This window comes from Anabrus simplex, chromosome 5 (genome assembly GCF_040414725.1).
Source record: "Anabrus simplex isolate iqAnaSimp1 chromosome 5, ASM4041472v1, whole genome shotgun sequence".
NCBI classification, from domain to species: Eukaryota; Metazoa; Arthropoda; class Insecta; order Orthoptera; family Tettigoniidae; genus Anabrus; species Anabrus simplex.
In genome coordinates, this window is record NC_090269.1 from 349142369 (window position 1) to 349286547 (window position 144179).

Sequence of the window (144179 nt, forward strand, 5' to 3'; positions counted from 1 at the left end):
GGGCGAAACGCTGGTAATTCCACGATTAAAAAAGGCTTAAGAGATTAAATATTTTTTTACACCTCCTACAGTATTTTGTAATCCTGTGTTTGAAATTCGACGCAGGTAACATGAACCTAGTTAAAACAACTCTGCAGTTTAAACAAACATACTCAGATTATAATTGAATGCGAACTTACATCACTAAAATGAGCAAAATATATCCAAATCAATAAAAATGGCCGAAATATGGATTTATATGTAATATAAAATTGGATTCGTCGTCCTCACCACACGACACCTCGTAATGTGCAGGCCTTCAGGCTGAGCAGCGGTCGCTTGGTAGGCCATAGTCTTTCTGTGCTGTTGGAATTCATGGGCTAGATATATTCAACTCATTTACGGTAAAGCATTTAGTAGTACAAATAAGAATGCATCGGAGTTGGTGTAAATTACCAATATTACATTGCATACCTTCCTATGTAGTATTTATTATTATTATTATTATTATTATTATTTAAATGTAGTTACCGCTAAAATTAGGTAAGTGTAAGAAATAGAGTACATCCTTAATTTCGCCAGTATGAGTAAATCATCGTATCCTTCTTTATCGTAATGCCTGTGGTAGAGAAAATATTGAGGGGAATTCGTGGGATAGGTATATTTTATTCATCCAGTTACTATTAGTAAAATATTTCTACGGATTCCTCAAGTACCAATATGGTCGACTGTTCTTCTTTCTTGCCTTTTCCCAATTACAGTACTTTGTTTGGATTTGGCACAGTTTTCCAGACGAATGTCTTTCCTGATGGCAATCCTATGGGAAGGGATGTATTCACTACTGTGTTTTTCTATGGTGATTGTAGTGGAATATGTTTCATGTAAACACATCGTCCCCGAGCTAGAGAAATTAACCAGACAAAGTTAAAATCCTCGACCACCGGGCTGAGCCGCTGGCCTTTTCTGGCTCAGTCCGGTGGTATTTGAAGGTGCTCAAATACGTCAGCCTTGTGTCGGTAAATTTACTGATACGTAAAAGAACTCCTGAGGGACCAAATTCCGGCACCTCGGCGTCTCAGATAACCGATAAAAAGTAGTTAGTGGGACGAGAAAGCCAATCATATTATTATTAAAATTGTCGACCAAGCGGGGACAGGAACGCAAGGCCCTCTGAACTGAAGGCCACTATTCTGACCATTTAGCCAAGGAAATGGAGGTGCTAAAAGCTCTCAGGGGCTCTATCGTCATTTTGAGGCATTACTTGTATTCATCGGATTAAGATCGACTGACCTCAAGTCCGAATATTTTTAAAAACAATTTTGGTAGGAATGATTTATCAACTTGTTCTTAAAACATTTCAAATGTTAAAAATGTTTTTGTATCTTTTAATTTATTCATTTAATTAATGGTAATTAATTTGTTTTTCAGCAATTTTGAAATTCATTGGTCAACTTTCATTTTTAATTTTTAAATTTCATTTTTAATTTTTTAATTTCTTTCTATAAACTATTTATTTTTGTTCAATATTTACTGTATTGTGTATGATTTGTCTTCGGCCAGTCTCCATATGGAAGAAGAATGTATAATAATAAACGCATTTAAAATAAATGTAGGCTGCGCAGAAGACCATGATGATTGACAGAAAGAAAAATGTCATAAGGACAAAGTAAATAATAACAGACAGAAGAATACGGAACGGGAATGTTTACTCGAAGTCAGTTAAAGACTCTATACGATAACTGTTTATTAAGATGACAGGTCATGTCACGCACCACACAACAGGTTAACGATGGCAGTTATATGAGCAGCTGTAAAAGCAGCTGACTCAGATGGAGGAATAACATCAAACAAAGTACTATACCGGAAATAAAGACTACTATTAAACACATACACAGTATTATTGATTAGAGTTGTGTTTTATATTGGAGCACCTGCTAAAGCGTGCTAATGGAGGTCTTTACCTTCCCCTCTCAATCCCCCCACCACTTAACTTCCAAAGCTCGATAGAGAATAGCACAGTCGAACAAGAGTCTGCAATACCTCGGTGGCAGCCATAGCGTGCAAACAGACCTACGGTGAGTCGGATACCTTTTTCTGCCATTCAAGTCCTCAGTGCTTTATACGCATTCTAATCATCAGTATATTTTATTTTTAGGAGAGGTACGGTTGAAGATTCAATGTCATATCATTTCCCTGAGCTCAGTGTATATAACTCTTGTACAGATTACATGCCTCTGTGGTGTAGTGATTAGTGTGATTAGCTGCCACCCCCCGCAGGAACGTGTTCGATTCCCGACTCCGTCACGGAAGTTGAAAAGTGGTACAAGGACTGGAACAGGTCCACTCAGCCTCGGAAGGTCAACTGAGTAGAAAGATTTCGCCCCCACCTCACCCATCCTCGAAGTGGTTTTCCGTGGTTTCCCACACCTCATCCGGGTAAATGCCGGGATGGTACCTAACTTTAGCTCACGGCCGCTTCCTTCCCTCTTCCTTGTCTATTCCTTCCAATCTTCCCATCTCCCACAAGGCCCCTGTTCAGCATAGCGGGTGAGGCCGCCTGGGCGAGATACTGGTACTCCTCCCCAGTTACATCCAAGACGAATTGTCTCGCGCTCCAGTACACTGCCCTTGAGGTGGTAGAGATGGAATCCTTCGCTGAGTCCGGGAGAAAAACCACCCCTGGATGGTAAAATAATTTCGTGTGGCTATTTCTAGCCGGGTGCAGCCCTTGTAAGGCAGACCATCCAATAAGAGTGAGCGGCATTTGCCATGTGTAGGTAACTGCTTGTTATTATGGTGGAATATAGTGTTAGGTGTGGTGTGTGAGTTGCAGGGATGTTGAGGACAGCGCAAACACCCAACCCCAATGAAAGTTAAAAACCCCGACCCGGCCAATGAGTCAATGAGTCGGACACACTGAAGGCAAACGGATTAAATAATCCAGATTACATTTCATTTCTTTTATCAATGGATCGTAATTTAAATCTTCCTGCGTGGTATTTTTATAGCCCGTCCGTATTACACTAGCGACGCACCCTGGCTTAGCACGGAAGTGATTTTGAATTTGTAACAACAGGCCTTATAAGACTTCCTTGTAGAACATATGAGTATTGTCCTCCTTACGTAAGTACGTAGGTCAGTGTGTCGTTTTTCCAAGGCCCTTCAGGGCGTCTACATCTTAACCCAATCAATCAATCAATCAATCAATCAATCAATCAATCAATCAATCAATCAATCAATCAATCAATCAATCAATCAATCAATCAACACTGATCTGCATTTAGGGCTGCCACCCATATGGCAGTTATTTATCTCATTATTATTATTTATTATTTATTTACACATTTTCCAAACATCCGTCTTAACCCGGGAAGGTCGCACGATGTTTGATTTCACCAAAGGGCGCGCGCGGAACTTATCTCCGCGTGAGTATGATCTCGCGTTTGAGCCATGCCTTATTTATTCGGCTATGAGCAAAATAACACTTTTTTGTGCAATATTGTAATATTTAGCCATATCTAAATATGCATTAAGGTACAGTAGGTGGATTGTTTGTACGTGTTCTAGACAAAAAAATTGACCATATTTGCTGTTATTAACATCTCATATTCTATAATTATAGGCTACACTACATAAACTGGGTCGTTATTAGAATATATCAAGTCAGTTTCCTAAATAAGACAACTTTTTAATCTTAGTTCTGTCAGTCATATTCAAAATGTATTGCTTTTAACTACATATTCTACCTTTCCAGAAACCTCGTGTTTAGAAACAGATTGATTCCAGTCCCATCTGCGCTCCATGAATCAGAAATGTTGAGGTGCTTTGGTTTATAAACTCCAGCCAGATACAAAATTCCAATTATGGCTTTAATTTCTGCAAGATTAGTCTCCCTCGCATCACGGTGCTTTTGAATTATATGACGTTTCTTCTCAAGCCATACGTTGGTGTAATATGTTATTCGAAAAAAAATAACACCCACGCCTGTGAAGGGATATGCATATTCCTAGCATCCCCTTTAGGGCCCAGTAAATGAATTAAAATATTTCGTCTCCTAGTACGACCACGTTGTTTAGCACAATGAATATTCCATACATTTTCGCCGTCTTCGCCAGTGTATTGTGGAGTAGCTTCAGTGTTATGTGATGGAATATTCTCTGCATGTTCCGAGTCTACTGATATTTCACTATCCGTCTCATGAGTACTTTCTTCAAATTTTTCTTCTTCTGCCTCGCATTCTTCTTCTGAAATTACAGTCAATCCAGTATCTTCATCTTCCCTTTCATCAAAATCTGCACCCGTAAAATTGAGTCATTCCGATCCAATATTTTCTTTTTCACACTCATAAGTAGTTTATTAATCCTTTCCTTCTCGGTGATATCCATTATTCTAGTAAATGAAAAAGCACAACGAGTAAATAACAGCATACACTGAATCTAACACAGTCACACTCGCACGGAAAGACAAAAATTGATTGTGTCAGCAAGAGTCGCGCGCGGATAATACTTCCGCATGGAAGATAATACCCAACAGTAACAATCGCCATAGAAATAGAGTTAGAGATAGAAATAAACTAACCTTGACGACTGGTTTCCGAAATCCCCGAGAACAATTAGACAAGCCCACGTGCGAGTTGGTCAAAGTCACATTCTCGTAGAAACAAAATAAAGAATGTGCGGAGATTTTCTCCGCGGAGCGCCCTTTCCCGAGTTAATAAATTATTCCAAACCTTATAGTAATTAGTAATAGTTTAGTGTTACAATGTGCTGATAAACCTGGTTGAAGCGTGAAAGATGTGATTTACAACTTTTTGGGTGGAAATTTTCACTAATAAAAGTAAAATTCCTGTTATATATACTAGATCAGGGCTGGCCACAACGAGGCTCGCGAGCCGCATGCGGCTCTTGAGTCATTCTTGGGCGGCTCTTGATACCAACATTAGAGTAAAATTAAATGATATAATTAATGGAATCTAACGACATCTCTCGGCTGGCGGCAGTCAGTAGCAGTGATGTGTGGCTTAACGTTATTAGCGCTATAGGTCAGTGGTAAGACATGGGATGTGAAGATAGTTCCGGCGCCTTCCATTTGAAAGTGCTAAGTGCTTTGAGCGGGAGAGTGTGTCAGTGAGCCAGTGTCGTGAGGTGAAGCCAGTTGCGTTCACGTATAGGCAGTAGCGAGTGTCGATACTTTTCTGTGTGCTGTTGTGTGCTGTTTCAGTTTCACTCGCTACTGCCTATACGTGAGCGCGACTGGCTTCACCTCACAACACTGGCTCACTGACACACTCTCCCGCTCAAAGCAATATCTTCCTTGTGAAGATATTTCTGAATTGGCCCAGACTGTATTTAGCTTGCATAGCAAATTGAAGATTTTTGGGAAAGACCTTCAGACTAAAACATTTTCTCACTTCAAATGTTTGAAGAAAATTACTGAAAGCCTTCCTGACGTTCAGGTGGAAACTGAAGATTACGTGAGTGAAATGTCTGACCTTGCTGAAGAAATCAATGGCAGATTTAATGATTTGAGATCACTGAAACCTTCATTTTCATTCCTGGAAAATCCTCTTTCTGTTGATGTTGTGGACGATGGCAGTCCTGTTTCATCACCAATAACAAAGGATACAGCAGCTGTAGAGTTGGAGCTACAAGAACTGCAAGAGGACGAAGGACTAAAAGGACTCAAACGAAATGGCATTTCTACCATAGAATTTTGAAAGAATGGTCCAGAAGAAAAATACACACTAACGAAACAGTGTCTCAAAGGACTAATCTCAATCTTTGAGACTACTTATGTGTGTGAATCACTGTACTCAACGATTAAATTCATTAAATCTACATATCGATCTGAACGAACTGATGAACATTTAAGTGAACTTGTGCGAACTGCGCTTACCAATTATCAGCCAGATTTCAAAAAACTAACAGCAAAAATGAACACTAAAAAAAGCACTTCTCAAAAGTGAAATCTCATTCCTTGATGTGCACCTGAAAAATAATGTTCTGTGTAGTGTAGAAAATAAATTTCCCTTCATTGGTTATAAAATGAAAAACTTGTCTTCATTTTATAAACTCTTTTTTAATCATGCTCCCAATTTTTTGTCTCCTAAATTTGCGGCTCCCAGAAGTAAGGTTAGTGTCCACTCCTGTAATAGATGTTACACCCCTTTAAACAACAAGCATCCCGTTTAATGCTTGATTTTGCAGTGTTACAATGCTATGCGACTTCCCCTATTCATTGAGTTATGTAAAGGGTACTTAAAACTTATCAGACGTCCATTGATAATAGCTAACCCCTAAATAGCGAGTGAGTTTCATCACTAGTGAAGACATAATATATACATTTACTGAAGTAAAGTCAATAACAAGTAGATAATTAGCATGCATTCAAATAAATGATCTAACTAATGTTATTCCCGGTAAACATGATTGGATTGTAGAAGAGTTTATCAGATTATTTATACTCAAGCAAGAACAAGCCACAGCTTACCCGCTTCACGTTTTATTATATATATATAATAGGAGTTTTGTCTGCACATTGCTCAGAATTTGAAAAGAACGGTATTTCTGTATCGGCCGTGTTCATAATAACAAGGAAATGCACTTTTTACTTTTCCGTAATGTCTGTCTGTCTGTCTATCTGTCTGTCTGTCTGTCTGTCTGTCTGTCTGTCTGTCTGTCTGTCTGTCTGTCTGTCTGTCTGTCTGTCTGTCTGTCTGTCTGTCTGTCTGTCTGTCTGTCTGTCTGTCTGTCTGTCTGAAGAGAATATAATGAAAATCGGTATGTGAAGTCGGGTGATGGGACACTACAATCTAGACTATCAGTTATTTTACTCGCGCTGAGTGAAATGGTAGTTTAGGGGAAGGCCTAAAATTGAATTCTCAAATATTTATATTATTAGTGGTTCTATCGATAAATACTACATAACTAAAGTTATATAGAATTAAATTTCCGATCATTTATGTCATACATTGTTACCGTATCGGCTTTGATAACACTGATATTCATGAATTTGTATTTTTGTTGCTAAGTTCATATCAACGCCGAGCCACGAGAAAATGAGTTAACAGAATTTAATGAAAATCGGTATAGTCCTGACGCTCAAAGCATACCCACGTGGTATCCTCTAATCTCAAAACTTGGCCAACCCTGGTAATAATGAGGGTTGTCATTCTGCCCGCCCTAGTGATAATGAGGGTTGTCAGTCGGTTTCTTTCCTCTGGACACAAGAGTCGCGTGTCGTTTAAAGGGCACGTGAGCTCTGTCAAAAGCAAGGTTGTCAAATTTTGCGTCGATTATTTAAACATGTTAACATTTAATTTATTCTAAAGTCAAAATATATATATATAAAAACTTGATCATGAACCACAGCACACACCAATATCGCAGAATAATTTGTTTCGTGGTTAACACGTGCGGTGGTCGCAGATGTTGAAAGAAAGAAAGAAAGAAAGAAAAAACAGGAAGAAGGAATTGGCAAATACACTCGACAAAGACTAAACTTAAATTGATACTAAAGTAGGTCCATTAAAATATTATACGTAATTTCATGCTGCTAATATCAGTGTCTCGCTTTCAGTAAAGAAAGGAAAAGTACAACAATTATTTACAATTTGTTTTATGTCGCACCTTCACAGATAGGTGTTATGGCGACGATGGACTCTGAAAGGCCTAGGAGTGGGAAGGAAGTGCCCGTAGCCTTAATTAAGGTACTTCCCCAGCATTTTCATGGTGTGAAAATGGGAAACTACGGAGAACCATCTTCAGAGCTGCCGACAGTGGGGCTTGAACCCATTATCTCTCCGATGCAAGCTCACAGCGGCGCGCCCCTAACCACAAGGCCAACTTGCCCAGCAAAGGAAAAGTAAAATCACGAACTAGGGACTGGGATAATAATAATAATCATAATAATAATAATAATAATAATAAAATATTAATAATAATAATAATAATAATAATTGCCCGCCTCTGTAGTGTAGTGGTTAGTGTGATTAGCTGCCACCCCCGGAGGCCCGCATTCGATTCCCAGCTCTGCCACGAAATTTGGAAAGTGGTACGAGGGCTGGAACGGGGTCCACTCAACCTCGGGAGGTCAACTGAGTAGAGGTGGGTTCGATTCCCACCTCAGCCATCCTGGAAGTGGTTTTCCGTGCTTTCCCCCTTCTCCTCCAGGGGAATGCCGGGATGGTACCTAACTTAGGGCCACGGCCGCTTCCTTCCCTCTTCCCTTCCTATCCCTTCCAATCTTCCAATCCCCCACCAAGGCCCCTGTTCAGCATGGCAGGTGAGGCCGCCTAGGCGAGGTACTGGTCATTCTCCCCGGTTGTATAATTTCCAGGTGTGATTCCCATGGTCTCCACATCACTGCATGAAGTGAAATGAAAAGCAACACACTTCACAAATATTAAATAACGAAGCAAAGAAATAATCCAAAACTTTCAAACAGCGAACAAAGCAAGTGTGAATTGTCTGAGCTGAAAAAAGAGAGTGGCGTCTATTTAACAAGAGGTGCATTGGCAACAGAGTTGTGAGGATTTCTGAAGGGGAATGCAAACTTCCGTTTTAAAGCCCACTGCCGTCATAAATCACCCCCTGCTAGGCAAGTGAGTGGCTAGGGAGATCAAACGTTTGCCGAACTCTTTGAATGCCGCTGGGTACGCTTTGCCCGTCTCAGCTATATATAGAGTCGGGGAATAAGAAACTACAGTCTAAGTTAAAAACAATTTTATTCGCCCTGGATGAAATTGTAGTTTCGGGGAAGGTGCCTAAAATTTTATTTTTAAATACCTATGTTATTGGCCTATCGAAAAGTAGCCTACTACATAAAAAAAGTTATAGAGAACACAATTTCCGACCATTTATGTTTTATTTAATTTTACCCTACCGACTATGATAAGAGTGGTATTTCAGATTCGGAAGGAAACTAAATGTGAAGGCCTACAATATTGAAAGTGCATAACATTGATCAACAATAACATTACATTGACCATTGTTTGTTGTGATGTTCTTTGTCTCTTATCCTGCCGTTCAACTCCGATAGATGAGATTACTGCTGCGCACCAAGTATAACAGCCTGACTGTCCGGCTCCATGGCTAAATGGTTAGCGTGCTGGCCTTAGGTCACAGGGGTACCGGGCTCGATTCCCGGCAGGGTTGGGAATTTTAACCATAATTGGTTAATTTCCCTGGCACGGGGACTGGGTATATGTGTCGTCTTCATCATCATTTCATCCTCATCACGACGCGCAGGTCGCCTACGAGTGTCAAATCAAAAGTCCTGCACCTGGCGAGCCGAAGTCCCCGGATACATCCCGGCACTAAAAGCCATATGCCGTTTTTTCATTTTACACCCTGACTGAATATTGGAGGGAAATAGCTGGGGAGTTAGGAAAAAATACTCTTTAGCATGTCATTCCCCTGGTTCATACATTTTCTGATAACGTACTGCTGGTACGTAACACACTGGTTCATCATAATATTCCAGCTATTCGATCCCTACTCTGACACGCTGTTTTGAATGAGCAGTGTGCACACTTAAGGCAGAGCCTCAATTAGTAGTAGTAGTACTAGTAGTAGTATGACTTGGTCTAGAATTACAATTTAGGCATATTCCAAATTATAGTACCACAATTCACTAAATAACTCAAAATTCAATCTTGAAAAGAGCCGTTTCTTAAAACGAACCTCTTCCTCTTCACTTTTATTAAATTCTACATTCATTTTATTAAAAGTACCGGTGAAGAGGGGGTTTCTCCTCTGGCTTGGACGAAAAATTTGCCTCCAAATCAGATATGTTTTTCCGCCGCCAGTGTAGTGAATTGAGATTTTCCGACTCATCGGATACTCCTAGGAAACAGATTAGTAAAAGAGCATAGTTTTTGCCCTGGGACTCTCCACTATTCCAGCCCCCCCTCCTCCGGAAAAAAGACTAAGTGTGTTCACGGATCACGGTTGTCTGCGGTCTCGTTATTCCAGTTCTGGAACTTTGGACTGTTAGATCGGCAGTGTAGTGCTGTTCGTTAAAAGTGATTAAATGTGTGGTTTTTCATTTGATCGAGTATTTCATGTGAAATCATTGCTTTTTATCGCGCCATTCCTACCGACGTCATTGTAATGACCTATGTTCATTTCAGTTGGGTAAAGCACTAAGACAGTCTTTCTGAGGATGTAAAAAGGCATGTGGAGAGTGAGTGTCTGCCATTATAATGCAATTCCCCAACCTGATTTTGACTGATGGTAGGCAAGCGGGCCTACCATTACAATGAAAAATCCCTAACGCAGTCTTCATATGAGAAAACATGTTTGGTGATTTCTCCGTCACGTTTCCAGGGGAACGTTAAGAGCTACGCAATTTATTACAGTCTTGCTCACAAAGTGTACTCTACTTAACCTACAATTCTGTATACAATGTAGAATTCCGTAGCGAAGCACGGGTACATCAGCTAGTAAATAAACAAATAAATAAGTCAATAAATAAATAAATAAATAAATAAATAAATAAATAAATAATAAATAAATGGATAAATAAATAAATAATTTAATTAACTAATGATGGATTAACTTTTGTTTTTCGAAAAATGAAGGACTGCTGCGGAATAAAATAGTGAATTTTACCTTGGCCTATCTTTAATTATTCCACGACAAATAAATAGGAAACTTATTTTTTTGAATTAGCCTCTTATGTTTGTACATAAAAATTCACTTTGTGGTGTATTATAGTTTAAATATCAAATATACGAGCTTGTATATCTGTGTGACTGCTTACATCGCGGTAGCCACGGGGTCTTGATGGTGGTGATTACTGTTTTTGTGAGAAAGTAGAACGGTGCCACCATCCTCCCTTAAAACTAACCAGAAAAAAGTCGAATGGGTCCGACTCTCTTTTAGGAAAAAAAGAGGGTAAAGGCCCGACGAAGGACATGAAAATGTAAGACAGCCTGGGCTTGACAAACATCGTACCGTGGGGGTCGGAAGAGAATAAGAGCTAACCAAGAGAGGCCGGATAGGAAATAGAATAGAATATATTTGTTTATCATCTACAGAATTGTATGTTACCAAGACATGGCATGACTTGTTCTTCTCCTTCAGACACACCCAGGCGACGATTTTATGTTGACTTTCCCTGTACCTTCTGTACATACAACCGTTTGACTTATCAGTAACTGTCAAATCCATTACAGCGCACAACAGTAAATACTTACACCAGGAAGTTTCGATATAGAAATTGTGTTTGTCTGAAGGTATCAGTCTCTAAATAATGCCCGTGCGAGAAAAATGTTGATCTGCAAGAACCGAGCAGGAGCTCAGGCAGGTTATCGGGGATACCCGGAGATTAAGCTAATGAGGACCACCCCCTGCTGCAGTGACCGCAAATGTCCTGTGACTACTGGGGATATTCTGTGAGTGAGCACAAGTTTATCTCATTGACCGCAAATGTCCGTGATTTTGTGATGACCGCAAATGTTCGGACACCAGCAGCAGAAGGCCGGGTCCGTCCAACAGGCCGGAAGGGAGATCCCCGCTCGTGTGACTCATCAGCTCCATCCAGGAAGTTCCGTAAGGGGCTCCCATGGGGTTGGCACGTAACAATATGATAGCACACGCGCATTCAATATCTAATATCACACTCTCCTGTACTGAGTTCTGTAATTATCTGACAAGGTAACATATATGAATTGATGTGTGTGTGTCTTTTCTTCTGTTGGCGCGGAATAATTCAATAGTTTCGGAATCGTTCAGAGCCCGGACAGCGGAATAATTAATAGACACCAATTGCAACGACAGTGTTCAATATTTCACTGTAAAGACGAAGGGCGAATGTACCCTTCAACCGGAGTCTGAACCTCGGCATGACGTTACCGGATGTTGCAATAGCGCCTCCATGTTTAGGTACTAAATCGCCATGACACGGGGCTAACAATTAGTGTAGCTGTGCACTCCGGCGTGCTAGCACGTCTGACTCGTGTCAGTGAATTATGCAAATATATGACAGAAGAAATCAAACAGAGTGCACTTGAGAACATTGCGGTGTGAAAAAGTGCGAGAAATTTCCTTCTTTCGCAAAATATTGCGACAGATGGACAATAAATCACTTCGAAATTGTTGAAAACACATTTGAGAGAACAGAACGGATTGTAGAAATTCCAGAAATTTCAAACTCATCAATATGGAACGTCGAAACGTTCATCAGGTGCACAGATTTGTATGCAATGTGGAATTGTGTTTAGTAACGAAAAGTCGTAATCATTTCTGAAGAAATAACATTTTCTACTCCAAAGGAAGAACTCACTTCAGTATATCGTCCACTTGGCACCCTGTTCGACCTCAGATAACGCTACCATTCGTGTCCACAGTAGTCGAGTGTCTGTGTCATGCAGGGGTGGATTACTCGTCGAGGAGTGGTCATAATCCATCGCATTCGAGGAAGATAGAACCATCATAAATATAAACGGTTGCTGGATGAAATTCTTCAATTTCAGCAGGATAATCTCAATTAATGTGAGGCTAATTTGCAATCAGACTGATAATTGGACAGATAAACTGGCCTCGTCACTCTCCGGACTTATATCCAATTGAGAATATGCGGAAAAATTGGCCCAGTCCCCCACCAAGACGTGCTGATTACTTGTAGAAGTTATGCCGTGGCTAGGAACAGTCGTTATTTGAAGAGATCAGTTAACTCTATGTCCTGACTGGAAGAGCAAGATGTGATCGAGTTGGGAGGAAGGTGGATTAAATATTGTATTGTATAGTGTCTTTGTTTCTTTCCTTGCTTTTAAAAAATTGTTTGAACATAGACGCCACTAATTTTTTTATTGTGCTACAAAATATACTTTTGTTGAGAATAAAATCATTCCTTCTATTGAAAACAAAAATATCAAAATAAATAATGACAATGTCATGCCATAACGTATTCATGAACTTAGTGTTAATTACTGAAACAGTTATGATAGACACAGAAGCATCTATAATTTATCTCTCAATAAAAATACCCGGTCTAGAAAGCCAAGAATAACTTCCGAGAGGATTCGGCGTGCTGACCACACGACCTCTCGTAATCTGCAGGCCCTCGAGCTGAGCAGCGGTCGCTTGGTAGGCCAAGGCCCTTCAAGGGCTGTAGTGTCATGGGGTTTGGTTTGTTTCAATTAAAATAACAAGTACCGATAGTAGGTTGTGCTCGAACGTACGCCCTAATTAATGCCATTCCAACTCGTTATCACTACGTCAGAATAGTAGCATGATCGAGCGAGTTGCCCGTGCGGTTAGTGGCACGCAACTGTGAGTTTGCATTCGGCAGATAATGATTTAGAACCCTGAAGATGGTTCTGCGTGGTTTCCCATTTTCACACCAGCAAATGTTGATGCTGTTCCTTAATTAAGGCCACGGCAGCTTCCTTCCCACTCCTAGCCCTTTCCTATACCATCGTCGCCATAAGACCTATCTCTGTCAGCGCGACGTAAAGCAACTTGCAAGAAAGGTATATGATAGTAGGAAGGGAGAGGGTGGAAAACCGGTGCCGGCACATAGCCTACTACTGTCGAATAGCAGCAAGGGGTCTGCTCAAGGCTTAACGTCTCCATCCGACGGACGAATCACCATAAACAGCGTCATATGCCTTCAATCCGTATGAGCGCTGCGGTGAGGTTTGAAATCCAGTCTCTTGGCACGCAATCTAGTGATTAGAAATTGTATACCACCACCTCCCGTACCCTGCCGGCCAACATTCTGAGGAAGAAACTTTTTCAAGCAACGAGACTCGAACCGGCTAACCACGGTGTCATACCGTATTGACTTAAACGCTTTAACGATCATGGTCACCAGGTGTGCGCTTACGGGGGAGTAAAAGATACTAAATCTCTCAATAACTCGGAAGAAAACCAGACTGGATGACTGGATAAGTGGCTATTACCAGTTTGATTTTAACACTGCTCGTATATTTAAGTTTTTTCGTAAAAATGAATGAGAATGAAATGATGTTGTGTTGTTCATCTTTTCTGTAAAGAATAGGGGTATATCTGGTAGCAATGATAGTTGTCAGTTATTGTTCTGTGCAGTAATACATATTTTCAAAACCGTGTTCCGTTTGTTGTTTTGGACAGTGCATCTGTTCTAACACCTAACTCATGTCAATACTGGTGTCTCACAAGCAGTGTATACAATGTTGTTTTAGTTTTCCTGGTGGCCCAACGTGGCTTGGGGTGAGAATATTAATTAACTCAAACTAAAAGAGAAGTTGACTAATTTGTATTTGACTACAATTAATTTTCCGAAGTACCCCATATGGGGGAGCAAAACATTCCAGTCCTTCGGGGCGCGTAGTTGTGAGCATGCATTCGGGAATCCCACCGTCAGAAGATGGTTTTCCGTGGTTTCCATTGTCACACCAGGCAAATACTGGAGCTATACCTTAATTAAGACCACCGCCACCACCAAGGCCAAAAATTATCCAAACTTTGAAATACCTTGGAAAATTTTGTTACTTTCTTTTAGAGCATATGGTAAACCTAAAAAGCAAATGAATAAAGTTGGTAATCTGAGTCACATGAAATGCACTCTGTGGCGTGTTATGACGTCATTTTCTGTAAGTGCACTCTGGGTGATTCATATTGCTTTAATACGCGCAGTGTTGTCATGATATTGAATTCAAAAGTGGTCGCATTAATCTGAAAGTGCTCACGAGGCGGATTGCTTGGAACATGTTGTGGCATTGAAAAGTGCAGTGGCAAGTCTGTATTATGTTAGGTCCAGTCAGTGAGGAAAGGCAATTTTTGTCCATCACTTAACTTTTATTAACAGGTAGACATATTTCTCGACTGTTTGGGAACCTATTTAAACTGCTGCTTAGGCAGGCTAGAAATTAAGTAATCATACGTAAATAGATTCGACGGATAGTCAGTAGAGAATGTGTCTCGTTTGAATGTTTGTGACTAACCTGCCCCCATTTTACCAAACTTCTTATGAAGTAAAGTGACATATGGCTTTTAGTACCGGAAGTGTCCGAGGACAAGTTCGGCTCGCCAGATGCAGGTCTTTCGTTTTGACACCCGTAGGCGACCTGCGCGTCGTGATGAGTATAAAATGATGATGAAGACGACACGTAAACCCAGCCCCCGCACCAGCGAAATTTACCAATTAAGGTTAAAATTCCCGACGCTGCCGGGAGTCGAACCCGGGACTACTGTGACCAGCGCGCTAACCATTTAGCCATGAAGCCGGACCCAAACTTCTTAAATACAGGTCGACAGTCCGACATGCTTGACAAGGAGAACGTAAGTGGTACGGACGGTAGATAATTAGTAGATACATACAATGTTTTGGTTTGTACCCATGCCGTAGGGATGTGTTTGAATATTAGCTCTTTTTCGTATATACTATCCGTTTCATGAATGATTGCCGAAGGAGACCTGAAGAAACAATCTTATTTATTCACGGTTACTCATCAGATTGCTCCGATATCAATATTACGGTCCTACCATTAAATCCGCAGATTCAGTTGTAATAAAAATATTAGTACATTTATATAACTGAGCTCACTTTTCAAGAAACAGTGGTTAAAATTCTGAAAGAAACCATCTCTCACTGTTACTAACATTACAAAGTAACGAATTCTTAAACCTTAAATTTAGAACGAAAGGTACGTTAAAAATTTAACTACAGTATTAAAGTAGGGTATATCAAATTATGTACGCACCGAGAAAATGTACACATTATAAACCAACGAAACATTATTGCTTCTTTGTTTACAATTTATTTTTACGTTGCGCCGAAACAGATAGGTCTTGTGGCAACGATAGGATAGGCTTAGGAGTGGGAAGGAAGCGGCCGTGGCCTTCATTAAGGTACAGCTCCAGCATTTGCCCGGTGTGAAATATTATTGCTCTAGTGTTACCACGAAATTTTCCCCATAATTGTTATAGTAAAAAATATATTTTTCTCGTGTTTTATGAAATGTACAACTATTATTGTTCATCAGATTACTGTAATGCGAAACAGCTTATAAATAATTCGAAGTTGACTGATAACAGTAGTCTTTGAATATATATATATTGAACCCGTAATTCTACGATGAGAAAATTATTATTTTTTCTCAATATTTATTTCAAATAAAAGTTACTTGTTTGAGAGCGGCCATTTCATGAGTCTGGCTGTCTCGTGGGAGCGACCTGACCGTGTCGAGCCGATCCGCAAGCTCGTGAAATACCGTGATACTTCGGTGGACTTCGATTATTGAACAATTTTTCATATTCACGGATTTCTTCGTAACGAGAGATTTTGGCAACACAGTAAATCCTGAAATAAAGAATCTAAATTATTCTTGAACCCTATGGGAAGACAGAACCCCCGGGGTAAATATAAATGCAGTTAAGCCTAGAGACAAATCCGCGGACTGCCTACACGTGCCAAGGTCAATCAATGAAGAAAACCCGCGAAACGCCCGGGCAGAAATAATTTATTTCGCCTGTTGCGAATATGGGAAAATTAATGAAATTAACACAGAAATAAATTTTAAGTCTGTCCGAAGTTATGGACCAAATTTCAGAAAAATCGGTCTATTGGATGCGGAATTAGCATATTGCATAACCAAGCTCCATAGTGTGAGTAGCGTCGCCCCATAGAGTATAAAAGAAACCCCCCTCCGTATATTTCTCAGTGTCTGTCTGGTTTCTGAAGTAGCGGAGTCCTCGTCGTTCGTCAACAGAAAGGTGTAAAAAGTTGATCTCCAAATTACTTACTACATGTTCGTGGCTATGGTTCGGATCTACTGTTAGGAATGGAAGATGATAGAAATTTTGTGAGCTGCCACTAATGAAACTTTGAAGGTTTAGAAGTAATTGAACTTCTCTCGATATTCAGTGTGTGTCTGTTAAAGAGGAGTTCGAAGTTAGCTACTGTGTCTGGTTTCTTATCTGTTGGAACACCTGGGTATAGTCTGGCGAGTAGGGGACAGTCTTGTGGAAGCAGTAGATGTGGTAATTTGAGCTGAGTGTTCGTCGCTTGCTAAACGTTTGAAAGTGCGTTGGAAAGTGTTGTGTAATTTAAGTTATATTTATAAAGAAGATGTATAACCTAGCTATGGTAGGCTGGACGAGAGGTTGCTGGCTAAATGCCGCCAGAACTCCAAGGATGACGGCTAAGATCACAGGTCTGTAAATTTTAATCAATGTTGTAGTTAGAATGTTGTTTGTCCCAACCAAATTTTCATTGCGTGTGTCGGGTTGATATTTTGTAATGATCAGGAAAAGATATTATTAAATTTTTGGTCAGCGTGTGAAAATTTTTAGTTTTGTAAAATTCACATCAAGAAACTATAAAATGCGACGCTTAAATCTTGTGTTAATGTTCTGTGAGATATTATCCGAAGTGAGGAAAATTAGGAAGGTGATCATGATAAAGTAGTCGTGGCGAATGTCTTAATTTCGAATATCGTTTGAATTCAGAAAATTTTGTCGAAATAACAATAATAATATTAATATTAATAATAATAATAATAATAATAATAATAATAATAATAATAATAATAATAATAATAATAATAATAATAATAACAATAATGTCTACCGCGGGATAAAATTTTCCTATGTTAAAAGTGCATTTAACAAGTATGTTTTACAAGGATTGCGGGCATTTAGAAAATTTCCAGTGAAATCCGATAAAGTTATGTTTTATTCATGGGAGGTAAAATTTTGTGACATCGTGTATGTCGATAATATGGAAAATCACGGTGTGTTGTTGTATTCTTGAGGTCCGAAAGTCGTAGTAACAGTAAAAATAAAAAGGTGTATTTTATAAAAGGTTGTTGTTTTTCACAAGAGGATTGAGATTTGGAAAGGGTCTTGAAATATAAGAAAAATGGATTGAGAGCCAAGAATTTATATATGTGGAGATGAGAGTAATAGAAATGTTGAAGGCAAAAGGGAGCCTGGATTTTACGTAATACCGCCATGAGAAGGCGGGGAGAATTAATTTTTGAGATAGGCTATATTTGCCGAGGAAGAGATTTTGAGACAGGCTATGTTTGCCGAGGAAGGATTTTTGAGACAGGCTGTATATTAAATGTGAGATTTATGTGGCAGGCTGTGGTATATTCCGCTAACAATCCGAAAGCTAGGACCTGGAGAAGATCGGTCCGAGATAATTATTGTATGAAGCACAGGAAATGTCAAATAAGATCCCAAGTGAAAAACTATTTTGGTGGGTAACTCTTGGTAGCAAAATTTCAAGTGACTAGTTTCGTAGAGTCAGTAATGAATATTAGAATAATATGACCTCAAGGATAAAAAAGCATTTTGTATACACGGTTGGTGTTGTTTGACTGTAATGACGAGTTTCCAATTAGTAAAGTTCATAAATTACAAGGCGGTAATTTATTAGTAAATCGGAACATTTGTGAAATAGATATTCGACGTCTTTAAAGCGATATGTTTGACTGTGTAAATTTATTGAATTTCGTTTCACTGGATAGTCATGGATATGTATATTTGGAAAATGACGTTAGGCGATCTGAGGGCCTCACCCTAAAATTATAGTATGGATTTCTGCGCTGGTGATGATTATTATTTTTGACGACATCCACTAAATGTTAGACGTGTGTTGGAAGATATTATTCTTTCCTAAACTTCATGGCGCGTGCTGAGATCGTGTTTGTGTTGGGGGATTGTTCGCCACGCGATATTTATTTTCAAGTTCACGATTTTTTGTAACAAGGTAGAGACTTATTGCATTTTCCGACTTGCATTCGTTCTGTGGCAAGAGTTGGTTCGTTGTGTGTTATTCGTTTCGACCAGATTTACAGTTCAAATATCAGAGTTGTTTGAAATTACGAGTTCGCCTGATATGCTAGGGGAAACGTATACGACCCAGTTTCCGCCCGACAATAGATTTAGGACGTCACATGTTATCCTAGGAGTATACTGATGATGAGTCGTCCTAGTTCACGCTCAACGATAGAATTAGGAAGTTACGTGTACATAGAGGTTACTGTTAGCGTGTGCAGATGTTAAGTAAGCCCGACGATAGGTCTGGGATGTCAGCTGTACATACTCAAGTCTTAGATTTGATGTTTTTGCGAAGTGACCTGGGCGATGTAGCATCTGCAGTAATATACGAAATGGGAAGAGTGTTAGATAGGTAATAATGAGGCCAAACTTGCGCGCAGCCCCCAACAGCTGGAAGGCGTTACCTAAGATTATGGAACCGCTATCGGCAAATGAGGGTTGTCCAACATTGGGTACTGAGCTAACGGTGATTGAATATTTTACTGTAATTCTTCATGCGTGTTGAGTTCAAATAACTTCGATATTTTTATTTTATTTTACGGACTTAATTGTTTTGTCGTTCTGACGTCCGTTTCGCTTTGATAGTGTGCATGTTGACACTCAACGTATTAGTGTGAGACTTGAGTTACGAATGTGGATTCGATTCGCCAGCCAGTAATATATTTTATTTTCGATCTTTGTCGTTCTTTCATTTTATACTTAGTTGAGTTCTATTAATTGATAGCTTTGTAGGTAGTGTGTTGGGACAAACAATAAGTAGATGGATCTGCGATGATAGTCATTGTTAAGTAGGAAAGAATTCTGTAATTTGTGTATATTTTTCTCTGTGGACTTGTAATTGTATTAAGCGTAACGTAACTATTCATAACCTGAAAGTCGGTTTTATAATAATATTTTTCAAGTGATTTACCACTTTTTAATTAACTTCAGTGTTTGGCATTTCTTCTAAATGCGTGATGAATAAGTGTTTCCTGCATTTCGCAGTTTTGTTCCTTCAGAACGACGTAACGTAAGATCCTCGCGGATCGTATTGTTGTTGGTTCCTTCTGAACAGCTGTTTGGGTGATGCACGTTTAGCATCGGGTTTATTTTATCACTTAAGGGTGTCATGAAATGACAAATACATGATGGAATTTTGTTTCAATTGTGAATGCTGCTGTTAACTTGTAGTGAACACCATGCTTTCCAATAATATTTCGCAACCTATCCAAAGCAACTGATAATCAATTTGGTTCGATTAAGGGTCCATTCGGCGGGTGTTCCGTATCCGAAAGTGTATTCGACTAGTGGATAACCTTAATTGAGAGTAAATCAGGCGTTCTACTTATTGAAGGTCAGATTTTCCACGGATCGTGTGGATTAATTCTCAGTTATCGTTTGGATTAATCGGTGACCGATTTTTCAGGTTTTCCTTTCACTTATTTTTCCTTTCATTTCGCTGTCCACTAATTTATGATATTCGTACTTTCACCGAAGCAAATTCTTCGATATTGTAGAAGAAATTATAGACGCTATGCAATGTGACTGCGTTGAAACATTTCATAATTAATAATTAATTGTTGATCAAGGATTTATATAAATAAAAAAAATTTGTGCCATTAAGAATTTCATAAAAGTTAGTAAGCACATATTTGCTCCTCATTTCAAGTAGTTAGGCTCTCTTCTGAACCCCATCGTTTGGTTAAGATCGTGACCGAAACATTCCCGCAACGACCCCAAGATTTAAGAGTTCAATATTGCTCTACTGTAGCAGCTGTGGCCGACCAACGATGGAACGGTAAGTCAAGGGTTCAATATACTGTATATGTGTGTGTGTTTTTTAATATAAAAGAGTGATTAAATAACGAGAAATGAAGGCACAAGATGACGTGTAATACAGGAAGTCTTCTCGTAGTGGGGGAAAGTCCCAAGCTGTACAGCGTGGAAATAAGGTGTTGCATCTTGCAGCAGCAGTCAGTGTCAGTATTCATCGTGAGAGAAATGGAGCAAGAGGTAGGACCATAGCGTGTAGTGAGGCACAAAAGAGAGAAACCGCTCAGAAGTGACCTTAGGCAGTGCATTGTGAATGTGTTCAATAAACTAAGTGAACAGAATCCAGGTTTAGTTGTTTATTCAGAATTACAGATCTTTGCACTGTTGTCGTATGCGATGCGCAGCCCTGTGCATCCGAACACGAGACGTTGACGGGGTGGAGGTCGGTACTACACGCTCAGCGAACCACAACTCTTTCTTTGGCGGAGGCGTGGACATTCCATGTTTACATCAGGATTAAACTCTCGTGAAAAGGCATCTAGAAGTTAGCAGTGTTGTGTGTTATGTGTAAATAAATTTGGATTCCATTTAGGCGAAGAAAAACATTCAGTCCCCGAGCTAGAGGAATTATGTTATTGGTTTTACGTCCCACAAACTGCTTTTACTGTTTTTTGAGACACCGGGGTGTGGGAATTCGTCCCCTTAGAAGTTCTTTACGTGCCAGTAAATCTACCGAGACGAGGTTAGTATGTTTGAGGAACTTAAAACACAACCAACCTGAGCCAGGATCGAACTTGCCAACTTGGGCTTATAAGGTCAGCGTTTCTACCGTATGAACCACTCAGCCTGGCTAGAGGAGTTAAAAAACCACCTGGCCAGGAATCGAACATGGGACCTCCTCAAACGAAGACCAACGTGAAGTCTCCCTACAATATCTACCTATATAAAACGCTAATGTGTATGTGTCACAAAACTCAAGCTCTCAAACCAGAGGGAGTTAAAAGCTGCGTTTGAACCAAAATCTTCCAAATCGTCTCAATAGCACAGAAAAATTTTTTGCATTTCTTGAACAGTCAACAGAGATATATTATTTTAATAATTAATTAATACGGTCACCCAGTTTGTTTTGCCATCCCTACATTGGAAACCACGAAAATGATGTGCAATCTACTTTCTATTCACGGCATTGCCTAGGTCATTACTGTCAGCCTTCTTTAAGACGGGCAATGTGCTTCTTTCTGCTTGGCGTTGCCTAGAAAGAAAGAAAAGTAAGTAAAGTTTAGTTTAGGCAGTATTATAGGACCTTTATGTTTTCTTATATATATCAATGATATGTGTAAAGAAGTGGAATCAGAGATAAGGCTGTTTGCAGATGATGTTGTTCTGTACAGAGTAACAAATAAGTTACAAGATTGTGAGCGGCTGTAGGGTACACCTCGATAGTGTTGTGAGATGGACAGTAGGCAATGGTATGTTGATAAACGTGGTTAAAAGTCCGTTTGTGAGTTTCACAAATAGGAAAAGTCCTCTCAGTTTTAATTACTGCGTTGATGGGGTGAAAGTTCCTTTCGGGGATCATTGTAAGTACCTAGGTGTTAGTATAAGAAAAGACCTTCATTGGGGTAATCACATAAATATGATTGTTAATAAAGGGTACAGATCTCTGCACATGGTTATGAGGGTATTTAGGGGTTGTAGTAAGGATGTAAAGGAGAGGGTATATCTCTGGTAAGACCCCAACTAGAGTATGGTTCCAGTGTATGGGACCCTCACCAGGATTACTTGATTCAAGAACTGGAAAAAATCCAAAGAAAAGCAGCTCGATTTGTTCTGGGTGATTTCCGACAAAAGAGTAGCGTTACAAAAATGTTGAAAAGTTTCCGCTGGGAAGATTTGGGAAAAAGGAGACGAGCTGCTCGATTAAATAGCATGTTCCGAGCTGTCAGAGGAGAGATGGCGTAGGAGGACATCAGTAGACGAATAAGTTTGAGTGGTGTCTTTAAAAGTAGGAAAGATCACAATATGAAGATAAAGTTGGAATTCAAGAGGACAAATTGGGGCAAATATTCGTTTATAGGAAGGTGAGTCAGGGATTGGAATAACTTACCAAGAGAAATGTTCAATAATTTTCCAATTTCTTTGCGATCATTTAAGAAAAGTCTAGGAAAACAACAGACAGGGAATCTGCCACCTGGGCGACTGCCCTAAATGCAGATCAGTAGTGATTGATTGATTGATTGATTGATTGATTGATTGATTGATTGATTGATTGATTGATTGATTGATTGATTGATTGATTGATTGATTGATTGATTGATTGATTGATTGATTGATTGATTGATTGATTGAACGAATAACAAAGTAAGTTGTGATTAGTGATGATGTCATAAGGATACTTACTCTGGTGCTGCCTATGAGACTGAAAGTTACAGTTGATCTCAAGCAAGCTAGTCGTATAGTTTAGAATTTGACCTCTGGCGCTTTTGTAATCTATGGTAGAATCGTAATTCATTGCTGAACATACTAACCTTTCAGGTGATACTGTCCTGGATATAGATGAGGCGGTACATTATCCAACTGAATTTTTAAATTCTTCGACTCCTCCTGGAACTATTCTCCACAAACTGATTTTGAAGGTAGGTTCCCCTATATTATTGCTCTGCAACCCAAGCACTCCAAAATTATGCAATAGCACAAGGTTGCTAATAAAATCGTTAACAAAATATACTTGAGTGCACGATCTTCACTGGATGTGGAGCCGGCAAAACTGTTTTGATCCCTCGAATACCAATGATAACCACAGACCTACCATTTTACGAGGGAGTACTGTATTGTTTTACACTTTAATTTTTGTACGTCCGAGTACGGTTCACATTTCACTTTTGAAGGTGGTGACGTGTAACTAGTGTCTTGCTCCACCGTTAATGGATCGTAAAATATAGTATTTTCATACCATGTAATGCCTTTGCTGGCGAGATTTAGTGCTTACTGTGCACTATGTCTTCTGGTATAGGCTATATCAATTTTTTTACTTTCATTGACCTGTCTCAGTCTCATCCTTGGCTTTGACAATATGAAAGTCCCTGATATGAATGGTGGGAAAATATCGCTCACAGGGTCAGTTGGTGCATACATTTCAGTGGGCTTGGCAGACTGATATGTAATAGCAACTGCTGACTGGGTGAGGAAAGGAACGGGAAACTACCTCACTACTCATTTACCTAGTACGCCTCTTCAGTGACGCCTAGGCTATCTGTGACAACCGTTGGCGGAGCTGCTGAGGATCAAACCAGCCTTCGGGCTGAATACCCAACATGCATACACAAAATGTAACCCAAATGTTATCGGTTGACAAATTATAATATAGGCCTAATCGTATTCTGAAGGGTTACGTGGAATATCATCTATTGCAACTTCACTGTTGAAAGATATTTAAGTTTTGTACAGGGTCTCTCACATGAACCCAGACCAAACTCACGGTATTTGTACTCCGCACTACGGCAGCTGCAGTAGGGAGGAACACGCATTGTCCTTGACCTTGCAAGACACACATGTTCGACCTGGCAAGCATGAGTCGCCAGTCTCAATCTCAGCTGTTAACATGTTGAGACAGTTATCATTGCAACGCCGTATTTTCGTATTCAAAAGTTCTCGTTTCATCTTAATGGTCGCGTGAACAGTCAAAACTCTGAGTACCGGTGTACAGAAATTTTTTTTTTTTTTTGCTATTTGCTTTACGTCGCACCGACACAGATATGTCTTATGGCGACGACGGGATAGGAAAGGCCTAGGAATGGGAAGGAAGCGGCCGTAGCCTTAATTAAGGTACAGCCCCGGCATTTGTCTGGTATGAAAATGGGAAACCACGGAAAACCATCTTCAGGGCTGCCGACAGTGGGGCTCGAACCCACTAACTCCCGATTACTGGATACTGGCCGCACTTAAGCGACTGCAGCTATCGAGCTCGGTAGAGAAAAATCCTAATCGTGTTTATGAAGTCACTCATTATGATATGAAGGTTGGTGTTTGGTGTGCTGTTAGTGAAAAATGAATAATTGAGTCTATTTTTACGAGACGGCAGTAAATGCAGAGAGGTAGAGGATGACATTTTGACGCCGTTTTTCCGTCAGTTAGCGGAAGAAAAATCGCGTGGGTGGTTTCAACAAGATTCAGCTCCTGCTCATACAGCAGAAGATTTCCTTCTTACAATCCCGGAAGTGTTTGCAGACAGAGTAATCAGTACCAGGCGAGTTGGCCGTGCGGTTAGGGGCGCGCAGCTGTGTGCTCGCATTCGGGAGATAGGGGGTTAGAATCCCTGAATATGGTTTTCCGTGGTTTCCAATTTTCACGCCAGGCAAATGCTGGGGCTGTAACTTAATTAAGGCCACGGCCGCTTCCTTCCCATTCCTAGGCCTCTCCTATCCCATCGTCGCCATAAGACCTATCTGTGTCGGTGCGACGTAAAGCAAATAACGTGATCAGTGCTGGTCTGTTCCCCCTCGTTCTCCAGATTTAACAGTGTGTGATATTTACTTGTGGGGTAAAATGAAAGGAAAAGTGTATCGGACAAATCCTAACACACTGGAAGAACTGAAAGTGAACATTCTGAATGAAATCAGAAACATTACAGCGGCAGAACTCACTCGCGTCAGCCAGAATGTGGTTAGCAGATACAATGCCTGGTGCTCTGTTGATTAAAGATGGCGGATGACAGCTGTCAAAAAAAGCATGTAGATTTGTTTATCGATTCAATACAACTCGGGAAGGACGACACTTCCAGCATCTTTTATAAGATAAGATTTCATATAAGATTGTTTACACCCTTAAAGCAGGGTGACCGCACACGACACAAGTTCGGCTGAGGCAGCTGTCGTAGCGCAGAGTACAAACACCGTGCGTTCGGTCTGAGTTTATGTGAGACAACCTGTTTATCTAGGTGATTCGTGTTAATAACTCTGTGAAACCGAAGAATGACATTTGAAGTTCTGTCATCTATTAGTGACATGCATCAGGTACCGCAATAAATATATTAAAATTGTGTATGTTGAATTTTATTTCATTTCGTAATATTCTCTATGTTAGGGCTTGTGAGTCTCTTTAGGATTCGTTTGTAGTAACTTCTGTATTTACCACGAGCACATATCGCTTCTTTCTGTCAGACGACAAGATGGATCTCTCGATGTAGTCAAGATAACAATTGATCCATAATTAATATCCAAGAATGAATGGAAGTCAGCTGCACAAAAAGACTGTACTCCAGTAGACCATATCATAGTGATTGAGATGAGATTGACACGACAATGTTTGTGAATTTCGATCTTAGAGAGAAGCTCGAAAACAAGTGGTCATATACTACAATCATCGCCATATGCTTTATCTGTGAAAAACTTCTCCCAGACGTCCAAAGGAAACCAGGAGACACAACCGGTAACTGACATTGTTTGCACTTTTTGCAGGGGGCGATATTTTTCCTTCATATTTCCTATTTCATTCCATGGTTAGCTTGTGTACTCCTCCAATCCCTGAATCCTGATAGCCGAGTGCCACCCTCATTGCCTTTCTCACAAAGAAAACTACTCTCCATATCCCATAACTGAGAATCCTCGTCACTGTCATCATTATATTCTTGCTTTGCCTTGCTGTCGCAGCCTTACATATCTATATTGAGCCGCGCTTTTCAACTCAGTGTAGGTCTTGCAGTTCATCCTCAGAAGCAGATTCTTGAAATAAGATACTCTGCGTCGTCCTCTTCCTCTTTTCCCGGCAATTCTTCCTTCAACGAGGTTACAAAGGAAGTCATCCAGCAGAATATGACCAATAAATTTTATTTTACGTTTTTTTTTTTCAGTTACCAGACTCCATTTTTATCCTATCTCTCTAACGAATTCGATATCGTTCTTCATTTCAGTCTAACTTGTCATCTGCATTCTCCTCCATATCCACGTTTCAATTGCCTCTAGTCTTCCCCTATTCTCCTAATGTCCAGCTTTCGTAACCATACAGAAGCATGCTCCATACAAGGGATTTTTCCAAATGCCTTCCGAGTTTGAATATCTATACGTTTGTTGGCCATCAGATGCTTTTTATCTTTGAAGGCTCTCTTAGCGATTACTATCTTTTTCGTGACTCCTGATATGCTCTGATTATCACTCGTGAATAGGGTTCCTTGGTAGCAAAACTATTTCACTTGTTCAATTTTATCGGCCACTTCTGATGTTTTCTTGGATTTACATATTGTCATGTAGACCCCTGAGGACTGTGGGTGGTATCTGCCGTGTATGAGAAACTGCGTGTGATTATACTAGAGGGTAGTGCTGTGTGTGAGTTATAGAGATTTTGAAGATTTTACAAACACCCAGTCTCCGAGCTGAGGGAATTAACAATTTAAGATCAAAATCTTGGGACCAGCCATGAATCGAACCAGGCTGGGGCTCTCTCAACCGAACGCGACTATGCTGACCATTTAACTATAGCTCCGGTATTAATGTTGCGAAGCCTCGAGATTCATACTTTATCAATCAATCAATCAATCAATCAATCAATCAATCAATCAATCAATCAATCAATCAATCAATCAATCAATCAATCAATCAATCAATCAATCAATCAATCAATCAATCAATCAATCAATCAATCAATCAATCAATCAATCAATCAATCACTACTGATCTGCATTTAGGACAGTCGCCCAGGTGGCAGATACGCTAGCTGTTGTTTTCCTAACCTTTTCCTAAATGGTTTCAAAGAAATTGGAAATTTATTGAACCTCTCCCTTGGTAAGTTATTCCAATCCCTAACTCCCCTTCCTATAAACGAATATTGGCTCCAATTTGTCCTCTTGAATTCCAACTTTATCTTGATATTTTGATCTTTCCTACTTTTAAAGACACCACTCAAATGTATTCGTCTACTGATGTCCTCCCACGCCATCTCCTCATTGACAGCTCGGAACATACTACTTAATCGAGCAGCTCGTCTCCTTTCTTCCAAGTCTTCCCAGCCCAAACTTTGCAACATATTTGTAACGCTACTCTTTTGTCGGAAATCACCCAGAACAAATCGAGCTGCTTTTCTTTGGATTTGATTCCCATAGAAATTATTTCTTTTTTGATATTAACTTCCCTCTTGTCTCTAATATTTAATAAGAATGTATATCCTTAGCTCCCACCCGTTTGAAACAATACTCAATCAATCAATCAATCATTACAATCTTATGTTGTAATGAACTTGTACACTTACCGTCATTTTATAGCCATGCTTGTTGGTATGAGGTTCATGAGAAAACTGTCACAATATTTCAAAAGCAATCAAATTCGTAGGGTTTTTCTTCTTTACCACAAGTGAACTAAGTGGACCATTTTGAATGCATTTCACTCTCTTTCTCTTATTCAACGTTTCTGAAAGCTCGTGAGATGTTGCCTCACTTGAACTGCGATTTCTGACTGCGTTTCAGAAAACTTAACCCCAATCAATTTGGAAGGGAAAGGAAATGAATCTGGCAACACCGCTATTCGTGTCCACTGCCATGTTCATTCGTTAAGGATGATGTTGAGCAAACACATCAATGTGGCAGTGAATCATGAAACAGCTGATCGTGTTCTGTGACAGGTGAATAATTATCAGTGAGTCTGGCGAACAGGCCACGGAACATTGCATGCAATGATCGGAGTACGGTACGAAAATTATAAAAGAGCGAACAAGCATGCTGCAGTTAGGTTCATGTTTCGTCATTTTGGCTTATCAAATCTAAAGTTTGGTTTTACATGAATGTTAAAATGCCAGAGATTAGTATTTATTTCATGATTTGGAGAAATTATGATGACAGAAATTAACTTGTCCTTTCTCCAAAACTGGTATACGATTGAGGTTACATGTGAGTCTTATGACTAAGGAAAACAAAATATTGCGTCATTCAAATCGCACCTTCTACATGAACTTCAATTTATTAACAATGACATGTTTAATCAGATGTATTTAACGCGAGAGTAGCACCCCTGAGTTTAAAGACTGCGGGCACTTATTGGAGAATCAGTGCTTGATCAGCACAAATTTACTAGTCAAATTTGATGGAAGATTTATTGTCGATCAAACACTGACTGCTGTTTCTCCAGCTCAAGTAGAATGGTTACCAATCAGATGCACACTGAATGTTACTAGTCAAACTCACGTCAGATTATGATTGGATTTTTTGCAATCTGATATTAGAATTTCAAAATTTCCAATAACATCTGACCCGCGTCGAGTACTCACAGAGTTGCAGACTCCTTGTGGATGTTATGAACATCATAGGAATACTATTCGACCTGAAACGTCATGAAACCAATGTTCAATTTTCGAGGATAGCATAGCATTTAGGAATCAAGCATCACGAGCACGTTGACCAATTAGCAAAAGAAGCTGCTCAAAATGGACTGCACTTGAACCTTCTCACATATCCTCCTGATTATATCCCGATGATTAACCCTAGAACGGTCAGGCCAGGCCTCTGAGTTCCAGCAGTATGAAATATTACAATTAATTGAAGGCCTCATCATTCAGAGGACTGGTCGTCTCTGTACTTTCCTGTAATGGGCACAGGAATGCGTTGTAGTTCTTATCTAGGAGCTTCATCAGTTGTGCTTTTCTTTTACTTGCGAAAAGGAGCATGACCGTTGATGTACCTAATTCTGTCTGTCACGCTGACAAGGTTATTTTCTGTTGTTTAAGTTGAAAAGGATTTCAATGTGTGAAGTAGAGGAAATGTTATGCGATGATTAATTTGACGATTCAGATGTTGGCCCGGACTTTCAGATAACCAGTTATCATGAATCCACTAGTGAATTAGCGAAGGAGGAGGAGAAGACACCAAAGATGCAACTATAACCAGTTACAGTGTTACAGTGATTACAGGGGATTCAAATGCAGGGAGTCCTCCTCGTTATTTTGTTGATAATGACAGAGAAAGCTAAGGAATCTGATCCGGCTGGGCCTCTTTTAAGTGATATTTATATTTTAAATTTTGCTCGGCATATTGATAATTATTGTGTTCTGTTTTGGAAAATGGTGTTAACAAACAGACATGTTAAGTACATACTATTTGCCACAAATTTTCATATCAGTGTGTATTTTGAACCCTAAATGTTACGCTAGTTTTCTGTTGACATTTTAAAACTTGTTATGAAGTCAGTGATTCTAAAACAATTCAGGGTATTGAAATTATGCCATTTTATTGTAAAATATGTGTTTAGTGTGAATAAATCACTGAAAAGATTTTGATAATTGTTCTTATATCGGGTCTACCAGACCCAGCCCGACAGTTCACGTTACGTTTTCCACGCGACCGCTCGAGGGTTTAACAACGGTTGCTACACACTGAAAGCGAGACTGGCAGTCTGGTCTGACCCAACCACACCCTCCACTATCACCATGGTGTTCTGTGTGGAATGCGAACAGAAGATGTATAACTTCAGTTTTTTCTATACGTTTCAGTCCTGCAACATTCATGATTCCCCAACTATGAAAGGCATTGTGAATACTTCACATTGCCCTTACAATCTTCATCATCGACTCGTCGGAATATCACTGTAATAGTACTGACACCGGGCGAGTTGGCCGTGCGCGTAGAGGCTCGCGGCTGTGAGCTTGCATCCGGGAGATAGTAGGTTCGAATCCCACTATCGGCAGCCCTGAAAATGGTTTTCCGTGGTTTCCCATTTTCACACCAGGCAAATGCTGGGGCTGTACCTTAATTAAGGCCACGGCCGCTTCCTTCCAACTCCTAGGCCTTTCCTATCCCATCGTCGCCATAAGACCTATCTGTGTCGGTGCGACGTAAAGCCCCTAGCAAAAAAAAAAAAATAGTACTGATTGGAACAAAGGTAACAATTTCTAAGATGTTTGAGAAATCCTGTGAAAGGTTCAATCTCCCTTCCTACCCCGTTCCCCAAACACTGACAAGGAGTGTCATCATGCCAGCTTTCAAATAGCCTATTTCAATTATGGGACAGCATGTCTACAGCTAAGGACATGGCCATGTGCTATAATAATATTTTATCCTTGTGGGCAGCCTCTACATTGGGGAAGTGCTTATTAGTTATGGAAAAATTATTTTTTGATAAGTTATTGATATATAACAGAATCTCAGCTACAGTACTTCAGCACATTGCAGTTGAACAGGCAGGATTCAGACCTAATAGGAGCTACTGCGATCAGGTTCTGGCACTAACGAGCCGTATTGAGCACGGCTTCCAAGAAGAAATGAAAACGGTTGCTGTGTTTGTGAACTTTTAACCCATGATACAGTCTGGCGAAAAAGGATGATCCTGAAGTTTCTGAAAATTATCCCTTGCAAGATCCTAGCTTCCTTACTCAACAACATGCTATAAAATTGCCTAATTCAAGTACATCTCAATGGAAATATAAGCAGATCCAACAGATTAAATGATAGATTGCCGCAGGTTTTGTTCTTGCTCCATTTCTCTTCAATCTCTACACGGCAGATCATCCATCTACTGCGTGCCGAAAATTTATATATGCTGATGGCATAGCCCTAACAGCACAGTCCGCAGACTTTGAGACCGCTGAAACCATTCTCACACAAGAACTCCTAAAAATGGATAGATACTTCGACACCTGGCGATTGAAAACCCAATGTAAACAAAACGGAGATTAGTACCTTTCATCTAGACAACAGGAGAGGCCATTACATTCCACAAGTTCAATTCAGAGGCCAACAGCTAAAATATCGTGCTCATCCAAAATATTTGGGTATTGTGCTGGATCGCTCTTTGACGTATAAAGAACACTTCTGCAGAACAACAGCAAAAGTTAAAACACGTAACAACATCCTTCACAAACTCAGTGGCACTAGTTGGGGAGCAAATGCTATTGTCCTCCGAACAACAGCTCTTGTCCTAGTATATCCAGTTGCAGAATATTGCACCCCTGTATTGATCAACAGCGCACACACAGGGAAAGTCGATGTCCAGCTGAATGATACCATGAGGGCAGTGTCTGGCACACTCAAATCCACACTACTTAAATACATGCCAGTATTAAATAACATACATCCTCCTCACGTTCGAAGACTAACTGCTCTGAAGAAGGAATGGTTCAAATATACTGCAAATACACTCTTACCGATTCATCAGGACTGCAACCCTCAGAAGCATGGAGGATTAAAATCTCGACATCCAACATGGCAACTAAGAAAGAGGCTAGTTGAATCACAGTAAATTATTAATAATGACTGGAGGGAAGAGTGGTCTGCTTCAAACCCAGACCAGCTAGGGTTGATATCCGACCCCTGTGGGAAACTTGCTGGGTTCAATTGCCAAGAAAAATCTGCGCCTCATTGGACAGAGTGCGGCCCGGTCTTGGAAGATGCGACTTCTGGCTCCACAAATGGGGAAAAGTTTCCAGCCCTCGTTGTGACTGCGGTGACGCAGCTCAGAAAGTTCACCATTTTGTGACAATGTGCCCACTTCGGAGCTTCCAGAGAGAATTCCACGAACTTCATGGAGCAAGTGAAGAGGCAGTGAATTGGCTAAATTTTCTGGAAATTAAACTGTAAGTTATATTACCAGCACAGGCCACTGCAGACACTGCAGTGAGTATGAAACCTTACCACATGTGCTGGGGAGTTGCCCTCAAGGAGAACTGCTTAGGATCAAACGCCATAACATCATCAGAAACCTGATTGCTAATGCTCTTCTTCTCAAAAATCTAGAAGTGTACGAAGAAGTCCACTGCCTCGCCGAAGGGGGCAGCACTCGCAGGATTGATATTATAGCGATTGACAGACGGAGGAACGAAGCAGAAATTATTGATCCTACGGTACGCTTTGAATCTTCAGCCTCTCAGCCGACTGACGTAGACAATGAGAAAAAGGATATCTATAATCCAACCATCCCTTTCTTTCTTGAGTCGTATAACCTTAAAAAATTACGGTGACTGGACTTTTCTTTGGCGCGACGGGAACAATTCCCAAATATTTCGTCACATGGCGACAAAAATATAAACTAGCGAGAAGCCTACAAGATGAGATAGTCGTCTCACTCATCAAGTACTCCGTTTCGATTCTTCGTCACCATTTATATGGAGTTCATGCCATTTAACATGGTTAATTGTAACCTATCATTTTTTTAAACATTAATCTTTTTATCTTCCCTCAAAATTGTTATTGTGTATTATTCTGTGTCTTATGGCAAATCTAGGGTGTCCTGGATCAGACTAAAATAAATAAATAGTTTTAGGTGTATATGGTATATACATATAGTTTCTCTGTGCACTCTATATACCGTACGATATAAATTAAATAAATTGGGCACAACAAGCCTCATTTGTGAACAGTCTACTACATCTAAACCAACAAGTCCCGTTGAAAGATCAGTAGCTTGTTGCCTCATTAGAGAAAACGTTATCGACTCTATTATAAAATATGTAATCGACTTCAACTTGCAAAGCTTCTATAAACAAAAAATTGTAATGCATGTCTGTCTTTTTGATTTTTAGCGACAATCACAGTTTTAGTATGTTTTAGAAGTTTTGAAATCAAAAAGCGAAAAATAATATGTGTCTGTATGCACGTCTGTCTGATCCAATATCAAGCAAGAACCGCTGAAGCTATGTTGTTGAAACATTGTATTTACGCTAAGGAAGGTCTCATATTAATTTTTTAACACTACCTTATAATTAAGCGTGAACAAAAATGTCTTTAGAGCTGCTATTAATTGGGTTCTAGTCTATCTTCTGAAGGCAAACTTACAATAATAGTGTGGAGTGATTTTTTTAGACATGATATTCCAGTGTTCTGCCAGCTCAGTTTTACATGTGATCATTTATTTAATTTATTTATTTATTTATTTATTACGGTTTCTTTCAAGTGGTGAAGTTAGGATTCCTGGCACTCTCTTTCATTTAAACGCATACTGTTATCTACAGATACGTTTACATATACTCTAACATATTTGCGTTATACAAACAATCACAATCTAGCGTGCATGAAATTTAAATAGTGTACTGTACATTAACCAATGGAGGGCTAAAATTATTGGTCATGATTTTCCAGTGATATCTTGCGCCATCCGTATGGCATATCTCGACATTTAACCAGAAAACAGAGACTTCAAGCCAGGTACCCCATGAGCGGAAACAAGAAAAGTGGGAATGGAAATATCAGTTAATCTACGAATTCCAAGGCCTCCAAATCTTATTGGTAAACACGACAGGATCCAGTTACTTTCATCAAACGCTATATTTATTAGAAATGCGATGCAAATTCTTACCAAATCATCAGCTTGAGCAAGGAACGAAGGAAATCATCATAGAGGTGTGGTCAGCTGAAAGTAATTAAAAATACAGTTCTTCGGTAAGAAGTATGCCGTGTGAGAATTGACCAGTCGTAGACCATCATACAGCCTCATTAATTCTGTTATCTTTTGCTTCGCAATTTTCTCCACGGCCTCAACTGTAAGCGGTGATCCAAGAATAAGGATAGAGTTGAATTTGTTGTAACGGGAATATCGGGAGCAATGCCTTGAAATGCAGAAGCTGTTGTCTCATCTCTCATGGAACAGAAGTAGATTTCAGATTTATGTCGATTTATTTCCAAACCGATGTTTTTACAACCAGTGACATTTTTCTTAAGATCGATAAGATATGTATCAGGATCACCGCCGATGGTTCCATCATCCAAATAAAATAAGTTAAAAAGACTTTTCAAGTCTGCAATGAGGGGCTGGAGTGCAAGATTAAAACGCAGTGGTCCTGTTCGATTACCTTGCTGTTCTCTAGACTATGACGAAATAATATGAGACCCGAAATACAAGTTAGAAATATAGCTATACGCGTGCCACAGGAAAGCACGAAGTTCAGGAAATCTATCGTGTACTGTATGTAACACGGAATCTCTATCAATGGTGTTAAATTAATTTCTGAAGTCAATTTTTAGTAGATTTTATTCGATGTAGTACCGGGTGAGTTGGCCGTGCGCGTAGAGGTGCGCGACTGTGAGCTTGCATCTGGGAGATAGTAGGTTCGAATCCCATTATCGGCAGCCCTGAAAATGGTTTTCCGTGGTTTCCCATTTTCACACCAGGCAAATGCTGGGGCTGTACCTTAATTAAGGCCACGGCCGCTTCCTACCAACTCCTAAGCCTTTCCTATCCCATCGTCGCCATAAGACCTATCTGTGTCGGTGCGACGTAAAGCCCCTAGCAAAAAAAAATCGATGTAGGACTTAAATGTGGGAAAGTTCGTGCAGAATGGATAATAGTTTCACAGCCCTTTGGAATACCAAAGCCAAGTTGGTGAGGATATAAATACTTGCTAATGGTCCCCTTTTCTGGCATGGAAGATAATTTAGCAACTAGCCTTCGAAAGGTGTTCCCAATAGCGACAGATCGAACGCCTCCGTCAGGTTTCTGAAAGGCAGTTAATACGGCCCCATAACAGTTTGGGCACACTTCAGAACTGAGCTGTCCTCTTTAAATTAAATTGCATAATTTTGTGATAGATTGGAGAAGTCTTCTCCCGGAATCTCCAGCTGAGTTTTGAACTATCAAGTAATTTTGTTCTCACACACACAAAATAATGTTCACACAATAATCAACTCGGTAAACAAGTACAGGAGAAAGACTCACAGTCCTTTGCCGTTCACACTCATCTGTACAGTGCATACGGCAGCCGGTAGCTTTCAACAGGTAGTCTCGGCAAGATCTTTTGAATTTATCCAGTGATTCACTGTCCCTGACACTGAAAATGAAAATCCTCAGCCTGTTTCCAGTCAGTGACTGGGTCAGAAATGCAAAGAATGAAGCCACCGTCTAGCAGCGAGGATTGGAATTGTGCCGGTTGCCGAAGCCTGTCGCACTCCTTTGGGGGCAATGATTAATGACTAGGGTTCGGAAGTTTATGACCTAAAGAAGTACAAAATATGCAAGTAAATATACCCTAAAAACTAGCTAAATCTGACCTACAAATGCTAAAATATGACTTAAACATTTTAGAGATAGGTAGCAAATATTTGAATACTACTAACATAAAACGTGTTAGAATGTGGTAAGCTTTAAAAGAGCAGACACATTTTATCATGCAGACTGACAGAGCTTCGGTAGGTAAATTAAAACTTTATACATTCATTCAGTATCATAGCACTGAGGTGCAGTTCTCACTGTGATTTGCTAGAAAAAACGAAAAATGAAGTATTAGCATGCCTCTGTGGTGTAGTGGTTAATGTGATTATCTGCATCCGCGGAGGTCAGGGTTCGATTTCTCGCTTGGCCACGAAATTTGAAAAGTGGTATGAGGGCTGGAATGGTGTCCAATCAGCCTCGGGAGGTCAACTGAGTAGATATGGATTCGATTCCCACCTCAGCCATCCTCGAAGTGGTTTTTCGTGGTTTCCTACTTCTCCTCCAGGCAAATGCCGGGATGGTACCTAACTTAAGGCCACGCCCGCTTCCTTCCCTCTTCCTTGTCTGTCCCTTCCAATATTCCCATCCCCCCACAAGGCCCCTCTTCAGCATAGCAGGTGAGGCCGCCTGGGCGAGGTACTCGTTACCCCCCAGTTGTATCCCCCGACTCAGAGTCTGAACCTCCAGGACACTGCCCTTGAGGCGGTAGAGGTGGGATCCCGCGCTGAGTCCGAGGAAAAAACCGACCCTGGAGGGTAAACAGATAAAGGAGAAGAAAAAGAAGTATTAGCATGCTTCTTGGTATTTTTTCGGCGTACGTTCGTACATCGTCTCTTTCTCGGAATTATCTTTTCTAAACCTGCAACCTGTCTCTTTCGGGAAGAGAAAGAAAAATACATATACTACAGTACATTGAAAACCTGTGTTTGAAACTCGACGCAGATGACATGTACCGTGTTAAATACGAGGCCTCAATTTAAGAAAAATGTTCATAATATAGATAAATATGACCTTATACCAAGCAAAATATGACTAAAGCAATAAAAATGTTCGTAATATGCATTTATACGCAACATAAAATTTCTTTAAATGGGGTCAGGGACCCATCATTCAGTTATTTTTCAGGTTTCGGGTAAAATAATCTCAGGAAAGGAATATGACTTTTCCTTAACATCCGAACCTCATTAATGTTAACAGATGAAATGAAATGATATTGGAGAGTGTTGCTAGAATTGAGGATGACAGAGAAAACCGGAGTACCCGGAGAAAAACCTGTCCAGCACAAATCTCACATGGAGTGACTGGGATTTGAACAATGGAACCCAGAGGTGAGAGGCCGGAGAGCTGTCACCTGAGCCACGGAAGTTCTATCCCTGACATTGACTGGCAAGGAATTCCAAAGTCTGAAACAGGTTACAGTAATAATAATAATAATAATAATAATGCCATTTTTACGTCCGACTAATTACTTTTACGGGTTTCGTAGACTCCGAGGAGGCGGAATTTAGTCCCACAAGGGTTCTTTTACGTGCCAGTAAATCTACCGACAGGAGGCTGACGTATTTGAGCACCTTCAAATAACACTGGAATGAGCCGGGTTCGAACCCGCCAAGTTGGGCTCCACCGTCCAAGCTGCTCAGCCTGGCTCTGGTTACAGTGAAAGAATGTTTATACCGTATATAGGTGAGTGGTGAAGGTGAATAACAAGGAGAGTGCCAGCGCGAGAGTTACATTAATGGAAAGAGAAGAGAAAATGAACTTTAGAGGAAAATGTACTGAGGCGAGTTGTTATGCAGGAGTTGATGTATTAATATAAGCATGTCTTTTATCAGGTTTTAGCTAGTGAAGTTCTTGAGAGTAAGGAGGTACATGCACATCGTAGCACAAGTTACAAAATGAATCAGAGGCAACAGTTCAAAGCTTACCGCAATTTGTATTAATTCCTATCCAAAGTAATAATCTTCTTCTCTTTCAGATATCCATTATGTTTAATAAACTGATGATTCCATTGTTGCTGGTCACACCAATTACCCAGACGCAGTACTCGAGTCTTCCAGTTAATGCTACTGCACAGCTGCTTGTAGCCTTAAGTCAGCACTTCTCCTGCAGCAGTATCATTCTAGTCTCCGACGATTTTCCATATGACAGTGAGTAGAACGTAAAACTTACTTCAACTTATTTTGTTAAGAAGAAAGTCATACTTAGAGAAAAAGATTGATGTCATTATTACAGGCGAAAGTTGTACCACGCAAGAGTCGCGTGGGGGTTCTATAGGGGCACTGCAGCCTTGATCATTGAAGGTTGCACCTACATATTTAGTATTTTTACATTTCATCAATTCTGATACTGATTTACCATTTATTGTAGTAAGTGTTGTATATTTCAGTGGAGTCCCAATGTAAGCGGCTGTAAGGATCTGAAATGAAGATGGTGAGATGGATGTGTGGAGTTAAGAGGAAAGACCACATCAAGAACACCTTTATACGAGGCAGCGTTAAAGTAAGGCCCAAGAAAGACGATTGCTCTGGTGCGTCCACATTAAGTGCAGGGATGAAAAATGTGGGAAGGAGAATTCTTGACATGGAGATGGAAGTTAGGAGGGAGAGAGTGGTGGTGGTGATTATTGTTTTAAGAGGAAGTAAAACTAGGCAACCATCCTCTATATAACACTAATCAGAGAGAAAAATGGAAGGGGTCCGGCACTTCAAAATTGAAGGTATCGGCCAAAGAAAGATAAGGGCTACGAAGGGAGTGAAAATGAAAGACTCCCTAGGCCTCGCAACCTAATACCGTCGGACTCGGAAAGGAACACTAGTTTACCAAGGGAGGTTGGATAGGGTAAATTAAAATGAGAAGCCTGGCACAAGTAAGTGCAAGCAATACCATGACTCAGCTAAGGGCTCAGCGGTCGTCAACTTCTCCGAAGTTCAGAGCCCTGCGGCCCCTTTTAGTCGCTTCTTACGACAGGCAGGGGATACCGTGGGTGTTATTCTACTGGGGGAGGAGAGAGATAGACCCAGAATAAAATGGATGTGCCGGAGGATCTTAGGGAAAAGAATTTCAGAGCAAATGCCGTTTGGGACCGCGGAAAGTGGAAACGACTTGTCAGAAACGTCGACCCGGCATGAACGGGAGAAGAAGAAGAAGTATATTTCAGTTTACCATTATTAATTAATATTGATTTCGATTTTTGGAGACTCATTTAGAGGCTAAATTGAATAAGATATTGATTAATCATGTCTAGCATAATTACAGGGGAATACTCATCTTCAGGTACCAGAGCGATATTATCCGCGAACCCCAGCGCTGCCAAATTTTCAGAATCATCCACAAATGTTTCACCACGTTCAGATAAAATCAAAAGCAGCAATGTCAACGCCCACTTTGAATTGTAGTTTTATCTTTATGATTAATGTTATAATTGGTATTAGTGTTTTGTTATTATTATTAGTATCGTATTTTAATTGGTTTGGAAATGGCATAAGGGTTGTTAAATGAGCATTTAATGGGCTATCTAGTTGCCGTTGACATCAACCGGATCATAACGTAACGAAAAGATACTAATAAACTAGCCAACCAGCCTCCCGCAAATGACAGAGTATTACACCACCTCGCACTCTTTGTTGAACTAGCAACGACAAGAGGGCGTATTATAGGAGCACTTCACTTAATTAAATGAGTTCTAACTTTCAAGTATTGAAAGGCATAAGCAGAATTTAAAAATAAATGTTCCTATATTTTTAATCAATGTTCATAAAAAAAGAGTGATTTGACAGAATCCGACGATGTCCTTTCAAGAGCGAAACTTTTTTACAGGTATGTTTAAATATTTTAAGTGTTATATTTAGTGCACGAGAGACTGAAAAGCTTTAAAATTACACTAACTGAGTCCTCACTAAAAAGTATGGCGTCCTTCTTAACAAACCTTCTCTACTCTCATAATCTTCTCCTTGGATGAAGAATTCCCAGTATTATGGAACAACACCACTCATTTATTTGGAGTACAATTTAGTAAGACGAAAAATGTCAGACTTTTTCTTGGCCTTGCAATAAGACAAGTGAACTACAACGATTAATTTTAATCAAATCGATTAAAGATTTAATAGTTTTAACATATTAACTGTATGACGGAAATTGATCGATTAATTTGCTCGATTAATCGATTAAAATCCACAGCACTAATTAATAAAATTAAAACTACATAACAGACGCAATAATTTAACGATCTTGGGCTACTTTCAGCATGGAGTTTGACAAATTACTTGGTAAATGTAAGGAAGCGACTGAGTGAGGAGTATGTTCCTTCATCTTACGCGAGGGGAGGTGTCCAGCGCGGCAGACCATTGGTGGTCATCATGAAGAGTTTAGAGAAGACGCGTGCTTATCTTGCTAAGGTAAGAGACCATCGTGTGATGTTCTGTCATAAATTGCAGCGTTGAGATAAAAGAAAACGAATCCAGGCATCGTGTCGGTGGTATATATTCTTTTTTACTATTTGGTTTACGTCGTACCGACGCAGATAGGTTTTATGATGACGATGGGATAGGAAAGGCCTAGGAGTGGGAAGAAAGCGACCGTGTCCTTAATTAAGGTATGGCCCCAGCATTTGTCTGGTGTGAAAATGGGAAACGACGGGAAACCATCTTCAGGGCTGCCGACTTCCAGACCTTTCCCATCCCATAGTCACCATAGGACCTATCTGTGTCGGTGCGACTTAAAGCAACTAGCAAAAAAGAAAAAAAACTCTTGCTGCTTTGGTGCTCATGGCGTTCGATCATGAAGGGCTAATGCTCCTCAAGTATGGGTGCAATCTAATGGTGATGTCAGCAGAAAAAGGGATACGTTTCCTCTGCTCCCAATACCATGGGGTATGAGTTGTTGCCCTCTTCCCACTAACTGCACAATGGTACGGTTTTAGAGGAACTTTTGGTACTGGCCTACTTGATATCAGTCCCTCATCATTCAGCTGATTTCGCTCTGTCACATCTGATGCATACACTCCGGTGGCTCTTCGAAGATCCTGACGGAATGAGGTAGTAGTAGCAGTGGGCCCACGGCGTGTTGAAAGCAATAAATACCCATCCTCTCTGCGAATTATTTTGCGTAAGGATCCCGTTCATTGCCGGTAAGCAATCATTTGTGTCTCCCTTAACTTTTTCCAACTCTCGACACATCACTCTGACTCATTCCAAAACGAGTGGTGAGATCCAACTGACATCATCAGCAATGTCACAATTTCTATGCGGCCAATAGCAGAAATAGGCACTCTTGATATTTTAGCATCACATAATATTTAATTTTAAATTGAAATACACGTGAAAAATAGTAACAACATCATCATCATAATAATAATAGTAATAATAATAATTGCTTTACGTCTCACTAACTAGTTCTTACGGTTTCCGAAGACGACGAGGTGCCGGAATTTAGTCCCGCATGCGTTATTTTACATGCCAGTAAATTTACCGACAAGAGACCAACTTATTTGAGCACCTTCAAATACGGCCGCACTGAGCTAGGATCGAACCTGCCAAGTTGGAGTCAGAAGGTCAGCGCCTCAACCGTCTGAGCCACTCAGTCCGGCAAATAGTTATAAAGTTTTAGACAACGAAAGAGTTAATAAACAATAGCATTAACTAATTAATTGAGCACAACGTGCACACGTAATATAATAGAATATCTACACAAGTATCACATACATGTAATATCCATAGATAAAAATGGATCACAATTTTTCACCAGTCTTTGGCAAATGCACTGAGAGGATGCCTTCTATTGACGTACTCCGTAAGGTGGTAAGGAGAAGAAGAAATGTATTTATTTTAAATTAATTACAAGTAGGACCAGAGGTCCCTTCGGCTGTAACTAACAGCCACTGTAACGTAAATAATTAATTCGAATTGGAATAATTAATAATTAATATACAAAATCTAATAACAAGAATACATAAATGAGCGTAAGAAACATTTTCATTCTGAGGATAAAATAACAAAGATTGAAAGTAAACATCTAGGACATTATACTTTTACATTTTCAGAAATAGAGACTATACTAACAATGGAGAGAATACATAAGGGAATAAGATACATTTTATTGCCGAGAATGATTTTTTCTAATGGCTTTACGTAGCACCGACACGGGTTTTATGGCGACGATGGGATGGGAAAGGTCTGGAAGTTGGAAGGAAGCGGCCGTGGCCTTAATTAAGGTACAGCCCAAGAATTTGCCTGGTGTGAAAGTGGGAAATCACGGAAAACCATCTTCAGGGCTGCCGACAGTGGGATTCGAACCCACTATCTTCCAGATGCAAGTTGACAGCCGTGTGCCTCTAACCGCACGGCCAACTCGCCCGGTGAAGAGGATGAATTAACTAAACATCTAAAATATATCAAAGAGTTTATGATATTTCCCAATATTTAGTTAATTTGGTAATAATTTACTTAAATGTCTTAATGGGTGGGAAGGTAGCGGTATTTATGACATTCTTTTCTGAGCTTTGGCACTACTTTGCTTTATTTCATATAGCTTTTTTGTTATTTGCTTTACATCGAACAGACACAGATAGGTCTTATGACGACGATGGGACAGGAAGGACCTAGGAATGGGAAGGAAGCGGCCGTGGGAAAATGGGAAATCACGGAAAACCATCTTCAGGGCTATCGACAGTGGGATTCGAACCCACTATCTCTCGGATGCGAGCTCACAGCTGCGCGCCCCTAACCGCATGGCCAACTCGCCCGGTACTACATCGAATAAAATCTACTAAAAATTGACTTCAGAAATTAATTTAACACCATTGATAGAGATTCCGTGTTACATACAGTACACGATAGATTTCCTGAACTTCGTGCTTTCCTGTGACACGCGTATAGATATATTTCTAACTTGTATTTCGGGTCTCACGTTACCGTACGACGCTGTGGAACCTGAATAGCCGTAAACCTATTGTCCCGAGCATGCACTCGACCCATCTGAATAATGGACTCGGTCAAATATGAGGGAGCATTAGATTTTAACGGGAACGGGGCTTGCCGCAAATTCGGCGTTCTCAATCATCCCTTAGGGTGTGGAATCCATTGTCTAGACACCTTTTGCTATGGAACACGCGTGTGTGTGTGTGTGTGTGTGTGTGTGTGTGTGTGTGACGCAATTTGAAGTTAGCCTCTCTCTTTACTACTTCCATGTTGAAGAACTCTTATGGCGTTTGTTGTGCTTTCTGTCGTCTTTCTTGTAGCACCGCCAATCGATGCAGCAGTAAATGTAGACTTAATGTCCACCAGAAAGAATGACTTGTATGTAAATCTGTTTTCTGTATATTGTGAAACATGAAGGATTCGTTTCTAGAATCTAGCTTTTATATTGTCCAATCTTCCCAAATTTGGGAGACCGAGCTCGATAGCTGCAGTCGCTTAAGTGCGGCCAGTATCCAGTATTCGGGAGATAGTAGGTTCGAACCCCACTATCTGCATCCATGAAGATGGTTTTCCGTGGTTTTCCATTTTCACACCAGGCAAATGCTGGGTCTGTACCTTAATTAAAGCCACGGCCGCTTCCTTCCCATTCTTAGCCCTTTGCTATCCCATCGTCGCCATAAGACCTATCTGTGTCGGTGCGACGTAAAGCAACTAGCAAAAAAAAAAAAAAAAATTGGGAGAGTCAACTATGGCCATACGTTATTACTGGACGATTTTTAAGCTATAAGTAGAGTCATTGCTCTGTCTATAGACAGACTATGAAGCTTTGAAACTTTGTCGTCTGGTCTTATATATGCAGTGAGAATGTTGAGCCTGTTGTTCGGAGCGTGATTCCCAATCATTTAAGCAATGGTACGATTTTCAGTTGTTCGTCGTTGCAGGTGAAAGCATAGGTTGTTCTAAGTTTCTCTCCTCTTCAGAATTTCATTAACTACAGGGTGATCCACTATTATATCCCTATATTTGTTTCACTATTATCCTGTCATTAACAATGCTTGATGGTTGCTTTCAACTCTATTAAGTACTATGATCCTTGCCATTTCATATTTCAACGTAGGCACCACTATTAGCAGCACACCGTTGCAGCCGAGGCCCAATGTTCCTGACAGACCGTTGCAACATGTCGTTTAGTACCCGCGCACACTCTTCCCTAATGACTGCTTCGAAAGTGTCCAAGTCACGCGGTTTTCTGGTATACACCTTCCCTTTCAAATATTGCCAGAAAAAATCCAATGGGGTCAAGTCTGGACTTATCGCTGGCCACTCGACATTGCCGCGACGTCCAATAACGCGGTTCGGAAAAGCACTGTAAAGCCATTCTCGTGAAATCAATGCAAAATTAGGAGGTGCCCCAACGTGCATAAAGTGCACATTGTCCACTCCGGCCCAGGTTGAAACAATGGGATAAACAAAAGTTTGTAGCATGTTGCAACGGTCTGTCAGGAACATTGCGCCCCGACTGCAACTGTTTTCTGATATTGCTAGTGCCTACGTTGAAATATGACATGGCAAGGACCATAGACCATAATAGAATTGAAAGAAACCATGTAACATTGTCAATGACAGAATAATAGCGAAATAAAAAATTGGGATATAATAGTGGATCAACCTGGATATTCCGGTACTGTTAATGCTAAGCGAGTTACTATCCACACATTTCTTTGAGGTTGTCGAATGCTGAGCAACACAACGCCTTTTAGATAATGTTCAGTTTCAACAGTTCTAATTACACAACTAAACCAAATCTTTCCCTAGCATGGCCCCACTATCATGAAACTTAACCATTAAATAAACAAGGAATAAAGCCATTTTGCTCCAGTTTCTTTCCACTATTTAAGTAACTTCTACATTATAACAGGATAGTGGTCGTACCTCAAAACTGATGAGCGATGGTCATAACGGGTTTTGCAACAGACTACTCAATTAAGTGAAACCGACGGATTTTACAATCAGCAGAGGTATTGTTCAGTAACGTGTATACATCGTTGTTTCTATTTAAAACCTTTACAGTCCAAATTAAGATCAAATAGCATCATTGGTTTTATTTTCACACGGAGTCAGAGAAGGCTGTAACTGTGTAATGATCAACTGTCCGCATTCGTAGCGTAACGGTTAGCGCTATTAACTGTCGTCCTTGGAGGCCTGAGTTCGATTTCCGTTACTGCCAGAGATTTAAGAATGGCAGGAGGGCTGGTGGGTGTGTGGTAAAAATGAAATGGCGTATGGCTTTTAGTGCCTGGAGTGTCCGATAACATGTTCGGTTTGCCAAGTGCAGGTCTTTTGATTTGACACCCGTAGGCGACCTGCGAGTCGTGATGAGGATGAAATGATGATGAAGACGGCACATACACCCAGCCCCCGTGGCAGTGAAATTAACCAATGATGGTTAAAATTCCTGACCCTGCCGGGAATCGAACCCGGGAACCCTGTGACCGAAGGTCAGCACACTAACCATATAGCCATAGAGCCGGACGGCGTGTGGTTAAAATGGTACATCCAGCTCACCTCCATTGGGGATGTGCCTGAAAATAGTCGTTTCATTGACCAGAGAATACCACAGCGCTATCAATGAGGTCCAATAGTAAACAATATGAGGTGAAAATACTGAATCGGACGAAATTATACGTAATTCTTATGTGTCGTGATAAATTGTTACATAAACTAAAAACAGTAACTTATGAGTTTTTTATTCCATTTAAATGGGGTTGGTAGTTTTAAAATATTTCAAGATGTCCATTCATTTTTTAATATAAACATTCAATTTAAAAATAGAAAGTGAGCAGACACACGTATCAAATATGACACAATATTTCAAGCAATAATATGGATTGTGAGTTAAATGACCTTGCAGCATGTGTATTGGTATCTGTAGGATCGTCTGGTATTCAGAAAGGTTAATATTAACTCCCATTTGATTCTAGGTTTCAGCTCGGAATGATCTACATGATCCCGTATGGGTAATTCTTCTAGAGAATACTGCACCGCCAATCACAACTGTGTTCCGGGATATCTACGTACCCCTGAACTCGCAGATACTCCTGATCCAGGTTGTTGACTCACTGACGTATCTGACAGAGGTCTACCAAGTAACCAGAGATAGCCCACTCAAAGCACAGACCATCGGGACCTGGGAGCAGAACAGCGGTCAGCGAAGCTGGACCATGATGGGAAAGTATGAAAGAAGGTCTAACCTCGAAGGCCTTCAATTCAGGGTCGCTTCTCATAGAGTGAGCTACTTTTATTTTCATATAGCTTAACGTAAGGAAGCTTTACACACACTCCATCATCTCCCACCAGTTTAAACAGATTAAAAGTTTCCCTAAAGTATTAAAAATATTATTAATTTCCATTGTTCTTATCCTGCAATATTTCAAAACATTTCTAAGATTTTCTTGCAGCCTGATCCTCATAGTTTCCCAATTCCAGATGTTTCCTAGCAAACATTCAGGCTATATACTATGGCAGGCGTTCATCTTAAATTAACAAACGTTTATGGATAGCCATGGCTGAGAAGCACACAAGACATATTTATGATCATTCGATTTTCCCGTAAGAAAGTTTGACACCATGTTTTTTTTTTTTTTTTGCTAGGGGGCTTTACGTCGCACCGACACAGATAGGTCTTATGGCGACGATAGGATAGGAAATGCCTAGGAGTTGGAAGGAAGCGGCCGTGGCCTTAATTAAGGTACAGCCCCAGCATTTGCCTGGTGTGAAAATGGGAAACCACGGAAAACCATCTTCAGGGCTGCCGATAGTGGGATTCGAACCTACTATCTCCCGGATGCAAGCTCACAGCCGCGCGCCTCTACGCGCACGGCCAACTCGCCCGGTGACACCATGTTTTACTAAACGAAATCTGTATAATGTATTCAATCACTCAGTTAACATTGATCTGCATTTAGGGCAGTCGGCAGATTCCCTACATGTCTTCCTAGCCATTTCTCAAATGATTGCGAAGAATTTGGAAATTAATTCGTAACTTATTCCAATCCCTTACTCTCCTACCTACTGTGTAAACGAATATTTTCCCCATTTTTTCTCTTGAATTCCAACTTTATCTTCATATTGTGATATTTCCTACTTTTAAAAACACCACTCAAACGTATTCGTCTACTAATGTCATTTCACGCCATCTCTCCACTGACAGCTCGGAACATACCACTAAGTCGAGCAGCTCGTCTCGTTTCTCCCAAGTCTTCCCACCCCAAACTTTGCAACATTTTCGTAACGCTACTCTTTATCAGCACTGGTTTAGAAAATCGGTCTTGCCATTCTACGACGACTGTAATTACAATAAATAATAAAAGAGTGTAAACGTGTATTTTACTCAATACACGTTAAAGTATCATATTTAGTGTGGACGGTCTTTTGGCCAAGATGAACACTAGTCTGGCAAAATAAGACATATAACTCATCTTCTAAGAACTTTTCAAAAACTCATCTCTTTTGATCAAGTCTTCTAGAGAGTAAAAAATGTCTCTTGTTGCAGCCGTTGGATTTACTGAAGAGGTGCGAAAAGAATTACAACTTACCTGACTGCCCTCTATTCACTAGGACGTGGAGTATTCTACATTCCAGCATGAATTGCAGGTAAGCTCATTAGTTTACTTACTCTCTTGTGAGAACAATTATATTAATAAATTAACTGTGCTATCCTCACATGCAGGGTGATCAAAAAAGAATACCGATAATTTTAAAAAATATGTTTCAGGTAGGATAAATATATTGAGGCGATTATGGTCTTAAATTGAATAGGAAATATGAGAGGTTTCTTAATGGCAGTTTGCGCTGAAATCCTGCAGTCTAATATCTTGGAAAGTGAAAATAGCTGCAATGTGTATGGTATGAAAATAATTAGCCTTTCTAAGACTAAATTGATATCAGTTGGTAGGAGACCTAAGAGACCTGAATGTCAGGTTCGGAATATAAAGCTGAAGCAAGTAGGCAAGTTCAAGTATTTAGGACGTGTATTTTTCCCACGATGGTGGGATTGTAAGTGAAATTGAATTAAGGAGCTGCAAAGGTAACGCATTGAGTTTGCAGTTTCGATCAACAGTATTCTGTAAGAAAGAAGACAGCTCCCGGACGAAATTATCTTTACACGGGTCTGCTTTCAGACCAACTTTGCTTTACGGGAGTGGAAGCTGGGTGGACTCAGGATATCTTATTCATAATCTAGAAGTAACAGACATGAAATTAGATAGAATGATTGCCGGTGCAAACAGGTGGGAACAATGGTAGAAGGGTATTCGGAATGATAATTTAAAGGCTAAGTGACCAACTCGATGTACGCATAAAATGGCCTCGGTAGTGGGATCATGGGAGGTGAATTGAGGAGATAGATTACCTAGGAGAATAAAGGACTAAGTTAAGGAGGTAAGAGGAGTAGAGGAAGATCAAGACGTCGATGGTTCAACTTACTTTCAAATGTCTTAAAGAAGTATGGAAGTATGGAACTAAACGAGGTCACAGAGCAAGTTACAAATAGAGGATTGTGGTGTTGTTTAGTAAATTCACAGAGGCTTGAAGACTGGACGCTGAAAGGCATAAGAGTCCACAATGATGATGTATGTATTACGTCCTTCCTGCGTCCAGGTCTGTCAACGTAAAAGATTCCCAGTCAGCTTCTCGGGGGTTATCGAAATTTCAGTTTAGTTGAACGTGGGATCCGAAAAAGACTTCGACGCATCGATACATCGTGACTCATTTTCACTCCTCCTGATGTACTTGTCCATCCGACGCATCAACAGTGACATTCCATCTTAAAGAAACGCAGTAACTTATCTAATATACCTTACTCTAACATTAACTTCATAAATAAGTTCTCGCGTAATTCTTTTTTAACTAGAACTATTTATTGACAAAATAAAATATACAGTAGAAAGGAAAGAAAAATATGAAGAGAATAATAATTTTATTTGCATAATGATTACCAAATTGATTATATGCTGCTGAACAGCTGATCTCTTACATTTATATAGTAGCATCTGCTTCTTGTCATCTTTCGCTCATGACCAGTTGAAATAGGCTAACTTCTATCTTCATACAATTTTCAAAATGAACCTCTTTAAATGCATCCTATTCTTTAACATGCATTTTAAGCTGAAAATGGAAGTATCGTCTACCGTAATTTACAAGGAATTATAATATTTAACATTTCAATCTAGTTCTCATAATTGAATTATTTTCTACATATGACCTAAAGTTTTTATGTATGTTGTTTCGTTGATCGGAGTTTCATCATGGGTTTCGTTGTCTGGTTAAGCTTCAGAATATTCAATAAGTTTCTTGTAATATAAGCTAAGATTCGCTGTTATTAATCTACTATTCATTAAGAAGTAATACCATGTCTAACATTCAAATATCCAATACACATAATACACTAGCAAGTTCAAATACGTCTAGCTCATTTTCTACATGTGTGCCAGTAAACATAGTGAAAATTCTCAATGTCTGAAGTTATATTACTACATAAGATCACTTACTCCCGTGTGACACTGAAATTATTTATTTCATAGCTTTCAACCTTGACTTGATTCATTATGAAGACTGTAGCTCTGCATGTGATGATTAAACATATCATAACCTAGTATCATACTATTATTTGTTTATAATAGGGAGGTTATCAGGTGACTATACTCCATTATTATGGGTCTTATTTCGGATTGAGTATGCTGACATTACGGTTGTATGCATATTCTTGAAGACAAAAATTACTATTCAATCGTTGAAAAGTATGATCCTATCTTGTATTAATTATTACCTAACATATTCAATTTCTTCTTACACTCGACGACGGATACATTTCCTTATACTACATATCCCATATTATTCTTCAATCAACTTTCTTACTTCATAATTATTACTGCATTTCACATCGCAATTCTTCTCAATACCTTCACATCGTCATAGGAATACATTCCCTCGACGTATCATTGCTTCTATTCTTACACTTAATAAATATAGGATCCATTTCTTCTCTCTCATGTTTTTAGCTTTTATCCTGTCTAATAACGTTACTCTTCCACAACTAATCTTAATAATAAAGCGTATAACCTCTACAATATTCTTTGAATGACACCTACATTAACCTTAATTATGATTTGGGGTCTACACATATTCCCGTAACACATTCATACATGCCATAGAATCTGTTGGCAGACTGAGATTCAATTGTATTCAGGGCACCCTGGATATCTGTATGTTCCACCTATCTCTTAGGAGATAGGTGGTTTGTGTCCTACCGATACCGGTGCGCTATGCCGCCCTCCTCTGTCGGTCTGTAGTGAGTGTATACCAGTCGTGTGTTATTGTGTAATTTTGAACTAGTTTAGTTGGTTTTTAAAACCATTTGATGTGCGGGGACGTATGGTCACCCATCCAATCAGTGACCACGCCAGATGTTGCTTAACTATGGATACGCAATGTTTGTGTGTCATTGTAGTTGTGATTTTTCGGTATGTGTATGTACTGAATGTGTGTTTGTATGTGTTAATGTGTGATTGTCCAGGAGGTCGTTCTTCATTCTGTGTTCACTGACACAGCAGTTACGTGTGTGTCGGCTGCGGTAGACCTGGTGGTCATCCATCCAAGAAATGACCACGCGCAGGTGCGTTTGGAAGTTTGCAGTTGGATTTAACCGACGTCGCAATGCAGTGACTAACACTTAGTGAACAGTGCTTTAACTTTAGTGAGAGTATGCAGGTGTTTATATGAGTGTATGTAGCATCGTTAATGGGCAGCTTTTCTTGAATATGCTACCGCCTCGGTTTCCGGTTGGCTTCTAGTTCTGCAGTAGTGGTGGTGATTACTGTTTTGTAAGAGTGGTTTGTAGGCTAGAAGGCGTTAGGTTGTAATAGGAAGTTAGGACTTTGGTTTTAGTTTCTTGGCAGGGTATTGCTGGGTGGGGTGGGTTAATGAAGAATAAGTTGTCTGCTTGGCATGGTGGGTGGTAGTGGGTGTTCGGGAGTTAGTAGCTTTAGAAGTGTATAGAGGAGGGTGGCTGGGCTGGTGGGTGAGTGGGGTTGATGAGGGTGCAGGTGTTCGGGGGTGGAATTTTTAGGTTTAATAGTGGGGGGAGGTTGTTTATGTTAACGTGTTGTGTATGCTTATAGTTTGATGTTTGTTTGCCTGTTTGATGAATGGGCAACCAGGAAACGAGGCGGCATGGCTGCCTTGGCAGTTGGCGCAACTCGCCTGGTCCCTAGGCACCTTGCAATCAGTGTGGCGGTGAGAACCACCGCACCTGTTGCAGCGGGTGGGTTCCGAGCAGGCTGCAGTGGTACGTTTTAACTTCAGGCAATTAAAGCACTGTATGTGTATGGAAGAGTGTAGATGTGTGTGGTTTCGAGTCTGAGTAACTGTGTTGGTGGGTGTAGAAGGCTTAAGGGCAGGTTTTCTACGCCTCTTCCTAGTCTGTGTGTTATTGTTCTGTGTGCTTTGTTTTGGGTCATCTGATCCAGAACCGGTGTCTGTTTGAGTGGATGGAGCAACTGCCTGGATTAGTATGGACTGGGTGGTGGCGGTGGGAGCTGGTTGGTTTGAGCTTCGATTGTTCCGGTGGATGTGGATCTGTTTGGGTTTCTCACTTATTGCTTCAATATAAATAGATTGGCACATAAGTTAATCGCGAGAGCTTGCTATCTTAAAGGAGTTGATTTCGATGATTACATCGGGCACAACGATTATATTCCACTTGCAGGTAATCTATAGGATTATTTTCTATCAAACTACACAAACATTTTAAAATTACAACAAACTTATCTCAATTCCTCCGCCTTTTGGGATGGTCTGGTCTGCTCAACTACTGCCTGTGAATCTCGAGGCTAACAGCTGACTCTGCTGTCGTCATCTGTGATCTCGGTTGATCATCTTCGGCTGGATCGGGCAGTTCTGAGTAGTCCGTTTCCTCATCTTCTTAGAACTCTTCCATGTCGTCAAGCTCGTTCGTGCAAGGATAAAATATAATTTGTATCAGACAATACACGGTGATGACGTTTCCTTTAACAACCTTTGAACTGATTAAATGTTAGCCCTTATATAATTTACTTGCTTTGCTCCCTATTTTTTTAAAAACAATTATTTTCTCATTTCTGTAATCTAATGAAATTGGTGTAGATTAGATCTCTTTTTATGCATTACTCTGAAGTTAATGCGTAGTTCTGTTCTTTCTCTTCTTTTCGAGCGGATTGATTGTACTCGCGTATAACACTCTGTCTTCTTCCAATCTTAATTTGCAATTTTCGTGAAATTACGCGTTCTCTCTTCTTATTTTTGCGGATATCGTTAACTTGACAGACTACTGTTATTAACAACCCCCTAAATCAATATTATTTTTCTTCTCCGAAGTTTAGTGAGAGTATTTTATCCTATTGGCTCAAGTGCGTCTGAATCTTGGAATTGCCATTTAAAAGTCATTCATTTTTCTCTAGTGTCGTTTTGTTTCAATAATCCAGATCCTATTTCCTTGTTTTTTACAGGCCATTGCGATTCTCGTATTCTGCTATTATGTCAATCTGGACTTCTGTCACCTTGTACGCTCATTTATATTGTTTAATGTCGCCGGCGGCAAACGTATTTACTCCGATCTCCTTAGATTTTCACTTTAGGGATAGCGGGATGGTATGGTATGTATATACATAGATATGTGTGTAATACATTTGTATACCATTAGTGACACGGCAAAACATTGAATCGATAATCAGGTTCTTGCCTCGTACGCTGGAGTATGTTTGGAGTGACAGTTGCGATGGTAGCAGTGTTCCTTTATCTGAATTGCACTAAACCACGTAAATTCTCATCATAAATAATGTTCTTAAGATATCCCCAGAAGAAGTAGTAAGTTGCAGTGAGTTCAGGGTTTCCATGTGGCCAGGGAATAGGGCTACTTCTACCAATTCAACCATTCGGAAAGTGAGCATTCAGTGCGTTGCATATATTGTCCGGCGCATCACAACACTGATTAACTGTTTACGGTTACATTGAAGAAGTACATTTGATTCGAAATCCACAAAAAAGGACGCACTGAGCTTTCTACTGGGCGGTCCACATTGTACTGGCCTGGCTATAAAGTACATGTAAAGACGCGCTGTTCATAGCGAGAGTTATATTACCTAGTGAAGGTCAATAAACTAGTACAACGACTTTTACCAGCGGCTTCCCTTCTTTACTTTTCAGCTTCAGACCATAATCACCCTCATATATATATATATATATATGCTACCTGAATCAGCATTTCTAGATCCTACCCTTCCGGCGTACTGATATTGGGCGTCGGCTATAATCCCAGGTTCGTACACCGGTGATCCCCGGTGATGTTTTCGAAAAAACTGATCTTAACTTACTGAGCAGGAAGGATAAGAGAGAATATAATAAAAAGATTTTGAATGTGAACCCCTTTTAGCAAACAAATTTATTGAAAGAAGAACTTTGGCAAAGCGAATTCGAAAATGAAAAGAATGATAACACTTCGAAATAAAAATCATTATCACTCTCTCTCACTAGGTCGACTGAAACCCATGTTAATTGATCAATGTTACAAATCGATTTGATCCATTTAATTAATCATTAATTTAATAACATTATTCCAAAATATAGTTGACCCCTGCTATATGTATCAATTAATTCGAGTGACATTTCATCAAACATTTAATTACATTTCTTACTGTACATTAATTCATTAATCGTTGTTATTATATCACCATCTCTCGTGGCTTACAACATTCCATCTACAACAACTATCATGAAACGAACGCGGACTGACTAGTACGTTAGATACAATTACTACGTGTGAATATCTGATTTAAAAAAATACAAACTCCACACATACATAATCAGCTGTTTACATTTATACTCACACTAAATAAAATACAATCTGTAGCGAAGGCCCCTACGTCATACGAATAAACAAAATCTCCCAAAATCATACATCTACACTGAATCTACTCTAGCGGGAATAGAAACCCTACCTTGGAACATAGCAACCTCATGGAACTGAATCCACAAATCAAAAATTACTATAACCACAAATCGAAATTTGCGTTGCCAAATTATATAGTAAACACAATTCACATATAACAACAGAATATATCTAGCAATAATAACCATCAGGAAATCCCAAGTCCATTGACCTGGTCGAGAGTCGAAGTGACGTTCATTGAGATATTTTATTACAGTGACCTGGAAATCCCTACCTCTAATTATAGTAATACAAATGACGTTAAATCTTTAAATAGCTATGTGCTGTAGCCTAAATGATCAATCTGAGTTAAGTAATAAATAACATCGTAACTATTCTTTGATTACCTTATTTCAATGGGGCTTATTCTTTAACACGAAAAACGCAGAGCAGTGGAGAAATCTCAACATGGAATATAAACACATCTATTTCCTTCGCGCCTCAGCGATCTATCTGTCATCACATGACAATATCTCCGTGTTCTCGGCAAGCTCATATAATCTCTTATAAATAATATTCCATAAAATACAACCTTCACTGGGCTTATAACCAAAATTATTCCTTGCATTCTACATTCCAGAATACATATTGTTGTGCCTTCAATTATCATATCCACTGGTTCAAACCTCACCAGGATTCACACTATTATTCAACGAGAACACTTAATCTATTTACATTCAAATATACTTGACGATATCTCGTTCCACATTACCGTTGGTTCAGTTTCTCTCACTAGCGTTCTGAGTGTTAAAGTATTCCATCTCAAACAAGGCTCAAAAATAAACTTAAAAATGAAATATTAAAAAAATTAACTCACAGCACATATAATTAGCCTGACAAAATCAAATCAACATATCGATGAACGAAGACTCTAAATATTCATTGTAATGGTCGTTGATGATCGCTGGTTCAAATCCGCAGCACAATATAAATGAACCTTTCTCGAAGATTGGAAATACTCATGCAACATGCCATTACTACAACTAACATGCCCCCAAAACTACTCATATGTATTAAATGCCATCTATCATTATTAGAATACTAGCAAGATACCCGTGCTTCGCTACGGTATTATACTGAAATTTATAATTGAATGCTTATTGTTTTATATACATAATCCGTCGAAATTCGCGATCTGACTCGTTTTCTGCGAGAATCCAGCAAAATTCCCGATCTGACTGGTTTTCTATTATTTTACGGCACGTTTCCTCACATTTTTCAATCTCCCTTTCCAGCAATCGATTTTGTACATCCCGGGCTAGGCTCAGGTATTCCTCCCGGTCAGTTGGGTCCGTAAATCTTTGCCATCCTTTCCTATAATCATTTTTAATCTGGATAAAATCCTTCAGGAGATCCGGCGTGGTGTCATATTGGGTGCCTTGGCGGCACTGAACCCGCGGCCGGACTGCATTCTTAGTCATTACCCGTCCAGGAGCCGTTTTCAGCGCGGTCCGCACATTTGACGACGATCCGGATTATTATTATTATTATTATTATTATTATTATTATTATTACTATTATGTCTTGCTGGAATGGCTGATGACAGGGAAAACCGGAGTATCCGGAGAAAAACCTGTCCCGCCTCCGTTTTGTCCAGCACAAATGTCACATGGAGTGACCGGGATTTGATCCACGGAACCCAGCTGTGAGAGGCCGGTGCGCTGCCGCCTGAGCAACGGAGGATCCTTATAAGTACATTAATAACAGTAAAATCAATTGGTCTCACCTCCTTATACACCCCACCGCCGTTCAGTTTATTTACCGCCACCCCCCACCAATAAAAAGAAATTAAAAGAATGCTTGTTTCTTTATGTTTAAGGGAGATTCCAAACACCAATGTTCACGTCTATTACCTTCAGTTTTGAGATATAAGTATCTCCATAAAAATAATTTACTTTTTTCACATCATTTCACAATACTCCCCCCTCCCCAAGTGAATTTTCCCCGTGGAAAGTACTTGTTTCTTTAATACTAAAGGATTTTCTAAATACCAGTTATCACGACCCTAACTTCTTCAGTTTTTGATTTATGTGTCCTCAGAAAGGAATTCAACTCCTTTACACTCCCGCCCTCCGAGATGGTTTCCCCACCAAAACGCGTTTTTCTTTTTTTTTTAAAGGAGATCCAAATACGAATTTTCACGTCTGTAACAACTTTAGTTTTTATTAGATGTATGTATTCTCATACAATTAAGTCAATTAATTTTTCAATTCTTTCACCCCCCCCCCCTTTCATTGGATTTTCCGAGAATAAGTGTTTCTTTACTTTTAAAGCACATTGCAAATATCAATTTTCACGTCTGTAACATCTTCATTTTTGAGATATCAGTAGCCTAATTAAAAGAATTCAACACCATTTTCAGTCACTTTTACCCCTCCCCCCCACCACCACCACCACCACCACCACCACCACCCAAGTGGTATTTGCGAAAACTAAAAGTGCACGTTTCTTTATGTTTAATAGAGATAAAAATACCATTTTTCACTTCTGTAACATGTTAACTTTTTTAGATATACTGAAAAAATACTCATTTTAAAATTTCACCCCTTTTGAGTTCCCCTTAAGTGGAGTTTCCAAAAACAAATCACCTATAATTCTTTACATTTACAGGAGACTCCAAACACCCACTTTTTACGTCTGTAACATTTTACGTTTCCAAGATATTCTGTAGATATAGTCTTTCAAAAAATTGACCCCAATTTGTCACTCCTGTTTAATCGCCATTAATTGGATTTTCCAAAAACTAAAAAATACGTGTTTCTTTATTTTTAAAGGAGATCCCATATACAAATTTTCAGTTCTGTAATATCTTTCGTTTCTGAGATATGTGTATCCTCATTAAAGGCATTCAACCCATTTTTCACCCTTTTACACCCTTCCTATTAGGATTTACAGGAAACAAAAAATACGTTTTTCTTTATTTTTAGAGGAGATTCTAACTACCAATTTTTACATCTGTAAATTTTAAAGTTTTAAGATGTAGACACACTCATTTTAAAAATTCACCCCCCTTTTCACCCCCCAATATTTGGATTTTCTAACTAAGGAAAAAATACGTGTTTCTTTACTTTTAAAATAGATCCAAAATACCAATTTTCAGGTCTGTAATATCTTCAGGTTCTGAAATATAAGTACCCTCATTAAAGGCATTCAACACATTTTCACCCTTTTACACCCTTCCTATTGGGATTTTCCGAAAACAAAAGAATAGATGTTTCTTTATTTTTAGAGGAGATTCTAACTACCAATTTTTACACCTGTAAATTTTAAAGTTTTAAGATGTTGACACACTCATTTTAAAACTTCACCACCCCTTTTCACCCCCCAATGTTTGGAGTTTACAAATAAGGAAAAAATACGTGTTTCTTTACTTTTAAAGTAGATCCAAAATACCAATTTTCAGGTCTGTAATATCTTCAGATTCTGAAATATAAGTAGCCTCATTAAAGGCATTCAACCCATTTTTCACCCTTTTACACCCTTCCTATTGGGATTTTCCGAAAACAAAAGAATAGATGTTTCTTTATTTTTAAAGGAGATTCTAAATACCAATTTTTACATCTGCAAACTTTAAAAGTTTTGAGATATAGATACACTCATTTTAAAAAATCACCCCATTTCCCCCACCCCCCATTAATTGGATTTTCCACAAACAAACAAAATACGTGTTTCTTTATTTTTAAAGGAGATCCCAAACACCAATTTTCAGGTCTGTAATATCTTCACGTTCTGAAATATAAGTAGACTCATGAAATGCATTCGACCCCTTTTTCAACCTTTTCCACCCTTCCTATTAGGATTTTCCGTAAACAAAACATACGTCTTTCTTTATTTTTAAAGGAGATTCTAAGTACCAATTTTTACATATATAACCTTTAAATGTTTTGAGATATAGATACACTCATTTTAAAATATTACCCCCTTTTCACCCCCTTTCTTAATTGGGTTTTCCAGAAACAAAAAAATACGTGTTTCTTTATTTTTAAAGGAGATCCCAAACACCAATTTTCAGGTCTGTAATATCTTCAGTTTCTGAGATATAAGTAGCCTCATTAAAGGCATTCAACCCATTTTCACCCCTTTTCACTCCTATTGCGATTTTCCGAAAACAAAAAATACATGTTTCTTTATTTTTTATGAAGATTCTAAATACTAATTTTTACATCTGCAAACTTTAAAAGTTTGGAGATATAGATTCACTCATTTTAAAAATTCACCCACTTTTCACCCTCCCATTAATTGGATTTTCCAAAAACAAAAGAATACGTGTTTCTTTATTTTTAAAGGAGATTCTAAATACCAATTTTTACATCTATAAACTTAAAAAGTTTTGAGATATAGATACACTCATTTTAAAAAATCACCCCCTTTTCACCCCCCAATTAATTGTATTTTCCACAAACAAAAAATACGCGTGTATTTATTTTTAAGGGAGATCCCAAACACCAATTTTCAGGTCTGTAATATCTTCAGGTTCTGAAATATAAGTAGACTCATGAAATGCATTCGACCCCTTTTTCAACCTTTTCCACCCTTCCTATTAGGATTTTCCGAAAACAAAACATACGTCTTTCTTTATCTTTAATGGAGATTCTAAATACCTATTTTTACACCTATAACCTTCAAAAGTTTTGAGATATAGATACACTCATTTTAAAATATTACCCCTTTTTTACCCCCTTAATTGGGTTTTCCAGAAACAAAAAAATACGTGTTTCTTTATTTTTAAAGGAGATCCAAACACCAATTTTCAGGTCTATAATATCTTCAGTTTCTGAGATATAAGTAGCCTCATTAAAGGCATTCAACCCCTTTTTCACCCCTTTTCACACCTCCTATTGCGATTTTCCGAAAACAAAAAATACGTCTTTCTTTATTTTTAATGAAGATTCTAAATACCAATTTTTACATCTGCAAACTTTAAAAGTTTGGAGATATAGATTCACTAATTTTAAAAATTCACCCCCTTTTCACCCTCCCATTAATTAGATTTTCCAAAAACAAAAAAATACGTGTTTCTTTATTTTTAAAAGAGATCAAAAGTACCAATTTTGAGGTCTGTAATATCTTCAGTTTCTGAGATATAAGTAGCGGTATCCTGATTAAAGGCATTCAACCCCTTTTTCACCCTTTTTCACCCCTCCTATCGGGATTGTCTGAAAACAAAAAAATACGTGTTTCCTTATTTTTAAAGAAGATTCTAAATACCAATTTTCACATCTGTAAACTTTTAAAGTTTTGAGATATAGACACACTCATTTTAAAATTTCACCCCCCCTTTTCACCCCCTTAGCGACGGAATATCCAAAAATCCTCTCTTAGCGAGCACCTACATCTTAATATGAATATATCCCCAAATTTTCATTTCTTTATGTCCATTAGTTTTGGCTCGGCGATGATGAATCAGTCAGTCAGTCAGTCAGGACAAGTTATTTTATATATATAGATTAACACACATTGATATTATTTCAGAAGATCAGTACCACACGCTTATATCATTTCAGAACATCATATAACACCAGACATGCTTATATCATTTCAGAAGATCGTATAACATAACACCCACTTACGAATATATTCTAAAGTCAAAATAACATTAACACACGCAGATTATATATATAAAATACACACCCCCAAGGCATTAGTACTACAAAATTAACTATCTATATCTACCTGCCCTTTGCTACATTTTAGAAATCAAATAAAACAGAACCATCACATGCAAGAACTTATTATTTACAATTATACACAACAGACTCATCCATGCGTAGTAGAATTAGATAAAATCAGATGTATTCATCTTAGTCCGGTTCGCTCCATGTTCAACCACGCACCACCTCAGCCATCAGGTCGGCCCATCGATGCGGTGCTCACACCATCATGACGGAAACATTTCCCTCTGTAGAAGTTCTCCTCTTAAGGTCCATGTTCTCGAGACACGTACGGCAGAATTGATAGGTACATGTCCGCACACAATTGGTAATCACTGAGCACACAAACAAAATACAAGTTAATTATGCTACAAATTATAAGCACGAAAATGCATTCTTCTCCGGAACAGTTTCATTAATATCCTATCCCAGCAAGAATCCGCGATTCAATAGTAAATCAGACTCCAACGTGCCCCGCAACTTCATCTTTAACCATGTTTACTGCTACTTGACGAACAAGTCTATCGGCACTTTGCACGTAATAATTATAATCTAAGACAATTTGAATGTAATTAATTCCCTTATGGGAGTAATCTCTGCGGATTAAGTCCAGAATTGTTCCTTTATGTCGATAAATGCTCAGTATACGTTTTCCCGGCGACGATCACAATACGCATCTGAACCTTTCAATCCCGAAGTTATGAGTAGAGTGTTGCTCTTCACCGCTCGGCGTCCTCCCGTCCGCGTACCTCATGGAACAAGCATCTGGGGAGTCCCCGGACCAGTTTCATTACACCCTGCTTCCAGTAGCCACATAACTAATTAAAAAGGTTTGCCAGGATATCTCTATTGCATTTTTCTAATTACGTGAAAGTCTCATTTGTCTTTAATAATCACTTCTATGGATTTAAGCTTATATTTCAACGTGCTCATATTGGTGTCCCTGCTGCTGCCTCAATTCTTCCCTCGCGCGCTATCTTGTGATTCGCTGGTTCGAAAGTTCTGCCAACTTAATTTAATATCTCTGTCGCATTTTGATTTCTCGTTTATCACTTTAGAGTGGAAGATTCCATCGCCTTCTTTCTGATGCAATATTCGCTGTTCTTTACACGTACGCTGTCGAAGATATAATTTTAGCAAGCTGGATTATGACATACTACTTGCTTCACATTTAGATTCTACCTCTACCTTTGTCCAACTATACCAATGACATGAACCACTTGGGTTCAAAAGTATGGGTGTTCTTTTCCGATGACCCAGTATTATATCTGCTGCTCATCGCATTATTACTGTAATTTTCCTACTAGTGAAAGACCCTACCGTCACCTAGGAATAAAGTGACCAAGACAGGTGTTAAGAAATTGGACGAATGTGAACAAAACTCAATTTCAAGTATTCACACAGCTCTTTTAGGAGTTGCTCTGGACAATTTGTCTGAAGCACATCTTTATGCGTTAAGCTAGCAGAAAGTATCCGCAGTTTACGAGCCGATGGTTCGCGATGTCACTGATCTATTTTAGTACCCTTCGTTGGGGTGTGAAGTAGACACCTTCATACACTTTGGTGTCAGTCTGAATTAACAGGACCTACCAATAACCACACAAGTACCGGGCGAGTTGGCCGTGCGCGTAGGGGCGCGCGGCTGTGAGCTTGCATCCGGGAGATAGTAGGTTCGAATCCCACTATCGGCAGCCCTGAAAATGGTTTTCCGTGGTTTCCCATTTTCACACCAGGCAAATGCTGGGGCTGTACCTTAATTAACGCCACGGCGCTTCTTTCCAACTCCTAGGCCTTTCCTATCCCATCGTCGCCATAAGACCTATCTGTGTCGGTGCGACGTAAAGCCCCTAGCAAAAAAACAAAAAAACAAAACACAAGTACCGGTACATAGCCGAATAACACTAAGCCGGCAGGTGATCTGTAACGCGTGCCTTAACATTGGAGTTAATAAAATATATATATATATATATTTAATACTTTGTAGAAAACTGAATTTTAAATAGAATCGCTGTGCTTTATTTAGTGATGGGCTAACCATTTCCCAATTGTTTTGGCTTTAATTGGTAAAGCATGTGCCTGTTCAATAAACGCCTATATATCAATGGCCGCCACTTAAAAAATAAATATTATTGAAAAATTAGAATAGGCATTCGTTTGAACTAGAATTCTGTGGTATATCCATACTAGATTTCGGTTTAATTCATGCAATCGTTTAGAGGTGATTGACAACTACCCTCTTATTTTGAACCAATTCGCGATTTTTGAAATAAATTTGAAAATATTGTATTTTTAATATAATATCTTGAAACAAAGTATTGCAGAATGTAACCGTCGTTTAGGTCCACGTTTGTTATAAGAATTGGGCATTCAATCTAAACATCGTCGCCTTAGGTATCGTCTATTTCTCTTACCCTCCAAGAACACCCAGTGCATTACTCTCCCAGGTAACCTACCTCCTTCCATTCGCCTCACATGGCCCCACCACGGAAGCTGGTTGAAACATACTTCATCTGTCAAGTTTGTTCCTAACTTAGCCTTTATCTCCTCATTTCGAGGCCATTCTTCCTCCTGTCTTTACTACCAATCTTTCTCGCCACTTTCATGTCTTTTACTCATAACTTAGGAATAATATACTCCGAGTCCACCTAACTTTCACTCCCATACAGAAAAATAGCTCTGAAAACAGATCGACGTAAGGATAGTTTCGTCCGATAGTCCGCCAGCCGTTATTGCTGTATGGGTATAAACGTCAAAATCTGTAACGTTTGTGTATAGCGACTCTTGCAATGCTTTAAATCAAGGTTATTTTAAAGCCTACATATATGTGCTTCGTATTATTTTTCCAGAGTACTGAAGTTTGTTGCATTGTGGTCTGAATATCATATTCTTATTGCGTTTTAAAATGATAAACTAAAATATAACTGAAGTCGTAAATTTTAATTTTATTTCTATCAGACATTTCAGCAACCTTGGAGCTTTTGGCACTCTTGAAGTTGCCCTGTTAGAGGTCAATTTGGAAAGATAACTTACTAAGGATATGGGAAACCTATACACAGGCCAATATACTTCGACCATGCCCACCAAATAAGTAAATAAGTCGGCTGTCACCTTCATATCAATAAACTTACGTCATTGCTACGCCTACGTAACCATGGAAACTGGTTTACAAGTACGGTAAGTTATTACGTCGTTTTCCGCAAACAGTTTCGCAGTTAACATATTTGCACGCCTAAAAAACATAGTCATGTGACAGATCCCTCTGAGTATGTTTGTGCAAAATTTCGTAAAATTCTACCCAGCAGAAGGGAGACGGGCAAACATAATTTCATTTCTATATAGAGATAGAAGTGGCCATATACATTGCAACCATGTACAAATCGCAATGATTTTTAAGACTTAAGTAAAAAAAATGCATATTGCCAATGTAATGGCCCTTGAATGAAGCCCATCTCGTCCTTCAAATCAAATGGCTAGAATTCATTCAGTAGGGAATAATTTATTTGCTATAGTTTTAATCAACACTTTCATTATATGTGCTTTTTCCTAAACACAAGTACCTTTTGTCTTTGAAAATAAGAGTTTACCACTGGTTGAATAAAGATACTTACACTTACGTTGGTTTTGCTTGCGAAACCCAAATTGGAGCCCCCTCCAACTCGAACTCCTTGAGGAGATTTTGTAACTTTCAATTTACTTTTTCATGACTTTTTGGGTATTAGTTCCTCTGTTGCCAAGTTTTAAGATTCTCATTAATAAAGTCCATTTTCATTTATATACTTACCGTATTGGGATTGCCACTGCTAGCTTACTCGTGTGCTTGGACTTGCCAAACCTCTCAATTCTGAGTAACAGGACACAGAGGGCTTAACGAACGAAAAAGAGGGCCGTAAGCGAGTGGAGGGGGGGGGAGGTATCCAGGAATGTGGCAACACCGTCCAATGGCATGTGCAATGCTCCTCCTTCTAGCCATATCCCTCACAATGCTTCTTTCAATATTACAGGTATAATAACTAATGACATGGAATTGATAACACTGAACAGCAACGTTCAAGGCATTTGGAGGAAACGCAAATGATTCGTGAAACGAACACCATTCATGATCACGGAGCATTACTATCGTGCTGATTTCTATATACTACTTCATGACATCCAACGTTATGACTTTCATATTGGTTCCGTATTGAATTATGAGAACATATAATTTAATTGACAAAGTTTTAACCCACCAACTCAATACTATAAAATAATGTATACATTACAATGTATTAGGGGACTAGTTTCGACCCTATGTGGGTCACCATCAGCCTAAATAAGGTACACTTTTTATTTGTTAATATCCAGGAATAATATTTTGTCGTAAATTGATAAAATTAATCAAATGAGTAAAATGTGTAATGTGATAATATATATATATATATATATAATGGTGAAATGTATGAAATGTTATGTGAGATAAAATTATATCGTGGTACTGATCAATAGATAGGAAAATGTTCAAGTTTCAACATATTGCAGTGAGACTATAAATATAGTAAGACATCGATTATTTATAATAATGGTTGAAATATTGCACTTTATTTATACATTAAAATTGCCTGGTGATAAGGTATAAAATGCCGGTATGGATATAAAGACCAGATGCTTCTAGTGAATTATATCGTTCTATTACGTCTTCTATCAAATATTGAATATATGTTATGCACAACATTGGCGGAGAAGGTATCTCATTTACGACAAAATATTGTTCCTGGATATCAACAAATAAAAAGTGTACCTTATTTAGGCTGATGATGACCCACACAGGGTCGAAACTAGTCCCCTAATACAATGTAATGTATACATAGGCATCACAATTATTGTATAGAATTGAGTAGGTGGATTAAAACTTTGTCAATTAAATTATATGTACTTCATGACATTCCAATAAGCAAACCTCACTTCGATCCAAACTTGCGAATCTCGTCTCGTAGTTCTGTGGTGCTGAGGCAGAATTGTACAAAGCGTTAATTTTTTAAAAATTTATTCCTTTTGCCGGGATGAGTGGCTCAGACGGTTGACGCGCTGGCCTTTTGACGTCAACTTGGCAGGTTCGATCCTAGCTCAGACCGCTGATATTTGAAGGTGCTTAAATCCGTCAGCCTCGTATCGGTAGATTTACTGGCACGTAAAATTACTCCTCCGGAACTAAATTCTGGCAGCTTGGCGTCTCAAAAACTGGACATTTTTGTGTCCTCCCAAAATCAAACTGCCTCTGTCATATTCAAACTCACAATCTTGATATCTGGAGGCCGATACACTTTCATTGGTTGGCAGAGGGAGCTGTTATACTGTACCATTATTCTCAGGTTTAAAGGGGTATGTGTGGACAACGTTATCCAGGTTTTCCAGATCGAATATTTAAAAAAATTGAAGTTTTGCATAAACTGCCAGCACTTGAAGAATGTTGAAACTCTAATTGAAAAATGACGCTTAATGTCAAAATCAAGATTTGTCTAAAACCATAAAGCAAATTTACTGATATCCTTGTGATATGTTATGCTATTTATCTAAATAGATATCTATAGACAATGTTTTTTATGCCAGTATGAAACGGTACGCAGTACCGGCACTACCTTTTTTCCGTGTTTCCTCTTTAAATGTTCTGCGATTTATTGACAGAGCAATTTATTATAAATATTCCAGCAGATGGCACTGTGTTCACGAATTCAATTTTCAGTTTTGACTCTAGCAAATTGCTACCATGCTCTTATGTTTTATAGGCTTCATATGTTCGTAACGCATCCGTAACAGGAAGTTGTATTCACTTTCCGATTGTTTCCAATGTCAGACAATTAGTTCTATACCCGTTCTGCAACATGCAGGTGTTCACCTGAGTTTTGAGTAAATCTAGTCTAAGTTAAATCAGTGCACACATTGTTAAAAATCCAGAGTTCTAGCTGTTCAGGCAAGCAACTCAATGTTGAAAATATCCTAGGGATACGAGCTAGGAATCTTTTCTTTTAGCAAAGTCCCCTCCGTACAGGCTATGAAGGCCCTTGGTGGACTGGAAGGTAAAGGCTTCCACCATTGTTAACCTCGGCACGTGATGGGGTAGAGTGGTTAGCTCTACGCCCGGCCACCTTTGCCCCCAGGAATTAACCTGGTACTCATTTTTGGTGTAGGCTGAGTGCACCTCAGGGCCATATGCACCTCCGGAAGTGGAAATCTCGTTTCTTAAATTTTACGACTTCCTGACGGGGATTCGAACCCACGTCCTTCCGGGCGAACCGAGCACGCTACGAATCTTAGGTAAATAAAATATAATAAAAATATGATAATATATTATTTATTTATTCCTAAAAATGACAATCCTTTTCTTAATCAACGTTATCCAGACGATTAAATTAGCAGTTTGCCTTTTTCTACCACTACGAGCGCTAATGTGAGTCAGTGCAGAGTTTCACTTAAGCCCTTATAACTGCTATCGGTGTGGCCATTTTTCAAAAATTCAAAAAACTGAGGGTAATGAACCAAGGAACACATTACAGAAAAATTATGTAAATAAGTTACTTTGGCTAGGGTTTGAATAAAAAAATGAAACGAGTAAATAAACAAGCGATTTTAGGCTTCTTTTTTTTTTGGAACTGTATTTAGGCCGGAAGTAATTTTCAGAATTTGTTTTTAGTTTGATTGAGATATTCAAGACTCACAATTTGAAACTTTTACGGGCCACTTAGCCCTTCAAAGTTCGATACATTTAAGGAAATTGCTAAATTTTACGTTTTTCATACTATGGGGACGGCTACTTTTTCCGCTAAGTGTGGAAGTTACTCTAATAGGCGCCTACATGATGAGTTCCGGAACTTTTATTTTTTTCAGAGAAAAGCACTGTCTATAGATAATAAAAGTAATTACCATTATTATTTACAGATTGGTGTTGTCAGATAGTTTGCTAGCGTCCCGATCTCTTATAAATTCGTCATGACATTATTTTGACGAGTATCAATTAAAGAAGCCTTCAAGATTAATGTTTTAAATTATAAACCTATTAATAATCTCCGTATCTAATTGAAATAACTCAGAAAATAATTCTGCAGAGTACTATTTATTTCCACCGTACAATCCATGGGTGACAACGCCAAGTGTCGAGCTGCGAAACGAATCTAATTACACACTGGGAATTCGTTTTTTAAGGCTATAACTGCGGTAACGCATCAAGTAAGCCGTAATGTTACACTAGCTTTTCCTCTAATTACACACTGGGAATTCGTTTTTTAAGGCTCTAACTGGGGTGACGCATCAAGTAAGCAGTAATGTTACACTCGCTTTTCCTTCATTTATCAAGACATGGTTCTCAAAGTGTGTAGATAGGGAGAGAAAGAGAGAGTGAGAGAGATTTATTAAAGAAATAAATCGTCCGTCTTCCAATGAGGTTGATCATTCAAATCCGGAATATAGTCAGATTATATTTTCAGTAGAGTTTGAAAACATAAAAAAGTGGAAATTTATTGTTAATGTTATTATCTTCCATTTTCCAGAGGCAGTGGATGAGGAATGTTAATCATGTTCTCAATTATAGGTGAAAATGAATGATTTATAGAGAGTCCCTCAGTATCTGTATTACTATTCCTTTTCTGTTTCACAAAATGTAACTTTCAAGTTTTGTAGTAAAGTCGATGTCTGACTAGGGAAGTTGCCCCTTGCTCCGAATATCAGGCCATAAGAATTTTGGATCCTGAAATGTACATTAGTGAATATTATTTATAACATTGTTATTTCAATGTCATGATATATTCTTAAGTAAAGGAATAGTAATGCTGTCCACAGTTCTAGTAAATAACGTCTTTGTAGTCCCAGTCTGTTCATGAATGCACCAGACGGCGAGTGGGGGTCTGAAACGTCCAACGGTACCTGGACGGGGCAAGCAGGTCTCGTGGTGTCCGGTGAAGTGGACGTCGCTGCTGACTGGTTTACGGTGACAGAGCAGCGTATGAAGGCCATGGACTACACCTCCGTAGTGCTATCCTCCAAGTAAGTAGTCTCGAGTTGTGTGCGTTGTTTAAATCGAGATGCTGCTCACGACTGCCAATATATAGTGTCCCTGGAGGGATGGTTAATACTCAGGGATATGACAGGAATTATCATTTGAACCAAGAAAGATCATATAGACGTATGTGTCTTACCCACCCAAATTCTTTGACGTTTCGAAATGGGTATACGTTTCTGCATGTAATGTTCCCCATACATGTGTTCGTGTAGAATGTCACCGTGTGCTGGTAGTACTGAATTGAATTTTTTTTATTGAACTGAATTTATTGAACTGAACATAACAGGCTTTCGCCCAGTTACAATATTCCAATAAAATAAACACTCACAGATTTTTATAGCTAGACACTAACTACTTACTACTTAACTACTTCTAAATCTACTTTGTAGCATCTTGCACATGGGCGGATCGCCAGCTCCACATGCAACACACCACCTAACTAAACTAACTACTATACTACATGAATATATACTAAATCTATCCTAAATCTGTCTGGCCGCGACATCACCCCTGGTGAGGAACTGCTACCACCCTTCCCTGGGATGTCACGACCAGACATGTCTCATGAGGCTCGGAAACCGATACCTCATAGACCCTTTAAGCTGTCAATGTTATTTCCTCACCACTCCTTCCTGTAACAACCCACATGTGTGCGGATTACCTAGCTCTACATGTAGGCTGTCACACCTATATTTCACTGCCGAGACGGATTCCATAACTCGGCTCATCTTTCACTGTCTCATTGACAACTTACTTCCTCTAACCTAACACTACTTTACATGTGCAGACGTACCGAATCAACACTTTAGCTTGAGGTAGGTCAGGCCTATCCCCGCCTCTTCCAACTCTACTGTACGTCAGCAGCCAAAAACAAATAAACTAACAAAACCAAACTACACTGACTGACAGAGCAAATGCAACACCAAGAAGGAGTGTTCAGAACATTATGCCAATTACAGGGTAGACTGACGTCACTGAGGTATGCTCATGATGTGAAATGCGCCGCTGTGCTGCGCACGTAGCGAACGATAAATGGGACACGGCGTTGGCGAATGGCCCACTTCGTACCGTGATTTCTCAGCCGACAGTCATTGTAGAACGTGTTGTCCTGTGCCACAGGACACGTGTATAGCTAAGTATTTCAGGCCGCCGTCAACGGAGGCATTTCCAGCAGACAGACGACTTTACGAGGGGTATGGTGATCGGGCTGAGAAGGGCAGGTTGGTCGCTTCGTCAAATCGCAGCCGATACCCATAGGGATGTGTCCACGGTGCAGCGCCTGTGGCGAAGATGGTTGGCGCAGGGACATGTGGCACGTGCGAGGGGTCCAGGCGCAGCCCGAGTGACGTCAGCACGCGAGGATCGGCGCATCCGCCGCCAAGCGGTGGCAGCCCCGCACGCCACGTCAACCGCCATTCTTCAGCATGTGCAAGACACCCTGGCTGTTCCAATATCGACCAGAACAATTTCCCGTCGATTGGTTGAAGGAGGCCTGCACTCCCGGCGGCCGCTCAGAAGACTACCATTGACTCCACAGCATAGACGTGCACGCCTGGCATGGTGCCGGGCTAGAGCGACTTGGATGAGGGAATGGCGGAACGTCGTGTTCTCCGACGAGTCACACTTCTGTTCTGTCAGTGATAGTCACCGCAGACGAGTGTGGCGTCGGCGTGGAGAAAGGTCAAATTCGGCAGTAACTGTGGAGCGCCCTACCGCTAGACAACGCGGCATCATGGTTTGGGGCGCTATTGCGTATGATTCCACGTCACCTCTAGTGCGTATTCAAGGCACGTTAAATGCCCACCGCTACGTGCAGCATGTGCTGCGGCCGGTGGCATTCCCGTACCTTCAGGGGCTGCCCAATGCTCTGTTTCAGCAGGATAATGCCCGCCCACACACTGCTCGCATCTCCCAACAGGCTCTACGAGGTGTACAGATGCTTCCGTGGCCAGCGTACTCTCCGGATCTCTCACCAATCGAACACGTGTGGGATCTCATTGGACGCCGTTTGCAAACTGTGCCCCAACCTCGTACGGACGACCAACTGTGGCAAATGGTTGACAGAGAATGGAGAACCATCCCTCAGGACACCATCCGCACTCTTATTGACTCTGTACCTCGACGTGTTTCTGCGTGCATCGCCGCTCGCGGTGGTCCTACATCCTACTGAGTCGATGCCGTGCGCATTGTGTAACCTGCATATCGGTTTGAAATAAACATCAATTATTTGTCCGTGCCGTCTCTGTTTTTTCCCCAACTTTCATCCCTTTCGAACCACTCCTTCTTGGTGTTGCATTTGCTTTGTCAGTCAGTGTAAAATAAAACCAAAATAAAATAAAATAAAACGGGCAGACAAACAACCAACAATCTCATTAGAAGGTTGTGCTGGTAGTAGGACTACACTGCACCATTTCAACAATGTGTTGCTGTTCCAGCACAGCTTGTTGAACTGCACGTTCAGAAGAAAAATGGAAACTTGGAAGAATACCTGTTTCACTCACGCAATGTGCAGTAAACTCTGGTAAACATTCTACGATCAGGAATTCGACGTGTCGGAAAGCACCGACTGTATTCCTCGACAACAGCAGGAGCACTAACATGGCAGAAGCCGTAAGCGGACATCATATCTGCATATTCTTCATTAGTGTAGATGTGTGGTATTTTAGCCAGCGCGAGTACAAACAGTTAACCGATACTTATCTATGATACACACTCGTACTACTTCACTCACAACACACCATGGACAACTGGCTAGTTTAATGGCAGAAAGACATCCCGAGCAAAGAGATTGGAAGCAACGAGGTAGGTTGTGCTAGAATAAAACGTTAAAGAAGTTGGATGGGTAAGAGACATATCTGCCCACCACTAACACAGAAACAAATGTACATTGAATGTAAAAGAAACAGCTAAGAATAGGGCATATGTCCATATGATGCTTTTTCCTCCAAATGATCGTTCCTGTCATATCACTGAATATTGACCATTCGTCCTGCGACACTCTGGATATTTTTTATGTCCCTGTTATTGTTAATTTCAGTTTAGGATATTGAACGCCGTAAACGTCAGTTCACTGAGAAATTCGTGTGTAAATCTTCCTTACAATTATACTTGCAATGTTCTAACAGTGACGTTTTGATTCGCTTAGCATTAAGGGAAATAGGAGGGGAGAGTGTCAGATGATGAGAATAAGGATCCATTTGGTTACTTAGGTGGAGATAAAAATATATACATTTCATCCTACATTCGTTATGAATTCATGTTAAAATAAACTATTTCCGTTTTATATTATACTCATATGTTGACTTACCATTTTTATTAACATAATTATATAACAATTTATCACATTCTTGTGTTTAGTAGCTACTGATTACATTCTATAATTATGTACAACTTTCCTTCGATTGTCACACAAATTTTGGTATCAGTAATGTTTTCTCTTTTGGTATGTAAATCTTCTTCACACGTTTTACCTGAATAATTGTAACTAACTGATATTTGTGAAGGAAATTTCCTGTGTATGGGATCCTCACCACTATTACTTGATTCGAGACCTGGAAAAGATCCGAAGGAAAGCAGCACGGTTAGTTCTGGGTGACTTCCGACAAAAGAGTAGTGTTGTCAGAATGTTGCACACTTTAGGCTGGGAAGACTTGGGAGTAAGGAGACGTGAGTATGTTTCCAACTGTCAGCGGAGATATCGCTTGGAATGACATTAGTAGACGAATAAAGTAAAATGGAGTTTTCACACGAACGAAAGATTACAATAAGAAGGTAAAGTTGGAATTCAAGAGTAAAAACTGAATCAAATATCCGTTTATACTAAGAGGAATGAGATATAGGAATAATTTACCAGGAGCGATGATTGATATATGTGCAACTTCTTTAAAATCAACTAAGAGAAAAGTAGGGAAACGTCTTTTTTTTACAAGTTGCCCTACGTCGCACCAACATAGATAGGTCTAATGGCGACGATGGGACAGGAAAGTGCTAGAAGTGGGAAGGAATCGGCCGTGGCCTTAATAAGGTACAGAACAAGCATTTGCTTGGTGTGAAAATGGAAACCACAGAAAACCATTTTCAGGGCTGCCGATAGTGGGGTTCGAAACCACTATCTCACGAATAAATAATTATATGGACAAAAATGTATGAAGAGGACGTTCCCCTCAGACCAGTAGTTAGAGGATAGGTTCTTCTACGTATGTTATGGAAAAATATCTTAGCAACACTTTAAAGGATGTACTGAATCATACTTTAGAGACTCTCCATATTTCGTTAATAAGTTGTCTACCATAACTCTTCAAAACAATGCGCTTCTGGAGAGTTTTGATGTGGAGTCCTTGTTCACTAACGTGCCGATTGACTGGATCATATCTCTCATTGGGTATCTATTCCCTGAGGACATTATTAAACTATTTTACCACTGCGTGACTTCAAGCTATTGCTTGTAGGATGGACAATTTTACGAACAGATGGATGTGACTATGGGAAGTTTACTTTGCCGGTAATGGCTGATTTCTTCATGGAGCATTTTGAGGCTATTTCTTCTGATCCCATCAAACCGATGATTTGGTGGAGGTATATTGTCGATACATTTATGGTCTGGACAAAAGGTCCTGAGAAACTTCACCAAATTTTAAACCACCTAAATCAGCAGCATCCTTCAATAAAGTTCACTATGGAAATGGAGTCGGACGGATTCCTTCCTTTCTTGGATGTTCTAGTAAGAAAGAAACTGGACGGCTTCTTTGGGCAAACCGTTTATTACAAGCCTACCCAAAAATTTGCTCCCTCCATGTAGATTCTCACCACCATCCTGCACAAAAATAGGGCATTCTGGAGCCGCTTACCACGCGGGCGAAACGAATTTGTGAGTCATCATCAATCCAGAAGGAGATGGACACACTTAAAGTCATGCACAAGGATAATCGTTGCAATGATGTACAGATTTATAGAGTCCTGAATCCCAGACAGACGACTCAGCGATATCCTCAATAATACAGGCCGTATTGCCAAGGTCCTCCGCAAGCACAATATAAAATCCGTATTCGGCACCGTCAAAAAAATTGCTCACAGTTTAGTTAAAAGCAAGGAAAAATTGTCCCCACTACTACACCCTAGGTCAGGGATGGCGAACCTATGCCACGCGTGTCATTAGGTGACACGCGAACACGATTTCGGTGACACACCACATGCACATGTTAAAATTTTTATGTACTTTTTGTACTATAGACTATACATACCTCGTCCATCGTATAGTCATAGTGTTTCAGGTTTAAGAAATAAATACCGAATATCTAAATTCTAGTTCCATTCGAAAGTGAATTATGGCAACACTACAACACCCATAGGTCCGGAAGTCAAGTGAAATAAAAGTCAGATGCAACCGACGAGCTATTCGCTTACCCATATCAGTGAATTAGTGAAATTTGGCTAGTGTGTGGTTGCCAGCATCGCGTAATTATTCCTAGTGAGTAACTGTTTATTGTTGTGAATTTTGTAAGACAAATATTTGCCAAGAAATTATCCTAATTTCGAGATATGGAGAAAGTATCGCACTTTATTTCAAAACCTCATATTGCACAAATGAGTGTTTTTTCTTTTTTTTGAGTGGTTAGATATGGACAGTTTAGAAATGGAGTTGACTGAATTTTAAGAAAGCATGTATGGGTAAAAAAGTTCGTACAACTTGATGAAGGTGAATACTCTCTCCAGAAGCCTTAGAACTTATATTTGAACAGTACAACAGTCTCCCACAAAAGTTTTCGGCCATGAAGAAACTTGCTACAGCGCTACTTACTTTGTTTGGGTCATCATACGCCTGCAAGCACGCATTTTCTACAGCGAACGTTGTGAAGACAAGTTATGAACCTAACATAAATGACAAAGCTACGAAGTATTTTTGCGGTATTCGCGAAAATGCGATCATGAAACATGCAATCACATGTATTTTGTATTTTAAAATATATATATGTAATATCATATTATGAAACACAATTTGGAATTAGTGATGGAAGTCAGTGGTGGCGGTGGTGAGTAGGGGCGGGGGTTGTATCCATTACAAACGAAAATAACAAGTGGCACAGAAACAGTTGAGAATAATCCAGACCTAAAATGGCACACTAGTTGGGAAAGGTTCGCCATCCCTGCCCTAGGTTGTATGAAATTATTGACAAGGTATACATGCACTGGCAAAATATGACGGTCCATTGATATCGTATCAAAGAACACAAACGTAATATCCGTTTAAACCAGCGTCAGAAATAGAAAAAATACCAAACCACCGAGCTCGATAGCTGCAGTCGCTTAAGTGCGGCCAGTATCCAGTAATCGGGAGATAGTGGGTTCGAGCCCCACTGTCGGCAGCCCTGAAGATGGTTTTACGTGGTTTCCCATTTTCACACCAGGAAAATGCCGGGGTTGTACCTTAATTAAGGCCACGGCCGCTTCCTTCCAATTCCTAGGCCTTTCCTATCCCATCATCGCCGTAAGACATATCTGTGTCGGTGCGACGTAAAGCAAATAACAAAAAAAAAATACCGAACCCCATGGCAGTACAGCCCTTGAAGGGCATTGGCCTACCAAACGACCGCTGCTCAGCCTATAGGCCTGCAGATTACGTGGTGTCGTGTGGTCAGCACGACGAATCTTCTCGACCGTTATTCCTGGCTTTCTAGACCGGGGCCGCTATCTCGCCGTCAGATAGCTCCTCAATTCTAATCACGTAGGCTGAGTGAATCTCGAACCAGCCCTCAGGTCCAGGTAAAAATCCCTGACCTGGCCGGAATCGAACCCGAGGCCTCCGGGTAAGAGGCAGGCACGCTACCTCTACACCATGGGGTCGGCATCAGCAATGGTAGAGCACACCCTATTCTTGGGTCAATAAAATCGTGGTTCAAGTTGTTCTAGTTCTTACCTACACTAAATACTATAGGCCTAGGATTACACGGAAAGCTGTTATTATGTGCACGTAATCTGTAGTAAACCGCCTAGAGATCACAAGAGTACGAATTTGAAAAACAATGAAATTAAATAACAATGGTGGAAGGGCAGGGAATAGAACTACCAACGTAAAACCTTTGTGGCTGGCAACCACGTATTACTTTATTCGTGGTAGAGGAAATAAATAAAATAAAATAATATAAAATGATTAACGATCTCGGATAGCATCAATTAGTACCTGAACATGCTGATACTGTTGCTTACTACACTTCTCACAGAGAAGAAGAAATGAAACAGAAGGAAGTGAGTATGAGTTCACCCCGTAACTTTGGTTTGTCAAACAGGAGCATTTAGCAAATGTCTTCGCAACAACGTGAGTCCCACGATGCAGGACGATCTCGATTAGCATTATTCATCACCTGAAGATCCAAAACACGGATTACTTTCACCATTGTACCGAGAGTTCAAGAGACTAATGTGAAAACGCAGTATCTACCATTTTCCTTGCGCGAGACTCCGCTTAGGGAGGTAAGCCGGTAAGCAGCGTATGTTGCCACTGGTCTATGTAGCCCGAGTCACATGAAACCTAGTCAAAAGGGGTCCAGGAGGTTTTCGTTTGAATAAAGAGACGTGCCTAAATCGACATCAGCCACCCCCCACGTGATGTTGAGAGTCGGCCCAGGGAGGCTTAACACTATCCACAAAGGATATTTAACTGTAAGAAATAGGTGTCGTCCGCTTCCGACACGTGAAGAAATCTTTCGGAGTAAACTTCTAATACTCTGGGGTCTATTAAGATAGTTAATACTTAGAATGAATGTTCAAAGAATTTTTATTTATTTATTTATTTATTGATCTATTTATTTATTTGTTTATTTATTTATTTATTTATTTATTTATTTATTTATTTATTTTTATTTATTTATTATTTATTTATTTATTTATTTATTTATTTATTTATTTATTTATTTATTTATTTATTTATTTATTTATTTATATATTTATTTATTCGTGTAATTTTGGCCAACTAAGGACCACGTCATTTCAACTGGGTTTTAATATTTTCCCAGTACTCCCGTATTCGTTGCCAGTGTTGTACCTTTCTTTCTTCGGTCCACATCTTACACCTTCTCTCTTTTCAGCGTCGGCTTTGCTTGAAAACTCACGTGGTCTTGAAGTTTCTTCTCAAGTGGGCTCAGCTCAAGGATATCAGCATGTGTGATGTCCACCTCTTGTAGATCTTTTCCCACATCGCTGAACCAGGCCATTTTTGTCTTCTTATCTTATCTCCTTATATATAGATATTAGATATTCTTCCGGTGAGTAAGAAATGCTCTGTGGGTCAGTAGCCTACCCCTGTGGCTGAAAATCTATCCTAAAAGTTGAAACATTGTACAAAATTGGAAACTGATAATATATTGTCAGGGCGGACCAAACAACCACCCGTAGTATATTATATGAACCTATTAAATACGGACCACTTAAGGGATCGAAAATGGTCAAATTTATCGAATCTAAAAGCATCCAGTATATCAAAGCAGGAGTACCTGATAAGTTTATGTGACAACGAAATGAAAACACCCTCACTTTCAAAATAAAGTTATTATCCGATCGATAGGCGTCGTGAGGATCTTGATTGTCATGACAGTGAATAAACGCATGGAGGAAATGGGGGGTTACTCCTCAGTGTTATCACACCTGACGGCTTGACACATGTTTAGGAGTAAATGAAGATAAAATACTAATTGCAATGTTTTCTATCCTACAGCAGCGCCTTTTCTTTGCTAGCAGATAAGACAACTGAAGCACAGAAACTGACCTTTCCTATCAATCAACGAGCTGTTCCACTCCTACACGTTATTTAATTCGTCCCTCTAAACATAATGAGTTCAAATGTTGGTAAATTTAGGAGGGGTAGGAGGCGTTCCTCTACTTATCCTACTAAAGAATTGTATAGCAAGTCTTCCATTCGCGTTATATTTTAATCATGCGCTGATCTTACTAACCCCTATGGATGAGTAGTGATGGTGGTGGTATTATTGTTTTCAGAGAAAGTGTAACTAGGCAACCACACTCTATATAACACTAACCAGAGAGAAAAATGGAAGGTATCCGACACTTCGAAATATGAAGCTATCGGTCAAATAAAAACAAGGGCCACAAAGGGCATGAAAATGAAAGACTCCCTAAACCTCGGAAACATAATAGCGTCGGGGTCGGGAAAGAAGAAGCGTTGACCAAGGGAGGTCGGATAGGATGGATGAAAGTGAGGAGCCTAGTGTAAGTGGAAGCAATGCCGGGCCTCAGCTAAGGACCCCATGGTCTCCAACTCACGCTAAAAAGTTGAGAGACCCTGGGGCCCCCTTTCAATCGCCTCTTAGAACAGGCAGGGGACACCGTGGGTGGTATTCTACTGTCCCCGCCCACAGGATTCCCTATGGATGAGGGCGCTCGAATACATCCACGCATCTCAGCTTGCCGAAAGAGGCGACGTAAGGTGGAACCCGCAGTGCTCAGAATTTAGGAGTGTGGTTTGACGATAACGGGCTCCAAGATGGGTCAGATATTGTTTCCACTTACTTGAACCGGGCTCCTCACTTTCGCCTTTCCTATCCGACCTCGCTTGGTCAACTATTATTTTCTTCCAAACTTGACAGTTTGTGAGGCGTTGAGAGACCTTAAGGGTCATTTCCTGTGTGTATGATCTTCCCTTTCTTCTAGCCTCACCCTGATATTTTTTAAGGACTTGGCCTCGTATATTCTTTTCTCTGATTATCCCGTAAAGAGGAGATGGTTGACCAGTTGTACTTCCTCTTGAAACAATAATCACAGAGATGTCGCTACGCGGTTTGGGTCACATAGCTGTGGAGATTGCGTTCGAGAGGTAGTGGATCGGCATCCCTGAATATGGTTTTCCGTGTTTACCCGTTTCCACACCAGAAAAAATTCTGAGGCTGTATCTTAGTTAAGGCCACATCCGCTTCCTCCCAAGTTCAAGCCATTTCCTATCCCATCATCACTACAAGACCTGACTTTCAGTTCGAGTAAAACAAATAGGTATTTTTAAGATCAGTTTTCCTTTTGCGAAAATTAAATGATCATAAATAACAGTTCAAAAAATTACGGGAATATGTTTTTGAACGTATGCCATGATCCACAAAACAATACCTCACACCCAGGCCTATTAACAACTATACCTTTATTCTTTACCGCTGAAATATACAAAAGAACATCGATGTATTCGCGTTCATTTTCAGAACACAAACGTAAATGTCCAAATAGGGGCAAAAACAAAGTGATAACAGTCCTCCAGGGTGGATTTTTATCACAGCTGAATAGCTTCAGTATGGTGTATGTCCTCCATGAGCATTTATCACAGCTTGGCACCTACGTGGCACGTTCCGTATAAGTCGACGGAGGTCACGTTGCGGTATCAGGTCCCATTCTTCATTGAGAGCCCGTTCGAGGTCTTGCAGAGTCTGTGGTGGAACAGGACACCCACGAGCACTTCTGTCAAGCCTATCCCACACATGCTCGATGGGATTAAGGTCGGGATTCACTGCTGGCCATTTCATCTCTTGAATGTCCAGTTCTCGAGGGACAGCTCTGCTGATGCGCGCTACATGAGCTCTGGCATTGCCGTGCATGGGTACGAATACAGGGCCAACACCGTATGCAGCAACCAACACATGCTGTAGCAGTACTGCCCGATGTATCCTGCAGCGGTAAGATTACCACGGACGACGACAAGAACCGTACGGCCATCAATACTGATGCCACCCCACACTATCATAGAACCTTGTCCAAATCAGTCACCTTCCTGGACAACATTTGGCATGTACTGCTCACCACGGTGTCTCCATACACGTTGACATCCATCACGCTGTGTCAGGGGAAATCGGAACTCGTCTGTGAACAACACAGGTCTCCATTGGTGAAGTTGCCAGTTGACGTGGGTGCGGGCAAACAGAAGGCGAGCTGCGCGATGTTGCTGCCTTGAACGAGGTACACGAACAGGACGTCGAGTCGTAAGGACACTTCTCTTAACCTGTTTCCTTACTGTCTCGTCAGACGCCGTGACTCCAGTGACCCTCCTGATGTCTTCTTGCAGATCTCTGGCAGTTGCTGAAGAACGACGCCGCGATGCACTGGTGGTCATATATCGGTCATCCTGTGGGGTTGTCATGCGTCGACGACCTTGTCCAACCCTCCATGTGAACTGACATGTCTCAATGTAGTGATTACACAAGCGGTGATAACTGACGGAGAGACATTGAGATCCACAGCAACAGGACGAGATGTCAATCCTTCCTGGATCAAAGCGACGGCCCTTGCAACTTGAACCTCGTTAAGATGTCTCATGGGATGGACAACAACAAAGAGTACATCTCCAAGACTTGCCTAGAGTCACGTTTCGGTTTGGCCCAAAATCGTAAATGTTTCCAATAAAATCTCATGAGCCGACTTGGGGCATGCCGGTTGAAATCTTCTCACGTGAAAGCGGATGTCGGAACAAGAGCGGTCACACCTTGAAGAGAGACGAGGAATGCAAGATTCAGAACAAGACAGACAGAGACCATACACCCTTTGGTAAAGTTCTTAAGTCCGTGTCGCTCGACGTCATAAGGGCCGTAGGAATTAATCATGACTTATGGCATTGAAATTATCTGGTCCCATTTAACAATGAGGAACCTATCAACCTTGGAAAGGGTGAAAGCGAACTATATAAAGAAGGTGATAGGTGTATCAAAAACGACACGATCTAGACTTGTATATCTCCTGGCAAGGGAATCATTTCTCGTAGAAGATCTCAGGACAAGTATGCCCCTACCGAACACCGGTGCATCAGAGAAACTGCTGGCAAAACTGACAGAGAAGGGAGAAGAAGTCCAACCAGACTTCTATGGCACAGGGGCAATGATAGATTGCTCGTGGACAAAAGCTAATTTTGAATTAAGACATGTCATTACAAGATTAGCAGTTCACGGTTTTCATCACCTACTCTGCAAGTCAAAACACTTCCATGACCAAAATATAGACTGCGAGTGCACACTATGTGGAAAAACGTGTGTGAACAGTACCACATTGAATTCTGTACAAGAAGAACAATGTCTGTAAGTGATTATGCAAATATGTAACCCATCAATGTATTCTATATTCTCTGTTGTGGCTATTTGGCTGCATTCAATATATTATTATAATAAGGCATGGAGTGATTGCCGACAATAGAACCTCAGAGTCTATAAATATGTAAGAATAAAATTTTTAACCGTGTGTAAGATTATATTATAAACTGTGATATAACTTGTGTTGGATTTGTCGTTGTAACTTGTGCTATTTATCATTCGATCATAAAGTAGAGACTTGATTAAATGACTTAGATTAACATGCTCGCGTAGGAATGTGCGTGAATGTAAAATTGTGTTTATTATAATTCAATGTAGATATTATAATTCAGTTTATTGTGCTTATTGTTATTCTAGGTTTTTGTGTGAACGCTATGTTGGCAGCTTTGTGTAGATTTTTGTATATACATTTTTCAAGGGCGTTGCGATTCCCCGAATTTTAGTAATCTTAGGGAAGGGCAGCCCTATGATCATCGTCAATAAATTGCAACATTTCTCTTTATCTTAGTGAAATGCATGGAAAGCATGTAAACAGTAGGTCAAAACCATAAATGTAACTATTGAAACATGTCATGTCAATGAATCGACCTTAATAATTAAATCAGTGTAAAATTTAATGCCGCAAAGTGTGAGTTCAGAGTGCGGAAACCTTCCGCCACCGTACATAACAGAATAATGTTGTACATCAGATAAGAGTGATCAAGTGACCAGCGGTATATTTTCCATATGTGTAGTAAGGCGAGTTCAATCGACCAATGGCAGAACAAACATGTATTTGATATGTTAAATTGTCCAATGACTATCACAGTGAGTAAGTTTGTATTTTTTATGGCTGACAAATTATTGTTTTATTTTTCATTATATTAAAATTAAAAGACAGCCATGACAGACGAAATCAGCCGTTTGATAAATAGCGTGTGTTCGTTATGACAACAAAAGAAATAATGTTTCATTTGACGATGGAGTGTGTGTTCATGGGTGAAATGGTTTCATTCGTTTAACAGTATGTAATGATCTCGTTTGTATTGATCATTGTTGGACTTAGGAATTGATAGTGTCAATTCCCTTAACTGTTAAAGTTATTTTATCTCCTTTTTGTGTAATGAATTCGTTAATTATAGTTGATGTTCAATCGTTCTTGAGTTCAGAGAGGGGACAGATTTACAGAAATTGTTATTTTTTCAATTGCATTTGCTTTCATTTGAACGATATAAAAGTTACTTTTAATTTTTTTCTAACTTCAGTTTAACTTCATAATTTTGCTTAGTTTTTATCAATAACATTTTTTCATTTGGTTTTTAAATCAGTGTGGGCTACGTTATTTGTAGTTTAGCTTGACCCGTAGTAGGTGTTAACATCACCGCCGGCGCTGGTACGAGGAAACATTTGGACGGTCCAGCCCTGAGGTAATATTCTACGTGTGCGGTAAGTAAATTTCTGTCCAAGAGCCGGGGCAAGTATCTACAAAAGGATCGCCGCCGCACATGCCATCAAAAGGGCACAGTACTGAGAAAGAGCTGCTTGAGGCGACAACGAACGCACTCGACGTTGCTTATGCCAGCCGCCGCGGTCATCTCCTTTTAACTCTTTTAGGGAATACTGGGCCTTCCTTAATTCTTTCTACACTATCCATTCTACTTATTGCCCAAATACTTCTAATAATGTTGGAATCAGCTGTAGCCATCATTCAATCATATGTATTTGCTACATTCAGCCTTCGGTGAACACTTTATTTTTCATTTTTCATCTTTTCTATAGACACTTTTTTTGTACATCTTTGTACAAATGAATGTAACTCTGCTTCTTAGGATTCTCATACCTAAGCCTCGACATCTTCAGGGGAAAGTAGATTTTTGCATTTACTGAAAAGACGCCCTGCAGGGGCACTTGAAGTTATTTGTTGTTGTTGTTGTTGTTGTTGTTGTTGTTGTTGTTGTTGTTAGTCGTTTAGTCGCTTTCGACTCTCCGTGACCCCATAGACCAAAGTGCGCCATTTCTTCCTGTCGTGTACTATTTCCCGAAGTCTTTCTAAATTGAGAGCCGTGGCTTCCTTGATGCCATCAATCCACCTAATCCGTTGTCACCCTCTTCTCCTGTTACCATCAGTCTTCCCCAGCATTAAGATCTTTTCCAGTGAATCATGTTTTCTCATAATATGACCGAAGTACTTTAGTTTTTGTCTGAGTATTTGACCTTCCAGTGAACTCTAAGGAGTTTTCTCTTACACCTTAGTTCAAATGCGTCTATTCTTCGACGCTCAGCCTTTCTTACTGTCCAGGTCTCGCTTCCGTACATTGCTACTGGGAAGACCACAGCCTTCACTATACGAATCTTCGTTCTTGAAGTTACGTCTCTACTCTTGAGAATGTTATACCTGTTTTTAATTTTAAGAAGAACGTTGGAATGTCTTTGGAAGTACTGCAGAGGCAAGAAAGTACCTCATCCGAAACTGGTGAAGTTACTGGTTTTGCAGTAACAGAACTGAAAACATTATCTTCATCATAATTTATGTTTCGCTTCCGTATATGAGTTACTAGAAAGTAACGATTACAATTTTATTTCAAGAAGTAATTTCAAGCCCTCCTCTGTGGTGGTAGTGTTAGCGTGATTAGTTGCCACCCTCATGAAAAGTGGTACGAGGGCTGGAACGGTGTCCACTCAGCCTCGGGAGATCAACTGAGTATAGGGGTTTCGATTTCCACCTCAGCCATCTTCGAACTGGTTTTCCGTAGTTTCCCAATTATTCTCCAGGCAAATGCTGGGATTATACCTAACTTAAGGCCACGGCCCTTTCCTTCCCTCTTCTTTGTCTGTCCTTTCCAAACTTCCCATACCCCACAAGGCGCCTGTTCAGCATAGCAGGTGAGGCCGCCTGGGCGAGGTACAGGTCCTCCTCCCCAGTTTATCCCAACCAAATATCTCACGTTCCAGGACACAGTGTTTGAGGTGGTAGAGGTGGAATCCCCCGTTGGGTCTCCAGAAAAAAATTGTGGAGGGTAAAAGAATTACAAGTAAAAATTACATTTTGTAAAATGTAACGATTACAAATTCTAAAAACTACTTAGAATTAAATGGTAACAAGTGATTCGACTACTTTTACTCAATTACTTCCCACCTCTGCTTTTCGATATTTAGCGATGGTGTCCGTTATTGTTGTATGGGCCTTCTTTTCTCCCCTCACCGCGTAGACGATGGGTGATTGCGTCTGAACGTTAGGAAACTGCGTTGTCAACAACGCTACATACGTCGATTTACCTATATAAATAAATGTTTAGGGGGTCCGCTGGTTGTAATATCGTTTGTTTTGCCAATTTTTCAGATATTTATCCATTTTATGTCAACGCAAGCCCGTATTAGTGGTTTTTAGCTTTCGTGTCTCTTTGTCCATCTTTTTCACCATCACGGTGAAACGGCTGGCTAGATCTCGACCAAACTTCACATTTAGAGTATACTCATCCAGGGAAAGGTTTAGATACGCACGTGATTTAAAAATCACTGCATAGACTGGGGGGGTTATAGGAAAACCAGAACAATTTACTTATCTTATACTACTGATTTTCTGTAAAATCCGTGGAATATATGTAAAACGTCCCTTTATTTTAAATTTGTTATGTACATAATTTCGGTTACTTTTCAAATGACGGAGAAAAATACTCTTTTTTTAGGGCCTTCATGCTCTGCACTGAGTGTCCGATAGACCGACAACGAATCTACCGGTTACCATGGCAACGTCTTGCCAGCAAGGAAGTAACGTAATGCCATTTTCGTCATTATTCCTGTAAACTGGTGTTTGTTCGTTGGGTAGAAGGCGAGAGAGACGTCAAGCTGCCATTCTGCGGGATATTTGCGGAATACCGTTGGAGGTTACAGTCGTCTTCGAACAGTACTAAACTAAGAGTGTCTGTTAATATTTCAACAATACCGCGGAGTGCAGTCCATTATTACACACCGCAAAGTGTTTTCTGGCATTTGCTGTAATAAATCTTACTATATTTCTCTTCTACTTCCGTTTTCCGCTTTAATTTCTTGCCTCTGCCTTGTTTCTCTCGCCTTCTTCCCAACGAACAACCTCGAGTTAACAGGAATGATGACGAAAATGGCATTACGTTACTTTCCTGCTGCCAAGTAGCCAGAGACGTCATGGTAACGGGAAGGTTCGTTGTCGGTCTGCGAGGGTGTCCATCACTCAACGCAGAGCATGACATTCGCAGAAAAATAGTAACTTTCTGCATCATTTGAAGAGTTAGTGAAATTATGTAGATAACAAACATTATTTAAAATTAAGGGACATTTTACATATACTCTAGATTGCAGAAAACCAATAGTGTATGAAAAAATAGTAACTCGTTTGATCTCCCTATAAACCCCAGTCTGTTCCATGATTTTTAAATCATATACCTATCAAAACCTGTTCCTGGATGAGTATTCTCTAAATATGAAGTTTGGTCGAGATCTATCTAGCCGTTTCACCGTGATAGCGGAACAGAGAGACAGGCAGACAGACAGACAGACAGACAGACAGACAGACAGACAGACAGACATACGAACAGACACGAAAGCTAAAAACCAGTCATACGGTCTTCAGTAACCTAAGATGGATAAATAACTGATAAATTGTCTAAATAAATGAAATTACAAACAGCGGACGCCCTACAACGTGATTTATATAGATTAATCGTGTAATTTGAAATGTAAGTCTTCAATAGATTTCGTATTAACCTATAAAATATAGTAATATAGAACTGAGTCGATTATTTGTTGATAGACTGCTGGGATCAAGGAATGTTTGGTTTGCAGTACCCTTTCAAAATGAGGAACGTGTTGCAGGTTGTACGTGTACATTGGTCATAACGGTCTCCGCGACTTGGAGTGGGGCAGCTTCTTTAAACCGCTCCACCGCTCGGTGTGGTGCTACGTGGTGTTCTTCACCTTGACGGTCCCGATGTGCATGACGCTCATCTACCACGCTGGTCGCAAGTGGGCAGGAGCCAAGCCGGAACCGCAGTGTCAAACAGTGGGGGAAGCTCTCTTCTGTGTGTTCAACGCTCTGTGTCAAAAAGGTAACCACTCCTCTGTCTTCTTCTTAGTTCCTGAGTAGGGTTGTTCTATTCATATGCTCAAAATCCGTGACATGATTAAAACGATTTGTTGAATTAATGGATAAAACGTGTGTGTTTGAAATTGATTAGTATCCTGCGTTATACAGATAATTAAAATCTCCAAAAATTAAAAACAGGAAATAACCTGTTCTCAACCTTAAAATTTTACTCATTTAATAATAATAATTATAATGATGATGATGATAATGATGATGGTGAAATTTCTAATCCTTGACTGAATGCTCAACATGAAGGCCTTCCGTTCAGACAATATTATGAACTGAGATAGGTTCTGCACATGCGTATTTGTGAGTTGCAGCAGGTGGTGTAGGGCTATAGCGGTAATATTAGGAGAAGCATTCTGACAGCTAACGCAGGAGGGAGGGGTTTCTGTAGTGCCCTTGCATGGTATTGCCACGTTCTTACATTCCTTTCTCCTTCTCCCTCTCGTGTTCGTTCAGACCGCTGTGTTCTGTTGTAGCATGCGACAATATCTGAGAAGTGAAAGGTTTGGCAACTCCACATGAACAGCAAGCACGTCTCAATGGCGATTGTAGTGGGTTCTCTCACGTTTCCATGGCAACCATACCCCTACTGCCTTCTGTCCAGTCAAGCAGCAGTAAACGGACCCTTCCTTCGCTAGATGTCACAACGATTCCTTTAATATTATGGCTATACACAGTCCGAAGAATTTTCACCATCATTGGCTAACGTAAGAGAGCAGTACTTCCTGGAAAACCTAATTACGCACTCACCCTCAGTCAGATGCGATTCTCGTACTTTTTAGATCAGCCAATTGAGTGAAAGGTGCTTTACAGTGTGGAACCTTTACCTCCCCGCTACTTGCCCATGTGCCTCCTTCGTTTCCGGTAGTAGCTAAATTTAATAGCAAAATGCACCATAGGAAGGACTTAATTCATCTTCATTTGGTCTAAACCATTCGAAAGAGAGAGATGGGGGAGTGACAACGGCTGATGGAAGGTTAAGTCTGCTATTCTGTTTATATGATTATTTGCGTGTTTGAAAATGAGAGAGATAGAGATATAAAAAAAGAGAAATGTTGCACACTCATTTGAATAGGCCACTGACCGCCACTGGTTGATGAAACCTGTTTTGAATTAACAAGATAATTACAAAGATTCTGCTACCAATTACAAACTCTCAGATGACCTATACTGTGATGTGGTAGCAATAGAATAGCAGTTTGAAAATATAGAATAAATTTCTAGATGATTCCATGGTTGGTAAATAGAAAAGAATGTTGGGAGAATCCATGAAGGTTAAAAAAAGTAAAGTAGTAAATTGTTTCAAGAGCACGTTATAATGACACTGAACAACAAACAATAGATTACATCATTTCACGAGGCTATAAAATAATCAAAATCTCTTTACTTTTCATTTTTTGCTAATAAAAATCTATCTCGGATAACAAATCCAAGACGTAGCCGGAGGGCAGGCAGCCGGATAGACATTCAGTGTGTGCTTGGTCATGCTGAATGCTTGCTGAACCGGGGAGCGACGCGATTGCGGCCAGCCAGATGTAGCGATGAAAGTTTGTGAGATAAAGTTTGCAGTCGTTATATAGGGAACTAACTTATGGGTAAAGTGGTTTCTATAGACGAGATTCGTTGACAGGGTCGTATGACCGGAGGAGATGAAAATGGCGTAAGGCTACCTTGGTGAAAGTTAACGTTTCAAGATGGGAAACGCAGAATTAGAAAGGGCCTCAGTGCTAGTTGCAAAGAATTGTGAATGTGCTTTAGTCATTAAAAACGAGTTGTTGAAACGCATGACAGTCTGTAATGAGGACGTAATGCATGTCTGTACAGGAAATGACATCACCCCCACTGGCACTTCCTGCAGAGTGGTGTACCTCACGTGGTACATCGTCACCATGATCCTGATGGCCTCCTACTCGGCCAGTCTCATCAGTATTTTGACCAATACGAGATTCAGCCCACCTTTCAGATACTTCAAAGAGATGCTAGATCTTGGAACATACCCACTGCTACTACCTAGGGGCTCAGTCTATCCGGACATATTTAAGGTAAAGCAAGCACAATTAAATTCTTAAAAGGGAGTTACGTCTTTTATTTTATTTTATTTTGAAGCTCATTAACTGCGAATGCTCTCTAAACTACAAATTTCCTTACTTTATGAAATAACATATAGAGCTTTTAGTTAATGACTGGTAATTACCCGTATAAATGTATTAAATTGGTAGCATTTTTTGGTTTCAGCTTCGACTAAGGTAACATACAACCTTCAGGTTCTCAGTCTGTCGAAACTAATTCAGATGTAAGATATCACTAGAAAAACAGTACCTGGGAAAGAAAATATGACTTCAGACAAGGACTTTCTAGCGTTTTATTAATCTTGCGTTACTTTTAAAAGGCTCTAATATTTTAAGGTTATATGTATACATTTGATCAATGTTAATTTGACGTGAATACGTCATATTAATTAGAATGGCATCATGAAAAATTGAACGAGACGAAAATAGGGAATGTCCTTAAACGCCATAATATAACATTAGGACAAGATATCGAAAACTTAGTATAGATAGGAAATTAGAGAGAATATGGAAGAACTAAAAATTACTCTGGTCGATTTGCAAAAACAAAACAGAAAACTTAATGAAACTGAAAAACATAAAAATAGGATTTAAAACAAAAATAGACAAACGACATACAGTGAAAAGAGTATTTACAGATTAGGAAGGATAGTAATGATCAGAACGAATGAAAAGCTACTGGGAAATTCGGGAAGAAAACTTATTAAATAAGATGACCAGAAAATAATTGACTGGAGTAGTCCAATGAGATCGTAAAAGCAGAAGAAGACAGATGACGAATACTGTTGCCTGGTTACCACGAGTCAGTTTTCCGTTCACGCAAAGTTGTCAACGCTAAATTGATGCCGCTAGTCCCCCAGTTCAAACGGAAATTTTCCCTTTGCGGAAAGCTAATGATCATGAATATGTTATTCAATAAATGAAACTTGAATACTCCTTTGGCGATCAAGGCCTAAGGTAACGACTAATGTGACGTCACTGACAGTACACTTTCTGTTTCAACATACACTATTTATACAAACAGCTAACGTGCCAATTTTCAGTTAGGATTTTGTCGACATTCTGCTCATAGCAAATCAGGAGCAAATTTGAATTATATTGAAGAAATCCTTGGCGTTTTCCAACAAAACAACATAAATGTCAATAATACACCGGAAAAACTTATATACCGATGCTTTATACAGAAGTGCTTCAATTTAGGGTTTCGTCTAATGTTTATACTATCTGCGCACTTTTTAGCGATAGATTTACACTCTAGTGCTGAATCGGTCGACCTCGGCAATCTTCGAGATTCGTACTGGCAACTTTTGGAATACAAACTATGAATCGCTTATGCATCGCTGTGCGACATCTGGCGTACACTTTACGTACTAGTACTGTTGTTATTTACACAGCAAAGCTAAACTATATAATTCACTCTAGGAATAAGATTCGCATCGAGAAATGTTATATAATGGTGTGTAGTGACACAGTTGTTGGCTTAAGATAACTAGGGTTTAGAATATTCATATTGATCGATGATATTATCGATTCAATTCAGATTTAATTTCCATTCAGTTGGCAGTACTAACGGAACCGGAAGTGATCCCTCCTTGCTCCTCAAACCCGTACACAAATCAAGCCACCATTTTGCTTCCTAACGATCGATCAGTGCACTGTACATTCAAAATAGGAAGAGAGCTATAATCCCTTGAGATGATTTAACTCTATCAAATAAAACACTTCCATTTTCTTTTAAGTGGCACTAATTTTCAATTCGCATGACATTTTGCATCACGATCAGTAAAGCGCAAGTGAAAACACTGGAACGTGCAAGTTTCAACTTACCAGTCTTCAGACATGGCATATACTGCTATGTCAAGAGGGCAAACTTTTGACGTTCTTAAAGTTGCAGTACTGCCAAAAAGTAATTGTGCAGAGAATGTCATATACAGAGTGAAGCGTAATTCGCGCACTCGGGCGTCGCAGCGCGACTCCTCACATGCCAGCAATAAAAAAATGTCTCTTACAAAATTTCGTCTTGCGAGTATATCCGGCAGAAAAACGACGTTGAAAAGTAACAATCTGGCAACACTGTAACCACATGTAGGGTAACTACCTCTGTCAGCAGAAGTTAGTCATACTGTACAGTTGGTGCAGTGGATAGAGTTTTGGGTTAGCATGCAGGAGGTCGAGTGTTCGATCCTGGTTTGAGGCGTATATTTTTTATTTCGTAAATGTAGTCCAGGTGGTATGGTACCTGGCATCTTAATGGTCAACAGCGATTGCAGTGGGTCCTCTAGAAACAATTTGCACTTACATACTACGATCCTAGAAATGGATGAACAATCGTTTTCATTGGTCAGCTTTGAAAGGCGCCCTTTCCACGTCGTGGGCGTGAATTTATTCGCACCACTTCATCTACTAGATGTGAAACCTGTTTTCCTTGTACCCTCCTCCAATGATCCCATACATTAGTCATCATCATCATCATCTGTTTACCCTCCAGGTTCGGAATCGAACCCACCTCTACTCAGTTGACCTCCCGAGGCTGAGTGGACCCCGTTCCAGCCCTCGTACCACTTTTCAAATTTCGTGTCAGAGCCGGGAATCGAACCCGGACCTCCGGGGGTGGCAGCTAATCACGCTAACCACTACACCACAGAGGCGGACCCATAGATTAGTACCAACTATTATTCTTGCCTCGTTCAGGTCCATTACATTTCGTTAGGGCCTTACGTTACCAGTAGGCCTAGCAACGTGCTCTGCGAATAATGTCCAAACTCGGTTACAATTTGTATGTGTTATCACCACGGTCCCAATAATTCTGCCTTTCAACATTGCGTCTGGTAACCGCATGCTGTTTAGTACGTATCTCAATGCATTATTATTATTACTATTATTATTACTATTATTATGTTGTTGTAAATGTAGGATACGTATAACCTCAGAAACGGTGTCTTACTGTATTACAGTAGGTAATGTCAGATGGAAATTAGCAAATAAAAAATGCGCCTCAATCCAGGATCGAACCATCGACCTCCTGCATGCCAACCAAAAACTCTACCCACTGCACTAACTGTACAGCACGACTAATTTGTGCCGACAGAGGTACTTACTCTACATGTGGTTACAGTGTTGCCAGATTGCCACACTTCAACGTCCTTTTTCTGCCGGATATACTCGCAGGACGAAGTTTTGTGAGAGACATTTTTTTATTGCTGGCATGTGAGGAGTCGCGCTGCGACGCCCGAGTGCGCGAATTACGCTTCATCCTGTATATGGAAATCCTTCACCAAATATTTACTCCATTCACCGTCGTGTTTTGAGGCGTTTTGGCTGATGTTTATTTATTTATCATATTGGTTTTATGGACAGGTGTGCCCGAGGACATGTTCGATTCACCTGGAGCAGGTAGACCTATTTCTATGTTCCTCCCATGGGTGACATGCGCATCTGAGTGTAGTTGGATGATGGTAATTAGATACAGGGGAGGTGAAATCCGGTGCTGGCACATAGCCTACTCCTGTCGAATAACCGCAAGGAGTCTCCTCAACGTTTAACATCCCCATCGATGGGCGTATCGCCATAAACATCGATATATTAAGCCCTCACTGCACGTGAACACCGTGGAAGGTATGGAATTCAATCTAGGCTTTTGCCATGGAATCTAGTGATCAGAAGTTGTATTGCGCAACCTCCTCTACACTGCTGGCGAAGATTCTAATGGTCAAAATGTTTCTACTAATGAGACTCCTACCGACTAACCATGGTGTCGGACCATATAGACTTCACGACTGGACGATCATGGCCACCAGACGGCTTGGTCATAAAATAAAATCCACTCAGAGTACAGTCGAATAATGTACACATATAAGTAAGACAAGATCTTACTTTTACGCCAACTGTTCTCGAAACTATTCAAGGTCATTACGAGGAATGGAAGCAATTCTCGAAATGAAACCTACTGCCTATGACAGATAACGAAAGCAACAAGTTATTCATGACTTTATGTATGGCTGTTTTGAAATCTGCCAACGACCGTAGCCGTGTTGAAACGCCGGATCCCGTGAGATCTCCGAAGTTAAGCAACATTGGGCGTGGTCAGGAGTTGGATGGGTTGCCACGCGCTGTTGGTGGGGGAGTAAGGGAATGGAGGAGCGGGAAGGAACTGGCCACCCTACCGCACGTAAACTCCGGCTCAGGAACACCTCTGCGGAGGTTCGGACCTGCCTTCGGGCAGAATAACCTTTACCTTATTTTGAAATCTGCAACAACAAATTTCCTTTCATGTTTGCAATTGATATTTTAAATTCGAATCACTTCATGAAACATGTTTTCGTACGTATCCGTTGATTTGTTCGGCAAGAGGCAGAAAACAAATTAAAAAAGATTATTCCTACAAACACGTAGGCCTAGGTTGAAAAACGGATTCAAAGAAACAAATTACAACACTATTCTAAATTCCCATCAACAAAATATTTTTTATCTTTCATAAAGGTAGCAGAGGTTGGTCTCGGTGTAAAATTCTGTAATATTTAAAGAATTTACATTCATCATTAAAAAAAGTTTTAATTTTTGTTACTTACTGTAGACATATGTTGTAAATGTGTGTGTCTTTCAAGAAAATTATCTTGTAAATTTGGGATTATATACCTCTCTGTACGATAAACAATTTGCCAAATTCTGGACTCATCTAAACTTCAGTTCTAAGTTTGAATGGCCTTTCAGATAAATCATTAAGGGCTTTCCGTTTCACCCAGTTAGTCTTGATAAGTTACCACTTACCTGATGGCTGTAACTGTCCAACTCGTTGGCTGCACGGTCAGCGTACTGGCCTTCGGTTCAGAGGGTCCCGGGTTCGATTCCCGGCCGGGTCGGGGATTTTAACCTTAATTGGTTAATTTCAATGGCACGGGGGCAGGGTGTATGTGTTGTCTTCGTCATCATTTCATCCTCATCACGACGCGAAGGTTGCCTACGGGCGTCAAATAGAAATACCTGCACCTGGTGAGCCGAACCCGTCCTGGGATATCCAGACACTAAAAGCCATACGCCATTTCATTTTTCATGGCTGTAACTTACATTACTAGGAAATAACATTACTCATTCTGTTTCAGATAGAGCCTTCTCCTACAAGTTTTACGGAGAATTTCCAAGACACTCTACCCTGTGTTTACTTAATCATTAAGAAACTAAAATCTGTTCACTGAAACTAAATCTCTAACTTTGTCGCTGAAGACATCTTGAATCTGCACTATACCGTATGAACATCATGAGAGGAATGGTTACATATAAACGTACATACAGTGTTATATAACTAGCATTTGTATCCATTCTTTCCACGTGAATTTTGAATGGATTACATGTTTCCTTCATGAATTTATGCGAAGTAACATGGTTCTGTTTACACGTTTAATACAGGTTAAACTGAGATTTTCTTCCAAAATCGCGTGGAATTTGAATTTGAATTTATTGATCATAATTTACATGCCACTGAGGCTGAAAAGCCCCTTTATGTAGCGTCTTCTCCTAATACAAAACAGGTTTATAAACACAGTAACTAAATTGTTATCATATTAAAGTATTAAACTAAACATGAAACTTAAAAAAAATGAAAATACAGATACCAAATCCAGTAAGATTAAGACATACATTATATAATAAGTAAGAAAGTAAATCATTAAGCCCTTCTGTTATATTGGACTACATGGATCTAAAGAATATAAAGCTAAAGCAGAGAAACAATTTTCTTCGAAATACACATATTTCTGATTGTTAGACACAAGAATGCCTGATCTCAGCCTCTTGCGTACCCCTCCAGAAAGATAGATGTTAAGAACTGCTTTTGTTGGGTACAGTTAGTGTTATTTGCGAAACGGTGAAGATTAAAGACGTTAAAGATACGTTATGCAATGCAAACAAAGGATTTGTTAAATTCAGTGGTACGATGAAGGGGAATTTGAAGGGTGGTTTTTGTGGAGAAAGGTGAAGTGCGATAAATCTGGACAAAGTCGAGAGATAATGAGGATGATTTCCTAATTTATTGTAGGGTACCGTTCTGGTCGGAAGTTGTGCGAAATTCTTCCAGTTTCTCAGCTTGGATAATTATGGTATTTCTAACCACTTGCGTGGCGCTCTGATGCTGATGATACCCCCTTATTATCTGCCCTGTCGAAAGGAGTAAAATGCCTCTTTAGTTCTTCCCGTTAACTCGCCTCCAAGTGACATGCACCAAGCATCCCACAGGACTTGGAAGAAACATACAATTTTTCGAGCATCTCCGTTATTATCCGTCGTTGGCATAACGGAACGAAAATAACATACCCTTAAATGTTAGTTGATATCTTGATAGACAGAATGTTAACGAACATATTTGAGAATAATAGTCCTATAAATCTCAGCTCCATATGAAAAACGTCAAGTTATATGCACCTAATAACATAGTCCTGAATAAGTAGATTCCAAATACGTAATTTGGTTGATATATGTCCAGCAGTTTTCCAATTTTAGGAACACAAACAGATAGATAACAAGACAACCAGACTGACACCAAAGGGAAAATATCTACCTCGTGTTTCCTCGGTATTCAGTAACATTAGGTGGGATTAATATTCAAGCCGATCGAAATAATATGCATCCCCTGATTTTTTACCCATTATGGATCCTTCAAGTAACTATCCATCACTTTCCTCAAAATACTGCAGGTTTCAAAAACCACTATCTTCTGCAGTTCAACGTGGAAGTTCTGCCTGATGTTTAGGTGGTGAAGTGCACAATGCGGCTGGTGGGGAAGTTGTCCTAATTCTCGCACGACAATTTTAACAACGATCTCAGTATCCCTGATTAGAAGACACTTTTCCCAATCCATTCTTCCTAATACATTTAGTTCATAGAACTGTTGTCCCCAACGAATGAGAATTCCCGAGTAAAACATTCATAAATGCAGTAAAATGTTATATTATGTCCGATAACTCTACGTACACTTTATATTGTTGGAATTTGGGAAACAATATTTAAAATGTGGGACTCTGTATTTTCTTCACGGCGACATCGCAATTTTCCCACTGTTTGGAAAAGTTATGGTTGGTTTAGTATTGTTTCAGTGTCTGCGTGCTCCTTTTGTAGTTCAGTTAAGAACTAATAATGACTTAGGCGATGGGCTGCACAACACTTTGTAAATAATTATACTACCACTCATAAAGGTTATTAGTCCTCAAAAGTCGCAGAAGTACTGAATCGTGTTAGTTCTATCGTTCTACTGGATATTGAGGAAGAATTGCTTGTTGGCGTCCCCTTGTTCTTCTTCTTCTGTGAATATGAGTAATTTGAAAATATTCGCCGATTGGAAGGAATTCCTGTAGACCATCATCAGGAAAAAATTTGAAAGTTCTGGACAACTTCCGATTGGGACACAAACGCTAAATCACACATCATTTATTTCTTTTTTCCTCTACTTCCTTGATTCTACCCAACTTTGATGCGCTATATTATGCGACTTTTAACAAAGCTGAGTACAAGCAAACCTCACTTATGTCACTAAAAAAGGATATAAAACAAAGAGTTTGTCCAAATATTTGATCTTCATTTATTAAGTCCATGAGAGCTTTCAACTTCGAGTGAAATACAAGTTAAATAATATTGCGACGATCATTCGGTGACTGAACGTTTTAAATTACATTTCTCTCCTTTGTGGGTTCATTATATTTGTAACAGCAATGTGGGATCAGGAATATTTACAGATGCAACATATAGAGTTCATTCATGTTACTTGTAATAGAAACGTCGGATCAGGAACATTACACATTTAACCCAGTGAATTCAATCATGTACTCGCAAGTCCAGTGAAAGCGCTTGAAAAGAAAGCTCTCTTGTCCTGACTCATGATATACTTAAGGTGAAGATATCTCTCAGCCCTTTTCGTGAGTTCTTATTTAGACTGACCTCACAGTCCCTATCTTCGCAAAAATGTCTTCCCAGAACTGATCAGTCAGTTAACGAAATAAATGCCAGTGGTTCATCTCGCCTTGCTTTAACATAATTTGATAAGAATAGAAACGGACGGATATTTTCTGTAGAGGAGTCTTTCGTTCATTGGAAAGCCTCTTTTGTCATACTGATCCAGCCAACAACATTACTACCTTGCCCATAGTCGACTGGTTACAGCGGTCTCAATAACATTCTCGTGGATCAACATGGCTTCTAGTCATCTTAAGCTCCTTCACATGCGGGCAGCCAGTGATATGAAATGTACAATTATTGTAGTATCTCACACAAATGTGGTACAGTATGTGGCACAGAAATGTTGGATTTTGATAAATCAACCATGGGATTCAATGAAGTTTGCAAAAAATAGGAAATTATTTCTGAATCGTGCTTCCATTAGAGATATATAGTAATTTGAGGTGCAGAATGTCATCGGTGAGGAGGTTATATGCTGCGCTGCTTTTCACATGATGGGACCGTAAGATATCTAACTTCAGTTGAAGTTGAGATTAATTTTCTTCCAATAATTGGAAGTCTTGATCTGTATCCTTTTGAGTGTTTGTGAACTTTATCACTGGTCTCTGGTTACTGAGCTGGCTATATTCCCTATTTCTGCTGAACAATCTGTATTTCATTTAACAATGAATAGCTAATTCGTCGTTCTGCTAACGCCAGTAAATATTCCTTGGTGATTTTCTCGTTTAAATAAAATGGCATTCCTACCAGTTTTATAAGATGTTTCACTTAAACGTTATTATCTAATCCTCTGTGAGCAGAACTTTGGCTTACGATCAGAATCACACACTGAATATAGAGCAGTACTCTTCATAAGTGTATATTTAGACAGCCTGGACTCGTTCTCTAAAGCTGTCTTGCTGGGCTAAATGGGCTAGATAGTAGAGCGTTGGCTATCTGACCACAAGGCAGTGGGTTTTATCCTGCCTCGGGTTGATGCTATGTGAAGAAGTGCCGCTCGTGTAAAGCTATAAAACTCGTGTCGCTAGATTTACCTGTACCTAAATTAACTTTTGTGGTACAAAATTCCTGGTTCCTCACCGTCTTCGGAAACCGTGGGACATAAATCAACATTATTAAAAGCATCCCCATACGTCCTAGATTTACAATGACGTACCCTCTGCGAGATGAACCTGGCCTGCTATCAGGATCACTCTCTAAATGTCTTCCGAAACCTGTCCGCATTAAAAACCAGCCCCACATTCAGGAGCACTCACAGGCTCCATAGACGTGGACTGGTGTTCTTCAACTTTGAAAGATGATTTTCCAAGGACAGCTCAATGTTCAGTGGCCGTAGAGAAAGGTAATGCCTCTAAAATTGTCACAACCAATCTCCTGATACTAAATAAGTTCCAGTTAACAGTATGCTATGTAACATAATCAGCGAAATCATAGAGTGCGAAGGAAAACATGCACTAAAGAAATAGTGCAAAATATCACTGAAATAAAACAAAGTCCAGGTTACGAGATAAGCTCTCCCCGTACAAACGGAGAAATTAAGGCAGAAATTAAGACAGGAAAGTTGACTATAAATGAAGACAGGATGATATCTGACGATAGACGGAAAGGAAAACAATGTAAATACCCTGTGAATGTATTGGAGAAATGAGATGCCCCGTACTAAATTCTGATCATATGAGTTACAGAGTTTTGAGATGGTAATGGAGGAGATACTTAAGTGGAGGACATGGCAGGTATTCAGATAAGAAAATGGTGTTATGACTTAGGTCTAAAGAGGCAAGTCAGAAGTAAGAAATTAGTGAATAAACGGGAAGTAGAGGAGAAATACAGTAACAATTATAGTAAATGCCTTCACACCAGGCAAATGCTGAGACTGTACCTAAATTAAGGCCATGACCACTTACTTCCCACTCCTAGCCCTCTCCTATCACATCGTCTTCATAATACCTATGTGTGTCGGTGCAACATAAAGCAAATAGTATAGCAAATGCTAGAAAACACCTTACAGTATGAAAAAATGGGTTACACTTCGCGGTACTATTAAAATATTAACAGCCACGCTTAGCACTCTTCGAAGGCGACTGTAACTTCCAACAGTATTCTGCAAATATTCCTCAGAATGGCAGACTGACGCCTCTCACGATTTCTACCCAACGATCAACGATGAGTGTACAGGAATGATGACGAAAGGAGCATTGCGTTACATCCCTGTTGACAAGCAGACTGAGACGTTACCATGGCACCCGGTAGACTCGCTGTCAGTCTGCGAGGGTGCCCGTAAATGGCTGTAGAGCATTAAATCCGTAGAAAATTGTAATTTCCTCCGTTATTTGAAGAGTAAGCGAAATTATATACACTACAAAAATGATTTAAAATGATGTTTCACATATTATTTACAGATTTTACAGAAAATCAATAGTGTACGAGAAAATTGAAAAAAGTGCTCGTTTGGTCTTCTTATAAACCCCTAATATATTCAGTGACTTTTAAGTCAAATCTGCTCCTGGATAAGTAGACTCCAAATTTGAAGACTGGTCCAGATCTGTTCAGCCGTAAACCCGTGATGGTGGAACAAACAAACAAACAAACAAACAAACAGACAGACACGAAAGCTCAAAACCACTGATATTGTCACGAGTTTACCTAAAAGGAATAAATATATCAAAATATGATAAAAAATAAATTTACTGACTCCGGCCCTCTAAAACGTTATATATATAGATAAGCGACACGTGCTGCATAACAGCAAACCCAGTAAACATTCCTAGCAGATAGTGACAACCGAGAAGCTCAAAACATATTGTCACAGTATTACACATGCTTTGTTTTGCCATTTTTTGAGGATAAATATATTCCTGGCGCAGCTGGGGTATTTATAAAGAAATGAACGAAAATGTTCCGAGCGATAAAGATGTGTTCACTTCTCGGGGGTTCTAAGCGTAAACCACAACTTTTTACGAAGTGCGTACTATATTGTTTTACACATATTTTTCGTACGCCCGGGTATGGTTCACATTTCTCTTTTGAAGGTGGTGACGTGTAACTAGTGTCTTGTTCCAACGTTTGGTAGCAGCACACACACACAGGGGCCAACGAATGCACTCGTCATAGCCATTTCCTAACAACACTGTCAGCGTAGGAGCAGACAACATGGAAAGCATCCATCAGGGACAACGCTATACGACTTGGTTCCTATGGGAAGAAGGCGTGACCACGACATAAATTCATCGGCGCTTGGTGGCAGTCTGTGGAGAACATGCGCCGTCACGGCAAACAGTTTACAACTGGATGGAAGGTTGGAAAACAGGGCTCACGTCGGTGTAGAAGGGAACCAGTTCTGGAAGGAATGTGACAGTGTCAACACCAGCCAACATTGCCTGGGTCGTGCAGGCCATCCAAAGAAACAAATACACCACATTTACGGAAATAGAGGCAGCCACAGGAATTAGCCGAAACACCCTGCAGCGGCCACTTGCAGCTGGTAAGATGTCATCCATGTGGGTGCCTAGACTCTTGTCTGCAGACGAAAAACAGAGGCGTGTGGACGTGTGCAGAGAACTTTTGCAACGCTGTGATCAAGATCCAGCCGACTTCATGGCTAGGCTTGTGACTGGTGATGAGACATGGGTCCATTACCATGAAGTCTGTTTTCCAACCTTCCTCCCAGTTGTAAACTGATTTTCGTGACGGCTCATGTTCTCCACAGACTGCCATCAAGCGCCAATGAATTTCTGCAGTGCTCACGCCTTCTATCGAATAGAATCACGTCGTATAGCGCTGTCCCTGACGGTTGCTTTCCATGTTGTCTGCTCCTACGCTGACAGCGTTGATAGGAAATGGCTATGACTATTGCATAAGCTGGCCCCGTGCGTGTGGTGCTACCAAACGGTGGAACAAGACACTAGTGACACGTCACCACCTTCAAAAGTTAAATGTGAACCATACCCGGACTTACAAAAAAGAAAGTGTAAAACAATATAGTATACCATTCGTAATATTTTCGAGCGCAAATGATATACACCCAGATACGTGTCCTATAGATTATTAAGATGGATATGCTTTTGGGGCCCGAGGTCTGTCTGGAATGAGAGTCATCAATTTAGCGCAGACGATTTTGTGTGGGCGATATGCCGACACCGTAGTAACCAGGCAAACAGTGTTCGACAGCTGTCTATACTGTCTTCGTTATCTACTTCCTCGCGCTATTACTGTCTGCCAGAAACTGTGCTTTCTATATACAATTTCCACCATGTTCGACTGGTGTTTTGTCTAAGTCACAACAAAACCCCTTACACACGGTATCGACACCCAACACAGCAGAATTGTTATTATAACATTTAGGATATCTTGTGAATATTTATGGCCACAGGATTGTATGCTAAATCAGCGAGCATTTTGTCGGACGTAGATCTTGATAGGTGGGGCTATCTTGTGACATGACATGGGAATGTTGCGTACTTGATCAGCTGCGATACTGTAAGACATAGATTATGAAGCTACATTTTTCTTTAGATTTATCGAAACTCTTTATGTTCCCTGTGAATGGAATAAAAAGATGCATTATTTGTACCCCCTGCACGTCGTATGTGGCTACTGACAGCGGTACGACCAAAATCATATCCATGATTCTATGCTTCTTCGTGTAGCTGAGAAATTTACATATCGACGGTGCACGAGCAATACCTCGCATCCCACAATGCTATTCCGATCTATTTTCCTCCTTAAGACTGGTCGCGCTTCCCAGCTGCGCGCGGATATGGAGTCCATCAGAACAACGTTCGTTTTGTTCACATTCCTGAGACAATGTGTGAAGGAAAATGAATCTTAAATGCTTTACACTGTAGGAGTGCGTAAATACTTCATGAAAATACACATTCCTACACTATCGTACCATAAGGTTCCTTATCCTTTACATCGTGCACAGGAAATTGAACGCAACGTACATTGTTCTGTTGAGCTGCATATCCATATGAGGCTGGAAGGCGTGACTTTCTTAAGGAAAATAATGGATAGGAAGAGTATTGTGGGATACGAGGTATTGCTCGCTCAACGTCGATAGATCCTCTGGTTTGTTGTTGTTTTTTTTTTTGGTTGGAAAATGATTTAACTTTGTGTGAATTTAATGAGGTGAGAACTTATTGCGAATGCTATATAATTATATCTGTCCGTACCTTTATAGTTGGCGTCATCATTACTGTAAGCGATGATAGGTATATAAACATATTTGCTATAGATAGATAGATAGAACTCATCTAAGCAAGGCCATCCATAGTCGGGGATCGTGTTTACACGACCTTAGTTCATGATATAGATATTTCAATACTTCTAGGTACACTCTTTGATACGAAAACGCATTACAACATGCTTTCTTTTATCTAATCAAAATGTCATAGAAGAAACTCAACGAGATGATTTATGCAATTATAAGCGCCACATACAATATACTTTCTAAATGAGTATTGTATTAAGAGCTTCGAATGTTACGAACAAAATTCTATGTATGTTTCTAATGATTTCACTTCCATTTAGAATTCAGGATCCTCTTGGTCAATCACAATTTGTGAACTGATGCAATCTTGGGAAATATATACACTGACTAACAGAGCAAATGCAACACCAAGAAGGAGTGGTCAGAACTTTATGCCAATTGCAGGGTAGACTGACGTCACTGAGGTATGCTCATGATGTGAAATGCGCCGCTGTGCTGCGCACGTAGCGAACGATAAATGGGACACGGCGTTGGCGAATGGCCCACTTCGTACCGTGATTTCTCAGCCGACAGTCATTGTAGAACGTGTTGTCGTGTGCCACAGGACACGTGTATAGCTAAGAATGCCAGGCCGCCGTCAACGGAGGCATTTCCAGCAGACAGACGACTTTACGAGGGGTATGGTGATCGGGCTGAGAAGGGCAGGTTGGTCGCTTCGTCAAATCGCAGCCGATACCCATAGGGATGTGTCCACGGTGCAGCGCCCGTGGCGAAGATGGTTGGCGCAGGGACATGTGGCACGTGTGAGGGGTCCAGGCGCAGCCCGAGTGACGTCAGCACGCGAGGATCGGCGCATCCGCCGCCAAGCGGTGGCAGCCCCGCACGCCACGTCAACCGCCATTCTTCAGCATGTGCAAGACACCCTGACTGTTCCAATATCGACCAGAACAATTTCCCGTCGATTGGTTGAAGGAGGCCTGCACTCCCGGCGTCCGCTCAGAAGACTACCATTGACTCCACACTCCACAGCATAGACGTGCACGCCTGGCATGGTGCCGGGCTAGAGCGACTTGGATGAGGGAATGGCGGAACGTCGTGTTCTCCGATGAGTCACGCTTCTGTTCTGTCAGTGATAGTCACCGCAGACGAGTGTGGCGTCGGCGTGGAGAAAGGTCAAATCCGGCAGTAACTGTGGAGCGCCCTACCGCTAGACAACGCGGCATCATGGTTTGGGGCGCTATTGCGTATGATTCCACGTCACCTCTAGTGCGTATTCAAGGCACGTTAAATGCCCACCGCTACGTGCAGCATGTGCTGCGGCCGGTGGCACTCCCGTACCTTCAGGGGCTGCCCAATGCTCTGTTTCAGCAGGATAATGCCCGCCCACACACTGCTCGCATCTCCCAACAGGCTCTACGAGGTGCACAGATGCTTCCGTGGTCAGCGTACTCTCCGGATCTCTCACCAATCGAACACGTGTGGGATCTCATTGGACGCCGTTTGCAAACTCTGCCCCAGCCTCGTACGGACGACCAACTGTGGCAAATGGTTGACAGAGAATGGAGAACCATCCCTCAGGACACCATCCGCACTCTTATTGACTCTGTACCTCGACGTGTTTCTGCGTGCATCGCCGCTCGCGGTGGTCCTACATCCTACTGAGTCGATGCCGTGCGCATTGTGTAACCTGCATATCGGTTTGAAATAAACATCAATTATTCGTCCGTGCCGTCTCTTTTTTTCCCCCAACTTTCATCCCTTTCGAACCACTCCTTCTTGGTGTTGCATTTGCTCTGTCAGTCAGTGTATAATATTATTATATACCAGGTGGCTCACGGAAGCCGTACTTTCTACTTATAAATGTGATGTGAGGGGTGTCTACCAACTGATTTTAACACGGGAACTACTACCAGCGGGCAGGTTACGTCAGAATATGAAGAGATAAGAAACAGAGTCACACTCGCAGCATGTTACTCAGCGCGGACGGTCGAATGCAGCCCTTGCATTAGTAAACATCGCTTTCGAGCGCATAGTTCTAGGCTGGTCTATGCTACAGCCGCACTATATTTGCTGTCTGCGTATCGGCAGTAGCTAGTGTGATCAGCAGCGGTGAATAAACAGACATTATTTTAAGCTGGACAACCTGGTCGGAATGCAACAGAAGCTCCAAACAGACGTACGCCTTCTACACACATATTCGCCGAACAGTATTCGTTTTTGTACCATGCAATCATCTCTTTTATCGAGTTGAATATCTACACGTGTATAAATTAATAAGTTATTAGATTTCATTTACTGCATCTTTGGCGTGTCTACAAACAGTAGCGGCGGTTAGGGGGTGGGGTGAGGAGGGACAGTCGCTCCCACCCGCACTTTGTAGAGTAAATATGACATTTAATCCATTTTAGCCAGCTGGAACTAGGAATTAGTTTAAAAAAGGCTATTTGTACAAGCCTTGTTGTCTTATATGTTAAATCTTTCCTTTATTGTATAGCGCTACGGCAAGTAGTGGAGATGTTGCATGTGCTGTGAGGAAGGGTAGTAGGGGTACAACATATTTTTTCTTTTTTTGCTAGTTGCTTTACGTCGCACCGACACAGATAGGTCTTATGCGACGATCGGACGGGAAAGGGCTAGGAGTGGGAAGGAAGCGGCCGTGGCCTTAATTAAGGTACAGCCCCAGCATTTGCCTGGTGTGAAGATGGGAAACCACGGAAAACCATTTTCAGGGCTGCCGACAGTGGTTTCCCACTTCTACTCCAGGTAAATGCCGAGATGATACCTAACTTAAGGCCACGGCCGCTTCCTTCCCTCTTCCTTGCCTGTCCCATCCAAACTTCCCATCCCTCCACAAGGCCCCTATTCAGCATAGCAGGCGAGGCCACCTGGGCGAGGTACTGGTCATTCTCCCTAGTTGTATCCCTGACCCAAAGTCTGAATCTCCAGGACACTGCCCTTGAGGCGGTAGAGGTGGGATCTCTCGCTGAGTCCGAGGTAAAAACCGACCCTGGAGGATAAACAGAATATGAACGAACGAACATTCACCGGACTAAATTATTTCATTTGTATTATGTTTTTTATATGTAATTAATCAGCCCCGTGGATTAGGCATGTTCATAATAATAGTTTTTTTGAGATTTTGATTCAATGCTGTATAATAAAATTTTCACCAGGTCTCACAAACATACTACGGGGCATTTACTTAATAAATAACATAACACAAAGAAATAACTTAGGAACGTTGGTATTGGCTCCTGTTGAAATACGATTTCAACTGAATAATTTTTTTTACAATTGGCTTTACGTCGCACCGACATAGACAGGATTTATGGCGACGATAAGACAGAAAAGGGCTACGCGTGGAAAGGAAGCGACCGTGGCCTTAAATAAGGTATAGCCCTAGCACTTGCCTGGTGTGAAAATGGGAAACCACGGACAACCATCTTCAGGGCTGCTGACAGTGGGATTCGAAACTACTATCTCCCGAGTGCAAACTCAGAGCTGCATGCCCGTAACCCCACCGCCACCTCGCACGGTATAATTACATGGAAGTACGGCATGATTATCCAATTAAAGTAATTTAGTATTTGAATACTCACTAAGAAATATAACAGACACTAAAGAGACAGCCAGATTGATGAATGCGCCGACAAGTGGGTGAATTATAACTCAGTGGCCACGACCTCGGCAAACAATATATACCCCTACTACCCTTCCTCACAGAACTGGCAAAGTCTCCATTACTTGCCGTAGTCATCATCATCATCATCATCATCATCATCATCATCACCATCTGTTTACCCTCCAGGTTCGGCTTTTCCCTCGGACTCAGCGAGGGATCCTACCTCTACCGCCTCAAGGGCAGTGTCCCGGAGCTTCAGACTCTTGGTCGGTGGATACAACTGGGGAGAATGACCAGTACCTCGCCCAGGCGGCCTCACCTGCTATGGTGAACAGGGGCCTTGTGGAGGAATGGGAAGATTGGAAGGGATAGGCAAGGAAGAGGGGAAGGAAGCGGCCGTGGCCTTAAGTTAGGTACCATCCCGGCATTCGCCTGGAGGAGAAGTGGGAAACCATGGAAAACCACTTCCAGGATGGCTGAGGTGGGAATCGAACCCACCTCTACTCAGTTGACCTCTCGAGGCTGAGTAGACCCCGTTCCAGCCCTCGTACCACTTTTCAAATTTCGTGGCAGAGCCGGGAATCGAACCCGGACCTCCGCGGGTGGCAGCTAATCATACTTGCCGTAGTGCTATACAAATTGGTTAGCGGCGACGAACAGCATTTTGTGCGTATTTCCGTGAATAATTCTGTTAATAATAAAAGAAAATAAACGAAGGAATTACCAGATAAGATAACAAGGTTTATACAAACAGCTTTTTAAAATAATTCCTAGTTCCAGCTGGCTAAAGTGGAATGAAAATGTAATGTGTACTCCACAAAGTGAAAGGGGGGGGGAGCGACTGTCCCTCCTCACCCCACCCCCTAACCGCCGCTACTGTTTGTAGACACGCCAAAGATGCAGTAAATGAAATCTAATAACTTATTAATTTATACACGTGTAGACATTCCACTCGATGGAAGAGATGCATGTATGAAACAAAAACTAATACTGTTCATTGAAGTACGTATGTAGAAGGCATACGTCTGTTTGGAGCTTCTGTTGCATTCCGACCAGATTGTCCAGATTAAAATAATGTCTGCGTATTCACCGCTGCTGATCACACTAGCTACTGCCGATATGCAGACAGAAAATATAATGCGGCTGTACCATACACCAGCCTAGAACTATGCTCTCGAAAACGATGTTTACTAATGCAAGGGCTGCATTCGACCGGCCGTGCTGAGTAACATGCTGCGAGTGTGACTCTGTTTCTCATCTCTTCATGTTCTGACGTAACCTGCCCGCTGGCAGTAGTTCCCCTGTTAAAATCAGTTGGTAGACACCCCACACATCACTTATGTATGCGGGACATTTATAAGTAGAACTAGCAAATGTACCCGTGCTTCGCTACGGTACTCTACACTGTATACGGATATCGAAGTAAATTAGTGCACATGAAGTGAATAAGGTTTTTAAATTGGGTTTGTCTTGGCTTTATCCGAGAATTAGTATTGTGAAATCCACAGACGTTGTTTCCAATGAAAGTGTGATTTGCGGAATTGCGATGATAACGGCAAGTCCATTTGTTTACTGCAATTCACAACGAAGAAGGTAGTTTTCATTTAACGGCAGACCCCATTGCCTAGTGCGCGGCCAAAATCGATTTGGGGAGGTTTCATTACAATGGCAGACCCCAATTCCTACTTTCAGACAGATTACATTTGAGGAACTTTTATTATATTTGCAAGGACCTTCCTTACTGCTAGTCAAAAGTGAGTTGCGTTCTTATCTTTATAATGGCAGACGCATTTTCTAATGCCAGTCAGCTTCCTGCCAGTCACACCGAGTTGGTGAGATTCCATTATAATAGCAGGCCACCATGCCTATCGTCAGTCACATTTTAGATGGGTCAATTTGTTTATAATGGAAGGCACCCTTGCCTACTATCAAACAGAATCGGGTAAAATAGTTTTGAAAAAAAATTGCACGCTCCCTAGAGTTCTGCTAGTCGAATCGAGGAGGGAATTATGCACTAAAATAGTGCAGAAGAGATGGAGGACGACCCCATTCTTACTGCCAGTCAAAGTCGATGTGGGGAGGACTTAGAACAATAGCAGAAGCCCTCCTTCTGACAGTCACTATCGATTTGCAATGTATTTAATACCAATGGCAGACAAACCCTTCCTAGATAGCTGCAAATCGACGTCAATGAAAGAATATAGTCGTCATACGGAAGTATAAGGATGTAAACCATCATTTACAGAATAACTGCTGCTAAACGGTACATCAAATCGAAAAACGGATTGTACGATAAGACGCACTTTCTGGCCATATCTTGGGGTCATCAGCTACTCCCGTACAAGTTTCAAATTTCAGAGATTTCTCGTAGTGCCTCATTAATTCACGTCTTTTTTCATTTTTAAATATTTATATATACGTCGCTCCAGCCCGACTTGCTTTTATATATTTATAGATGACGGATAAGCATGAGCACGTTGAAAAGTGCTGACTGCCACTTCGAGATTCATATCTCCTAAACGGTGCATGATATTAAGAAACGGTTTGCGCCATCAGACGCCCCATTTATCGCTCTAAATGTTTCTTTCTACACCGTTTTTTCTTATCTCCCATATTAAGGGGGTAAATTGAGTTCAAATTTTGAATAGGGTGAAATTTGGGTACATTTTGAACATTTTATATTACTTTTTGCCTACTTATGTATAAGCTAGATTCATGAAATTTGGTCCACATATAGCCCTTAATCGTGCCAATGTGCGCATCTAACGTGATGATCCTACCATTCATACAAGTGTGTCAAACAATGAAATATACTTGTACAAATCACCAAATTTACGAACAGTCCAGAAATACGACCTAATTTAATGTATAAGGGAGAGAGATACGACAAAATGTCACAGGACCAAAGTTGTATATCACTCCAAATTGAAGTGACATTGTGCCATCCATTTTGTGATATGACTTACCGTTTAGCCAAAAAAATAGCTCAAAAGGAATGTCTGCACAGTCATTAAAATTGCCTCCATATTTCGATATCTTTGGTAAAAAGTGAAAAATTTGAACATCTTGGAATTTTCCCGTCGGTTAGGGACCAAAAGCTATAATTTCACCAAATTTCAATTTTCTACCTCGTCTGGCAGGTTGTGCCGCCATCTTGATTTGGGGGAGGGGGGATAAAAATGAGGAAATTCCCGACAATTTTTTAGCCCACGAAACATATAGGTTGTCGTTTTGGATAAATTAGACGACTGCGTTCTTATCCTGAGCCCAAAATTTGAGACCCCCAGCGTGGCCCCTTGAGGGAAGTTTGAGAATTTTCGATTTTTCTAGGGATCCCGGGGTCATCAGCTTCTCCCGTACTAAGTTTCAAATTACTGAGATTTCTGGAAGTGCCTTATTAATTCACGTCTTTTTTCATTTTTAAATATTTATATATACATCGTTCTAGACCGACTTTCTGTTATATATATAGATGACGGATAAGCATGAGAACGTTGAAAAGTGCAGACTTCCACTTCGAGATTCATATCTCCTAAACGGTTTATGATATTAACAAACGGTTTGCGCCATCAGGCGCCTCATTTATCGCTATACATGTTGCTTTCTATACCATTTCCTCGTATCACCCCTATTTAGTGGGTAAATTGAGTTCAAAATTTGAATAGGGTGAAATTAGGGTACATTTGTAACGCTTTACATTACTTTTTGCCTACTTATGTATAAGCTAAAATCATGAAATTTGGTCCACATATGGCCCTTGATTGTACCAATGTGCGAACCCAACTTGATGATCCTATCTTTCATATAAGTGTGTCAAACAATGAAATATACTTGTAAAAAACACCAAATTTACGAAGAATCCAGAAATACGGCCAAATCTAACGTATAAGGCAGAGAGATACGACAGAATGTCATAGACCAAAGTTGTAGATCACTCCGAATTGAAGGGAGATTGTGCCACCCGTTTTGTGATACGACTTACCGTTTAGCCAACAAATAGCTCAAAAGGAATGTCTGCACAATCATTAAAATTGCCTCCATATTTCGATATCTTTGGGGGGTAAAAAGTGAAAAATTTGCACATCTTGGAATTTTTCCGTCGGGTAAGGACCAAAAACTATAATTTTACCAAATTTCTATTTTCTACCTCGTCTGGCAGGTTGTGCCACCATCTTGATTTGGGGGGACGGGGGATAAAAATTAGGAAATTCCCGAAAATTTTTAAGCCCACGAAACCTATGGGTTGTCGTTTTGGATAAATTAGACGACTGCGTTCTTATGCTGGGCCCAAAATTTGAGCCCCCAGCGTGCCCCCTGGAGGGAATTTTGAGAATTTTCGATTTTTCTAGGGATCCTGGGGTCATCAGCTTCTCCCGTACCAAGTTTGAAATTTCTGAGATTTCTCGAAGTGTCTCATTAATTCACGTCTTTTTTCATTTTTAAATATTTATATATACATCGCTCCAGACCGACTTGCTTTTATATATATAGAAGTACGGCGTCCGTGAGCCACCTGGTATATACAGTATAATATACATAATAGTTTTATGTAACGATCGACAGTTTATGCCGTGTTTTTTTCTGTTGATAGGCCTCCAATAATGAGGTGCTACGGCGAATCTATTGGGCTCTGGTGGCTCCGTACTTGGATCTGGCCCCTGCGAACAGTTCCGAGAGAACTCGGCTATTGTGTACCAGTCGCAGCACGTACCTCGCCTCCGCAGTGCTCGAGTACGAAATGAAGGAGGGAGCTCCTTGTAATATAGTACCTGTTAAAGAAGCCTCCTTCAGTGAGTCTCTGGCTATGTTGCTGCCCAAAGGAAGCCCCTACAAGGGCATCATCAATCACAAGTGAGTATCTAACATGGTAATCGTTGTCTACAATATGTAGACATTTAACGTAACAGAAAATCTAAAGTATATGGCTGAGTGGGTCAGACGATATAGTGATGGTTTTCTGAGCCCATATCGGTGGGGTCGATTCTGGTTTAGCCCGATGATTTTTGAAGATGTTCAAATATGGCAGCCGTATAGTACGTAAGAGCACTTCTGCAGGACAAAATTCCATCACCTCTATGTTTTCGAATACTTTAAATTAGTGGTACTAAAACTTATTTATTATTTATTATTATTACTATTATTATTTTTTATTATTAAAGAAGCGTAAGAAGGAGATTACGTGTCTGTGTACTGAAAACCAAACCTGAGGTTGAAAATATTCATTTTTTAAATGTTTAATTGGAAATTATTTAAAAATAATGTCACGAGCAGTATGAAACATACAGCAGTGATATTCTCCAAATGAAACATCTTTTTGCTGAATATTAAAACTTGATACATTAAAATATATTGGTAGAAAAATACTTATTTCTATTCTACAATATTTTAAATAAAACGAATAGTTACATTCCTTTTACATTCAGGACATACTTCGAAATTCAAACTTCTAGATCACAATGCAATCTAATAACAACACTTGTTTTTTCTTCGTATCTGGTAGCCTTTGATTTGGTGGCTTGAAACATATTGTCCGAGCAGAACAATAAAGAAAAGAAAATTCTACTTTCACCTGAAAGGTAATACAGTGGAAGTTTTAAATCATGACGAGAGCGTACAAACTTTACCCTTTAGGTATCGGTAGCTAGGTAACCAGAAGAACGGCACGGTGTTACATTTCTGGGTTCCGGATTTCACATGGTGCTTGCAATAGAACTTGGGACAGCCCTCTGTACTGTGTGTTCGAGAGGGAGAGATTATGCTCTGGAGGTGTATGTTTACAATATTAGTCGAGACTAGAATTTCGTACAAAGTGATGGAGTACCTTATTGATTACGAAAGACAACAGTTCACCTACGATGAACGGCCAAGAGTATTCTGTCTAAATGGACATATGAAGGAGACTGAGTATGACATGAAAACACTATTGACTCAAACTCGTGATATGTAATATGTCCGCATTCACATGCACTTTAACCAGAGAACAGAAATAAAGGCAGCAGAGCTGATTGTAATCAAAGGTATGTAATCGGATTTATTCCCAGCTGAAGGTGATAACGTCAATGGGATAAATGTTATCAGAGACGAGGAAGGTCTCATCCCAGTGAAGATCAAGATTGTGATGAGAGAGGATCTAATGAACTTCAGATACCCATTATTGCTACCTAGGGAACATAAAATACTTGAAGAAATGTTTATGGAGCAACATTGACTTCATTGTCATGTCGGTTTGCAGTTTTTAATGGCTTATTTGAGGAAAATGTATTGGATATTACAAAGTAGGAGAACTGTAAAGAAAGTGGTAGCAACTTGTCTGCAGTGTAAACGTCATAAACTAAAGAATGCTGAAACAGAGTCTGCCCCTCTACCTAATGATCGAGTAAAGGATCCCAATGTTTTTGAAGTGGTTGGCCTTGACATGGCAGGAGCATTATTTCTGAGAGGTATGGATTGTTCTCTACACCTGTGCCGTCTTCCGGGCAATCCATTTGGTACTAGTTTCGTCATTAAGTACTGAAGCTTTCATTCATTGAGAAGATTTATCGCTAGAAGGGGCCGTACATCTGGCAGGCTGATCTGACACTCGTACTAATTTTGATGGGGCTTCCAATACATTAAAAGGCCTAGATCTCCAAGAACTTCAACAACAATCTAGGTTACAAGAAATGGAGTGGAAGTTCAATCCCCATACTGCAAATTGTTGAGACGAATGCTCGGAAAGTCTGTACTCACTTATGAAGAATTACTGACTTCGCTTTGTGATTTAGAAGCCGTTATTAATGGATGCCCACTGACTCATGCATCAGAGGATCCTGGGGATTTAAATCCTTTGACACCATCAATGTTTCTTAAAGATGTTGGAGGGGGTTTTGTGCAAGATATTGATCATCTCGAGAATGATAAGTTCCAGGCACGTCTGCGCTACTGACAATAGCTGTTGCAAAGACTGATAGAACGCTTTAGGAAGGAATACCTGTCCCAGCTGATCCAGCGCCCCACAGGAAAAGGGAAAGCAACATCGAATTTGAAGGAAGGTGATGTGGTTCTGGTTGGTTGCGAGCAACAGAAGAGAATGGAGTGTTCACTAGCAAGGAGAATGTCGCTCTTTCCTGGCAAGGACGGTGTATCTCGGGTAGCCAAGTTAAGACTGAAAGATGGAACACTGATAAGACCTAATGAACGACTGTACCCTCTGGAGATAGACACTCGAGAAGACCCCTTAGTTTCGAAAGCCTCTTCACCTGATAACATTCCCCATGTGTACAGAACCCGCAGTGGTCGCAGAGTGGTCTCCAATCCAAAATACTCCTCTTAAGTTATAGACTATGGAACTGTGCTGAAGAAGGGGTCTTGTGATATTTGCAGGCATAAGTTATTTGTGATATCAAAGTGACTGAAATTATTCTCACAATTTCAGAGTGGGTGAAATGTCGAGAATTTAAATTGCTTTGAATTGTGTAGTACTTTTCCTTTTTTCCTTCGGAGTTGAGCATCATGGCTATTTTTGGACCAGTGAAGTGAATTGTTGTTGACCAAGTCTGTAATCTACCACTATTATGTGCTGTTATTGAATTTAAACAGTAAGTATATTGAATGTATGGAGATAGATCGAGTTAATTACAGTAAATATTTTCCGGGCCAGTTTTGTTTTGCTCATCCTGTATATGTTACATTTATTTGTGAAATACTTGTAAAGATGCCGGAGTGTAGATGCTAATATTTGTTAATCTTGCCAAGGTATAATTTATTTGAAACTTGCACTACGGATAAATGTATACCACAGAATTCTCTGTTATATTTCATGCACTGATATATAAGTTCCACCTCAAATAACTCCAGATCTGATAAAATATATCCTGACTCTGAGTTCATATTTTAAATGGTATCAAGGGGTTCGTGAGGTAATGTGCTATCTTTTTCTGTGGGATTGTTAATAAACGGAGATATTTATTTATGCGGGTCAGAAGCAATAACATGCTGAACAACGCAGTAAAAGTTTACAGTTATAAACTGAAAAAAATATCTCAGATCAGATGAACTTCACTCAGAAATGGGTCACTTTCTTAGCGCTATCACTTCTTACCATTTACTCTTGCGTTGGGCAAGAATATGGACACAGTTCACAGGTACTTAGGAGGTGTATCATTGTCTATCTCTTCTCACACTCGCTGAGATATGAATCCTGCAGGTATCCCCATTTCTGTAAATTAAGTCTACATCTCTCCACACCACTCCGAAGTCCCTTCAGTGATCTTCAGGCTTCTCAGTTAGTGTCGTGGCCTGCAGGAAGACCTTATTTGGCCTTCACCCACTCTGGTGGTATAATGGATTGCCATAACTGTGTCCTGACTACTTCAGATTGTTTTTCGCACAAATACTTTCCTTGATTTGAGCCTTCTCCTTGGCGGTTGACTGACTTTGATCGTTCAATTTGTGCCATGAATTCATGACGAACACCAGAAGGGTCTGTGCCTGCCAGTGAGTATAGTTTATAAACAGGTGTTAGCTTTTTAACCCCGGAAGCGTACATGTACATATCAAGGACACTGACGTATATTTACACATTCCGACTTATGATTTATTTTAAAATGTCGTGAAATCAGTGAAAGGGATTATTTTCAATACGTGAATATATACTGACAAATTAGAACAGCGCTGTAATTTATTGTAATGAAATAAAATATAAAGGTAAAATTTAAAAAAAGAAATGTCTACCTTTTGGTTTTTGGTACTACTGAAAGGTTCACTTTGCAAAATGTGGGCACAACTCCAACATATGATTTTCGCATACGAATATCTTTCGTTTACTGGAAAATAGTAATTTAATACTCTTTGGACAGTCGTTACATATTCAATCGTAAAATTGACTGATTTTGGTTGACTGGGAATCGTAAATACCATTTTACGCAATAGAAATGCGTATTCTTTTGCATGTAGATGGGATTTCCGGTCCTCGTCATGCCCAAGATTTCATTAATTTTTCTGCCAACATGAAAATAAGTTCATCTGAAGCACGAAGGAAAAATATATATATCACATCATCTTCTTCAACATCGTATATTTCCATCATTTGTCTAGAGCACCGACAGAATCATCAAGGATAATAGGCTCAGACCTATATGATTCTGGTAAAATCTGTTCACCACTTTCAAGGCAATCGATTTTAAACACTCTTAACACAAGTTAAAAAGTATGAAAACCCAACTGACTGCAAAAAAATATTGTTTCATTAACCATACACTGGGGAACTGTATGTCCCACACATATGTACAGTACAAGCAGTCGTCACTCGTTAGAATTAGTGCACGACGTAAGAGAGTGCGAAGGCGAAAAAAAAGTCACGGAGGTAGGAGATTATAGGGGTTGAAACACCAAATTACTGCGAATTAAAAGTTATCTTGCACACTCAGGGTTAAGCAGCCAGAAATTATTCTGCATGACTCACTGAGAGCAATATGCACTTGTTCTTCATAAGCCGAATGAGACCGTAAAGTGCTAGCGTATTCAGCAGAAGAATAAAAAATAACTAGTGCAGTTGTACGTAGTGTCTGAGCGTGGACACCGCAATTTGCTCCTATCAATATACGAAGTACGCTATTTCAAGTAGAGACGTTTCGTTTGGTTTTCATACGTGTCTTGTAAGATAGTGTGCGATCGGAAGTTACCCCTAGGTATTTTGGGATAAAACTATATTCCAGGCGATCTCCTTCACAGCTAATGTTGAGCTTCCTTGCTACTTCCCTATGTCTGAAGTGGAAAGCACACACCTGCGCCTTGAATGGGTTTGGTTTGAGTTGATTTCTCTTGTAGCAAGTCGAAAGGTCAGACATTTCACGGAGGTATTGATATATTCTTTGTTCTTTAAAATATAACTACAGTATAAAAGTTTAATCAACTAACACAGCAGTGTTAATTAGGCAAATTTATCAGTGTACTGTACTTGCGTATAGCATACAATTATTCCTCTAGCAGAAGCTCAATATTCTGGTGTGCACACTGAGCAAGTGGTCGTGGTGTGTAGGTGTGAGTCACGACGGATTGATAAGCATATGATCAATTCCTTCCGGCTGATGTAACTGTAGATAGATGCATCATAACTTTGTACAAAATGCAGTGTTATGTACTCCACTATTAAGTTACGTTCATTGTAATCATCGCTGAATGGAAATGGAAGAGTGTGTTATAAACATTGTGCAATATTAGTTTGCGCGGAATACGAAAGCCAACAAATTCGTTATTTCTTCTCCTGTATATTTATGATGGCATGTAAACATTGAAAGCGTTTTACAGAATCATGCTGAGGAAACAAACTATGTAAACTTTGTACTTAATGAGGTTGAAGAGTGCATCGCTGCGGAGTAATATCCAGCATGCGCTACAAGTTTGACAGAGTACAGTTTGGAATAGCGATTTCCTCCAAGAAAGTAATAGTACTGTGGCGGTTTGGCCACCATGCTGATTCCAAGTAGGAAGGAGGAAGTTAGACTGTCCCCAGCTGCAAGTGGCATCACCGAATCATTGGCTGTACCCGCTTAGCCGCTCTGAGCCGATGACCCTAGATGACACCTGGAAGATAACCTACAGTAGATTATTCCACGTCGAGAGAACTTATTTCGGGAAGTATCTCGATAAACATACCTTCCTATTTAAGGGAGACCGGACGAGCTCAGTAGGTTCAGGAAGCGAAGAGAGCCAGTTGAGTGACAAAGGTTAGTTCATTTCATTGTCATGCTGTGCATTGAGTGCAGTCAGTGCGATGAAGTGAATGATCCGTCCGTGGTGCTGAGTCTATCGTTTTGTTCTGCTTGTCGATGAGGAGTTTAGTCTCTTGTTGAGCGTTGTGTCCATGGTGCAGTGAGGGAGAGTTCGATAAGGGATCGGCAAGGGTCTGTGTACGACGTACATAATTATAAGTCTGTGCGCAAGTTGTGAACAGTGTGGCTGTGTTAAATGCAGGACCTGTCAGTAAATATATCTGAGTCGTATAAATAAACCATTATCATGTGTGTGTCACAGTACGTTAATAGTTGTTTACGAAACAGCCTAGGAAAGTGGTATTTTAAATGTACGAGTGAAATTTCGAAACGAGTAAAGTAAACTTTAGTGGATGTTGAGTACAATATTATATTTCATACTATTGTTAATTTACTTATTATAAATGAAATATTTAATTGAAAGTAATTATGACACGTCGCGACGCATATCATCTCTGTTTGACTCGTGCAGTGATGATGATGTTTTCTTGTGTGTGTGAGTGTGTGTGTGTGTGTTGCTATGAAAGACATATAAATTGTGTACATGGAGTTATGTGGTAATAAAGCATCAACATTAATGTCATGTACGGTCAAGTGTCATTTTCCGTACTCTTTTGAATACGGAAAGAAGCTAATTACGCCATAGTAGGAAATAAAAATAAGTACATGGTTAAATTTCCCTGACATTGGCATATTGGCAGATAAACCATGTATGCTTATAAAGGTACAAATTTTGTATCAATATTTCTTCCTCTTCTTCTTCTACTGTGCCCTTGCCTCACAGAGGGCTGGCGAACATTATGGAATGTTCGAATAAATTTTTCTAGTTCGAGTTGCCTTATCGTGTATGTCGGAACACTGTCAGAAGTTCCGCATCTTGAACAATCTTCTCTACCCACGTCCTCGTTCCTCTTCTACCTGGCCTGCTGTAATCAGTTGTTTCAGGCTACATTTGTGAGGTAGGAAATATGTGACCGAAATACATTGCTTTCCTGCGTTTTTCGAGAATTAAGACATCATATGATTTTTGATCTCGAGGGAGTGCCTTCTCATTGGTTCGTGGTCTGCTCAGGAGAACTTGAACACTGTGTAATACATCCACATTTAAAAGGCCTGCAGTTGTATCAATATCCCCAATGCTAACAACTGTATGGGACAGGGTAACATAGTGTTTTACAAGTCCTTCAATACCATTTAAGAATATGAAAATATCTATATATACGTAGTACAGTCATTAAGTACGTGCACTGGCCTCTTAGTATTACATCAGCTGTGAGTTCGCACCAGAGGATGTTTCCGTGACAGTTCCTTGATAGTCCCAACAAGAGGCAGTTGCGGGCATCCAGTATAAAAGCAGAACTATGGTCTCTGTTGTGAAGGTCAGTTGAACGTTAGCGCCGGAACTTGAGAATGGCATATTTTGAACAACGAACAAACTTCAAGTTCTCCCAAAAATTAGCGAAAAGTTTGAGCTGACGAAGTAGAAATTGCCCGGATCACCCTGACGGAAAAAAAGCCGCGAAAAGGCAGTTCAAAAGACTGTGATCCTTGAACTGTTAACCCACATCCACGAACTTACTGACTGTAGTACGTACACAGGTGTACACTATTGCCTGCACTGTAGGCGCCAGTCCAAAGACTTATTGGCTGTTATACAAGGCTACAGGCCGTGTGGCCTACCATGCAGGCGCTAGTTCACGAACGTATTGACTTTAGTAGTATAACGGCTCCGGAGTTGTTGGTGGTGGACCTTGTTACTGACTCACCATTGATATCATTTACAAAGTAATTTCACTTAATGTTTCTCAATGAAATAGATATTCGTAATTAGAAATATTTTGACCCTTTGTAGAGGATATAATGATTTTTCACACACAGCTTCTTTTCTGTCCAGAATACAGCTGATGAAGGAGGTCGGGATCGTCAGACAGATGGTCCTATCCATATACCCGAAGAAGGAGAGCCTTGAGGACAGCTCGTTCGTGGTGGTGGAGATGATCGATGTTTTCCCACTCTTCGTTGTATTTCTCGTAGGCATTCTCTTATCGATCGTGTTGCTCCTTTTAGAGCGAGCAATTAAGAAGTTACCAGTACTGACCTGCAGAAAATTTACGTATGCGAAAAACAGTCGTTCAAATGCAAAACAAATAGCTTACAATCATGAAGGAATGTATACAAATGTCTCCTGAGATTAGAAATGGATATGTATCAGGGAACTCAGGAAGCATTATAAAAAAGACAATACAACATTATAATTTAAGGTTCTTTTAATTTGTTTACTCCATGAAGGGTCATAACGTCCGCTCTCTTTTTCCAGTACCATAAGTTTGAGTCCCACCGTGAAACCCTATGAAAACTGTAAGAAAATTATGAAATATATAAATTGCTCCCAACGTGAGCGTTAATTCTTCGTAATTTGCGTCAAGTAGGAAGTTACTTCACAGCAGAATAGCGATATCTCAGTCAAATATGTACGCTTGAAAATTATAAACTTTCTCAGCTTATAAAGGAAGGGAAAGTCCAAGGAAAGAGAGAAGACAAAGAACGTCCTGGTTTACTAACACGCTAAAACGGGCAGATATTTATATACGTCATCTCATTAGAACAGCTCATGTCAGAAATACAACTTCCACGATGATCGCCAACCGCCATTAAGGAGAGAAAACAAGGAGTAGACGAAGAAGAATGAGAAGAAGAAAAAGGAGGAGAAGAAGAAGAACATTAAACGTGAAGGACTTTTTATTTTATAAATATTAAATTTCATCTGACAGAAATGTATCCAATGACATTCGAATATATGGAATACGTGGCTTCTGGAGCTGATAATGAAACTACAGTAGCTGCTTTATTCGTTTGATGCTCAGTCAGAAGGTACGTAATGTCCAATTCTAGTTCAGAAGATATGGACAGCTTTAGAGCATACTATCTAAAATATTCATAGTAATTTCTTATCGTAAAACATAATGAATTACCTAAATCACTTCATAACTGAGACTGCTTGTTTCACATGAAATTTCCTCAATGAAGTTTCCATCTCACGGTATATGTAACTTTAAATGTCAAGGAACAGCTGATTAACTCGTAGAAGTCATGGCAATGAAAACAAAAACAGGAATGTCGATTACTGTGAAGAAAATTATCATTTAAGAAGTGGCACGGAAAGATACATAGCCAAATGAAGTACGATCCATTGTAAGTTCGGCAACTTCCCGAACTTTGTCATGTTGTTCCCAATCATTCCCAATAATGTCCATCCAGTTCAGCGAACTAACATTGAGGTGGTTTACCCACGAATTTGGGACGTTTCCAGAAATTGTGTGTTAAAGAGGTTCTCGTCATTAAAAGTCGTCCAGAACGTTTTACTCAGGGGTGAATACTTGAATGCGGTAGTCTCTAGAAACCGAGGTACAGTGTAGAAAGGACACGGATTCTGCAACAATGGAAGGGTATTGTGCACAAGAGTGGTGAAACTATTAGAGTACATAAATCACACTTCTCATTTTGAGGTAGGGAAAGAGTATTGGGTTTGACATTATTATTATTATTATTGAAATTGATTTGAAGAGATATCACTGTGTCAATGCCCGTTATATAGCTCAGCTACAAAAATTATATTAGAATATACATATGCATTACATAGCATTAAAAACAATTTGCATGATAACGAAAACCTGGGAGCAAAACACAAAATAATGAAAAAAGCATTAAATTTAAAGATTACTCGCGATAACTTTGAAATAAATACAATCAATCGCATAGAAATTCAGGAAATAAAACTTTCTATTGCATGTCGTGTAATATAATGATTGCTGTAAAGTTACACAATAATTCATGCGAAATTTATTTATTATTATTTATTCAATTATTAATATGTACAACGAAACTATGCACATCCCTTTCATATATTAAAATATTAATAATTAATTTTATTTGATGACCTCTTATATATCTTACCTATTCACCATCATTCCTTCGTTATTTAATATTCAGTATTTCAGTAACCTTATTGCGACCATTAGTATATCCTGACTTTATATTTCCAAAAACACCTGTCCTTGATATCCATTCATTTTATCGCAGCATTTCAAAAGATATACCCATAAACTTTCATTGATCATATTAGGTGACTTTGCACATCTCTAATTCTTAAAACAGATATAATGAAACCTCACCAAATAGACAAATTAATATCATCTACATAAATTCAACAACATTGATTAACTTGATAAGTATTTGCCTGGATACGATCATATTTCCTTAACGAGCAGATTTGTAGGAGAATAATTTGCTCACATGACTTATATAGGACCTTTCATATCGTCTTTTCTTAACTTACGAAGTTTCATATTGCATCCGCTCACGCCTGAGTCCTAACCAGCGTGTAATCTCTGGGGTGTTACGGTTCGGTATATGGCGCAAATAAACAAACATAAATAAAAATATTCAGAATATCTTATTAAAATAAACGCAATAAAATCAGTATTTTAGGGGTGAACGGGGCATGTCAATTATTAACGTTAAGGCACAACGATAGAAACAAACATAAATAAACCAAAACAGATCAAAAGGGAGAAACGGGAGGCTAGGTCCTAGGAAAGGGGACGGATATATTAATCGGTCACCAAGGGCTGACTAGTATCTACAAGAACAAGAAAATGGAGCTGCTTTTTTTGCAAATGCTTAATGAGCATTTATTTCAAAATTAACTCTGGAACAAAATGTCCACTTGGATGATTGAACCCTTGATCGCCGAAGGTTCAAAGGGTGACCTTTACGATGATACCATAACCTATATGGTCGAGGCCGTTGGAAAGGTGGACGCGAACATATAACTTATGTCGTCGCCTTCACCTTTCCCGAGATGAAACCCACCGGGATTGTTCAACACCATCCCTGTCTCCTTACCCAAGACATTCAGTGCTTAACGGAAGGAATACGACAATGGGACTCAAACATCCAGTTGTAGGGATTTGCCATAAATAATATCACAAATCCCAATTTTCTATTTACGGCATCTTGACATGTATTACGTAATTTCACCAGCTGAGGCTTCCCTAGTCGCCGTCAACATCATCCTAATTAATTCATATTTAATTTATTATTATTATTATTATTATTATTATTATTATTATTATTATTATTATTATTATTATTATTATAGCTGAAAATCGTATAGCATCTAGGAACACAAACCGAAAGTTTGAGTTTAATAGGAAGACCTTCTATCGTGACCTTGAAGGCGATAGATTTACAGTAAGTGAATATATTAATCTTGAAGAAACCAATCGCTTTTGGACTACAATTTGGAAATATGATGAAAGAAACGATTATGAGCAACTTATCCAAGAACTAAGTCCAGCGGAAGTGGATGTAGACATGGATAGAGAAAAGATAAAAGAGGTCATATCTAGGTGTATAAAGTACCTAGCAAACTGGAAAGCAACAGGACCTGATTTTGTGTATAATTACCTTATTAAGAGGATGTATGCATTACATGAGAGGTTAGAACAACTCATCTTCGAAATAATTCAAAACCCAGACTTGATCGATGAAGAGCTTTATGCTGGGATAACATATTTGATTCCAAAAGTCCCGAATGCAAACAAACCGCAGCTCCTGAGGCCAATTACATGCCTTTCGAATTTATTCAAATTCATCAGCAAAATATTCGCGGTAATAGTCAATGATTTCTGTGACGTGAACAATATTATCTCAAGTAATCAAATGGGAACACGCAAGCGATGTCAAGGCGCTAAGGAACAAGCACTTATAAGCTAAACCATAAACGAAAAGTACAATAATAAATTGTGTACTGCTTGCATGGACATTCAGAAAGCATATGATTCGTTGTCACATGCATATCTAATTGAATGCCTACGGAAGATACATATGCCAGAAAACATCATTAAATTTGTCAATAGAACACTTGACAAACAGAGAACAACATTTATATGTGGAAATAAAGTGGTCGGTGACGTGAAAATAAATAGAGGAATATTACAAGGAGATGCTCTATCACCCAAGTTGTTCGTAATTGCTATGGAATCGTTGAGCAGAATCTTAAATAAGAACTGCGAGAAGATCCAAGCAGATGAACATGGAAGAATTGAGTGCAACCACCTCATTTTCATCGATGACATCAAATTGTTCGCCAAAGATGCTCAGACATTGAACGAGCTGAGCCAGTGGACGAATCAATGTCTTAACAACATGGGTTTTACAATCAATCAGCAAAAGTCAGCGAACAATATCAATTCGAACCATATCTTTGGAGAGAAGATAAATGACGTGGAAGGATACAAGTACCTAGGAATATTAGAAGACTCGAAGAATGTAATTAAACCCGAGAATAAAGTTATCATAGCCAACAAGATCGAATCACGGGTAACAAATATATGCCAAACAAAGTTGAACGCGAGAAACCTGTTTGGAGCAATAAATGAGTATGCGTTGTCAACTATTAACTATTATATTGGCCTGATTCCGTACGAGCACGAAGAATTTAACAACATTGATCTGAAGGTGAGAGGAATCTTGAGAGAGCATAATATCATCAGAACAGCAGGTAATATGGAACGACTGTACCTGAAAAGACATGAGTTAGGAAGAGGACTACAAAATGTTTCTGAGAAGGCCGAATTGATTTTACTTGAACTATGTAAATATTTGTCAACAAACACAAGAACGAAGTTTATAGCAGAAAGTGAAAGAAGAAATGCAACCCATCTGGGACTGATTGAAGAACATCTGAAACGGAAGTACTTAATTGAGGACGGAAACGATGTAACGGTAAAAATAGTTAACCAGAAACAAAAAGAGATGCGAATGGATCGAATCATGGCTAAGTCAATGCATTCCACATTGTTCCGTGAACAACAGGAGAAATTTGTAGACGTAAAACAGTCATCGTTATGGCTAATGAGGGGGAATATATATCCACAGGAAGAAGGAATGTTCTGTAAGATACAAACAGAAACATCTTCTTTAGTCATGGGAGTATATTCCCGACGTGCCCACACTGCAACCAGGGCAATAAGACACTAGACCATCTGGCAACACAATGTGGACGAATGCTTAATTTGGATTACAAGAAACGCCACAATGACGTTGTCAGATGCTTGAATTTCATGTTCACAAAAAAGTATGGGATGAATAATTGTAAGAAAATAAGGAACTATAAAGTGGAAAATGTCATATCCAATCAACGGATTAGAATAAAGTCAGACGTCATCATACAAACTGAGCTTCGCACTGGACACAACAAACCGGATCTGATGATACATGACCTTTTAAAGAATGAAATCCTGTTAATTGAAGTTGGAATCACAAACAAAAATATCCTAAAACAGACTGAAACCACTAAAGGAAGGAAGTATGAGATGCTAGCCAACGAACTCTCACTTATGTACAATGGAGCCAAGGTGACGATGGTCCCTGTGGTAATAACGTGGGACGGACTAGTTACCAACTTGTTCAAGAAGCACGTGGACAAATTGGAAGTGAGCAAACAGCTACAGGCGTACCTACAGACCATTGTACTAAAAAGAACATGTGAGAGTGTGCTAATCGACTTCAGACGAGGCAACTTGGATAACGAGTTGTGGTCGGAGGACTTACAAAGAATGATGGACCAGATGGAGGCGGTCCTGGTGCCGTAAATGGTGTGCAAAAAGTGTGTATATAAATGCGTAGAATCATTGGATGTAACATGGACTTGACAACTAATTGAATAAATTATTTATTATTATTATTATTATTATTATTATTATTATTATTATTATTATTATTATTATTATTATTGCCACTGGTGATCATTATTATCTTAACCAGTAGTCATCATTGATTTATTATTTTAGCTTCATTTTCACCATTATTTTATTATATTTTAAATTATTATTTTCAACTGTTTTCACAGCAGTTAACTAATTATTACACGATTCTGATCACATTCGGCACTAAGTGGTCGATCAAATCATAATTTAATTTTAATATTATTATTTTTAACTTCCATTCTTTAGAACTTAAACACACATGTTGAATCCCAGATGAACAGCCAACTTCCGAATTCTCATCGGTCGCGACATAATAACAGTAATCGAATCCCAGCCTTTCTTCATTCGTACTGTAATTAATTTATGGGAAACCATGTCCTCTCGAGACAAATATCCAATCCCAGGGCACCTCGTGGCTGGGAATCTCTATCCAGTCCCTGCGAGTGCTAAAGTATTCCTTCTTGCTCATTTTAAGTTAATTTATTTCTCTGTAACTCTTCAAATTATTTTATTCATTAATTCTCGGTGCGGGGACTTCTGTCCCACTCATAATACCGGAATATGGATATAACAACGACGTAGGCCTCGGAATTCATTTATTTCGTCATCAAGATCAGTACGACTAAATTTTCTATCATGCCAAATTTTTGTCCCACACGACTTCCGAAAACAAACATGGGGTTAACACTCTCCGGGCCTTCAACATGGTGTGACCATCATATCCTAGTGCCCATATCGCTTCTAAACACATTATTTTGATTATTATGGAGTCCCAAACATTACATAATAATATAATATTTCATTCATATTTACTGCAACTAATTAAAGGCTTCCACGTGTCACATGTCATTGGATAATTTACGTTAAATCATTCATAGAAACCAGGCCCGTGCCTTTTTTTACAATGTATTATTCTTGAACAGCTATTTAGACATAACACGTCTCGACTTATCACCTCGGTACTTTGAATTATTATAACTGACGTCCACTGGCGAAAATATTTCGGCACACATAATCACCGATATTTACAATAAGGACCGGACATCATTCCTGTACTACAACATTCAAATTCACTGGCAACCATGTACCTCTGGGTTATCATGCAACATGCCTTAATATATAAAGAAACAAAAGAACCTGACATAAGTCAGTCAAACACTTTTGGAGCAATCCTAACATGAATCTCAAATAATATTAATTGAATCATGCTCCTTCACAACAATAAATGAACAAATTCAAGCAATAAAACTAACAAAAACCCTAAGTGACTCTAATCAAAAACAACAAATATTCTTTACATACTAATGCCTTCCTTTATCTACCTATATATGAATGTGGCGAGCCGGGAAGCGGCCCGCTTTAAGTTACCATAATTAAAGAATATAATTCCCCGGTTAACGTTAGCAAATCTACATAATTAAAATGCCATTGTGCTCATCCCAGCCTGTAGTTGCTAAATGTGGACGAGGAGAACAAGGCCCGTCCAGTTTAGCACGTCATCCTATTAGTTTCCATGCCAGCTTGTACAGGAAATCAAATACACTTTCTAGCCTTACACATTTTAAAATTCAATAAAAAAACATAGACAAATTGTAACACTCAATAAATTTGAAATGAAAATTTTATACTTCTGGCCTTTTATCTTATCCGCTTAATTTACACATATACACTCTTCATTCACCAACGGCCGTAGCCGTGTTGAAACACCGGATCCCGTGAGATCTCCGAAGTTAAGCAACATTGGGCGTGGTCAGGAGTTGGACGGGTTGCCACGCGCTGTTGGTGGTGGTAAGGGAATGGAGGAGCGGAAAGGAACTGGCCACCCTACCGCACGTAAACTCCGGCTCAGGAACACCTCTGCGGATGTTCGGACCTGCCTTCGGGCAGAATAACCCTTACCTACTCTTCATTCCTTCTCGACACTATGTATTTGTGGCATAACACAACACAATAATAATAATTATGAATCTAGCTCCTGTGTTCTTGGCGGGCAATCCCGTGCCATTTTTAGCGTCCCTTGCTTTCGGCCAATCAGAAAATAGTGTCACTGGTTTCTGAGAATAACCGTTGTAAATTTACATAAATTACCAACTTTTAATATCAGGTCATGCTTCTAAATTCTTCGCCATTCTGAATCTGTACTCAGTTTTATTTACTAACGTTATTTGCGAAATGTTTCCGTGTAGCGCCTTCCACAATTTAATGTTGGCATGATTGAATTTGTAAAGGCTCCCTACGCGAATTTTGTCATTGACGCATGGCTAAGCGGGAATTCAAATCTTGCCCTAGTATCTCGTCTTGCCAACTGCAGCATTCGAAACGCCTCAGGCGATGGATTTTCCCTCTCGTCATTTCCTAGAAATCTTACGTGCTGCGTTCGCTCGTTCCTTGGCAATGATCGGCCCCAGACTATGTATTTCCCCTCTCGGTTCGTAAATAACTACTGCATTCTCGTTCCGTCAAGATAAGGCTACTGGGCAGAATGTTGCTGCACTCCTATTGTCTTTCCTGACCACTCCTTAATCCCACTGGAGACAGAAGTCTGAGCGATGTCTCAACACCTTACGGACTGGTCTGCACAATGTATAATATTTTATTCTTTAGCGCATTTGTAACATACTTCTTAATAAATGATTGAATGACGCAGCTTACACCCCCACCAAGGTACAATATATATTATTCATTTTATTTCAAAACTAGGAATTTCGATTTCGTAATTTTATCAAAGTAGTCGTTCCTCGGCATTGTACGAATACATTATCTGAAAATTCCTGAAGTATAAAAACTCACCCAATAATTGAGTTTCATTTACCCCAGAAATTCTTTGTAAGCCATGTTTGTGGTATTACCTTTTGGGGCTAAGACGACCATGCGACATAGAACTGTACATGTGAGAAACAGGCTCTCTCTCTCAAGTCGAAAAATAAATACATGTTTCTTTATCTTTAAAGGAGATTCGAAATACCAATTCCAACATTTGTAACATCTTCAGTTTTGAAGATATAAGTATCCACATAAAAAATAATTCAACTATTTTTCACTTCTTTTCACCCCCTGTTAAGTGCCTTCTCCGAAAATAAAAAGGTACAGGTTCCTGCATTTTTAAAGGACTTTCTAAATACCAAGTTTCTTGTCTCTAACATGTTAAGTTTTTGACACATAATGTAGATATAACGGTACTCATTTTAGAAATTCTCCTATTTTCCAATTTTTCAGCCCCTTAACTGAATTTTCCGAAAACAAAAATACGCGTTTCATTATTTTTAAAGGAGATTCCAAATACCAGTTTTCATGCCTGTACATCTGTAACACCTGCAGTTTTTTAGATAAATGTGTACTCATAAGAATAATTCAACTTCTTCTTCTTGATTTCTTTCCACCCCTCTCCCGCCTTAAGTGGACTTTCCGAAAGCTAGAAGTGCGTGTTTCTTTATTTTGAAAGGAAATTCAAAATAACAACTTTCACGTCTATAACAGTTTCAGTTTTTAAGATAAAGTATCCTCACAAACATATTTAAACTCCTTATTTACTTATTTTCAACCACACACCACTTACGTCGATTTTCGAAAAAAACAAATGCGTGTTTCTTTATTTTTGAAAGGAGATTCCAAATACTAATTACCACGTCTGTAACATCTTCAGTTTTTGAGATATAAGTATACTCATAAAAGTAATTCAACTCCTTTTTCAACCCCTTCCTACCCGTTATGTTGATTCCCCCCTCCCCATAAGTGCGTGTTCCTTTATTTTTAAAGGAGATTCCAAATACCAATTTTCACGTCTTTAACATTTTTAGTTTTTGAGATATAAGTATCCCCACACAAAGAATTCTACTAATTATTCAATTCATTCACCGTCTTTAAGTGGATTTTCCGAAGACAAAAGAACACGTGTTTCTTTACTTCAAAGAGGATTCCAAATACAAATGTTCATGCCTCTAACATTTTTAGTTTTTGAGATATCAGTATCCTCATAAAAATTATTCAACTCCTTTTCCACCCCAGCCCGTTAAGTTGATTCCCCCCTTTCAAAAATGCGCGTTTCTTTTTTTTTTAAGGTGATTCCAAATACAAATTTTTACGTGTGTAACTTTAAGTTTTTGAGATCTAAGTTTCTCCATAAAAATAAATAAATATTTTTACTTCCTTTCACCCTCCCCCTGATTTGATTTTCCGAAACCAAAAAAAAAAAAATGTTTCTTTATTTATATAGGATTTTCCAAATGTCAACTATCACGACTGTAACATCTTCAGTTTTGAGGCACTGTATATGTATCCTCATAAAATGGAATTAAACTCCTTTTTCACCGCCCCCGTCGCCAAGTTGATTCCTTCCCCCACAATGCGTGTTTATTTTTAAAGGAGATTTCAAATACTAATTTTCACGTCTGTAACATCTTTAGTTTTTGAGATATAAGTATCCTCATACAAAGTATTCAATTAATTTTTGTATCTATTAACCCCTCCACCTCCTTAAGTGGATTTCCAGAGAAAAATTCCTTGTTTCTGTACATTGAAAGAAAACTTAAAATAAAAATGTTCATGTCTGTAACATCTTCAATTTCCATGTCTGTAACGTTTTGAGATATAATTTTCTCCAGAAAAAGAATTCAATCTTTTTACTCCCTTTCACACTCCTCACTCAAGTGAATTTTCCAAAAACAAACAGTACCCGTTTCTTTAAATGTGCTTCCAAATACCAAGTATCACGACTGTAACATCTTCAGTTTTTGAGATATATGTATCCTAGTAAAAGGCATTAATCTTCGTTTTCATCCCCCCCCCTCACCAAGTTGATTCCCCCACCAAATGCGTGTTTCTTTATTTTTAAAGGAGACTCCAAATACCACTTTTCAAGTATGTAACATCTTTATATTTTTTTTATACATCCTCATACGAATAATTTACCGGGCGAGTTGGCCGTGAGCGTAGAGGCGCGCGGCTGTGAGCTTGCATCCGGGAGATAGTAGGTTCGAATCCCACTATCGGCAGCCCTGAAAATGGTTTTCCGTGGTTTCCCATTTTCACACCAGGCAAATGCTGGGGCTGTACCTTAATTAAGGCCACGGCCACTTCCTTCCAACTCCTAAGCCTTTCCTATCCCATCGTCGCCATAAGACCTATCTGTGTCGGTGCGACGTAAAGCTCCTAGCAAAAAAAAACAAAAAACCGAATAATTTAACTATTTTTCAATGCTTTCATCCCCCTTCCCCCAGTTAGGGGTTTTTCCTCAAAACCAAAGAATACGTGTTTCCTTACTTTTAAAGGAGATTCCAAATACCAGTTTTCAGATATACTGTAGACACGTAATTTTAAAACGTCACCCACTTTTTCAGTTCCCCTTAAGTGAATTTTCCGAAAAAAAAAAATGTTTCTTTATTTTTACAGGAAATTTCAAATGTCAGTTTTCAAGTACGTGTTTTTTTAGTTTTAAAGGAGACTCCAAATACCAATGTTTACGAGACCTCGTAATCAGCAGGCCTTCGGGCTGAGCAGCGGTCGCTTGGTAGGCCAAGGCCCTTCAAGGGCTGTAGTACCATGGGGTTTGGGGTTGGCTAATTATTAAGTCAGTTTTAATTTATTATAAAAAGTTATATGAAATACACATCGTAAACAATACGAAATTGTGAATTGGAATCAATTTTGATACCACATCACAAGAAATGTAAGTTTGTATCTGTATCAAGTATAATACAATGATAATAAGGTAACACATGATACCCAGTTTGTATGAAAGTTTCACAAAACGCTTATTTTAGCCTCAATGAAAACCTACAACCTGTTTTCCAGTCATTGACCGGGTCAGGGACGTAATGAATGAATCAGATATAGGCTGTTAGTACGATGGGGTCGCCACTCCCAAAGTGATTTATTAACGACTGATATATGCTACGAAATGAGAATGGATAGTGTTGCTGGAATGAAAGATGACACGGAAAACCGGAGTACCCGGAGAAAAACCTGTCCCGCCTCCGCTTTGTCCAGCACAAATCTCACATGGAATGACCGGGATTTGAACCACGGTATCCAGCGGCGAGAGGCCGACGCGCTGCCGTCTGAGCCACGGAGGCTCCTTTAGCCTCAATATCAAATTAATAAATAAGGATGAACTATTTTCGATCTTAATTCTGGAATTCAGACATTGCGAACCATCAAAATTTCAGTGGGATGTCGGATGAGTGTGCCTTCACGCCGTGACGCAGCCTTATGATCTGCCGTAGTCCAGGTGAAACTTTTAAGCTAATCGTGGCTCCATATATATTGATTTAAATTTATTTATTTATTTATTTATTTATTATTTATTTATTTATTTATTTATTTATTTATTTATTTATTTATTTATTTATTTATTTATTTATTTATTTATTTACGAAGCACAAGATAAAGGTACATTGAACGCATTTCACTTGTACTGTCAACATATTACAATTTTTTTCATTTTTTACCCCAAAGACTTAGGCGTGCCCTCTAGGGGTACACGTACTACAGTTTGAGAACCACAGCTCTAATAGGTTCGTGTGCTAATTAATAAATATTTCTACATGTTTTTGGACTTTTTGACTCTATTAGTATCTTGGTTAACGTAGAGTCCTTACAAACACCTGTATACCGCATATGTTGACCCAAGTTCCCCAAAGCCCATATATTGCCCAAATGTTAAAAGTCCGCTAGTATTTGAAGGTACCTCTAATATGTGAGTCATTTTTCAGTAGATTTACTAGGACGTAAAAGAACTCCTGTGGCACAAAACTCCGTCATCGCAGCGTCTCTGAAACCTGCAGAAGTAGTTAAGTGTGACGTTAAACAATTATAATTATTATAATTATTATAATTATTATTACATGCCTTTGCTGGCGAGATGTGGTGTTCACAGTGCACTATGTCTTCTGGTATGGGCTATATCAAATTTGTTACTTTCATTGACCTGTCTCAGTCTCATCCTTGGCTTTGACTACATGAAAGTGACTGAGGTATGAGTGATGCTAGTAATACCATTCCTTATGCAGCCAGTCCCTGTTATGAATGGTGTGAAAATATCGCTCATAGGGTCGGTTGGTGCATGCATTTCAATGGGCTTGGCAGACTGATATGTAATAGCAACAGCTGGCTCGGTGAGGAAAGCAACGGGAAACTATTTCACTCCTCATTTCCCTAGTACGCCTCTTCAGTGACGCCTAGGCTATTTATGACAGCTGTTGGCGGAGCTGCAGAGGATCAAACCAGCCTTCGGGCTGAATACCCAACATACAATTATTATTACAAATATGTCCATTTGACACAAGTTGATGGTAAACACGATGAAAAGTCTGGTTGCAAGTTTCGGAAAGAGGAAAAGTCATCTCAGTTTTAATTACTGCGTTGATGGGAGGGGTGACTGTACCCCACGAGGAACAACGTAACTACGAAGGTGTTAATATTAGTAATGATCTTCAATGTGGTAATCATGTTAACGAGATTGTTAAAAAAAAATACGTTACATGGTTATGAGGCTATTTAGGGGTTTTAATGAGGACGGAAATGTGGGACATATAAGTCTTTCCAGTGTACGCGGCACACACAAGAACTACTTGATACGTGAAGTGGGAAAGATCCAAAGGAAAGGAGCACGATTTGTTTTGGGAGACTTCCTACAAAAGGGTAGCATTACGAAAATGTTGCTAACTTTTAGCTAGGAAGACTTGGGAGTAAGGAGACGAGATGCTCGACTAAATGGTTCGAGCTGTCAGTGGAGAGTTGGCGTGGAATGACATTAGTAGACGAATAAGCTTGAGTGGAGCTTTTAAAGTAGTAAAATGTCGTAATTAAAGTTTTAATTGAAGAGGACAAATTGGGGCAAATATTCATTTTCAATTTATCAAGGGAAATGTTCGATTAATTTCAAAGTTCTTTTGAACCGTCTAAAAATGCTTAGTAAAAAACTGATAGGGAACCTACCACCTTGACTAAAACCCTACATGCAGATTGATTGATTGATTGATTGATTGATTGATTGATTGATTGATTGATTGATTGATTGATTGATTGATTGATTGATTGATTGATTGATTGATTGATTGATTGATTGATTGATTGATTGATTGATTGATTGATTGATTGATTGATTGATTGATTGATTGATTGATTGATTGATTGATTGATACTTTCCTTAACCATTCCAATATTTATTGGAAAAACAATAATATTTTTATATACCTAGGATTGTACATATTTTACTTAAATATGAAATACTGAAAAAATGTAAACAACGTAGCAAATTTAGATACGTTTCAAATTATGTTCCTTTTCTTTAAGTCCTATATTTACATTATAAAAGAGCATAACAAGATAAAGTAATACTTATTGAACAGGGGGGCGTAATTTGTTTTACTCTGTGTGATCTTAGTACTAAGTTGTTACAGCGGTAAGTATTGATAGGACGTGGAGTTAACCTTTTAACAGCCTGTCGTGTTTTTGAAGGAGATATCGTAGGTGAAAATGTATTACTTGACTCATGTCTGTTTGAAGAAGCCAAGTTTTCATGTATAGTTTTAGCACCGGCCCATTCCTTATCTTTGACATTTCTGGGGATAGAGTACTAAAAATACGTCGTCCTAGATTTGCTGCATGTCCAAGAAGTGTATTTCTACTAAGGATTCGTAATACATATCTTAGATGCAGTCTAGTGCCATCGCCTATACGTTTCTGGTTCTGGAATCTGGGGTAGTTCTTCACGATGTGTGTTGTCACAGCTTTTCGTATAACTGTCTTATGTTTGAAATCTGAGCTAAATTTAAAATGTAATCACAGAAGAAAAAACATGATTTTTCCTTGCATAGTTTTTAGTATCCGTTTATGTCACCTTTTGTCTAGTCCAATTGCACTCATTCCGTCCCGTAGTCTCATATTGCAATACAGAATTGACAAGTTTATAATAAACATTCAGCATAATCTTCGGATAAGCCGGTAGAAAATAATTATGTTTGTAGTCGCCTTGTACATGGAAGGTATGATAGTTCCACTTCACATGGTGTCGATCAGTACACGTAAATATTTCAACACCACTGATCTGCAATTAGGGCAGTCACCCAGGTGGCAGATTCCCTATCTGTTGTTTTCCTAGTCTTTTCTTAAATAATTGCAGGAAGTATGGAAATGTGTTTAACATCTCCCTTGATAAATTATTCCAATCCCTAATTCCTCTTCCTGTAAACAAATATTTGAACCAATATGTCCTCTTGAATTCCAAATTGATCTTCATATTGTGATCCTTCCTACTTTTAAAAATATCACTCAAAAGTATTCGTCTACTAATGTTATTCCACGCCGTCTCTCCATTGACAGCTCGGAACATACCGTACCACTTACAATATTAATGGAGCAGCTCGTCACCTTTCTCCCAAGTCTTCCCAGCCCAAACTTCGCAACATTTTTGTAACGCTACTCATATGTAAAGAAAAAAAACAGATCGAGCTTCTTTTCTTTGGATTTTTTCTAGTTATTGAATCAAGAATTAAGTAATCTTGCTGAGGATCCCATACACTGTAACCATACTCTATTGGGGGTCTTACCAGAGACTTATATACCCTCTCCTTTAAATCCTTACTATGACCCCTAAGTAGCCTCATAACCATGTTCAGAGATCTGTACCCTTTATTTACAATCCCGTTTATGTGATTAACACCTAGGTGTTTACAGTGATTCCCATAAGGAACTTTCACCCCATCAACGCAGTAATTAAAACTGAGAGAACGTTTCGGGTTAGTGATACACATAACCTGATAATTTAACCCCGTTTATCACCATACCATTGCCTGCTGTCCACCTCACAACATTATCGACATATTTTTGCAGTATAGCATCATCCACAAAAAGCCTTATCTCTGATTCCAGTTCTTTACTCTTTATATATAAAACAAAACATAAAGGATCAGTTAATGCTTCACCTACTGTACTGTAATTCTCTGAGTTCTATTTTTCTAGAAATACAGCCACCCATTCAGTCACATTTTTTGTCTAGTCCGATTGCACTCATTTCGTCCAGTAGTCTCGCATGATCTACCCTATCAAATGCCTTAGATACCTAGGTCAATTACGATACAGTCAGATTGACGTCCTGAATCTAGGATATATGCTGTATCTTTCTGGAATCCAGCAAGTTGAGCTTCAATATGGGTTGTTTTACGCACCGCGCTGCAAGTACAATCATTATCTGAGCATTTGTTCACAGGGATTTTGATTTTTAAATGGTCTGAGGGTGGCCATGTTTTATTGCGTGAAAAGGCAGCGTGATTCAGATCACAGTCACGCAATATGTTTGAGTTTTATGTTCTTTGCCGCCATCTTCTGGCCATTTAGAGAACTACAGTGGGAGTTTCAGTTCAACGATCATACGCTAGATATCGCCTGCATGTTGGTTTACGGTACTCTGCTTCGGTTCGCTGCACTTAATCAGTAATTTCCTTTCGGTCCTGAAGCGTTAAAAGCAAAGAAAGAATCTTGAGGATAAATCCGTTACCTAGAAATATACCTTTAGCGTGTTGTTCCCTTGTAACCATCAATAGAAAATTACTATAGTTTTAAACCACGGCCATCACCCGATGTCGCTTGAAGGAAATTCCAGACCGCTTTAATAGAATGGCTCCAAGTCAGCGCATGCATTTTTTACCCTTCCCGCAGGTAGTATACTACTCCGAACAGAGTAGCTTCGGCTCAACAGGTGCTAGATTTACTAAAAAAGTAATTTTATTGGCTTTACTTCCCACTAACTACTTTTACAGTTTTCGGTGACAACGAGGTGCCAGAATTTAGTCCCGGAGGAGTTATTTTACGTACCAGTAAGAATCTACTGACACGAAACTGACGTATTTGAGCACGTTCAAATACCACCGGACTGAGCCATGATCGAACTTGCTAAGGTGGGGTCAGAAGGCCAGTGCCTGAACCGTTTGAGCCACTCAGCTCGACACTAGCTTTACTAGCCTCGCAGTTGTGCATTCGGGAGGCGAAGAGACTGGTCCCCATCGTCGGTTGCCCTGAGAATGGTTTTCGGTGGTTTTCTATTCTGCTGCACTAAGGAAAATTCTTATTATGGGCCACAGCCGCCACCACCTCGCCTTCTCCGCACCTCAAACAACTGCAATACATCTAGCCTGAGAAAGCGTCACCCACTAGGAGGCCGGACGTATCCGTATGTTAGCCTGTAAATCAGCGCTGTCCCTTCAGTCAAGTACGGAATACACGTTAGTCTAAACGAAAATAATGATCCCATGCATGGGAAAATAATTTCGATAAGGAGTTATAATTTGATGTACCGTATCTTCCTGTTGCTATAATTTACATTTATTTATTTATTTATTTATTTATTTATTTATTTATTTATTTATTTATTTATTTATTTATTTTACTGGTGGTTTAACGTAGACTAACACATCGAGAGTTTTCGGTGACGGAAGGATGGTCAAAGGCTTGGATTGGAATGGTAACGGCCATGTCCTTAATTAGGGTACAGCCACGGCGTTTGCCTGGTGTGAAAAGAAAACCGCGGTAAACCATCTTCAGGCTGCCGACGGTGGGATTCGAACCCACTATCTCCCGAATGTAAGCTCACTGTTACGCGATACTAACCTCATGACCAACTCACTCGATATAATAATAATAATAATAATAATAATAATAATAATAATAATAATAATAATAATATTAATAATGTCCGCCTCTGTGGTGTAGTGGTTAATGTGATTAGCTGCCACCCCCGGAGGCCCGGGTTCGATTCCCGGCTCTGCCACGAAATTTGAAAAGTGGTACGAGGGCTGGAACGGGGTCCAATGAGCCTCGGGAGGTCAACTGAGTAGAGGGGGGTTCGATTCCCTCCTCAGCCATCCTGGAAGTGGTTTTCCGTGGTTTCCCACTTCTCCTCCAGGCAAATGCCCAGGATGGTGCTAACTTAAGGCCAGGGCCGCTTCCTTCCCTCTTCCTTGGCTATCCCTTCCAATCTTCCCTTCCCCCACCAAGGCATAGCAGGTGAAGCCGCCTAGGCGAGTTACTGGTCATCCTTCCCATTTGTATCCCAGACCTAATGTCTCACGCTCTAGGACACTGTCCTTGAGGCGGTAGAGGTGGGATCCCTCGCTGAGTCCGAGGGAAATCCAACCCTGGAGGGTAAACAGATTAAGAAAGGAAGAAAGAATTCAGAAACACAATTTTTCTGTAAAGCCCACTCGACTAAATGCAGGAGGGACTGAACAATGTATAAAGGAACACAGCAAGAGGAGGAAGAGGTACTGGGAAGAGAAGAAGTTCAAACACGCTCCTTAGTTGGGCATGACGAAATCAAGAAGAACGTAGATTATGTCTATAATGTGTAGTGTGGGAACCGTACTTGGATTGGTGAACGTTACTAAAGTATAGAGAAGTATGACAAGAACGTCTAGACAACACGTGCGACGACAGTGTCGAGTATCTCATTGTAAAAGGAATGGTCAATGTAGCCAGCAACAAAAGTCTGGAGACGGTATTACGTCATCTGTGACGCAACAGATCGGCCATCTTAAGGTAATAAAATCACCGTGTTACGCAGCTAACAATTACTTTAGTTCTGGACTCTGGCGCGATATAGTATCATATTAGGTGGCGTTTAATTGAGTGAGTATACAGCGAAAACTTCAAATAGAAAACATTTGAGAAAATAATGGTGAGAAAAAAATGTGAGAAACATCTGTGGGGTCGTGGCTGCGAATTGTGTCACACATGTGGATTTGGCCGTATTTTACGGTCGGATGTGAACCCTGTAAGGAGGGATGTAATCACTATTGAGTGTTTCTGCGTTGGTTGGTAGTGTTATGTGTTGTCTGAATATGAAGAGGAGAGTGTAGGGAGAAACAAAAAAAACGGCCAGTCCGCGGGTCAGGAGAATTAATCAGACGCGATTAAAATCCCGACCCAGCCGGGAATTGTACCCGGGACCCGTGAGCTGTTCATTATATTGTTAAAAATATAATCAGTCATTGTCATATTATGTAACAAACATACAATGAAATGCATAATCAAATTTCAGTACCAGAACCTTACAAGGCGTGTGCCATTGCATTGTTTACGTTCATAGGCCCACAATTTGAGCGCCGCTGCAGTAGTCAAAAGAAGGGGACATTACAGTGACAAGAGTTCGCTATATCACCTATTTCATTTCAAAAAGACTGTCTCTACGGCCATCTGTTGGACAAGAACATTACTTAATTACTGTAGTTCCTGCATGGCTCGTTCGTTTCTTGCTTCAGCCGATAGATGGCATTCTACAGCACGAGCAACTAGTCTCGTATGAGTGCAGGTCTTGCCTAGCAGATGTCTCTACAAACAGCTATTGCAAAAATCGAAGAGTCTCTTCCTGTTTTCGTGCGTTAGTGGAATCTGATAACGTGCCTTCGCGGGGAGCGATGGAATCATGATCAAATGTGGGGAGTATTCATATATTGTATTCAGCACCGAGTAGAGTAGGCGTCGGCTTAACAGCTGCAAGTTTTACTAGCCTTGTAGCTCTGCATTAGGGAGGCGGAGGGCTTGTTCCCACTGTCAGCTGTCCTGATAATGGTTTTCCGTGGATTTTCATTCTTCTCCACTATGGCAAATACAGAGACAAGTCATTTTACAAGTCACAACAACCACGCACTCACCTCCGCACCTCAAATCACCACAACACATCTCGTTGGCTAAAGAGTGGGCGTAACCGTCTAGGAGGTAGTAGCAGCGATTGGGAATTGGAAGTACTGGGGGGGCACAAACATGTATAGATAACAAACAGTACCGAGGGTCCGGAGAATACGGTGGTGGGGGGTGTAAACAGCTAAATTGAAAAGAAAAATTTCAAAATGGTAGGTTTCTGAAGCTCTCTGAGCGAATTTCGATAGAGAAGTAAAAGTTAACAATTTACCAACTTAACTGCGACAATGCCTCAGTGGCGTAGTGGTTAGTGTGATTAGCTGCCACCCCCGGAGGCCCGGGTTCGATTCCCGGCTCTGCCACGAAATTTGAAAAGTGGTACGAGGGCTGGAACGGGGTCCACTCAGCCTCGGGAGGTCAACTGAGTAGAGGTGGGTTCGATTTCCACCTCAGCCATCCTGGAAGTGGTTTTCCGTGGTTTCCCACTTCTCCTCCAGGCAAATGCCGGGATGGTACCTAACTTAAGGCCACGGCCGCTTCCTTCCCACTTCCTCGGCTATCCCTTCCAATCTTCCCATCCCCCACTAAGGCCCATGTTCAGTATAGCAGGTGAGGCCGCCTGGGCGAGGTACTGATCATTCTCCCCAGTTGTATCCCCCGATCCGATGTCTGAAGCTCCAGGACACTGGCCTTGAGGCGGTAGAGGTGGGATCCCTCGCTAAGTCCGACGGAAAAGCCAACCCTGGACAATAAACAGATTAAGAAAGAAAAGAAGAACTGCGAGAATAATTTATTTTCCGTTGAGTTTTTAATTCAATATTATACAATAACAATTTCACCAAAGGAACAATGACATTAGATACTAACAGCGCTTTTACACGTTGCTACGCTAATATCCACTAATTGCTGTGGGGCTGTACGAATAGGTTAGCTGGAATGATATTTTGTGCGTATTTCCGCTAAGTATGTTCTTAATATTTAAAGAAATTAAAGGAACAAATTATGTGAAATACAACAGGCTTTGTATAATTTTTGCACTTTCTAGTTTTAGGTGGCTAAACTGGAATACAAGTTTTATTTTTCTCCATAAAGTGCGGCTCCGCCCCACTGCTAGCAGGCCTGCCATGTACTTTCCGGGTATGGAATGAAAGCATTTTAGTAGTATATATTCATTATCCAACCTCAAAGTGGTTTTCCGTGGTTTCCCACTTCTCCTCCAGGCAAATGCCGGGATTGTACCTAACTTAAGGCCACGGGCGCTTTCTTCCCTCTTTAGTGCCTATCCCTTCCAATCTTCCCATCCCCACAACGAGGCCCCTGTTGAGCATAGAAGGTGAAGCCGCCTGGGCGAGGCACTGGTCCTCCGCCCCAGTTGTATCCCAACCCAAAGTCTCACGCCTTAGGACACAGCCCTTGGGGCGGTAGAGGTGGGATCTCTCGCTGAGTCCGAGGGAAAACCAAGCCTGGAGGGTAAATGGACTAAGAGGAAAGAAATGTATCTTTAGCCCTATCGTCCTAAAATTACGACCGCTCTAAGAGAAGCTATCTTCTAAAGCCTTTTCTTTGTAAACACCTAGTTTATTGTGATTAGCTGCCACCCTCGGAGGTGCGGGTTCGATTCTCGGCTCTGCCACGAAATTTTAAAAGTGGTACTAGGACTGGAAGCTGGTCACCTTCGGGAGGTCAACTGAGTAGACGGGTTTTCAATTTCCGCCTCAGCCATCTTCGAAGTGGTTTCCCGTGGTTTCCCACTTCTCATACAGGGAAATGCCGGGATGGTACCTAACGTAAGGCCACGGCCGCTTTTTTCCCTCTTCCTTGTCTATTCCTTTCAATCATCATCATCCCCCCTCCACAAGGCCCAGGTGAGGCCGACTGGGCGAGGTACTCGTTCTCCTCCCCACTTGTATCCCCGAAGTCTCACGCTTGAGGACACTGCCAACCCTGAACGGTAAACGGTTCAAGAAAGAAAGTATATATTAGGTACCGTTCTAAGCAAAACTGTCTTCTAAAGTCATTTCCGAATTTTAAATATCAAGTGAGGACATTTCCCTTCTCTCCTTTATTCCATTTCGCACCATCCATCGACAACTCAAAAATGTACAAGAACTATTTTCCTTATTAAAACTGTACTTTTATTGAAACTTGGACTAAGACTTTCCCAATTATTAGCATACACGATGGCTCACGCATGCATGCATTAATTTGAATCCGAGGTATGAAATCAAATCGCAAAAAAATATACATACAATTCGCCGCCAGGAAACCGCTCTTTGCTGGGGAACCGAGGTGAGTTAGAATGATTTGATATTTTAATCGATCAACACATGACAAATTTCCAAATCAATTTTGACTGAGTATGCCTCTGTGGTGTAGTTGTTAGTGTGATTAGCTGCCACCCCCAAAGGCCCGGGTTTGATTCCCGGCTCTCTCACGAAAATTTGATAAGTGGTACAAAGGCTGGAACGCGGTCCACCCAGCCTCGGTTGGTCAAATGAGTAGAGCTGGGTTCGATTCCCACCTCAGCAACCCTGGAAGTGGTTTTCCGTGGTTTCCCACTTCTCCTCCAGGCAAATACCGAAATGGTACCTAACTTCAGGCTCCAGCAACTTCCTTCCCCCTTCCCTGTCTATCGCTTCCAATCTCCCATCCCCCCACAAGGCCCCTGTTCAGTATAGCAGGTGAGGCCACCTGGACGAGGTACTGGTCATTCTCCGCAGTTGTATCCCCGACTCAATGTCTCACGCTCCAGGACACTGCCCTTGAGGCGGTAGAGGTAGGATCCCTCGCTGAGTGCGAGTGAAAAACCAATCCTGGGGGGTAAATGGATCAAGAAGAAAAATGTTGACTGACCAGCGCAGGCCAAACTTCAAATAGAAATAAAGCATATCATAATAATAACTTACTACCAGGTGCAGACACACAGACCAGGTAATACCATACAAATAAAATCATTTTACTATATCATCGTATGGCCTCAGGTACCGTATGAAACCATTTTGATGTTATGCCATTTAGGCTGCTGGGTTTCAATTTCGACGTTGCGTTTAATTTTTTTCCTTTTGAATCCCGTTGGATCCTCGGTAGGAACGTTTCAGCTGAAAATGCACATTACGTCAAAATGGGCACCTGACTTAAACACTGTAGCGAAAACAAACAAAAAATAGCCTGGATGGCTTCAATGACCTCAGAAATACCTGATATGAGCTAAAGAAAATTTTAAAGTATATGCATTTTAAATAATTTTGTCGGATTGACACCAACTGAATTACCAAAGACCATTTACAGGAAGATATCGCACAGCATGGAGTATTGAATAGAAATTTCCTCGTCCTTTCCAAATCCAACTATCTCCACCGCATTCGAATATTGACACTGGGGTCCGCGACACGATAGTCTTCATTCAAGATAACGATAAAATTAACACCACGAATCTTGCATTGCTTCCACTTACTTGTGCCAGGCTCCTCATTTTCATCTTTCGTATCCGACCTCCCTTGGTCAGCTCTTGTTCTCTTCCGACCCCGAAGCTATTAGTATTGTGAGGTCTAGGGATATCTTCATTCTCACGTCCGTCGACGCCGTTCCCTATCTTTTACCGATACCTTCATTTTTCGAAGTATCGGAGCTCTTCCGTTTTCCGTCGGATGAGTGTTAATAGAGGATTGTTGTCCAGTTCCACTTCCTCTTAGAACAATAATCACGATCACCACTTACTATATCAATGGTACCTTTTCCGATACATGCAATTGAATCGGTTATTTGAGAAAGCACACATATCCACTACTAAGGTTTTCAGTAAAGTGGAGAAAACTGCCTACAAGTTCAAAAGTTTGGAATTCGTGTCTGGTATTCTCACCAATTATTTATCAGAACTTTTGTAATCATTCTGATCATTTTTGAAAAAATATTCAGAAAAGAGTGATATTGGGACTGAATGTTACAGGACATGCGTGATTTCTCAAATAAATAAACCCTTGATAGTAAAAGAACTTAACAAAATAAGGTTGTGTAATGCTTACCAACATTTAAGTACACCGCATAAGACACTTTAATTATGTACTTAAGTTTATCTTTAAATTTCCCTTCATACAACAACATTAAGGTCAAAATTCAGAACATTTTCCAGCATTGTCCGTCTTGACAATACCACTTATTACAGTTACTCGGGGACATCCTCCATGTTAACTATAACGCCAAGAGAATGTCTTGTCATGCCTGTTATTCCTCAGATATGTCCTGCCTGTTAACAAAAGGCCACGAAAACATTTTCAAGGTCCCAGTAAAACGCTTATAATGAGGCGAATATGTGTGATTTCTCTCTGAAAGATGAGAATACATATAATTATCACATAATATGCATTAAAAATATTTTGTCTGAAAATGGACATGTGTGGTTTCTCACATAATAGATTCATTTTCAAAATACCTGAATGTACTGTAACTGTACAAAATTAATCTACATATATATATATATATATATCAATATTTTGTCACGTTATATTAAAAATATAAATGTAATATTTTCTTAATTAGCATAAATAACATCTATACAATTTATGTTATAATCAATATATTGAAGCATCCACGATATCGGTTATTGACATATAAAGTTTTTATAACATACATACATACATACATACATACATACATACATACATACATACATACATACATACATACTGAACCCATGACCTTTGTACCCTAAGAACATTATGTATAAATCGACAATCATTTAAAAGTTGGATCCTTGATAGCATGGATTTGACACGTGACGAGGGGGTGATTACCTTCGGTCCCACGCTCTGGGGTACGTGACGTCAGCCACACGTGTCAACGGCGGAAGAATCTCAAGTCATTTTTGTGAACTATTTCAAAGCGCGTGTACATGGCGTGAACCAAGCCAAGTCAAAAAATATAGTGCCTATCAAAGGAGGTCAATCATCTCACAAATCGAACCCGGAAAAGTTTTAAATGTCCATGAACACTACCGCCAGAAATGTAGCAAGCATGTTGTCACTTTCAAAACTCTTGAAATTACAGTTTAGGTAAGTCAGAAAATTTATAGAAATTTTCTTGGCGGCAAAGGGAGAGATCCGAAGAGAGGGGGGTAACTGCTATAAATATGAAGGGACGCCATGACGAAGTCTCCTTCTCCGGCATTTGTGATACAAAGCGGACGAAAAATTGGTGAGCTGCTCTGCGAAATCAAACCAACGAAAGTAGACTGAGTTCAACTGCAGATTTTAGCCATTATGGCTAAGTCTTGACTCCGTGAGGAGAGTTTTCTTGAGTGAAATAATTGTACCAGATAGGGCGGTCAAAGTACTGAATAAATTCTAATGTGATTAAGAATTCGTGTGCGGAAATAATTATAATCCATCGTGTGCACTCAGCAAACAAGTGAAGGGTATTTTCTTTTTTTATGCTTTATTCCAGGAAACCTGAAGAAACATAATGGTTTGTAAAGCCATGAATGTAAAAATGGCTAAATAAAATGCCAGGGCCGCAGGTGAGCCTTATGACGAACACTGGCGTGACTACATGAGGTAGGTGACTTTCCATCTTACTACCTCTTATATCTTGTCTCATGATCTCAAAAAGTGTATTTGAATGGGGATATACGACGCAGTGGTCACCCTACTAAGTTTTGTAAATGTGAGAATACGACTAAAAAAGAGTCATTTGTTTTATTTTCCACTTGGATAAATTTTTGAAGTCTTGCGAGTGCCGTATGATGTTGTAAAAGTTATTGAATAGGGTTCCGAAGTGATATCACGTCCAATGTAGATCGTCATCCGTGTGAAGTGTACTGCCTATATTTTGTGATGCCAAATTAAGATGTTCATTCGACGTAAAATTTTTCCTCTCTGCAATTTGATGTTAATAATAATAATCCATGGTCACTTATTTTCAATCGAGTGGAAGCGCGCTGTCGGGTGAGAACCTATTTATTTATTTATTTATTGTCTTGTTTTATATGGCGGGACTCAGGCTATGAAGCCTGCTATTCTGTCCGACCATACATACACCTACATGAAGAGTTAAATATACACTAAATTATCTACAGTTTAATACCTAGGGTGATGAATTTGTTTACGGAGAGAAACGTTTTTTTATGCCCATTTTAAACTGTGTCTGACTGACAATAAAAAGATCTAGTAGAATGTTTCAGTCATTTCTCGTAAAAATCAAGTTATTAAATACGATATCATTTATGCGAAGTTATTCATGATTAATGCATGGTGCGATATTAGACGTCGAGATTTCTAGTGAGGATTTTAATCCAGTTCTTTGTCGATGATAATTGTGGAGATTTGTGAATCAGGTTGGACCTGTCATTGAAGCCGGGACATGGAAGCCCGAGGAATGTTTTATATGAGTTGAGATGAGATGTGCGAATCAGGTTAGAGTCCTGTCATTGAAGCCGGGACATGATAGCCCGAGGAATATTTTATAATGTTGAGAATGGAAAGAAATTCATGGAAATCCATAGCGGTATTAATTGGCGACGCGTATAATTAGTGTGGGCACCTTGAAGCATAATCTGTGCATTTTGTTGGTTAGAATATCGTATTTGTTTAATTATGTCGGCAGAGTTTACAGGGAGCTTTTTGAGAAGTCAGTCAGGTAGAACGAACCGGGTGTTTCATGTAACTGCCAAGCGAACTTGGGGGTGAGAGGTCTCAACTGTGATAACGGGACAGGCGTGGAATTGAGATTGTACTGTATTCTCGGCCAGGGAAAACGTTAAAATGCTGGATTTAGTTGAAATTCATAGCCGGTAATGATCTGAGTATTGTGAAATACTGTAAGTGGGGACGTAATGAACATTTGAAATCACGAACTTTGAGAATAAGGAACAGAGTAACCAAATTCAGGGTTGTCCAAAATATAGAGCGATGGTTGTGATGATCGGTTTGTCTGTGAAGGGTGTGCAAAATTCATAAATGGTAATGACGAGATATGACGTCGTAATTATATGACGAGTTGTTTGGTTTGTACGTAGATTCTTAGGATATCCAAGTGTTAATAACGGTTAGGACTAGATTAGATTTTAAAGTGTGAGATCACGAGACAAGATATATAACTGGACATGAATTATGTAACAATTCTTTTCCAGCCAGACAAACATCACAATATTGAATTCACATCACAGCTGCGTAAAAATTTGTGAAGAAACCAGAGTCCGCGGAGATAAAATTTGTTGTTCGTTAACATTTCGTTAAATCATTTAAATTTATTTAATTATTAAATTCAGTGAAACCGCATTTTGAAATAACTTTAATCAAGCGAATAACTTGGAGATGCATTCTCGAAAATTTAGTTTGTTTTCTGCGGAATATTAAAAAAATAAAGTAACGAGTAAGGGGACATATCCGAAGGAAATGGATTTTACTGCCACAAAGTTTGTGAGCATTGCTATTGTTGTAATTATTGAACTTTGATTGATTGAGCAGTGAATGTGCTGGGGATAGTAAAGTGGAAACTTTGGTCATCAACCGATGTAACTTAATTGTGTTTAGCCTTCAGCCTAGAAACTTGGATGGTCAGGGGGTCATCAACCTCAGTGACTTAGATTAGGGCCATATGCCATTGTAGCATCATTTCCTTGCGGTCATCATCCACAATGACTTTAAAGTAACTTAGAAGATTAGATGTCGGTCCATGACATAGACTCAGGTCACATCGATTCAATTAAGGGTCCATGCCGTAGAACCACTGTGTGGCACACACCGATTGGACGGCCTTAATTATACCCAAAGTCCAGAGTTCGCGTTACGAGGGCTGGACCATAACGAATCACTATGATGGTACATGTGGTCTCACATGGAAGCCGAATTTAAGGATTTCCAGACTTTCCTTTCTTAAATGATTAATAATTGAGACAATGGTTTCTAGTATGAATACCCGTCAGGCAGTTACGTTAAAGTCTCACACCAGTGTTCTGACGTTTATGTAAAAATGATTGTGGTGTCCAGTGGACACAATTGACTTCTATGATACCATTGACATATCTGAATGCTTCAGAATTTTCCTGAATAAATAGGAATCTTTTAAACAGACCTTTCATTCCAGTAGATAGATTAGAATTACTGAACCCTACCTTTACCTCAACAAGTAACGAAGAACCCGATACGACCCAAGAGACAGATCTCATGAACTTGGCTGATAGGTAAGGAAGGTAGGTATCCCTCAATATGGACCTAAAGGGTTCAATACATACATACATACATACATACATACATACATACATACATACATACATACATACATACATACATATATACATACATACATACATACATTATCATTATAGACTGTTATGCCTTTCAGCGTTCAGTCTACAAGCCTCTGTGAATTCACCAAAGTCGCCACAATCCTCGATTTGCAACTAGTGTTGTGGTCTCATTTAGTTCTATACCTCTTATCTTTAATCGTTAGAAACTGAGCCTAACCATCGTCGTCTTGGTCTACCTCTACTTCTCTTACCCTCCATAGCAGAGTCCATTATTCTCCTAGGTAACCTATCCTCCTCCATTCGCCTCACATGACCCCACCACCGAAGGCTGTTTATGCGTAAAGTTTCATCCATCGAGTTCATTCCTAAATTAGCCTTTATTTCCTCATTCCGAGTACCCCCTGCCATTGTTCCCACTTGTTTGTACCAGCAATCATTCTTGCTACTTTCATAACTGTTACTTCTACCTTATGAATAAGATATCCTGATTCCACCCAGCTTTCGCTCCCGTAGAGCAAAGTTGATCTGAAAACAGACCGATGTAAAGATAGTTTCATCTGGGAGCTGACTTCCTTCTTACAGAATACTGTTGATCACAACTGTGAGCTCACTGCATTAGCTTTACTACACCTTGATTCAATCTCGCTTATTATACACTGACTGACAGAGCAAATGCAACACCAAGAAGGAGTGGTCAGAACTTTATGCCAATTACAGGGTAGACTGACGTCACTGAGGTATGCTCATGATGTGAAATGCG

General features: G+C 39.9%; 1 protein-coding gene across 1 annotated transcript; it reads left to right on the forward strand.

Moving 5' to 3' along the window:
- The first annotated feature begins 2027 nt into the window (after positions 1 to 2027).
- Positions 2028 to 96482, forward strand: LOC136874531 (uncharacterized). Its single transcript, XM_068227830.1, has 9 exons — positions 2028 to 2054; positions 37377 to 37548; positions 39644 to 39795; positions 45297 to 45602; positions 46868 to 46968; positions 66817 to 66996; positions 83905 to 84137; positions 86006 to 86223; positions 96318 to 96482. The coding sequence occupies exons 2-9, from the start codon at positions 37386 to 37388 to the stop codon at positions 96480 to 96482; spliced, it is 1518 nt and encodes a 505-aa protein (XP_068083931.1). The 5' UTR covers positions 2028 to 2054; positions 37377 to 37385.
- The last annotated feature ends 47697 nt before the right edge of the window (positions 96483 to 144179 follow it).

Coding starts and splice junctions, on each gene's coding strand:
- LOC136874531 (XM_068227830.1), top strand. CDS start 37,386: ATGTTTAATAAACTGATGATTCCATTGTTGCTGGTCACACCAATTACC. Junction 45,603..46,867: donor TCAGGGTCGCTTCTCATAGA/GTGAGCTACTTT, acceptor CTCTTGTTGCAG/CCGTTGGATTTACTGAAGAG. Junction 46,969..66,816: donor CATTCCAGCATGAATTGCAG/GTAAGCTCATTA, acceptor ACGTCTTTGTAG/TCCCAGTCTGTTCATGAATG.